The 144,179-nt window shown below is 40.3% G+C and overlaps 2 protein-coding genes and 1 non-coding gene across 3 annotated transcripts; all 3 read left to right on the plus strand.

Moving 5' to 3' along the window:
• Positions 1–9,868: 9,868 nt before the first annotated feature.
• LOC144329451 (putative ankyrin repeat domain-containing protein 20A2) lies at positions 9,869–92,638 on the plus strand. The gene is made up of 15 exons (XM_077949111.1): positions 9,869–10,377; positions 14,733–14,847; positions 15,010–15,183; positions 19,075–19,181; positions 20,240–20,377; positions 23,064–23,119; positions 29,958–29,988; positions 32,638–32,707; positions 48,573–48,657; positions 51,152–51,180; positions 78,469–78,541; positions 84,791–84,861; positions 88,776–88,933; positions 90,305–90,485; positions 91,667–92,638. Exons 1-15 carry the CDS (start codon positions 10,175–10,177, stop codon positions 92,636–92,638), a joined length of 2,463 nt encoding a protein of 820 aa, XP_077805237.1. The 5' UTR covers positions 9,869–10,174.
• Positions 21,815–21,921, plus strand: LOC144332485 (U6 spliceosomal RNA). The gene has a single exon (XR_013400391.1). It is a non-coding gene; the product is annotated as a U6 spliceosomal RNA (small nuclear RNA).
• A 1,106-nt stretch (positions 92,639–93,744) lies between the features above and the next one.
• On the plus strand, positions 93,745–115,249 carry LOC114675684 (ankyrin repeat domain-containing protein 18B-like). Its single transcript, XM_077949129.1, has 7 exons — positions 93,745–93,773; positions 101,027–101,156; positions 108,005–108,286; positions 109,208–109,419; positions 110,746–110,968; positions 114,441–114,486; positions 115,188–115,249. The coding sequence occupies exons 1-7, from the start codon at positions 93,745–93,747 to the stop codon at positions 115,247–115,249; spliced, it is 984 nt and encodes a 327-aa protein (XP_077805255.1).
• The last annotated feature ends 28,930 nt before the right edge of the window (positions 115,250–144,179 follow it).

Genomic DNA, 144,179 nt, shown 5'->3' on the forward strand with positions numbered 1-144,179 from the left:
AGACCTCTCAGGACCCCGGGCAGGCCCCAGCCAGGCTGCTTCCTCCCTTCCTCCTCTTGACACTGTGAGCACAATGGAGAATGAAGGCAAAGAGACAAGCCAGTCCACAAGGGGTTCCCCAACTCCTAGGCTGGGACCATTTCTGGATGGCGTCCTCAGCCCAGTGCCAGACACACACTCCACCTCACTTCACTTTCCCCAACACACACACACACACACACACACACACACGCACACACACACACACACTGACATACGCACACACACATACACACACACAGTGACTCTCAGGCCCCTGGCTCCTGGGTGGCCCCACCAGTCTGCAGCCATCTCAGGCCTCTCCCAGGAGGGCATGGGAGCTACTGAGGCTGCCTGGTGCCCAGGGAGATGGCAGCTGATGGACCTGGACTCCTATGGCCCTGACCATCCATGATCAACTTCCCTGAAAACAAATTGCCAGTCCTGAGGCCAGAGGCCAGTCAGCCCAGGTCCAGGCATGGCTGCAAAGCCGACATGGCAGAGAGCAGTGAGAAGGCAGGGTGGCCCGGGGGCTTGCACCATCGGCACTGGGTGTAGTGGGGAGCTGTGGGCTGTGCACCTTATTTTGTGCTTTTCAGTATCATTGGAATGGATCCTAGGAGCATGTGTCCTTTTGTAATCTTACAAAAAGATCAATGAAGATCATTTAAAATTACTTTTAAGATTGACAGCTGCTTTGTATGCCACCTTGATCACATGTAAATCATCACATTCTCTCAACTTCATGGTGATCTGATGTAGCATGGGTAGGTAGCACACATATTCAATACATGCATATTTAATGTCCATGCATATTCATAACTCAAATAGTGCAGTTTTGAAGCCTGAAAGTAAGCAAAGCCCACATTGTGGTTTTATCCTGTTGAGTGGTGTCCCCAAGACCTGCAGAGCCCTGGGGGATGTGACTCACTGCGCTAACCCCACACCCACCAAGTGCAAACCTTTCCAGCAGCCAGCACCGCCAATCTCCAGCCCTCAGTTCTAGGAATCCACCAGAATCCTCTGGAAAGCTAATTGTGCACCACTGGGAGATGGCTCAGTGTTCAAAGCACTTTCCTGACAGCTTCCTTTATGAGGGGGTATGAGCAAGGTCCTCATTCCCCAGCCAAGGGAAACTGAGGCTCAGGGAGGCAGGTCACTGAGCCAGGCAGTGGCAGGACCTGGCCAGGATTTTGGTGACCTGTGACTTCATTTTGGCCCCTCTGCTGTCTCCCTAGCTAGACTCACTAAGTCTGTGGCTATGGGCTGTGCCTGGGCCACCCCTCTCCTGGGGGCTGATACCCAGCTCCTTATGGCCATCACTCCTCTCAGCTCAGGGATGCCATTTCAGCTGAATGTCCCAGAGAGGACCAGCGATGGGCAGGTCACACTGGTTCTCACCTCCACACCCTTGTAGCCAGCAGCTCCTACCCATTCTTCCAAGCTCAGGCTAGCCATCTCCTCCAGGAAGCCTTGCTCATCCAAGCTCAGCGCCATTGCATGGCCTTTCCTAGCATATAGCTCTTTCCCATCCCCTTGTGTGTCCCCCTCCAGGTGTTACAGGGCCCTTCCTGCACCCATCTGCACATACAGCCCACTGTGGAGTCCCTGAAGCCCCACCAGCCTCTTTCAACTGCTCCCGGCTCTGGCTGCCCTGGCGCTACCACACAGTACAGGCTCCACAATGACTGTCGAGGAAATTAGTGAATGAATGAGCTCACAGATCCAGGAAGCACATGCGCTCAGGCTCAACCCATGGCTCTCTCAGCCTCCAGGTCACCAACGGCAGGAGGGAAGCAGTAGGCGAGATCTGCACACCCCACAGGACCCCTCACTCATGCTCACAGCTCATCTCCGCCACCAGCCTCGAGGCTAAAGGGCTCACCTCACTATTCCCTGTTTTCGGCAGCACCCCAGAGGTTCCCCAATATCCCACTCCCTCTGGTCATTTTTCCTCTTGACCCATTTAACATCCTACACCTTCCACTTCTTTTATTTTTTTAATCTTGTTTTCTCCCACCAGAGGTAGAAACTCCACATGGGCCAGAACCTTCTGTGTTTGGTTCATTGCAGGGTCCTCCCTGCCTCAAACCGAGCCTGACACACAGTCGGTGCTCAAGGACTGCTGCTGAAGGTGCAGGTCATGAGCTGATCATGAGTGAGCCCTTTCTCCCCTTGCCTCTTTCCCCCAGTACCCAAACTGGGGCTTGACACTGGCCATGTCCCAGTGAGAAAACAACTACATTTGCCAGCAGCACAGTCAGATCAAGAATCAGGAGATGCCAGGTTTTCTGAATGAGCTGGGCCCTCACCCCTGACAGTGCCTCTGCCCTGGGGGCAACACAAAGAGCTGAACAGTCAGCACCTTCCCCTGTGCAAGTCCCGTCCCAGAGGCCGCAATGCCCCTTCCTGGAGAGAATGTTTCCCTCTCTGCTTCTTCATCCCTGGTGGGGATGGGTTACAGGACGAGAGATCAGATGGCTTCTGTGTGAACCCAGGGACAGGATCAGGGAGCCGAAGGGACAGGAGGCAGGTCCTGGCTCTGTGTAACAGTCGGGGCTGAGCAAACAAGGCATGAGGGCACTGAGCTACCCGTCACTGAGGGCACTGAGCTACCCGTCACGGAGGACATGGAAGCAGACATGGAGGGACTGCAGAGGGCAATCAGGCATCAGTGTGAGCCTCAAGCCGGACATCTTCTAAGGGCCTGCCAATGCCTCAGACTAGGGGGTCACATGAGCTGAGAAGCCATCCCAGCAAGGATGTCAGTGGCAGAAAGGAGCTGACTGCTCTGAGTGGGAGGCACGGCCTATCGTTGGCATGCTCTGTTCTGGGCAACCGAGCTGAGCATGTCCACGCTGCAGCCTCTCCAAAACGCAGCAGTGTGGACAGGTGCAAAGATGCAATCACTGAGTACTGGGAGCTCCAGCAGTGCCACCTGAACAAAGCCCGCAGTTAGCCTGAAACGAGATCTCTAATCTCCCAGCCCTGACCACAGTGGGCACAACAGGTAATGACAGAGCTGCCGTCAGCAGCCCATCCTGTCCATCCCGCCCTGTCCACAACCATCAGTCCACAGAGCAGGTCGCAGTCACAGCACCGTGCACATAGAGGCATCCCATAACTTCAAAGGCAGGGACCAGCAGGGAGGTCTGGTGACTGGGTGTCAGGCAGCTGACAGGCCACTCTCGGTGCCCCCACAGTGGTTGAGCATGCAAGTGTACACGGTGGAGCCTGTGAGAGGGAGAAGAAAGCCGGATCTGTGCTGAGGCCCCAGCCGGGTCTGTGCTGCCTCAGTTTCCCCAGGGCTGCTCACAAGGGCAGCTGCTTGTCACAGAGGCTGGATAACCCCCAGACAGGATGCCCTACTGGGAGGTGACCTGGAGAGCCCCTCAACCCAGGGATGCCATTTCAGCTGAATGAACCAGAGAGGACTGGCCATGGGTGGGACATCCCATCACCATCATCCTTGCGAGAAGGAAGCTTCTTTGTTCTTGAAATGCCTTGGCACCGGCCGCTCCCACCCATCCACCACCATGCTGAGAAGTTTTTAGGGACAAGATTCATGTCCCCCATTCATTCCGGGGCTCCTAGCACTGTGCCTGGTACCGGAGAAGACTCCATAAATGTCTGTGGCATAAATTACTTTGTGGATGGAGGATGGATGGACAGATGGGAAGGTGGGCAGATGGATGGGAGGATGGGAGTGGGTGAGTAGAAGGCAGAACAGATGTATGGAGAAACAGGGATGTGTGGGCTGGTGGATGGGTGGATGGAAGACTAAGTGTGTGGCTGGATTAATGGGAGGTGAGCAGCAGGTGACTAGGAGTCTGGGAAGTGGGTTTGTTGGTTGGCTGACTGGAGAGATGATGTTAGGTGTTAAATTGTGATCCCCACAAAATACATGTGAAAGTCCTCACTCCAGGACTGGGAATGTGATCTTAATTGGAAATGGGGTCGTTGCAGATGTGATCAGGTTAAAGTGAGGTCGTTAGTGTGGGTCCTCATCTATTCTGACTGCTGTCCTTATAAGAGGAGAACACCGCTGGGCTTGGTGTCACACATCTGTAATCCCAGCACTTTGGGAGGCCAAGGTGGGTGGATCACCTGAGGTCAGGAGTTTGAGACCAGCCTGGTGAAACCCCATCTCTACTAAATATACAAAAATTAGCCGGGCACGGTGGTGGATGTCTGTAATCCCAGCTACTCTGGAGGCTGAGACAAGAGAATCACTTGGACCCAGGAGGCGGAGGTTGCAGTCAGCCAAGATCGTGCCATTGCACTCCAGGTTGCAGTCAGCCAAGATCGTGCCATTGCACTCCAGCCTGAGCGACAGAGTGAGACTCCGTCTCATAAATGAATAAACAAATAAAAAGAGAGAGACAAAAAACACCTGGATAAGGCCATGTGACAGAGACAGAGACTACAGTGATGCAGTTGCATGCCAAGGAAGGCCAAGATTCCTGGCCGCCACCAGCAGCTGGAAGAGCAAGGAAGGGTCCTCTGCAGAGTGTCAGATGCAGACACCCTCATTTTGACCTCCAGCTTCCAGAACCATGACAACAAATTGCTGTTGTTTTAAGCCACCGGGTCTGTGATCCTCTGTTCTGGCAGCCTTGGACACTCATGAAGATGGGGATGCGTAAGCTTTTGGGTGGGTGGGTGACAAAAAGGCAGATGAAGATCCCAAGTATGTCCCAAATATGGCTTGGGACATACTTATATTAAAAACGAGTCATTATGTATTCAAAATTCAAAAGTAACTGAGCATCCTGTGTTTCTATTTAATTCTGGCAATCCCACCTGTGAGAGCATGGGGGCAACTGGGCCCCCCAGTGCCAGGAGAGAGGTGGCTGAGGGCCAGCTGCCACATATCCTTTCTGGAATAGAGTAGAGAGGAAGGCAGAGGTGAGGAGGAGAAGGAAGGTGGGAGGGAGAGGTGGAGGAAAGTAATGAGGGCCTGGGGCCTGGGATGGGGCAAAGTGGGCCAGAAAGGGGGGCCCAAGGCCAGGTGAGGGCAAGGAGCAGTGTGCTCAGGTGCCCGAGGGGACAGGATGACTTGCCAGGTCATCTCAGTACCTGCAGCTGTGCCCATGGAGAGACAGGAACATTCCCCCCAACTCCAGGCTCCACACCTGGGGGTTGGCTGACATGTGCGGAGAAGAGCCTGTCGGCAGCTTTCCTTGTATCCAGTCCCACCAGGTACAACTTCCAAAAGTAGGACATGTCAAACACAGCGGTGGCCCCTCTGCAGGCCAGACACTCCTTCTTGATCAGAAAAGCTCCAGGGAGGTAGGAATGCTGCGGGGGCCTTTGGGGTGTGCTTCCTCCCAAGAACGTGGAGAATGGGGGCTCTTTCCAGCACACCTGTACTGAGCCTCCCCTCCCTCTGTTCTAGTCGGCACCAAGCCCTTCCCAGCTCAGGTACACACTATGACACGTGCTTCTCAAGCACAGGGAATGCTTCCCAGGGTAGAATATATGCTAAGTCACAAAACAAGGCTCAATAAATTCAAAAAGTTTGAAATCATACAAAGGATATTCTCTGACCATGATGTAATTAAATTAGAAATCAGTAGCAGAAGAAAAATTGGAAAATTCACAAGTAAGTGGAAATTAAACAACACATTGCTAAAGAACAAATGGATCAAAGAAAAGAATCACAAAGGGAATTAGAAGCTACTGAATGAAATGAAAATGAAAGCACAACACACAGTCACTTAGAGGATTCAGCTAAAGCGATGCTTACAGGGAAATTTCTGCTTGTACGTGCTTGTATTATAAAAGAAGACCTCAAGTCAATAGCCCGATCTACTTTGAGAAGCCAGAAAAAGGGCAAATTAAACCCAAAGCAAGTAGAAGGAATAAAATGTTAGAACAGAAATAAATAAGAATAGAAAAAAAAAACAGCAAAATAAAAAGTTGATGTTTTGAAAAGATCAACAAAATTGGCAAACATCTAGTAAGAGTGACAGAGAAAATGAAAGGACTCAAAGTGCTAAAATCAGGAATGAAAGAGAGGATATCATACCTACCCTAGAGAAATAAAAGGGATTCTGAGGGAACTCTATGAACAACCACATGCCAACAGACTAGACACGAAATGGACAAATTCCTAGAAACACACAAATTACTGAAACAGAATGAAGACATCACAAGACTTAATAGAACTAAAACTAAAAAGAGATATAATTCATAATTGAAAAATTGTCCACAAAACCAGGTCCAGATGGCTTCCCTGATGAATTTTACCAAACAGTCAAAGAAGAACTAATACCAGTTTTTCCCAAACTCTTCCAAAAAATATCAATAGGAAATACTTGCCAAATCACTCTAGGAGGCCAGCATTACCCTGATGCCAAAAACAGAAAGAGATATAAGAAAACTACAGACCGATATTTCTTACAAATACAGATACAAAAAAAAAAATCCTCAACAAAATACTGGCAAATCAAATCCAACAACATAGGAAAGAGATTACACACCATGATCAATGGGATTTATCCCAAGAATGTGAGGTTGGTTTCACATTCAAAAATCAATTGATGTAATGCAACATATTAAGAGAACAAAGGACAAAAACCATCTGATCCTCCAATAGATACAGAAAAGTATTTGACAAAATTCACCTGTTCATGATAAAAACGCACAACAAACTAGGAATACAAGGGAGCTTCCCTCACCTGATGAAAGACACAAAAATCACACAGTAAGCATGATATTTGATGATGAAAGGTCAGGAACAAGACAGCGGGGGCCCATTCTTGCCACTCTGTTAGACATTGTACTGGAGGCCCTAGCCAGGGCAATTAGGCAGGAAAAGAAAAATAGAAGGCGTCCAGATCAGAAAAGAAGAAGTAAAACACCCTTATTTGCCAATAACAGGATCTTGTATATAGGAAATCCTAAGGAATCCACTAAAAAAAAAAAAAAAAAAAAAAAAAAAAAAAAAAAAAGCTGGTAGAACTAACAAAATAGTTCAACAAGGTTACAGGATACAAGGTCAATATATAAAAACACACAAAAAAGTATTTCCATATTAGCAATGAACAATCTCAAAGGGAAGTTTTTAAAAATTCTACTTAGAATATCACCAACATAATAAAATGCTTAGGAATAAATTTAATTAAAAACTCCAAAACTTATATTCTAAAACCTAGTTTTTTTTTGAAAGACATGAAAGAAGACCTAAATAAGTGGAAAGACATCCCATGTTCATGAAACAAAAGACTTACTATTGTTGAAATGACAATATACCCCAAATTGATCTATAGACCTAACACAACTCCTATCAAAATTCTCAGCTGTTTTTTTTTTTTTTTTTTTTTTTTTTTGTAGAAATTGACTAGCCGATCCTAAAATTCATATGGAGATTCAAAGGGGCCAAGAATACTCAAAACAATATTGAAAAGGAAAAACAAAGTTGCAGAATTCACATTTCTTAATTCCAAACTTGCTGTTAAAATACTAAGCTACATAATCAAGACAGTGAGGTACTAAATAAGAATAGACCTACAGATCAATGGAATAGAATTGAGAGTCCAGAAATAAGCCCTCATATTTACAGTCAATTAATTTTCAACAAAGGTGCCAAGACAGTTCCACGGGGAAAGCAATCGTTTCAACAAATGGTGCTGGGCCAACAGGGTAGCCACATGCAAAAGACTGTGGCTGGACCCGACTTCACGTCATGCACAAAAGTTGACTTTCATGGATCCTAGACCTAAGTGTAAAAGGGAAGACTATAAAACTCTTAGAAGAGGCTGGCTGTGGTGGCTCAAGCTTATAATTCCAGCACTTTGGGAGACCGAGGCAGGCAGATCACGAGGTCAGGAGGGGAGGGTGTTAGGGGCTCTATCCGGGGCCAACAGCGGGCGGCAGGTTAGGGGCTCTATCAGCGGCTGCCCTGCTGGTGGCGGCAGAGGTTGCAGCAACAGAATTGGCCTCCAAAGAAGGAGACTGTCCTCGGACTCCAGACTCTAGAGGGGTACCTGACCTCCTCCTGCTCCTGCTCCAGCGTAGCAAGTGCACAGCGTTTCTGCAGGAATCCTGAGCACTGCAGGGCCTCCATACCCGCCATGGTTCCCCGGGCCCCCTCCCTCTCGCTGTGTGTCGCTGAGACCGCCTGGGATCCCTAGGCACAGCGGACACGGAGTAGCGGATATCACTGGGGGACAGGGCTCTGTGGGTGGAGGCATCAGAGTTGGGAACTGACACTTGGGTAGGAGCGCTTGCTGGGTCTGAGTTCTTGCCAAGCTGCCGCCACCATCTGAATATGTTGCAAAGGCAGTGCTGGCCTGGCAACTGGTGAGGCTCCACGCCCACCCCGATCCCCACTTCCACCCAAGTAACTGCAACCCTAGAGACAGATGCCTGGTCGGCAGCGGCTAAGTCTGACAGTTGGCCAGGCGGCCAAAGGACAGGAACTGGCAGCTCACCCCATCCCAGTTTCCACAGAGAACTGAGCCACCATGGTCCCTGCGCTGTTGGCGCAGGCCAAAAAGGAACTGACCCTGGGCTGGGCAGGCAGTGCACTTGGCGACCCTGAGGTCATCAGGTACCAGCCCCGCCAATCCCTGTCGGTGCCCAAGCTGCAGCTGCCACCTGAACGTGGGCAGCAACTGCTTGGCCACCCTCAGCATCGCAGATCCTGGGGCCAGATGCCTCAGTGGCAAAGCCAGATGACCGGCTCTGCAATCGATCAGTCAGCGCTATCAGCATCCAGGCAGAGTGCTCAGCATCTGGGTCAGGCTTCAGAGCAAGGGGAAAAGGAGCGGACCCTCAGGCCTGGCGGGCTGTGCTCTCTGCCGGCAACCCTGACGCCATCCAGCGGAGTTCTGCTTTCCCCCGCCAGCGCCTCAGCTGTTGCAGAAAACTGCAGAACTGCAAGTTGCACACGGGCAGAGAAGACGGAGCAACCCCCTGACCCTCAGTGCCCCTCACCCTATCTGCACACCTGCCACTCGGACCTGGGGCCACTGCCTGGGCGATCAAGTCAGGCAATCTGCACAGCAGCGGCACCAGGGTGGGAACCTGCTGCTTAATACCATGCCAGTTACCAGGAAGAGCCCACCCCGGCAGCCCCTGTGTTATTGGAGGAGACCAAGTCAGAGCAGACCCACCAGTGGGCGGGTGATGCACATGACCCTGAGGACATCAGGTACCAGGCCTCCAGCCCCCGCTGGCATACCAGCCACTGCAAGTGACTGGACACCCCAGACCAGGCCCGTGCCCCCAGCAGCGCGGATCCTGAGCCCAGACGCCCAGGCAGCTAAGTCAGGCGATCGGCCTAGCCAGCAGCCCCTCAGTCTCATGCATGTGGATACAGATTGCTTAGTGCCAGGGCCCAGGATCCAGAGAGATGTCCAAGAGGAGCGGACCCTGAGGCCAGGTAGGCTGTGCACTCGGGGACCCTGAGGACATCCAAGGGAAGCTCCGCCATCCCGCGCCAGTGCCAGATCTGCAGCTGCAAACCGCGCAGTCGGGCACTGGCACCGGTGAGAGCGGGTGGAGGAAGGAGCAGCTCCTGGCTCTCCATGCCTTTTCCACTACCGGACACTAGCCACACAGACTCCAGGGCCAGAGCCTCAGCGTGAAGCCAGGCTATCTGCGAAGCCACTCCGGTGGCCTCTAAGTGCCCTTGCCAGCACCCGATCTCCCTCCGGAGGAGGAGCGGGGCGGCTGCAAGGCCATACAAGTCCTACTCCTCAGGCCTGGCTCCCTGCGCGCCTAGGATCCTGGGGCCGCTGGGGAATGCCCAGGAGAACCCGCGAGCCCAGTGGCGCCCGCCTGGAGCTGCAGCCCCACCTGCCGGCGCGCGCAGCCAGGGAGCGGCTTCCGGGAGCCGGGCGGCCACCGCGGTGCAGGCGCGCGCCCAACGGCTTTGCGAGGCTCACTGGGTCTGAGAGGTCGGAGGCTGCGAGTGTCGCTGCTGAAGGCTGTGGTGGACCCGGCTGGATCTCGGATTTTGGAGTACATCATAGACTTGGGATCGCAGACTGGGGGTTGGATCGCGGATTTGGGGTTGGATCGGGACTTGGGGTTGGATTTGGGGCTGGGTCGTCGGGGGCGGGTGGGGGGTGGTGAAAAGGTGACAGGGAGCTGCCCCCACTCAAGAGCCGGTCGGTGGTTGGGGGTCTGAGAAGAAGTCACTACCATGAAGTTTTTCGGCTTCGGGAGCCGCAGGGGCCAGACGGTCCTGGGCTCCATAGACCACGTCTACACCGGTTCCGGGTACCGAATCCGGGACTCCGAACTGCAGAAGATCCACAAGGCTGCTGTCAAGGGCGACGCCGCGGAAGTGGAGCGATGCCTGGCACGCAGGAGCGGCGACCTGGATGCCCTGGACAAGCAGCACAGGTAGCGGGGAGCGGGGGCTCAGTCCGGGGTGGGAGGGGGTCCCCAGGCCCGGCTTCCCCGCAGCCCCTGGACTGGGCCTTGGAGGGCGCCGGGCACCCTCCGAGCGGCGAAGCCAAGCGGACCCTCAGCTGTTTTCCATCCGACATAATTCCCTGGCTGGAGCAATTGGTGGAGAATTTGAGTGATTTAACTCACAAAGTTAAGCATATACGGTGTTGTTATTTTTAAGGAACACCTTTAAAACATGGTTTGTATACATTATAGGAGGTGCCTAATGAGAGAACTAATTCCTCTATCAAAAATACCGTGAGTGATTTTCAGTAGGCGAAAAGTTCTCAGATAAAACTGTCCGTTTTACATCCGTATCCACCTGTGTAGCTAGGTTCTTTACTGAAGGTTCTTAGAGAGCAACTTGGAAGTGGGAGGTGGGTTCTGTGTTCTTGAATGGAAAGGAACACTTTTCTCAAAATGTGAGCTCTTTCTCTGTTTGTCAGTTTTACATAGACCGAATGAAAATACCAAGGTTTTAACATTTTTATATGACACCTGCTGTCTTTCACTATTGTGATGACATTTTTAAAAATCTCATAATGGAGTAAAAAAACACTTGCTCCTCTAGATAGCAAAATGTGCTATTAATTTCTACAATTAATTGTTTGCGAACAGCTGAAAAGAGATGTATGGAACAGAATAGGAAACCCAGAATCACTGAAATTATGTAAGATATACGTAAGGATTGATGAGTAGGAAAGGATGAATTATTAATGAAAAAGTGCCTGTTGTTTGAAGAAAACTAATGAAATTTTATGTCACAAACATGAGTTCCTGATGGAATACAGACTGAAATGTTTACATGTGCAAATGAGTAAAGTACCAGAAGAAAATACAAATGCTTATTTTACGGGTACATTTTATGTTGACAAACGCCTTCCTAAGAATGACCTGGTAAGCAGACATTGTGAAGGTTGATTTAGCAAACTAAAAATTAAAACTATGTTTCAGAAAAAAAGTTAACAAAATAAAAGAGAGCTTACTAGAAAAATATTTAATATATTATATATATATTTTTTCAGATGAAAAGTATGTTTTCATTTTATAGGGAATTCATTATATTCTTTTATTTTTTTTTTGAGTCAGAGTCTCGCTTCTTTGCCCAGGCTGGTGTCCAATGGCACAATCCTGGCTCACTGCAACCTCCACCTCCTGGATTCAAGCAATTCTCCTCCCTCAGCCTCCCAAGTAGCTGGGATTACAGGCAGGTGCCAGCAAGCCTGGCTAATTTTTGTATTTTTAGTAGAGAGGGGCTTTCATCATGTTGGCCAGGCTGGTCTCGAACTCCTGACCTCGAGTGATCTGCCTGCCTCGGCCTCCCAAAATGCTGGGATTACAGGTGTGAGCCACTGCACCCAGCCTATATTGTTCATTATATATGATAAGATTTAGATATTACTGATATGTATACCATACGTATTCCAGATATATGTTATATATATCAGTTATATATATACATTAGATGAAAAGTTATAATACACATTCGATGAAAAGTACATCTTCATTTTACAGGGAATTCTTTCAAATCAAATCATCAAACACTGTAAAAGTGGGCAAAGTACCTTTCCCCAGATCTACAAGTTACTTATGTATATAGGAAAAAATCCTTCTCATTTCTGGTATAAGAATTTAAAAGAGGAATCAAACAGTTTTCTATCCACAATATTTGTGAGGATGTTTTATACTGCTACTTAAAAGTTTAAGTTGCTGATTACTTTTCAAATAGATAATTTGGTGGTAAGTACTACATTTTAAAAATGTGCCCTTTACTCATCAATTCCATTATACTAAAATGCCCTTAGGAAATAAAGATACATGCACTTTAGTTTTCACAGAACTTATTTTAAAAAGAACCCAGAGAATGGATCCTATAAATAAATTTCAGTTGCATCCATAGGTTGGAATAATATGTGACCATTGAAGGTGGCAATAGGTATAGAAGTAAGTTGATGTGTCAAGATGTATTTTGCTATAGCCAGCGAGGAAAAAAAAATAGCTAAATTATACATACGGAAGCATACTATGGTCTTGTTTTAGCAAAAAAAAAAAAAGTACCAAATATGATAAAATTTGTAATTTCTGAGCATTTGCTTTTTTTTTTTTTTTGGAGATAGAGTCTTGCTGTGTCACCCAGGCTGGAGTGCAGTGGCCCAATCTCGGCTCACTGCAAGCTCCCTCTCCCGGGTTCACGCCATTCTCCTGCCTCAGCCTCCCGAGTAGCTGGGAGTACCGGCGCCTGCCACCACACGCGATTAATTTTTTATATTTTTAGTAGAGACTGGGTTTCACCGTGTTAGCCAGGATTGTCTCGATCTCCTGACCTCGTGATCCACCCTTCTCGGCCTCCCAAAGTGCTGGAATTACAGGCGTGAGCCACCGCGCCCTGCGAGTATTTGCATTTTAAGTAAAGTGTTTTTTTTTCCTTTTTCTTATCTGTGATTGCTGCAGTGAGCATGTACAAAACTTCTAGTAAAAGTTTACTATTAATGGAATCATCCTTGGGAAGAGAGAAATATGAATCTTGCACTGATAAAAATAATTTCTCGCTTTCTACTTTTTATCATTATTGTGTGTATTGTTATCTTCTTTGAATGTTTAGCATCTTCAGAAGTAAGAAGGGAATGTTTTTATCTGTGTTTCCAGATTTTATTATCTATATATTTTATTATGCACATGTTTTTCTTATATACTCATTCCATTTATTCAAACAATGATAGATTAATAATTTCATTTTAATTGTATTCTTTAAAAATAAAAAATAACACATATAAATAATTACTATTGCAAAAATATTGCTTTATAGGAGTTTATTTAAAAATAGTGAACTCCCCAGCTATATTTATCCATTATTTCATTCCATTTATGCATCAAGCATAACCTGAGTACCTGTTATGTAGCAGACATACTCTATCTCTCAGGACCCTTCTATCCTTAAAAACTTCATGTTTACCTGCCCTGCCTGCACAAGCTGAGAGATTTACAATAGGAATATTGGGACTTCATCTCCTTGAAACTTTATCTCCCACCTTTCAAACAAAAGCATTTCTGAAGTTAGAAAATGGTAGAAGATAACGTTGAACTGCCCTTTCAAAAGTTTATCAGTTTTAAATCCTAATATTAATCATTGGAAAGTCTTATTTACATATATTCTGTAAGTATAAGAATTGAATAAAATGAGCCATACAAATTCATTTGACTCATGAGTTTCCTTTGACTTCAAGTTGTTTGAAAATCAAAGAATTAATTTGTTTAAAAAATGCATGATTGTTATTTCGGTGCTCTTTCCCCATAGTCCCTTTAAGAACTGAAATGTATTTCAGTTTCCGTTACATGCCTGGAACTGCCCTAGTGCTGAGTTACCATATTCTACTTAATGTAAGGTCTCATGGATTGTGTGATGCTCCACTATTTTATATATCAATAAGATAATTTTTAAAATGCTACCAGTTAGAGTTATAATAAATCATGAATTATAAGTGGCATTCCAATGTCAGAGTTGTTAAAATGTGACCTATTCATTAAGCCATCCTGCAAAGTAGGTATAATTGTGTCATTCTACCTAATTAAAATGCTTTTGTTAAGTAGTAGTAATACTAACAATTATAATATCTGGCCGGGTGCAGTGACTCACACCTGTAATCCCAGAACTTTGGGAGGCTGAGGTGAGAAGATTGTTTGATGCCAGGAGTTTGAGACCAGCCTGGGTAACAAAGTGAGGTTCTTACTCTACATTTTTAAATAAATAGCTGGGCATGCTGGTGCACATCTGTTGTCCCAGCTACTCAGGAGACTGGGGATGGAGGATCACTTGAGCCCAGGAGTTCCAGGTATAGTTACATCATTGCACTCCAGCCTGGGCAAAAGAGTGAGACTTTGTCTCAAAAAACAAAAATCTTACAATTATTGAGCTGTTGTAGGAACTATTCTAAATACTTCACATAGCTTCTCATTTAAGCATCACGATGGTGTCCTATGAGATAGCTACTATTGTCATCTTTATTGATGAAGAAGTTGAGGCACAGAAAGGCTAAGCAATAATTGGTAAGTGACAGCGTTTAAAGTAGGACTCAAGCCCTAGTTGAACTGAATCTACAGACTGAGCTCTTCCTATTCAAATAGGCTGCTGTTGTCATTAAGGCAGTGAGCAATAAGAGCTAGTAAGTATTGCACTTTCTTAAAAAAATTAAGTATTTGTTTTGAAGGCAGAGGAAAAACATGCTATTCAATTTTTACAATGACATGAATGATGGTATGTTTTGAGATGTTGCACTACCGTTTCCTAAAAAGTCCTCTTGCTCTTGTAGAACTGCTCTACATTTGGCCTGTGCCAGTGGCCATGAGAAAGTGGTAACTCTCCTGATCAACAGAAAGTGCCAGATTGATATCTGTGACAAAGAAAACAGAACACCCTTGATACAGGTATATTAGAGCCAACTCTTTTAGCCTGACATGGATTTGATTTACATATATAGAATTAAAATGAATTGATCTCATTTAAATATAACTAGTTGGTGAAACCTGTGGAATGTGTATTTTGAATTGTTAGAATTTACAATCTGTTTCTTGGTCTAATACGGACAGGCTATCCATTGCCAGGAAGAGGCTTGTGCCGTTATTTTGCTGAAACATGGTGCCAATCCAAACCTTAAGGATATCTACGGCAACACTGCTCTCCATTATGCTGTGTACAGTGAGAGCACCTCACTGGCAGAAAAACTACTTTCCCATGGTGCAAATATTGAAGCACTGGACAAGGTATAGATCAATCAACTTTCTTTCAAAAATATTTGTTTTATCATTGACATAGGTAAGGGTCAATTTTTTTATATTTGGAAGCTCAACCATTCCCCGAATGCAAATGTAAGTTAAGTTATTTTGAAATAACTTAATTGCATAAGATTTTGTTTTAAATATTGATACTTTTAAAGAAGCATTCAAGGGCACAGCTTTATAAAATGCACTTTGGAAAATATTTGCAAATTTGTTAAAGGTAAAACTTTTTCAACTTTTTTTCTATGCAGGGTGTTGTTTTTTTTTTTTTTTCCTTAATTAGTGTAAAACAACACAGGAAAGAAAATATGCCCTGGAAATAGGCTTTATTTTAAAACTCAAACAAAACTAAAGCAACTTACAATAAATGGACATGTTGCTGCTGCTGCTCATTTTCTGAAAAACTGACGTATCATTTCTCAGGGAAAAATGGGAAGGGAAAAGGAGAGCAATCAGAAATATGCAGGTCACTTGGAAATCAGGTAATGAAGGAAAATGCGAGGAAGAGTTGTTGTTATTGTTGTTGTTTTTAGTTTGTTGTTCTTCTAGTTTATGTGTTGAAACAAGGTGCTCTTTAGCTTTGGGTCTAATAATTTTCGGTTTGAAAAAGAGAGTGAGTGAGTTGAAACTCGCCTAGAGATTAATTTTAGGAGGACTCTGAGGAAACCAGATTGGCAGTGAATATGTGGTGACGAAGTGAGAAAAACTTCAGCAGAAGCTGGAACAAATTATTAACTGACTTATTGCCCATCCTGGCAGAAACTGCCACTTAGATAAGAGTCTAAAGACTCCTCTCAAATCTAGAATGTCTTGGTGGAAAAGTGGGAGATAAGGAGCTTATAAATAGCAAAATCAAGTGGGATTTTGAGTTTACTTGTCCCTGTTCTAGCCATACCCAGGAAAATTTACTGGAGTTTTAATAAATGACTCTATCTCTTACCCTTTTATCTTTTTGGTCACATCTCTGACTGATAAAGGGCATTAGCCATGTGGGTGAGAGATGTGACTGAAGTGATTGTCTGCTACACTAATTCTCAGAATTGGGCATTACAGTGACCTGAGGACATTTTGTTAAAAATCTACAACCATAGTCTTTCCCCTGAAGATTTTGATGTAATAGACCTAATAAGGCCTGAACATGTTTAAAAATGTTTACTTGAAGCTGGGCACAGTGGCATGTTCCTGTAGTTCCAGCTTGAGTCTAAGAGTTTGAATCCAGCTTGAGCAACATAGTGAGACTCTGGTCTCTAACAACAATTGTAGAAAAAGGAAAAAAAAAAAAACCCAATTAAAAAAACCTTCAAGGTTCGGATACACTCCTGATTAAGAATCCCAGAATAGATAAGTGCAATATATAAATTTCTATATCTCAAAAATGTAAGAAATCTCTAGAAGACTTGGCATTTGATAGGTGCCACATCCTTCAAAGTTCTTCTGTTTGATGATATTACCCTGACTTATCTGTCTTTCTCTACATCTGTGACTGGGAAGTGAAAGGAAATATTATTGGCAACATCCCTCAGCTGACAGAATAACACCATTCCTTCCATCCACGAATCATTCACTACCATTCAGAGAGTCTTTAGAAATTTGCTTATGGGTAATCTTTCAATAAGTAGGGGCTGACCCTGTCAGGATTTGTTGTCTCTTAGTCACCATGCAGGTGATTATGTGTCAACAAATTTTCATTACAAGTTGGGCTTTCTCAATTAGAATAGTAGCAAATCCTAAACTCTTTTTTTTTAGTTGAAGTTGTATTATGAACTATCTCAGTATGTTTGTTAGTTGTATAGAGCTTTATCATAACCAAAATGGCAGTTTTAAACACTGAAATCCATGAAGTTAATAAGAATACAAATAGGAATTCTTTTAATAATTTGTTTTAGCAGTCCTATGAACCAATGATCTATTTGGTTAACAATCTGGGAAAATTATATACAAACATATTTTAAATGAATAAATGTTAGAAAAATTCTTGAAGCAGGTATTATGAGTCTTTTTAGCAATTTTTATTATATACAAGCACCTCATATTTTGGTAAAACATATGATACTAGAGAAAGAAAATACTTTACATGCAAATACTTGGATTATACACAACCATTTCATAATGCATTTATAGTAAATATAAAAAAGCAAGGGCTATATTCTAATGTGGTACACAGATTTGTTTATTTTCCTCTATAAGTTGAATCAACATGTAAAATTTAGAAGACTTGTGTAGAAATCTGGACTTCAGGCTTATCCCAAAAAGTCAAATCTGGTGTCTCCTGAGTTTCTATCACTGTTTGGTCTGCTGTGCAGAGATTGCGCCTTTATAGAAGGCATGTATTCTCCAGTTTGCTATTGTGCCCACCTCAGTACTTCCCTTACTCTGGTAACCTTCCTTTGTCCTTGTAAGTATTTGAGTTTACAACTCCTATGTTATAGTATATTTTGATGAAGATTTCAAGATTTTGAAGTCAGTGTGTAGATTTGTTTGTAATATATAGTCTATGGAGTATGTAAATTCCTCTGTTATGGAGTTGAATTTTAGAATTTAGAAGTTTTAAAAACTCCTTTTCTTTATATATACCAGAAATAATTATCTGCCCATAAGAATGCCTAGAAGCCTTTTTAGGTTATTGCTGGTTATAGTTGGATAATTTATGAATATTGCAGATATTATATCTTTGTCCTCAGCACCCTCCTTTAAAAATGCAAGTGACTTACTGGTTTTATTATGCCAGAAATAATTCATATGGATCAGTATGAGAACTTTTATTGATAAGCCATTATGCTGTTATTTCAGATTTATATTTTGCCTAAAATGAAAAATAATTTTAAATAGCCATTTAAGTGGAAGCCAATAAAAATGGATTTAAAAAGTAGAGCTGCATTAGTGTCCTGGGATTATCATTATAATTGAGAATAGTATTTCTTACTGAGCTTTGGTTTTTCAAATATTTGTTCTTAAGTTTTTTAAACCTGTCTCTCTTACACAGAACATACTGAGCTTTCTAACAGTAAAGATAAAAATCTATTCTCTTGTATTAGGAAAAAAACCATGGACTATTTATAAGGCAAATAAGTGCATTTGAAGCCAATCTCTCTTAATTCAGAGTTCATTTCCATAGTGACCCCTTTGGAGCAGGAGTGCCTGACATTGGCGTCTGGCATCCTGACACCACTGATAGAAGTGAATCAAGCAAGTTTGTACCACCCAGAGGAATCCTCCACCTGTATTGGGAAGCTCTGGCAACTGTTTCTCTGAAACTCTTAATTCCTTAAATGTTAATATTTGCCACAAATAGTATTGTGAAATGGGGATTGATTATTGGATGTAAGATACAATTTTGTAATACTTCGCAAATGCAGAAGGTCATGGAGTCTTTCTCTTGGGGTATTATACTTCTGCTAAAGCAAATATTCTTTGGAATATAGTTTAAGAAACACTGCTTTAGAGAGAATAATTTAGTTCATTAATTTATGTAAAAAACTTAAAATATTTGCTACTATGTCTTAGGGTTTTGGGGCTATAGAGACAAAAGATACAGCCCTTGCCCTCAAGAAGCTCTTGGTTTCAGAGGGAAACAATGAAATGATTACAATGTAGCATGCTAAGTGCTGTGATCAAGGCAAGGATTCTTGGGACTGTAAAAGTTTACAGTGAATTTTGGCAATGACCACAGTTAATCTGGGGAGACAGAGGAGGGTTGTTTGCAAAGCAAAGAGCAGCACATCAGAAAGCGCAGAGGAGTGAGAAGGAGGGGACTGCTTTTCATTTACTTCCTTTCTATATTGTATGTTGAAGTTCAAAGAATCCTAGAGAAGATTTTCAGTTCAGTTCATAAATATGTAATTTTGTGAATTATTAATTTTTTCTGCTGTCTTATAGGACAATAATACCCCACTTCTATTCGCTATTATTTGCAAGAAAGAGAAAATGGTGGAATTTCTATTGAGAAACAAAGCAAGTGTACATGCCGTTGATAGGCTGAGACGGTACAGTAGTTCTTTTTTAAAAAATAAAAGCCTGCGTATTCTAGAGTGGTAACAGTCACTCAAGTCAGAAATATTAATAAGATTAGTGTAATTATTGGCATACAGTGAAAAATGTCACCACAAATAATCAGGTAGACCACAAATATTTAGACTGAGTCACATAAAGAACAGTATATAGTAGGATTAATCTTCTCTTATGAGATTTGTTATTTATAATCGGATGTTTTTGTTACTGTAATCTTTTATTAGCTAAAGGGTTTTGTATTAGTTTTATTAATTTTTTTTTTTTTTTGAGATACAGTCTAGCTCTGTTGCCAGGCTGGAGTGCAGTGGTGTGATCTTGGCTCACTGCAACCTCCACCTCCCAGGTTCAAGCGATTCTCCTGCCTCAGCCTCCCAAGTAGCTGGAACTTCAGGTGTGCGCCACCATGCCCAGCTAATTTTTGTATTTTTAGTAAAGATGGGATTTCACCATGTTGGCCAGGATGGTCTCGATCTCTTGAGCTCATGATCTGTTCTCCTTGACTTCCCAGAGTGCTGGGATTACGGGCAAGAGTCACTGCACCTGGCAGTTTTTTTAATTTTTAAAATGTGGACTTTTAGTTTATGACTACTGCTATTGTCATTATTATTATTGTTGTTGTTGTTGTTTTCAGCCCGCAGATAACTCTTATCTGACCCCTAGCTGATTACAATTACAATATATCAGAGTAGGAAAGCAATGGGGAAATCTTCATGTAAATCTTTGCCTACTTTAGATGACTGACCTCAGCACAGTTTCTTGGCCATCAAAGGACTATAAATTATCAACTTGTATTATGTCACACGCCAGTGGGACAAGAGGCTTCCCTGCTGTCCGTTTCTTTTAGCCTTGGTGATAATTTACAAAGATGAACGCTTGAGCACCCTAGATGCTTATAGACCCAAGCTAGTACATGCAAATGGTTATTACGTCTACACTGACAGATGGATATGAAATTGGTAAAGTGTCTCAAACTAACTGTTTATAAAAGTCTTTATTAAAGTTCTTGAGTGGAGTTATTTCTTTGTTATTTTAGAACGGCCCTCATGCTTGCTGTGCACTGTGACTCACCAGGTATTGTCAACATCCTTCTTAAGCAAAATATTAATGTCTTCACTCAAGACATGTGTGGACGAGATGCAGAAGATTACGCTGCTTCTCATCATTTGACAAAGTAAGTGTGTATGTCAAAAAACCAGTTGATACTAAATTGAAGTTTAAAATAATTGCAACTACTCTATCTTATATAATTAGATAAGAGTTCATAGTTTGGTTCAGATGGTTTGAAATAGCAATGAGTTAGTCTACTTTTAGCCAGAAATCAAGCAGCAGTCTAGGTTAATTCAAAGTAGAGTGCAAGATTTTTTCAGGATTTTTAACACCTTTATTCCCAGTGACCTCAGTGTTGTCCATTTTATTCTAAGTATAATCCCCATGCATGGGATAAAAAGAGCCACATCTTTGATTTCTTTTCCTTTCCTTTCTTTCTTTTTTTATTTTTCTTTTTCTATTCTTCTTCTTCTTCTTCTTCTTCTTATTATTATTATTATTATTATTATTTTGTAGAGACAAGGTCTCACTTTGTTGCCCTGGCTGGTCTTGAACTCCTGAGCTCAAGTAATCCTCCTGCCTCGGCCTTTCAAAATGCTAGCCACCATGCCTGGCCTGACTTTTCTAATTAGTTATTGGGTCTTGAAATGTCCAATTTAGCAGAAAATCTTGTATTGTCCCCTCGGGCTGTCTCCTGTGTCTTCCTTCTTTGAATTTTCCAAGAAGGTTAGGGGTTCCCTAAGTTCAAGGAAGACAATCTTTCTTTACAAGTCAGAAGAATGAGAAAAAAGGCCGTTCTGATCATTCTGTTGTTTCCATGGACTCGCTTGCTGTTTTGCTGCCATTGTAACCCATCCTGCAATCTGATAATGACTGACCTTTGCCACCAGGTTGCCTTCACTGATGCAGACCCCCTAGTTTTCATGGTGATTCCTATATAGAGTTCAAAGCTATGGTGTTTATTAGTTTATGTACTTATGGTCAGTCATTGTTCCCAGCACCCTGCTCTGCCAGCTAGGCCTCCTAGCTTTACCCACACAAATACTGAGAAAGTTGATGCTTGCCCTACACTAAAAATCTTATTTGGAGCCCACCTCTTAGCTAGACGTAGCCTAGGCCTTCACGGTATGTTATCCTTTGAAAGCCATGTTTGTCTTTTCTTTAACCACTATTAGTTGGGATTGTTCTCCACAGTCAGGGATGTTCAAACAATGTTGCAGGGAGATCAGAGTTCCCTTTCCCTTTTGCTATCAGATATGTACCTTGAGGCTTTTTATATCCTGTGTAGAAGCTTTGGTTAGATAGCAGAAGGTTCCATGTTATCTTTCCAGCAAGTAGTGGGATCAAACTTGCGGTTGGCCCCTCTAGCAATGTGTCTCTATAATCATGAAAATCTCTTGGGCTACTCGCAGCTCTTCCTCAAGTTTTAAACATATTTTAAAATTCCACCTCACAGGAAGTCATTCAATAAAATTCTCAGAATCTAAAGTAAGTGAGTTGGATTTACCAGAGCTAAGCCTCATCCATGACTCATGAGTATTTGTGTATCAAACAGGACTTTGTGCTTGTTTCCACAGCCCATATTTTAAAATTGGATCAATACAGAGCAGATAAGCATGGCTGCTGCCTGGGGATGGCACACAGATTCAGAAAGCATTCCATATTTTGCATAGTCCCAGGAAGGTCATTTGACTGTTTGTTGAATAGCTCCTAGGAAGCAGTGTGAGTGTAACCAAAACAGGAGACCCCCCAATATTGAAATTGTGATTATCACTATGAAAATATTGATGTCCAGTGATCTCTGAAAGGAGAACAGAGCTGAGTAATATTTAGGGGATGTTACATGTTGTTAGTACATGTCTTGGAAATGAAAAAATGTCCACTTGCCTTTCCTTCATGGAACCGAAAAACAATCACAGCAGGGTTCTGTCTTGTCTGTTAGTTGGAGAGGACCATGGAGATCCAGCATCCTGGCATGGATCTGCTGGCTCAGAGTTTGAGGAGGTAGAGAAGGAGTGGTAGTTGTCCAAGCCGGGTTTTGACACCTATTAGTTTTCTGCCCTTGGTGTGATTGATGAACTCAGTGATGGGAGACAATTAGGTAATCCATTTTAATGAGTATATATATATGTATGTGTGTGTGTGTGTGTGTATATATATATATATATATATATATATATATATATATATAAATTTTGCAGTAAGTTATGAATTAGGTAAGATTCCCTGAATTACAAGCCACAATGAATACAACTAATAACCAAAATTAGCACTAAATAACATCTTCTGAATACTGCAATATTTGAATATTAGAACCTACACCAAGCTTTATTTGGGATTCCAAAATGGTTTCAGGAATCAAGTTCAAGAAGAAATTATTCCATTGCTTTACTATTTCTCTGAACATTTAAACACGTAATCTCATTACATCTTCCTAAGGTAGCAGAGTCCTTATTTTTTAGAAGAAACCATGGCGCCTATGAGAAGCAACTTGTCTGAAAAGAAAATACCTATTGGTTACAGAGCGAGGATGTATTCTGAGTGCAGGACACTTTGCATGATGTCCAGCTAACTAGAGTTAATTTACTGAGCTGTCCTCCCTCCATTTATGAGTACTTCCCTTTCTTTTATTCTTTAATTATAAGCTTTATAAGCTTGTAAGTTTTAAAAATTTGAAGTGTATGGGATATTAAAATTCTGATATTAGGTCTGATATTGCCTTAAATGGTTTTAGAATTTAATATGTTTGGTAAATATTTTTTATTTCAGTGTTAAAATAACAACTTTATTTATTACTTTTGTATACATAGAATTAAACAACAAATTTTGGAACATAAAAAGAAGATACTTAAATATGACAAACCAGGTAAGACTTCTGATAGTGAATTTCTTATTTCTCTTGGTGGTCCTGCTCTTGATAAGAAAATGAAAAGTAACATGTAAGATTAAGGTAGTGTTAATCAAAAAAGACCAGTTTAAAAATATGTGTAAATTGAATGTGTATATATGTATATACATATGTAAACTAATTTTTAAAATTTAACTAGTTTGAAATTCAGATTTATTTAAGAAGGTAGTTGTAGCTCATTTATAATCTCAAACATTATAGTCTGAAAAAAGTCATTTATGATCCCTAAAATCCTATATAATGTTTTTGCATGAATAAGAAAAAGATTTTTAACTTAGTATGTTGTATGTTTCCTCTCTAGTCACATTATAACCAATTGGACTTGTTATACGAATGGATCTTCTATTTCAGTTTTATAATAAATTGTTTATATTTAGTAAATAAAGAATTACAGTTGACCCATGAATAATGTAGGGGTGAGGGACTCTGATCCCTGTGCAGTTGAAAATCTGAGTATAACTTTTGATTACTTCACTTTAGCTACTAATAGCCCACTAGTGGCTGGAAGCCTTCCTGATAACATAAAACAGCTGATGAACACCTATTTTGTTTTTGCCGCATTATTATATTCTGTGTTCAGACAATAAAGTAAGCCAGAGAATTGAAGCTGTTAGAAAGAAAATCATCAGGAAAGATATATTGACTTTTCATAAAGCATAAGTAGATGCTGACAAAGGTCTTCATGATCTTCAGGTTGATTAGCCTGAGGTGGAAGAGGAGAGGTGGATCTTGCTGTCTCTGGGTTGCATAGGCAGAAGAAAATCTGCATATAAGTGAATCCCCGCTGTTCAAGGGCAAACTGTATTACATATTGATGTGTGTCACTAAGAAAGTAACTATCTTTAGAACCAGGAACTCAGCAATCCCTTTCTGGTACCATAAATAAATGGCAATAAGAACTGTAGAACTGCCCGGCGCGGTGGCTCACGCCTGTAATCCCAGCACTTTGGGAGGCCGATGCGGGCGGATCACAAGGTCAGGAGATCGAGACCACGGTGAAACCCCATCTCTACTAAAAATGCAAAAAATTAGCGGGGCGCGGTGGCGGGCGCCTGTAGTCCCAGCTACTCAGGAGGCTGAGGCAGGAGAATGGCATGAACACGGGAGGCGGAGCTTGCAGTGAGCCGACATCGTGCCACTGCACTCCAGCCTGGGCGACAGAGCCAGACTCCGTCTCAAAAAAAAAAAAAAAAAAGAACTGTAGAACTGAACCAGCGTGCACCCATACAAATAGGAGACTATTTTTTGAAGACAGCTACTGCACACAGAAGACAGAAAAGCAATTCCTTCATGAGAAGTACAAATTATATTACATATTCCTACACAAGCAAAATGGTTTTATCTGTCATAGTTTACACACACACAGTTTACAAGCACATACACACACACGTTCACACGTGTACACACAAACACAAAGTTAGTCCTGCTAATTCTTAATGACCAAATCCAACTGTTCACAGGGAGCGGTGGATAACACATCCTACAGTTTGGATGCAATTCTTTCATCTTTTTGACCTGTTTTGTGATGAACTGCTTTTAATGGATGAACCATGTTTTCAGTTTTAGGAGAAACACAGAAAAAGATTAGAAGCAAGTAAACAGGACTCTATGATCAGTAGTAGACTATTATAGTACATTCTCAATAGTACTATGTTTTTCTCCAGTTATACAATTTACTTGAATGATGCACAATTAATCAATTATTAGTATTATAGGAGATGGGGTCTCTCTATGTTGCCTTGGCTAGAATACTGTGTCTATTCATGGTGTATTCATAGCTCACTGTAGCCTTGAACTCCTGGGCTCAAGCAGTCCTCCTACCTCATCCTCCTGAGTAGCTGGGACTACAGTTTTTTGTGGTTACATCTGGCCTGATACACAATTATTTATTTATTTATTTTTGATACACGGTCTCCCTCTGTTGCCAGTACTGGAGTGCAGTGGTGCCATCTTGGCTCACTGCAACTTCTGCTTCTTGGCCTTAAGTGATCCTTTCACCTTTTACCTTAGCCTCCCAAGTAGCTGGGACTACAGGCATGCACCACCACACTTGGCTAATTTTCTTTTTAAGGTTCTTTGTTGTTGTTGTTTGTTTATTTGTTTAATAGATGAGGTCTCACTCTATTGCCCAGGCTGGTCTGGAACTTCTGGACTCAAGTGATCCTCCTGCCTCAGCCTCCCAAAATGCTGGGATTTACAAGTGTGAGCCACTGCACCTGGCCTGCACAATTATTATAAAAAGAAATTAAGCACAGTTGAGTTGCAGAAAATTGACCACCTTTTCATTTTTTTCTAGAAACATTCATATTGTAGAACATATTGTCAATCACCTAGATTCTCTATTTTTTCTTCAGTTAAAATAGGATTGCTGCTTATTTCACATTATTTTCTGACATTATCATTTCATTTATTCCTTTTATGGCTTTATTCGATTGGATAGATGTAGAAATATAAGACTCTCCAAGGTGAATATCAAGGGAAAAAAAGAAAAGAAAAACAGATTAGGGAAAGCTATTCTGTGAAATAACCACCTGATTATAGTTACATATATCATATCAACTTCATAAGAATCTTACACAATGCATTTGTGTCAAGGTTCCCCAAGACCACCCCCAGGTTTGGTGGTTCACTAGAAAGACTCACAGGACTCAGCAAATAGTCATACTCAGATCTTTACTTGATTACAAGAAAGGGGACAAGCAGAATTAGTAGAGGAAAAATGTGCACGTGTGAAGTCTGGAGGAAACCAGGCACAAGCTTCCAGGAGTTCTCTCCTGTGGAGTTCCCAGGATCTGCTTCATTCTCCCAGGCTCACATTTTGACAACATATGTGCAGTGATATCTACCAGTACCAGAGTCTCATTAGAGACTAAGTACCCAAGTGTTTCTATGGAGGTTACTCTCCCTGACATGTACCCCAATTCCAGACTCCTAGAAGGAAAGCAGCTATTCAGAGTAACCACACTGTTTCTATAAACACTTTAGACACAGTGAACCACTCTCCTTAGGGAATGGTGGAAGCCCTCCCAATTCCAGTTTCCTAAACACCAGTCAAGGGCCAGACTTGCGTGCAGGCCTTTCTAAGGATGGCAGTCTCTTGCCTGCTATATGAAATCTTCTCTGCACAACACTTATAGTCCCAACTTAACTTTTGGTGTTGTTTTACATTTTCATTTTAATAACACATAATATTATAAGATAAGGTAAATTGGTAGTAATTTCTTTTGTATGATCCATCTTAAGTTGCAATGCTGGTTACTTTTTTGACTTTTGGTGACAAACAGGTATTTGTATATAAGTTACCATAGCAGTGTTAGGTAATGATAATCTGTCCTTTTTATCTTATTAGCCTTTCAGTAAAATTGTGAAATTAAATAAGCATAATAATTTCTGAGTTAAAATTAGAATAAAATTGTCTTTTTTTTGGATGACATGGATAATCTAGTTTTCATATTGTGCTAAATCCCTGTTTAGAAGTATGAAACGAGATAAAATATTCAATCATATTAATCAATATCGTCTTGCCTAAGCATGCAATTAACTTATTTTATATATTTTATATACTTCACTTTGAGAAATAATGACCACACTGTGTTATTCTGATCCCTAATGATCTCTAATTTTTAGGGTCACCAAGTCTTGCTTAAATATACCATAATAACAGGTTCAGTGAATATTTTTCATTTTTTATTATTGATTTATTTTTTTTGAGACACAGTTTTGCTCTTGCTACCCAGGCTGCCGTGCAATGACACAATCTCAGCTCGCTGCAACCTCGACCTCCCAAGTTCAAGCAATTCCCCTGCCTCAGCCTCCCAATTACCTGGGACGACAGGCATGCACTACCATGCCTGGCTAATTTTTTGTATTTAGTAGAAATGGGATTTCACCATGTTGGTCAGGGTGGTCTTGAACTCCTGACCTCAAGTGATCCACCCACCTCGGCCTCCCAAAGTGCTGGGATTGCAGGCATGAGCCACTGACCCTGGCCATCTTTTTATTTATTTATTTATTTATTTATTTATTTATTTATTTATTTTAAATTTTGTTCTGGAGATCCTAGGATGCATAGACAGTGAATATCTTTTTTATTTTTTTTTTAAATTTTTTTGAGATGGAGTCTCACTCTGTCTTCCAGGCTGGAGTGCAGTGGTATGATCTCAGTTAACTGCAACCACCGCCTTCTAGGCTCAAGCGATTCTCCTGCCTCAGCCCCCCGAGTAGCTGAAATTACAGGTGCTTGCCATCATGCCCAGCTAATTTTTGTATTTTTAGTAGAGATGAGCTTTTGCCATGTTGGTCAGACTGGTCTTGAACTCATTACCTCAGGCTGATCTTGAACTCATGACCTCAGGTGATCCCCCACCTTTGCCACCCAAAGTGCTGAGATTATAGGCATGAGCCACTGAGCCCAGTTGTGAATATCTTTTTTAAATCAACAGCTTTATTTCTTAGAGCAGTTTTAGGTTCACAGCAAAATTGAGAGGAAGGTATGGAGATTTCTCACATATTCCATGCCTCCCACATGCATAGCCTCCCCCATGATTAGTATTTTCCACCAGAGTGGTACATTTGTTACAACTGATGAACTTACACTGACACATTATAATCACTCAAAGTTCATATTTACATCAGGCTTCACTCTTGATGCTGTACATTCTGTGAACCTGGACAACTGTATAATGATATGACAGGTATCTATTACTGTAATATTATTGACAGAACAGTTTCACTACCCTAAAAATTCTCTATACTGTGCCTGTTCATCTCTCATTTTCTCCCTAGAAACTCCTGGCAACCATTGATCTTTACTCTGTCTTCATAGTTTTATTATTTTCAGAAGAGTACAGTGGATATCATTTTGAACAGTTAAAAAATTAAAGCTCCATGGTAATTGAACGTAGTCATTTAAGATGTTCCCTGTCCTCTTTGTTTTTCTTTTGCTTCTTTATCACTGTAAAGAATGATATATGCTGATGAGATGTGCTTTACATACTCAGAAAACATGATTTATATAGATGTTTGGGACATAATAGAAAGGGTTGAGGGAAAGGACAACATGCCGTGCCACACGGCACAAACTGGAGTATCTTGCTCTATGATAGAGATAGACTCTCTAGCAATGGAAGGGGACAAGCGCAAGGGGTTGGACTTTATAAAAGTGGAATCACTAAGTCTGTCATACTTACCTTCATTTGGAAATAAGACCAGGCAGTGAAAGCTATAGGTAAATACATGTGTTCCTCACTGATCCTCTTCCTTTGAGGGATGAGGTTGACAACAGCCTGCATTATGATGACATGACTCATCTACAACTAGATTCTGTCATGAGGGATGGTAAGGGAGTTTTGCTTGATGTGAGGCGAAAAAGAATTTTTTTCTCCTACTTGGGAGAAGGGACGCATTGGAATATTCTAGTAGTAAAAGGGCATTGATAGTTTTCTTTCTATATATTTTTCACATCAGATAATACTGCCCAGCAGCCTGCCACACCTCCCCAGTGTTTCTTAAGCTTCTCTCTGAATGAGGATAAGCTCTTAAAGGAATGATGTTTCCAGTGGTTCTTTCTGTGGCAGGGAAAATGGCAGGTGAATTTGGGCCTTGTTATACATAATGCAGAGCAAATAGCTACAACTAAGGAAACCACCCAGCACCTTCCCCAGAAGAGTATTAGCCAGAGTAACACACCGATCTCTCTTCAGTTCTTCTCCACTGGCGGCTGGAAGGTCTTTGCAAGAATTCCTGTTTCTGGTCTGATTCCTATGTTTTGTTGGCTTCTGGTGATAATAGGGTGTTTTATCCTAAACTGAACAGTTTGAACTGAAGAGCTAGAGAGGCTGTGTTGTGTTATAACAAAATAAGTGCAGTAGTTCCCCCTTAGCTGTGGGAGATACATTCCAAGACCCCCAGTGGATGCATGGAACCGCGAATAGTACTGAATCACAAACTGTTTTTTCCTATACATACCTATCTATGATAAAGTTTAATCTCTAAATTAAATTAAATCTGATTGTGTCAGCAGATAGGGTGTGAGAATTGAATGGTGTCATCAGCAGGAATGATTCTTGCTTGTTGGGGGGAAAATCTCTCCACACATTTGGTCACAGAATCCTTCTTTGTTGATGATTGTTGCTGTGATGTGAGTGCAGAGAAAACCCTGTCCAGTATGTCTTTCTGCACATATAGTGGATAACGGGTACTACTATATACTCTGTTTTAATGGCCTCTCATATTTTGGTCCAGAAATCATGCGCTTTGACACTGTTGACTCATCACACCTGTTCTGCTAACAATACCATTTTTGCTCAATCTCATAGGGTTTGGATAAAATGACTTGTATACTGCAGTTCACTTGTAGATACTACGTTTTTATAAATTTATTCTTCTTTTCATCTAATAAATACAAAGGGAAGAGTTCTTACTGCATTAATTACTTACCAATAGGTATAATTAATGTTAATTCTAGTAAGGTCCCAGGCATGCTCCCAAAGGAATGCTTTGTAAGAAAGCATCAGTCTTATGCTTTAAAAAAACCAAACCAAACCAAAACAAATACAACAACAACAAAAACAGCATCTAAAGCATACACAAAAGTGTGCCCAATTGTTTTATGATGGTAGAGTCTTACTATGTTTCCTGAGCTGGTCTCAAACTTCTGGGTTCCTCAAGTGATCCTCCTGCCTCATCCTCCCAAATACTTTAGAGTACAGGCCTGCAGTGCTGTGCATTCTTCTGCTTTTAATATTCTGTACATTTATTATTGACTTAAAATGCATTTTTCCTTCTTCTTTAATAGATGTTGGAAGTTCTGATGAATCTGCAGTCAGGTAGGATTTTATAGACGTAAACATTTATGTTAACTAAGGAAATAGAAATGGAAGAAACTAATATCTGTTGAGTGTTGTATTCTGGGCTAGACATCCTGCTATGTTCTATGCATTTATCATCTCATAAGGCCATCACAACATCTGTGTTCCTATAACCTACTGTTCATTCAGTAAACAACTATGGATTAGAGCAGTTGATTGATTGCCTCATGATCCCATAGTTAACAAAGTAGCTGGCCCACAACTTGACCGTCAACCTGCCTGCCTTCCAAATCCCTTCCCTTGCTCCTCAGCATAGATTGATAGACATCTGTGCAGCCATTGTATCAAGGTATAGGTCTGAATCAGTTTAATCAGATTCATTAATTTAATTAATGCCTAAATTAATGAGAGTTTAAATACCTTAAACTCTCATTGAAGGTTATGGTTAGCATGTAGTTAGTCCAAGAGTTTGTCCTAATAAATTTGACAATTTCAGTGGTAACCGGTATCTTATTTTTACCATCAAAGGCTTTAGGGCAGAACTTACTTAGCTTTGGCCATAGTACTGGAAGTTTTACAAAAGTAAGTTTAGGCAAGTCTTAGAGAGAAATGATTTGACTTCCCAGTGTGGTTTTCCATTTAGGCCAGGAGTTCTGTTGACTTCCATAATACTTTTTTAAGTCTTGTTTCTTTTTCCATGACTTTTCTATAATCTTGTCTTGATTTTTAATGCTTTCCCCTCTGCTTTTTTTGTGTTTCTTTTGTTCTATTATTTTTTCCAATTCTGTTGGCTATGTACTCCCAGTTTTCCTATAGACAGAATCAAGAGGACATAGAATTACAGAATGTTAAGGAATCTTAGAATGAATTAAAATACCTCCTAGTATTTTTACCTGTGTTGAATATTCCGGTCAAGTGATTCTGTAGATAGAGAATGTGAGGCTCAAAGAGATTAATGCTTTTTCTAGACATAGCAATTGGCAGAAATGAGATTTGAACTCATTTTAAAGCCCAGTAGAAACAGGAGTGAGTCTGGTGCACACAGTGGATAGAATGAGAATGGAATTAGCTGGTGAACCCAATGGAAGTAGGTAATAATGGAATGAGCAGGGGAAAGGCACGTTTGAAGAGAAACAACACTGGATTGTGTAGGAGTATGAAGTCTTCACTAAGAGATGAAGATATTGGGGTTTATTACAAGTTTGATAAAGATAAATTATAAAGATGAAAGACACAAGAAATTTGGGAATTATCTACAAAGGCACATTACAATAGAAGGTTCAAGGGAGCTATAAAAAGTTTGCTTTTTTTTTTTTATCAAGGACTGACAAACTTGACGATTTTTACTGAAATATGCTAAAACATTTAGAGACACTGGCAGGAGTGTCTGCAGCAGACAGAAATATGGTATCATCTGCTTCCATCCTGACTTACAGAGAGGTGGCTTAGAGACCCTGGAGTACTAAGAGGCTGGAGACTGCTGAACTACATAGATCTGTGGTACAGGGCAGGTGCCTCCTTACCTCTGCCTCTGTTCCCAATTCACTGATGTCCTTCCCACGTCCAAGTAGGCTGGGTCAGGGGCATGATTGTCTGGTAAATCAGTCATGGAGTTCGGTTGGGTAGTTGGCAGTGTGTCTGTGCTGGGGGAAGGTGATGGAGACTCCAGTTGGCTTGCTTTTTAGGATGAGGGATATAGAGATCTGTTACTCCTGGTCATTTGAGGCCATCCCTTCCGGAATCTGTGCTTTCATAGACTGAAGAGTTGAAGATTGAAGACTTCTATGGAGCCCTGCAGTAGTGGAATCTGAAAGTGGGTGCCCATAGGAAGAAAGATATTTAGATAGTAGTTAGAGAAGTAGAGGTACAACTACCAGGACTCTGTTTCTCCTGCAGTCTCTCTCCTTGGATGTCTGAGTATCTACGAAAATTTTTAAGGGCTTGTTAGCTTATGTGGACCTGAATAAGGTAATACCTATAGAGTGAAAATAATGGGATTTTATAATTATTAGTGTTTTAATCTTTCTGGGAAAAGTATTCTCAATGAGGACATTCACCTTTGTTCTTTGAGTTTTGTACATTTAGCTTTCATACATTTCAAATATTGCAGGAGATTCCCTATACTGATTTAGGGCAAAGGAAAGCAATAGGACCTTCCTCAGTGGTTCCATGCTGAGGAATCAAGACTGCCATTTTGAAGTGAAGCAGATTAGTCTTTTAAGGAGAGATAGGTCAAGGAAAAGAGACAGTGGATCTTTCTAGCTTGTTTTAAGTCATCAGTTTTCTTCCAGTTTAGGTAACAACATTTATGTCATCCATTAATTGAATTTTAAGCTCAGCTTCAGGACAGATAATTTGTGCGTGTAAATTACTGTCAGGCTCTGCCAATATATTGACTGTCACTATTTGTTATAAAGCTCAAGGTCAGTTTTCATAGAATATTTTATAGATTTAGACAGATGGAGGCAGAAATAGGTAACTAAAATCTCTTTTTAGAACAGAGGCCATATTTTAATTGCATCAAGAATCATTATTTAATATATGGATCACCGACCCTTCCCCAGATTATGTCTTTTGTTTGAGAGGGAAGCTGGATATAAACTGGCAGTTATAAAAATTGTGAAGAAATCAACTTGCCCATTTTCATTGTGTGTTTTTGGTCTCAAGCATTTTCCATGAACTGCGTGTGGATTCATTGCCTACATCGGATGACGAAGACTTGAGTGTTGCTCCTAAGGTAAAGTGGTCTCTTGTAAAATTAATTTTCTCACTCTGAATCTAGTTTTGCACAGTATTTACTTTTCAAGTTTAGCAGTGGTTTACCTGTCATTGTTTTATGATGATAATGGAAAGTTGGTCAGAGAAAAACATACATATGGCTAGTTGATTCAAAAAATTTGTTTATCTTTGGTAACTAACAAAAATTGACAAGTACTGTGACAGGGTGGGAGCTGTGAACTGGAAAATAAGTAGTGACAGGAAAGTTGCATTAGTAAATGCTTTCCCCAATAAAGGAAATATGAAATTTGGTTAAGGTTTATTTGGATAAATAGTAACACTTTGACTTTTTAATCATAGAAGTGTGACTTTCATACTATTTATGCCTCTATAAATCTTCAGTGTTCAAATGATTTGCAGTAATCATGGACCCCCTCTGGTACTTTTTGGTGGTGAAAATGTCCAGGACATAGCATAGAGCTTTTTCTTGGAAACTTATTATTTTGATATCATATAGTTTGTAGGGGAGATTATTTCTCTACCTATATTATTCTGTAGTGTGACTAAAATAATATTAAAAATTGTAGAAAAATGGCTGAGTGTGGTGGTATACACCTGTGGTCCCTGCTGCTTGGGAGTTTGAAGCAGGAAGATTGCTTGAGCCCAGGAGTTTGAGAACGGCCTGGGCAACATAACAAGAATGTATCTGATTTAAAAATATAAATTATGGAAATGTAGACATTTAAATTTATGTTCTCAAAATTTGTATTGCAAAGGCATTTTTGTGTGTTTTATGAGTTGTCCATGAAAAGTTTATATAAAACACTTCATCTAATTGAATAACATATTTTGCTGCAAATAACCAGTTCCAGAAGCAGAGACTCTTAATACCAATATAGTAAGACTTTAACATCATAATTTTATCATCGTAGTTTATTGAAAATATTTACTTGGCCAGGTTCAGTGGCTCATGCCTGTAATCCCAGCACTTTGGGAGGCTGAGATGCGTAGATCACCCGAGTTCGGTAGATCACCTGAGGCCAGGAGTTCGAGATCAGCCTGGCCAGTGAGGTGAAACCCTGTCTCAAAAAAATAAAAAACAAAAAAAAAACAAAAACAAAAAACAAAAAAACCCCACACACAGAAAAATTAGCCAGGCATGAAATACTATCACAGAAATACTTACATAAACTGGGAACATACCTGTGTTCCCAGCTGCTCAGGAGGCCAAGGCAGGAGAATCACTTGAACCCGGCAGGCAGAGGTTGCAGTGAACCAAGATCGCACCATTGCACTCCAGCCTGGGGGACAGAGCTAGACTACATCTGAAAAAATGAAATAAAATAATATAACCACTCAAAGTCCTTATATCACACTCTGAAGTTTCAAATTTTGAAGTTTTGATATTTAGTTGTTCAAATAATCATTGGAAGCTCCTGCATACCAAAAGCTACTGGAGGTCAGTAAACACATTTGTGTCTCTCCTGGAGTGCCTAGAATACAGTCTTCCATGTAAGAAGCATTTTAATTGTTGTTTTTTGAGATGGGGTTTCAGTCTGTCCCCCAGGTTGGAGGGCACTGTTGAGATGTTGGCTCACTTTGATCTCTCTTTCCTGGACTCAGGTGATCCTCACACCTCAGCCATCCAAGTAGTTGAAATTATTGTCCTATGTCACATTAGACCTGTGTCACCATGCTTGGCTGAGTTTTGAACAGGCAGGGTTTTGTCTTGTTGCCCAGGCTGGTCTTTAACCTTTGGGCTCAAGTGTTCTGCCCACCTCAGCCTCTCATAGTGCTGAGGTTACAGACAGGAGACATTCAGCCTTAATAGTTGTTTAGTCTGAATAAATAGGCAAGTGAATTTTTATATAATAGAATATTGTAAGTAATATATCTAATGTGTCTAATGATTAAATATTGTATTGAAAATATTGCTTACATTTGTATTATTTCTTAGTATTTAAAGGTGTATAAGTTTTGATGTGTTATGTTGAGAAATTATGCCATAAATAAAAAGGAAATAAATTAGAAATAGGTCGTCAGCAGCAAAGAGGGTTACGATATATTTTCTAGTATCATTCAACTGGAATGTTCACATTGTGATATTACATTAACATTTCTTAAATGTTTTATTAGCCTCAACTCATGTTCTATTAAATATACCATTTCAAGCCATACATTACTCTTTAGTATTCTGGTGACCAAATCTTTTCCTGGGTGGAAATTTGATGAAAAGTTCCAGGTTTCCCTCTGTTGTAATAATGTTCTTTAAGGTAGTGGTAGATGACCATATTTAGCTACTTGAATGTCTTAGAGTAATAAACTCTATCACAGAAATACTTACATAAACTAATTGTAGCATAAATATTAATTAGTATTATTCGGGATATGAAAGACCAAAACACTCTATAATAGATCTATTTCTCCATGTATTTTATGGTACTTCATGTTGTTTCTTTTCTTTCTTCACTTAAGCTCATATTTCATTGACCAATTAGGCTTGTTTTTCATTTGTATCTCTCTTTGTTCTCACATTTTAAATAGAAACTTCTGGGGAGTCAGGGTCTTGCTCTGTTCCCCAGTCTGGACTGCAGTGGCATGATCTTGGTTCACTAGAGTCTCCACCTCTTAGGCTCAAGTGATCCTCCCACATCAGCCTCCTGAGCAGCTGGGATACAGGCACAGACCATCATGCCTGACTCCTTTTTGTATTTCTGTGTAGAGATGTATTCCCATTATGTTGCCCAGGCTGGTCTCAAACTCCTGAACTCAAGCAATCCACTCACGTTGGCCTTGCAAAGGGCTAGGATTACAGATATGAGCCACCATGTCTGGGCAACATTGGGGTTTATTTAAAGGAATTGATTAGGGCGGGGTGTGCTAGTGCACACTGGTTATCTCAACAGTTTGGGAGGCAGAAGTGGAAGGTTTGCTTGAGCCTAGGAGGTTGAGACCAGCCTGGGCAGTATAATGAGGCCTTGTCTCTACAAAACTACCAATAAATACATTAGTCTGGCATGATGCTATGCACCTGTAGTTCCAGCTATTCAGGAAGTTGAGGTGGGAAGATTGCCTGAGGTCAGGAGGTTGAGACCACAGTGAGTCATAATCATGCCACTGCATTCTAGCCCTGGGTTGACAGAATGAGACCCAGTTTCATAAAAAGAGAATGATAAGAATCTCTTGATGCAACTCATTATAATTTTTTAAATGGAAACTAACTCTTGATATTTCCTTAGAAGTGTGTCCCCAAGTATGTGTCACAGCCTTTACCTGGACCTTCCCATGAAAAAGGCAATGAAATAGTCAATGGAAAAGGAAAAGGAGAAGGTGAGAACTGGATTTTTTTTAAAAGTCATTTAATGGAATGTTTCTTTTAGAATATGAGCACTAATATAGTCTACTAGCTAAAGAAAGTGTCCTATTAACTATAATAAGTAAAGGAGAATTAAAATGGTGATAACCAAGGGTCACTATTGATTCTATTGGAAGCACCACTGAAAGAGCTGAGTTCTGAGTTCCATTTTAAGATACTCTAAAAACTGGGGTAAGTCAGGAGAGAAGGAGGAGGAAATGAATAAAAGAGAAAGAAAGAATGAAGAGGGCAGAGTGTACACGGAATAAATTTTAAAAAGCATATGCAGGTATATGTAATGGAAGGTGGTAAAGTCAAATTGATCTGTAGAAGAAGGAAGAACAGGGTGTCAGAAATAGGAAACAAGATAAAGTGAGCTTCCAGTACGAAAATGTGTCAGCAAATTAGAGTAACATTTTCCTACTCTTGCTGTCATCCTCACTACTGGGGAGGCATTAAGGATTGAAGTACTTTACCAGATAGACCTGGGTTTTATCTACCATAGATGAATATCACCATAAATGGTCAGCCATGTATGGCTATAATTTAGTTTTATAGAAAATGGTGTAAATTCATGGGATAGTATCATATAGGCCAAATTAACATAGTTCAAAAGAATAGTGTTGGGTGATTTATGGAGAAGACATTAAGTAGAGATGGTATTGCCTGATTAAAAGTTCATTAGAAACATTATGGCTTATAATGTAGTATTAAATTCAGGGACATAGTAGGGAAGAAATTGACACTAGGCCAAACAGGGCAATTAGGGTAAACCAATATGCAAGCAAATCAGTGTAGAAAAGGGCATTCAAATTGTCATGAATTAGTTGAAGAGCTTCTGGAAAGTGCACATTCTGATTCAGCAGGTATCAGATTCTGCATTTCTCATGAGTACTCAGGTGATGTTGGTGCTGGTCCTTGGACATAGCCCTGAATAACAAGGGAATAGCCTTCCTTTAGAGAAATCTGGAAAAAGAACCATTGGAGAACAATATTAAAAATAACAGAATCCAGGGAAAGCATTAATTTCCTTTTATTTCTGAGCATGATTCTAGCCACAGGGGAAGGAGAATGAGATGAGAAGAGAGATTACAGGTGTATACTACTCCTGAACACAGATGACAACAGTGGTCACAATGATTGATAAAAAGCAGCTAGGAAGGGAAGCATCAGGATGACAGATCTAAAAATCACTTTTTCAAAGGAAGAGGGATTGTGAAAGGACAAGGAGGGAGGAAAGAAAGATATTTGCTTGGTTATTGGGAGTTAAAGCCAAGTAAACTTGAGATGAGTCACTTCCAGTTGCTTTGGCGTATAGACACTCTCACAAGAGAGGTTATTGTTGTGGAGAGTACTGGAGGCAGGAGGGAGTGCTAGACTTGGGGTAAACTGCAGCAGCTCATTTCACTTCATAACTGTCAGGCCTCAGAGAGAGAAGTTTCACTGACATGAGCGAATAAGATGTGATTACGTTGCATATAGATGCTTTGGCTAATTTTTTTTTGAGACAGCCAGTTATTTGATATGATAGCTGTTTCATAAATGTCCTTTACAATGTAAGATAATATACCAAACTTAGTTAATTTTAGATGCAATCATATTATAAAATTCATTCTGTGAATACCAAATTTCTCATTTTCAATAAATACTGCACTGATTTTGCAATATAAAAGTGTATTCATATCCAGCAAGTCTGTGGTATTTCAGTGTTTTCTTTTTTGATAAATATTTTGATATTTTTAACTGATTCTACATGGTTTATGTGATGGTTTTATGGACCGCCTTATGAGTGGATCAAAGAGCTGTAATTTAAGGGCAAACTAGGGGGTAGGAGAAATGTAAGTGCTGCAGTAGCCCATGTGGTCATGGGAAAAATGAATATTTTATTTAGCTGTGATTTCATAAGTGTGTATCCCAGCTGATCAATTTAGAACACTGTCTTTGATGAGAGGTGAATTGCATGTTCACCTGAACTGTCATCTCAACTGTGTATTTCCTCAGCAACAGGACATGGGGAATTTATCTGTGGTGTGCTGGCAGCAATGCTTCTGATGTGTTGAGTGAAAATACTCTGTACCTTCACCCTCAGCCTTGACATTGATACCCTCAGGTTTGATTTCCTCATCTGTTTAATGGTCTCTTTTCTCCTCATCAGCCCACGTGTTTACAGTTATATCCATGCTTTTCTGTTTTAGGTACAGGCATTTGAAACATAATGTCACTATTGAAATGTAAACTGAGTTTTAGGAATCCTATATTCCTATTTTCCTCATTATATTTCTGTCATGTTGCTGTCCTAGGCAAGGAAAAGAAGAAGCCAAGAATTACCCTCAAAACTTTAAGTAATTATATACAAATCTTTGGTCTGTATTTAAGGCTTCACATGTGAATTCTGAAGGTATTCATGCGTTGAGGGAAGATCATCTCAGTTTAATGAAGGCAGTTTTTTATTTAATGTATATTCATTAAATTGCTTTTTGAACATTTTGTCTCTAGTACACAGACACACACTATAATGTCATGGGTATTTGACCTTAATGTGTTCATGCACAAACTTAGTTATTCAAATATTTTCTTATCCCTCAAGAATCTGTTCACAGGAAGTGGTGGATAACACATCCTACAGTTTGGATGCAATTCTTTCATCTTTTTGACTTAATTAATCAATTATTATTATTATAGGAGATGTGGTCTCTTTATGTTGCCTTGGCTAGAATACCGTGTCTATTCATTGGTGCATTCATAGCTCACTGTAGCCTTGAACTCCTGGGCTCAAGCAGTCCTCCTATAGTAGCTGGGACTACAATTTTGTGTGGTTACCTCTGACCTGATACACAATTATTTATTTATTTATTTTTGATACAGGGTCTCCTTCTGTTGCCGGTACTGGGGTACAGTGGCACCATCTTGGTTCACTGCAACTTCTGCTTCTTGGCCTTAAGTGATCCTTTCACCTTTTACCTTAGCCTCCCAAGTAGCTGGGACTACAAGCATGTACCACCACACTTGGTTAATTTTCTTTTGAAGGTTTTGTTGTTGTTGTTGTTTGTTTCTTTGTTTCTTTGTTTGTTTAATAGATGAGGTCTCACTCTATTGCCCAGGCTGGTCTGGAACTTCCGGGCTCAAGTGATCCTCCTGCCTCAGCCTCCCAAAATGCTGGGATTTACAAGTGTGAGCCGCTGCACCTGACCTGAACAATTATTATAAAAAGGAATTAAGCCCACTTCCGTTGCAGAAAATTGACCACCTTTTCGTTTTTTTCTAGAAACATTCATATTGTAGAACATATTGTCGATCACCCAAATTTTCTATTTTTTCTTCAGTTAAAATAGGATTGCTGCTTATTTCACATTATTTTCTGACATTATCATTTCATTTATTCCTTTTATGGCTTTATTCGATTGGATAGATATAGAAATATAAGACTTTCCAAGTCAAATATCAAGGGAAAAAAAGAAAAGAAAAACAGATTAGGGAAAGCTATTCTGTGAAATAACCACCTGATTACAGTTACATATATCATATCAACTTCATAAAAATCTTACACAATGCATTTGTGTCAAGGTTCCCCAAGAGCACCCCCAGGTTTGGTGGTTCACTAGAAAGACTCACAGGACTCAGGAAATAATCATACTCAGATCTTTACTTGATTACAAGAAAGGGGACAAGCAGAATTAGTAGAGGAAAAATGTGCACGTGTCAAGTCTGGAGGAAACCAGGCACAAGCTTCCAGGAGTTCTCTCCTGTGGAGTTCCCAGGATCTGCTTCATTCTCCCAGGCTCACATTTTGACAACATTTGTGCAGTGATATCTACCAGTACCAGAGTCTCATTAGAGACTAAGTACCCAAGTGTTTCTATGGAGGTTACTCTCCCCGACATGTACCCCAAATCCAGACTCCTAGAAGGAAAGCAGCTATTCAGAGTAACCACACTGTTTCTATAAACACTTTAGACACAGTGAACCACTCTCCTTAGGGAATGGTGGAAACCCTTCTAGGCTCAAACAATTCTCCTGCCTCAGCCCCCCGAGTAGCTGAAATTAGAGGTGCCCACCATCATGCCCAGCTAATTTTTGTATTTTTAGTAGAAAAGAGGTTTTGCCATATCGGCCAGACTGGACTTGAATTCATTTCCTCAGGCTGGTCTTGAACTCTTGACCTCATGTGATCCCCTACCTTTGCCTCCCAAAGTGCTGAGATTACAGGCATGAGCCACTGAGCCCAGTTGAGAATATCTTTTTAAAATCAGTAACTTTATTTCTTAGAGCAGTTTTAGGTTCACAGCAAAATGGAGAGGAAGGTACAGAGATTTCTCATATATTCCGTGCCTCCCCCATGCATAGCCTCCCCCATGATTAGTATTTTCCACCAGAGTGGTACATTTGTTATGACTGATGAACTTACATTGACACATTATAATACATTCTAATCACTCAAAGTTCATAGTTTACATCAGGCTTCACTCTTGATGCTGTACATTCTGTGAACTTGGATAACTGTATAATAAATGATATGACATGTATCTATTACTGTAATATTATCGACAGAACAGTTTCACTACCCTAAAAGTTCTCTATACTATGCTTGTTCATCTCTCACTTTCTCCCTAGCAACTCCTGGCAACCATTGATCTTTACTCTATCTTCATAGTTTTATTATTTTCAGAAGAGTACAGTGGATATGTTTTTGAATAGTTAAAAAATTAAAGATCCTTGGTAATTGAACGTAGTCATTTAAGATGTTCCTTGTCCTTTGTGTTTTCCTTTTGCTTCTTTATCAGTGTAAAGAATGATATATGCTGATGAGATGTGCTTTACATACTCAGAAAACATGATTTGTATAGATGTTTGGGACATAATAGAAAGGGTTGAGGGAAAGGACACCATGCCGTGCCACACGGCACAAACTGGAGTATCTTGCTCTATGATAGAGATAGACTCTCTAGCAATGGAAGGGGACAAGCGCAAGGGGTTGGACTTTATAAAAGTGGAATCACTAAGTCTGTCATACCTACCTTCGGTTGGAATTAAGACCAGGCAGTGAATGCTATAGGTAAATACATGTGTTCCTTTGAGGGATGAGGTTGACAACAGCCTGCATTATGATGACATGACTCATCTACAACTAGATTCTCTCATGAGGGATGGTAAGGGAGTTTTGCTTGATGTGAGGTGAAAAAGAATTTTTTTCTCCTACTTGGGAGAAGGGAAGCATTGGAATATTCTAGTAGTAAAAGGGCATTGATAGATTTCTTTCTATATATTTTTCACATCAGATAATACTGCCCAGCAGCCTGCCACACCTCCCCAGTGTTTCTTAAGCTTCTCTCTGAATGTGGATAAGCTCTTAAAGGAGTGATGTTTCCAGTGGTTCTTTCTGTGGGAGGTAAAATGGCAGGTGAATTTGGGCCTTGTTATACATAGGACAGAACAAATAGCTACAACTAAGGAAACCACCCAGCACCTTCTCCAGAACAGTATTAGCCAGAGTAACACACCAATCTCTCTTCAGCTCTTCTCCACTGGTAGCTGGAAGGTCTTTGCAAGGATTCCTGTTTCTGGTCTGATTCCTGTGTTTTGCTGGCTTCTGGTGATATAGGGTGTTTTATCCTAAACTGAACAGTTTGAACTGAAGAGCTAGAGAGGCTGTGTTGTGTTATAACAAAATAAGTGCAGTAGTTCCCCCTTAACTGTGGGAGATACATTCCAAGACCCCCAGTGGATGCATGGAACCGCGAATAGTACTGAATCACAAACTGGTTTTTGCTATACATACATATGGATAATAAAGTTTCATTTATAAATTAAACCTGATTGTGTCTGCAGATAAGGTGTGAGAATTGAATGGTGTCATCAGCAGGCATGATTTTTGCTTGTTGGGGGAAAGCCTCTCCACAGTTTTTGTCACAGAAGCCTTCTTTGTAGATGACTGTTGCTGTGGCGTGAGGGCAGAGAAAACCCTGTCAAGTATTTCTTTCCTCTCATATAGTGGATAACGGGTACTACTGTATACTCTGTTTTAACAGCCTCTCATATTTTGGTTCAGAAATCCTGCTCTTTGACGCTATTGACTGATCACACCTGTTCTGCTAACAATACCATTTTTACTCCCTCTCATGAGGTGTGGCTGGGATGACTTGTATACTGCAGGTTACATGTAGATACCAAATTTTATAAATTTATTCTTTTTTGCATCTAATAAGTACAAAGGGAAGAGATCTTACTGCATTAATTACCTACCAATAGGTATAATTAATGTTAATTCTAATAAGTTCCCAGGCATGCTCCCAAAGGAATGCTTTGTAACAAAGCATCAGTCTTATGCTTTAAAAAAAAAAACGAAACCAAAACAAAAACAACAACAACAAAAACAGCATCTAAAGCATACACATAAGTGTGCACATTTTTTCCTGAAGGTAGAGTCTTACTATGTTTCCCTAGCTGGTCTCAAATCTCTGGGTTCCTCAAGTGATCCTCCTGCCTCATCCTCCCACATAGTTTAGAGTACAGGCGTGCGTTGTTGTGCACTCTTATCCTTTTAATATTCTGTACATTTATTATTGAATTAAAATGCATTTTTCCTTTTTCTTTAATAGATGTTGGAAGTTCTGATGAATCTGCAGTCAGGTAGGATTTTATAGATGTAAACATATATGTTAACTAAGGAAATAGAGGTGGAAGAAACTAATATCTGTTGAGCGTTGTACTCTGGGCTAGACATCCTACTATGTTCTGTGCATTTATCATCTCATAAAGCCATCACATCATCTGTGTTCCTATAACCTACTATTTATTCAATAAACAACTATGGATTAGTGCAGTGGATTCATTGCCTCATGATCCCATAGTTAACAAAGTAGCTGGCCCACAACTTGACCGTCAACCTGCCTGCCTTTCAAATCCCTTTTCTTGCTCCTCAGCATAGATTGATAGACATCTGTGCAGTCATTGGATCAAGATATAGGTCTGAATCAGTTTAATCAGATTTATTAATTTAATTAATGCCTAAATTAATGAGAGTTTAAATACCTTAAACTCTCATTGAAGGTTATTGTTAGAATGTGGTTAGTCCAAGAATTTGTCCTAATGAATTTGACAATTTCCCTGGTAACAGGTATCTTATTTTTACCATCAAAGTCTTTAGGGCAGAACTTACTTAGCTTTGGCCATAGTACTGGAAGTTTTACAAAAGTAAGTTTAGGCAAGTCTTAGAGAGAAATGATTTGACTTCTCAGTTTGGGTTTCCATTTGGGCAAGTATTTCTGTTTACTTCCAGAATACTTTTTTTAGTCTTGTTTCTTTTTCCACTTTTCTATAATCTTGTCTTGATTTTTAAAACTTTCTTCTCTGCTTTTCTTTGTGTTTGTTTTGTTCTATTATATATTTTCAAATTCTGCTGGTTATGTATTCCCGGTTTTCCTATAGACGGAATCAAGAGGACATAGAATTACAGAATGTTAAGGAATGTTAGAATTAATTAAAATAATTTCTAGTTTTTTTTTTTTTACCTGTGTTGAATATTTGGTCAAGTGGTTCTCTAGATAGATAATGTGAGTCTCAAAGAGATTAGTAGACTTTTTTTAAGACATAGGAATTGGCAGAAATGAGATTTTAACTCATTTAAAGCCCAGTTCACTTCCTTCTTTTTCTATCCTATTGGCATGTGTTTTAATAATACAAATGGGAGTGAGTCTGGTGCACACAGTGGATAGAATGAGAATGAAATTAGCTGGTGGACCCAACGGAAGTAGATAGTAATGGAATGAGCAGGGGAAAGCCACGTTTGAAGAGAAACAACACTGGATTGTATAGGAGTATAGACTCTTCAATAAGAGCTCAAAACATTGGTTTTCATGACAAGTTTGGTAAAGATAAATTATAAAGATGAAAGACACAAGATGCTGGGAATTATCTACAAAGGCACATTAAAATAGAAGGTTTAAGGGAGCTCTATCAATCTTGCTGCTTTTTTTTTTTTTTTTTTAATCAAGGCATGTCAAACTTGAAGGTTTTTTCCTGAAACATGCTAAAACATTTTGAGACACTAGGAGGAGTGTCTACAGCAGATAGATGTGGTATCATCTGCTTCCATTCTGACTTACAGCGGGGTAGCTTAGAGACCCTGGAGTACTAAGAGGCTGGAGACTGCTGAACTACATAGATCTGTGGTACAGGACAGGTGCCTCCTCACCTCTGCCTCTGTTCCCAATTCACTGATGTCCTTCCCATGTCCATGTAGGCTGGACAGGAGCATGATTGTCTGGTAAATCAGTCATGGAGTTCAGTTGGGTAGTTGGCAGTATGTCTGTGATGGGGGAAGGTGATGGAGACTCCAGTTAGTTTGTTTTTTAGGAGCAGGAATATAGAGATCTCCTACTCCTGGTCATTTGAGGCCATCCTTTCTGGAATCTGTGCTTTCATAGACTGAAGAGTTGAACATTGGAGACTTCTGTGGAGCCCTGCAGTAGTGGAATCTGGAAGTGGGAGCCCATAGGAAGAAAGATATTTAGATAATACTTAGGGAAATAGAGGTACAACTACCAGGACTCTGTTTCTCCTGCAGTCTCTCTCCTTGGACGTCTGAGTATCTACGAAAATTTTTAAGGGCTTGTTAGCTTATGTGGACCTGAATAAGATAGTACATATAGAGTGAAAATAATGGGATTTTATAATTGTTAATGTTTTCATCTTTCTGGGAAAAATATTCTCAATAAGAACATACACCTTTGTTATTTGACTTTTGTATATTTAGCTTTCATACATTTCAAATATTGCAGGGGATTCCCTATACTGATTTAGGGCAAAGGACAGCAATAGGACCTTCCTCAGTGGGTTCCATGCTGAGGAATCAAGACTGCCATTTTGAAGTGAAGCAGATTAGTCTTTTAAGGAGAGATAGGTCAAGGAAAAGAGACAGTGGATCTTTCTAGCTTGTTTTAAGTCATCAGTTTTCTTCCAGTTTAGGTAACAACATTTATGTCATCCATTAATTGAATTTTAAGCTCAGCTTCAGGACAGATAATTTGTGCGTGTAAATTACTGTCAGGCTCTGCCAATATATTGACTGTCACTATTTGTTATAAAGCTCAAGGTCAGTTTTCATTGAATATTTTATAGATTTAGACAGATGGAGGCAGAAATAGGTAATTAAAATCTATTTTTAGAACAGAGACCATATTTTAATTGCATCAAGAATCATTATTTAATATATGGATCACCGACCTTTCCCCAGATTATGTCTTTTGTTTAAGAGGGAAGCTGGATATAAACTGGCAGTTATAAAAATTGTGAAGAAATCAACTTGCCCGTTTTCATTGTGTGTTTTTGGTCTCAAGCATTTTCCATGAACTGCGTGTGGATTCATTGCCTACATCGGATGACGAAGACTTGAGTGTTGCTCCTAAGGTAAAGTGGTCTCTTGTAAAATTAATTTTCTCACTCTGAATCTAGTTTTGCACAGTATTTACTTTCAAGTTTAGCAGTGGTTTACCTGTCATTGTTTCACGGTGATAATAGAAAGTTGGTCAGAGAAAAACATACATATGGCTAGTTGATTCAAAAAATTTGTTTAACTTTGGTAACTAACAAAAATAGACAAGTACTGTGACCGGGTAGGAGCTGTGAACTGGAAAATAATAGTGACAGGAAAGTTGCATTAGTAAATGCTTTCCCCAATAGAAGAAATATGAAATTTGGTTAAGGTTTATTTGAATAAATAGTAACACTTTGACTTTTAAATCATATGATTGTGACTTTCAGACTTTCATACTATTTATGCCTCTATAAATCTTCAGTGATCAAATGATTTGCAGTAATCATGGAGCCCCTCTGGTACCTTTTAGTTGTGAAAATGTCCAGCACATAGCATAGAGCTTTTTCTTCTTGGAAACTTATTATTGTGGTATCACATAGTTTCTACGAGAGATTGTTTCTCTACCTATATTATTGATTCTGTAGTGAGACTAAAATAATATTAAAAATTGTAGAAAAATTGCTGAGTGTGGTGGTGTGTACCTGTGGTTTCTGCTGCTTGGGAGTTTGAGGCAGGAACATTGCTTGAGCCCAGGAGTTTGAGAACAGCCTGGGCAACATAACAAGACTGTATCTGATTTAAAAATATAAATTGTGTAATGTAGAAATTTAAATTTATGTTCTCAAGCTTTGTATCACAAAGGGATTTTTTTGTTTTATGAGTTTCCATGAAGAGTTTATATAAAACATTTCATCTAATTTCATCTAATTGAATAACATGTATTTTGCTGCAAATAACCAGTTCTAGAAGCAGAGACTCTTAATACCAATATAGTAAGACTTTAACATCATAATTTTATCATCATAGTTTTTAAAAAATATTTACTTGGCTGCGTTCAGTGGCTCATGCCTGCAATCTCAGCACTTTGGGAGGCTGAGGTGGGTAGATCACCTGAGGTCGGGACTTCAAGATCAGTCTGGCCAACATGGTGAAACCTTGTCTCTAAATAAAAACACACAGAAAAATTAGCTGGGCATGATGGCACATGCCGGTGTTCCCAGCTGCTCAGGAGACCGAGGCAGGAGAATCACTTGAACGCAGGAAGCGGACGTTGCAGTGAAACAAGATCACACCATTGCACTCCAGCCTGGGTGACGGAGCTTGACTGCATCTTAAAAAAATAAAATTAAGTAAGATAAAATAAAATAAAATAAAATAACCACTCAAAGTCCTTATAAATAATCATTGGAAGCTCCTGCATACCATGAGCTACTGGACGTCAATGAACATACTTGTGTGTATCCTGGAGGGCCTAAAATACAGTCTTCTATGTAAGAAGCATTTTAATTATTGTTTTTTTAGATGGGGTTTCACTCTGGCCCCCAGGCTGGAGGGCACTGGTGAGATCTTGGCTCACTTCGATCTCTCTTTCCTGGGCTCAGGTGATCCTCACACCTCAGACATCCAAGTAGTTGAAATTATAGACCTATGTCACGATAGACCTGTGTCACCATGCTTGGCTGAGTTTTCAAGAGACAGGGTTTTGCCTTGTTGCCCAGGCTGGTCTTTAACCATTGGGCTCAAGTGTTCTGCCCGCCTCCTCCTCTCATAGTGCTGACGTTACGGATTGAGATGTTTAGCCTCAATATTTGTTTAGTCTGAATAAAGAGACAAGTGAATTTTTAAATAATAGAATGTTATAAGTAATATTCCTAATGTATCTAATAATTGAATATTGTATTTAAAATATTGCTTACATTTGTGTTATTGTTAATATTTAAAGTTATACAATTTTTGATGTGTTATGTTGAGGAATTATGCCATAAATAACAAGGAAATAAATTAGAAATAGGTCATCAGTAGCAAAGAGGGTTACAATATATTTTCTAGTATCATTCAACTGGAATCTTAACATTGTAATTTTAGATTAAGATTTCTTAAATGTTTTATTAGCCCCAATTCATGTTCTATTAAATATACCATTTTAAGCTATACATTACCCTTTAGAGTTCTGGTGACAAATTCTTTTTCTGGGTGGAAAGTTGATGGAAAGTTCCAGGTTTCTCTCTGTTATAATAATGTTCTTTCAGGTAGTGGTAGATGACCATATTTAGCTAATTGAAAGTTTTAGAGTAATGAACTCTATCACAGAAGTACTTACAAAACACTAATTGAAGCATAAATATTAATTAGTATTATTAGGGATATGAAAGAACAAAAGGCTCTCTTACAGATTTATTTCTCCATGTACTTTATTGCACTTCATGTTGTTTCTTTTCTTTCTTCACTTAAGCTCATATTTCATTGACCAATTAGGCTTGTTTTTCATTTGTATCTCTCTTTACTCTCACATTTTAAATACAAAATTTTGGAGGAGTCAGGGTCTTGCTCTGTTCCCCAGGCTGGAGTATAGTGGCATGATCTTGGCTCACGACAGTCTCCACCTCTCAGGCTCAAGTGATCCTCCCACATCAGCCTCCTGAGCAGCTGGGATACAGGCACAGACCATCATGCCTGACTCCTTTTTGTACTTTTGTGTACACATGTGTTCTCATTTTGTTGCCCAGGCTGGTCTCAAACTCCTGAACTCAAGCAATCCACCCACCTTGGCCTTGCAAAGGGCTGGGATTAAAGGTGTGAGCCACCATGCCTGGGCAACATTGAGGTTTATTTAAAGGAATTGATTAGGGCTCTGTGTACTGGTGCACACTGGTTATCTCAACAGTTTGGGAGGCAGAAGTGGAAGGTTTACTTGAGCCTAGGAGGTTGAGACCAGCCTGGGCAGTATAATGAGGCCTTGTCTCTACAAAACTACCAATAAATACATTAGTCTGGCATGATGGTATGTACCTGTAGTTCCAGCTCTCAGGAAGTTGAGGTGTGAATATTGCCTGAGGTTGGGAGGTTGAGACCACAGTGAGCCATAATCATGCCACTCTATTCTAGCCCTGGGTTGACAGAATGAGATTCAGTTTCATAAAAAGAGAATGATAAGAAACTCTTGATGCAACTCATTATAATTTTGTAAATGGAAACTATTTCTTGATATTTCCTTAGCAGTGTGTCCCCAAGAAATTGTCACAGCCTTTACCTGGACCTTCCCACGAAAAAGGCAACAGAATAGTCAATGGGAAAGGAGAAGGTGAGAAGTGTATTTTATTTAAAAAGTTATTTGATGGAATGTTTCTTTTAAAACATGAGCACTAATACAGTCTACCAGCTAAAGAAAATGTCCTATTAACTATAATAAGTAAACGAGAAGTCAAATGGTGAAAACTTGTGTGTCTAACCAAGGATCAGCAGTTGATTCTATTGGGAGCACCACTAAAGGAGCTGAGTGTGAGTTCCATTTTAAGATACTTTAAGACCTGAGGCAACTCAGGAGAGAGGGAAGAGGAAATGAATAAAGAGAAAGAAAGAATGAAGATGGCAGAGTGTACATGTAATACATAAAAAAACATATGAAGGTGTATGTAATGGAGGGTAGTAAAGTCAAATTGCTCTGTAGAGGAAGGAAGAACAGGGTGTTAGAAATAGGAAAGAAGATAAAGTGAGCTTCCAGTACAAAAATGTGTCAGCGAATTAGAGTAACATTTTCCTACTCTTGCTGTCATCCTCACTACTGGGGAGGCATTAAGGATTGAGGTACTTTACCACACAGACCTGTGTTTTATCTACCATAGATGATATCACCGTAAATGGTCAGCCATGTATGGCTATAATTTAGTTTTATAGGAAATGGTGTAAATTCATGGGATAGTATCATATAGGCCAAATTAACATCGTTGAAAAGAACAGTGTTGGGTGATTTAATGAGAAGAAATTAAGTAGAGGTGGCATTGCCTGATTAAAAGTTCATTAGAAACATTATGGCTTATAATGTAGTATTAAATTCAGGGACATAGTAGGGAAGAAATTGACAGTAGGCTAAACAGGGCAATTAGGATAAACCAATATGCAAGCACATCTGTGTAGAAAAGGGCATTCAAATTGTCATGAATTAGTTGAGGAGCTTCTGGAAAGTGCACATTCTGATTCAGCAGGTATGGGATTCTGTATTTCTCATGAGTACTCAGGTGATGTTGGTGCTGGTCCTTGGACACAGCCCTGATTAACAAGGGAATAGCCTTCTTTCAGAGAAATCTGGAAAAAGAACCATTGGATAGTAATTTTAAAAATAACAGAATCCAGGGAAAGCATTAATTTCCTTTATTTCTGAGCATGATTCTAGCCACAGGGAAAGGAGAATGAAATGAAAAGATAGATTACAGGTGTATACTACTCCTGAACACAGATGACAACAGTGGTCACAATGATCCATAAAAAGCAGCTAGGAAGGGAAGCATCAGGATGACAGATCTAAAAATCACTTTTTCAAAGGAATAGGGATTGTGAAAGGACAAGGAGGGAGGAAAGAAAGACATTTGCTGTGTTCTTGGGAGTTAAAGCCAAGTAAACTTGAGATGAGTCACTTCCAGTTGCCTTGGCGTATGGCCAGTCTCACAAGAGAGGTTATTGCTGTGGAGAGTACTGGAGGCAGGAGGGAGTGCTAGACTTGGGGTAAACTGCAGCAGCTCATTTCATTTCATAACTGTCAGGCCTCAGAGAGAGAAGTTTCACTGACATGAGTGAGTAAGATGTGATTAAATTGCATATAGATGCTTTGGCTAATTTTTTTTGAGACAGCCAGTTATTTGATATGATAGCTGTTTCATAAATGTCCTTTACAGTGTAATATAATATACCGAACTTAGTTAATTTTAGATGAAATCATATTATAAAATTCATTCTGTGAATACCAAATTTCTCATTTTCAATAAATACTGCACTGATTTTGCAAAATAAAAGTGTATTCATATCCAGCAAGTCTGTGGTATTTCAGTGTTTTCTTTTTTGATAAATATTTTGATATTGGAAACTGATTCTACATGGTTTACTTGATGTGTTTTATGGACCGCCTTATTTGAGTGGATCAAGGATCTCTAATTTAAGGCCAAACAAGGGGATAGGAGAAATGTAGGTGCTGCAGTAGCCCATGTGGTCATGGGAAAAATGAATATTTTATTTAGCTGTGATTTCATAAGTGTGTATAGCAGCTGATCAATTTAGAACACTGTCTTTGATGAGAGGTGAATTACACATTCACCTGAACTGTCATCTCAACTGTGTATTTCCTCAGTGACAGGACATGGGGAATTTATCTGTGGTGTGCTGGCAGCAATGCCTCTGATGTGTTGAGTGAAAATACTCTGTACCTTTACCCTCAGCCTTGACATTGATACCCTCAGGTTTGATTGCCTCATCTGTTTAATGGTCTCTTTTCTCCTCATCAGCCCACGTGTTTACAGTGATATCCATGCTTTTCTGTTTTAGGTACAGGCATTTGAAACATAATGTCACTATTGAAATGTAAACTGAGTTTTAGGAATCCTATATTCCTATTTTCCTCATTATATTTCTGTCATGTTGCTGTCCTAGGCAAGGAAAAGAAGAAGCCAAGAATTACCCTCAAAACCTTAAGTAATTATTTTTATAGTCAGGCATGAGAACTCAGCTTGATAGTAACACTGCCTGAATGTTTGGTTGGCCCTGTCATACTGACATATAATTGATGACATATCCCCTTTGCTTTGTAGGGCCTCCTGCACGACATCCTTCCTTGAAGGTAATTAATTATGCATATTTTTGAAGCACTAACTCCATATTGTATAAAATATATATGATTTATGAATCATTTTCTTTTAAAACCCATTCAGCGTAGCACTAAAATGGAAGATCCTGCTGTGAAAGGGGCAGTACAAAGAAAGAAAGTACAGACTTTGAGAGCAGGTATGTTATCAATACAAATGGAATGCTGGAATAAAGTACATTAAATGATTGGATGTACTCACATTATTCTTACTTCTAATTCTATTTGTTCAAAATTGAATGGAAGGCATTGACATAAATGTTATTGTTGGTATTCATATTTGAATAAAAACAAATTTAGAAGCCATAAAAATATTTTTAAAATGTAAACTTTGACTCAGATGTTTCTCTTTTAATATTTTGTATAGCATAAAGTTTTCAATATAAAATTTTTGTACTTGTCAGGGATTCAAAGCAGTGAATTTTGAGACTCTAAGATATTTCCAGTGAGTTATGTGCTAGTTGGAGTTCTGATGTTTACCTAAAGGAAAGCTTTACTTATTAACGTGTCAGTTTCTGTGTTAACTTTAGAGGCTTTCTGCTAGTGTTAAATTCTCTGATGATCTGAAGCCAATCAGATGTTTCAGTGAGCAGACTGTGCATGTAGGTGTATGCACAGGTGTGTGTATGTGTGAGTTTGTGGCATCTTTGATTATTAAAAAGTAGGAAAGTAATGATTCATTTATAACTGGTAGACAGTCTTTTAGAAGGGTTATTTTGAGACTTTTTGGTGTTAGGTTTTTAAAACATGATTGCTTAGAGGCTACCAACATCGTAAATTGGTTGTTTTTCATTTCAATGCCCTTTTGAAATCTTTGACTGTATTGTGATGCTCAGAAGTAATATGCAGAATGTTTTATTTGTGTCCTAAAATGGTATATGAGTGGTTCTACACTTTACATACCTCTCTGCCACTTTCTTTGGTGTATTTTGTATTATATTTTCCAGAGGAATCCACATTGATGTGATTATCCCTACTTTAATTTATTTTACACTTTTCATTGTACTCCCTTGTACCACCACTTTACCACATTCAGTTAGACTCTCCGGTTGCTGATAAATGAAGAAAGAAAGAAAGAAAAATAAAACTAATGTCAGATTAAAAGGGCTTTTAAAAATCAGTTTGTGTCTATTAATGTTTTCCATATGAAAGTTTAAAGCTGAAAAGTTCAGAATACAAGCATGCACCACCATATTTTATAAATGCTCTTAGAACTATGACTCATGAGGCTTTAGCCTATGAAGTTAGGACAATTCATTTCTCTGAAGAAGTTTGCTGTGCTGTTTTCAGAAAAGAAAACTGAAAATAGCAAACAGCATTGTCTTATTTGACCTCTTGGACATCCTTGAATGAACCTGAAACTCCAGGGATACTCAGATCAAAATTCAGAACTAATGTTTTGAACAATATATGTAGTTTGTGAAAGTTCAGTGGTCATGAGCCCTTGATGGTCAGATGACCTCTCAAGTTTCAATTTTGCATTTTTTTGCTCTTTTCCTTGACTTGTCTTAAAAGCTAAATTCAACAGTTTTATTTATACAGAACCAGGAATTTAACTTTTTAAATGTATTTCTGTCCTATCTCATGGTGTTGTGTACTCTTCAGATCTAGTGTGAACATAGACTTATTTTTGTATGGGAACAATTAGTTTTTCTGTTTGTTTGTTTGTGTTTTTGAGACAGAGTCTTGCTCTATCACCCAGGCTGGAGTGCTGTGGTTCAGTCTTGACTCATTACAACCTCTACCTCTTGGGTTCAAGCAATTCTCCTGCTTCAGCCCCTCGAGTAGCTGATACTACATGCATATGCTACCACATACTGCTAATGTTTCTATTTTTGGTACAGATGGGGTTTCACCATGTTGGCCAGGCTGCTCTAGAACTCCTGACCTCAGGTGATCTGCCCACCTCAGCTTTCCAATGTGCTGGGATTGCAGGCGGGAACCATTGTGCCAGCTACAAATAAGATTTTTAAGGCTATTATATTTTATACAAATCTTTGGTCTATATTTAAGGCTTCACATGTGAATTCTGAAGGTATTCATGCATTGAGGGAAGATCATCTCAGTTTAATGAAGGCAGTTTTTAATTTAATGTATATTCATTAAATTGTTTTTTTGAACATTTTGACTCTAGTACACAGAAACACACTATAATGTCATGGGTATTTGACATTAATGTGTTCATGCACAAACTTAGTTATTCAAATATTTTCTTCTCCCTCAAGAAACTGTTCACAGGAAGCGGTGGATAACACATCCTACAGTTTGGATGCAATTCGAACTTTTTGACTTGTTTTGTGATGAACTGCTTTTAATGGATGATTCATGTTTTCGGTTTTAGGAGAAACACAGAAAAAGATTAGAAGCAAGTAAAGAGGAACTCTATGATCAGTAGTAGACTATTATAGTACATTCTCAATAGTACTATGTTTTTCTCCAGTTATAGAATTTACTTGAATGATGCACAATTAATCAATTATTATTATTATAGGAGATGGGGTCTCTCTATGTTGCCTTGGCTAGAATACGGTGTCTATTCATTGGTGCATTCATAGCTCACTGTAGCCTTGAACTCCTGGGCTCAAGCAGTCCTCCTACCTCATCCTCCTGAGTAGCTGGGACTACAGTTTTGTGTGGTTATATCTGGCCTGATACACAATTATTTATTTATTTATTTATTTTTGATACACGGTCTCCCTCTGTTGCCGATACTGGAGTACAGTGGTACCATGTTGGCTCACTGCAACTTCTGCTTCTTGGCCTTAAGTGATCCTTTCACCTTTTACCTTAGCCTCCCAAGTAGCTGGGACTACAGGCATGCACCATCACACTTGGATAATTCTCTTTTTAAGGTTTTTTGTTGTTGTTGTTTGTTTGTTTGATTGTTTGTTTAATAGATGAGGTCTCACTCTATTGCCCAGGTGGGTCTGCAACTTCTGGGCTCAAGTGAACCTCCTGCCTCAGCCTCCCAAAATGCAGGGATTTACAAGTGTGAGCCACTGCACCTGGCCTGCACAATTATCATAAAATGGATTTAAGCCCACTTGCGTTGCAGAAAATTGACCACCATTTCCTTTTTTTCTAGAAACATTCATATTGTAGAACATATTGTCAATCACCTAGATTCTCTATTTTTTATATGTTAAAATAGGGTTGATGCTTATTTCACATTATTTTCTGACATTATCATTTCATTTATTCCTTTTATGGCTTTATTCGATTGGATAGATATAGAAATATAAGGCTCTCCAAGTCAAATATCAAAGGAAAAAAAGAAAAGAAAAACAGATTAGGGAAAGCTATTCTGTGAAATAACCACCTGATTACAGTTATATATATCATATCAACTTCATAAAAATCTTACACAATGCATTTGTGTCAAGGTTCCCCAAGAGCACCCCCAGGTTTGGTGGTTCACTAGAAAGACTCACAGGACTCAGCAAATAGTCATACTCAGATCTTTACTTGATTACAAGAAAGGGGACAAGCAGAATTAGTAGAGGAAAAATGTGCACGTGTCAAGTCTGGAGGAAACCAGGCACAAGCTTCCAGGAGTTCTCTCCTGTGGAGTTCCCAGGATCTGCTTAATTCTCCCAGGCTCACATTTTGACAACATTTGTGCAGTGATATCTAGCAGTACCAGAGTCTCATTAGAGACTAAGTACCCAAATGTTTCTATGGAGGTTACTCTCCCTGACATGTACCCCAATTCCAGACTCCTAGAAGTAAAGCAGGTGTTCAGAGTAACCACACTGTTTCTATAAACACTTTAGACACAGTGAGCCACTCTCCTTAGGGAATGGTGGAAACCCTTCTAGGCTCAAACGATTCTCCTGCCTCAGCCTCCTGAGTAGCTGAAATTAGAGGTGCCCGCCATCATGCCCAGCTAACTTTTGTATTTTTAGTAGAAAAGAGGTTTTTCCATATTTGCCAGACTGGTCTTGAACTCATTTCCTCAGGCTGGTCTTGAACTCATGACCTCATGTGATCCCCCCACCTTTGCCTCCCAAAGTGCTGAGATTACAGGCATGAGCCACTGAGCCCAGTTGTGAATATCTTTTTAAAATCAGTAACTTTATTTCATAGAGCAGTTTTAGGTTCACAGCAAAATTGAGAGGAAGGTACAGAGATTTCTCATATATTCCGTGCCTCCCACATGCATAGCCTCCCCCATGATTAGTATTTTCCACCAGAGTGGTACATTTGTTATCACTGATGAACTTACATTGACACATTATAATACATTCTAATCACTCAAAGTTCATATTTACATCAGGCTTCACTCTTGATGCTGTACATTCTGTGAACCTGGACAACTGTATAATGATATGACATCTATCTATTACTGTAATATTATCGACAGAACAGTTTCACTACCCTAAAAATTCTCTGTCCTATGCCTGTTCATCTATCACTTTCTCCCTAGCAACTCCTGGCAACCAATGATCTTTAGTCTGTCTTCATATTTTTATTATTTTCAGAAGAGTACAGTGGATATGTTTTTGAATAGTTAAAAAATTAAAGATCCTTGGTAATTGAACGTAGTCATTTAAGATGTTCCTTGTCCTTTTTGTTTTCCTTTTGCTTCTTTATCACTGTAAAGAATGATATATGCTGATGAGATGTGCTTTACATACTCAGAAAACATGATTTGTATAGATGTTTGGAACATAATAGAAAGGGTTGAGGGAAAGGACACCATGCCATGCCACACAGCACAAACTGGAGTATCTTGCTCTATGATGTGGGTCCAGCTAGACTCTCTAGCAATGGAAGGGGACAAGCGCAAGGGGTTGGACTTTATAAAAGTGGAATCACGAATCACTAAGTCTGTCATACTTACCTTCGGTTGGAGTTAAGACCAGGCAGTGAAAGCTATAGGTAAATACATGTGTTCCTCACTGATCCTCTTCCTTTGAGGGATGAGGTTGACAACAGCCTGTAGTATGATGACATGGCTCATCTACAACTAGATTCTGTCATGAGGGATGGTAAGGGAGTTTTGCTTGATGTGAGGTGAAAAAGAATTTTTTTCTCCTACTTGGGAGAAGGGAAGCATTGGAATATTCTGGTAGTAAAAAGGCATTGATAGTTTTCTTTCTATATATATTTCACATCAGATAATACTGCCCAGCAGCCTGCCACACCTCCCGAGTGCTTCTTAAAGTTCTCTCGAATGTGGATAAGCTCTTAAAGGAGTGATGTTTCCAGTGGTTCTTTCTGTGGGAGGTAAAATGGCAGGTGAATTTGGGTCTTGTTATACATAGGCAGAGCAAATAGCGACAACTAAGGAAACCACTCAGCACCTTCCCCAGAAGAGAATTAGCCAGAGTAACACACCGATCTCTCTTCGGCTCTTCTCCACTGGTGGCTGGAAGGTCTTTGCAAAGATTCTTGTTTCTGGTCTGATTCCTGTGTTTTGCTGGCTTCTGGTGATATAGGGTGTTTTATCCTAAACTGAACAGTTTGAACTGAAGAGCTAGAGAGGCTGTGTTGTGTTATAACAAAATAAGTGCAGTAGTTCCCCCTTAACTGTGGGAGATACATTCCAAGACCCCCAGTAGATGCATGGAACCGCGAATAGTACTGAATCACAAACTGGTTTTTCCTATACATACATATGGATAATAAAGTTTCATTTATAAATTAAATTAAATCTGATTGTGTCTGCAGATAAAGTGTGAGAATTGAATGGTGTCATCAGCAGGAATGATTTTTCCTTGTTGGGGGAAAATCTCTCCACACTCTTTGTCACAGAAGCTTTCTTTGTAGATGACTGTTGCTGTGGCGTGAAGGCAGAGAAAACCCTGTCAAGTATGTCTTTCCTCTCATATAGTGGATAACGGGTACTACTGAATACTCTGTTTTAACGGCCTCTCATATTTTGGTCTAGAAATCATGCTCCTTGACACTGTTGACTCATCACACCTGTTCTGCTAACAATACCATTTTTACTCCCTCTCATAGGGTGTGGCTGGGATGACTTGTATACTGCAGGTTACATGTAGATACCAAATTTTATAAATTTATTCTTCTTTGCATCTAATAAACACAAAGGGAAGAAATCTTACTGCATTAATTACCTACCAATAGGTATAATTAATGTTAATTCTAATAAGGTCCCAGGCATGCTCCCAAAGGAATGCTTTGTAACAAAGCATCAGTCTTATGCTTTAAAAAAAAAATGAAACCAAAACAAAAACAACAACAACAAAAACAGCATCTAAAGCATACACATAAGTGTGCACATTTTTTCCTGAAGGTAGAGTCTTACTATGTTTCCCTAGCTGGTCTCAAAACTCTGGGTTCCTCAAGTGATCCTCCTGCCTCATCCTCCCACATGGTTTAGAGTACAGGCATGCGTTGTTGTGCACTCTTATCCTTTTAATATTCTGTACATTTATTATTGATTTAAAATGCATTTTTCCTTTTTCTTTAATAGATGTTGGAAGTTCTGATGAATCTGCAGTCAGGTAGGATTTAATAGATGTAAACATTTATGTTAACTAAGGAAATAGAGATGGAAGAAACTAATATCTGTTGAGCGTTGTACTCTGGGCTAGACATCCTACTATGTTCTGTGCATTTATCATCTCATAAAGCCATCACATCATCTGTGTTCCTATAACCTACTATTTATTCAATAAACAACTATGGATTAGTGCAGTGGATTCATTGCCTCATGATCCCATAGTTAACAAAGTAGCTGGCCCACAACTTGACCGTCAACCTGCCTGCCTTCAAAATCCCTTCTTTTGCTCCTGAGCATAGATTCATAGACATCTGTGCAGCCATTGGATCAAGATATAGGTCTGAGTCAGATTAATCAGATTTATTAATTTAATTAATGCCTAAATTAATGAGAGTTTAAATACCTTAAACTCTCATTGAAGGTTATTGTTAGAATGTGGTTAGTCCAAGAATTTGTCCTAACGAATTTGACAATTTCACTGGTAACCAGTATCTTATTTTTACCTTCAAAGTCTTTAGGGCAGATCATACTTAGCTTTGGCCATAGCACTGGAAGTTTTACAAAAGTACGTTTAGGCAAGTCTTAGAGAGAAATGATTTGACTTCCCAGTTTGGGTTTCCATTTGGGCAAGGATTTCTGTTGACTTCCATAATACTTTTTTTAGTCTTGTTTCTTTTTCCACTTTTCTATAATCTTCTCTTGATTTTTAAAACTTCCTTCTCTGCTTTTCTTTGTGTTTCTTTTGTTCTATTATATTTTTTCAAATTCTGCTGGTTATGTATTCCCAGTTTTCCTATAGACGGAATCAAGAGGACATAGAATTACAGAATGTTAAGGAATCTTAGAATGAATTAAAATAATTTCTAGGTTTTTTTTACCTGTGTTGAATATTTGATCAAGTGATTCTCTAGATAGATAATGTGAGTCTCAAAGGGATTAGTAGCCTCTTTTTTTAGACATAGGAATTGGCAGAAATGAGATTTGAACTCATTTAAAGCCCAGTAGTCTTCCTTCTTTTTCTATCCTATTGGCGTGTGTTTTAATAATACAAATGGGAGTGAGACTGGTGCACACAGTGGATAGAATGGGAATGGAATTAGATGGTGAACCCAACGGAAGTAGATAATAATGGAATGAGCAGGGGAAAGCCACGTTTGAAGAGAAACAACACGGGATTACAGACTCTTCAATAAGAGCTCAAAACATTGGTTTTTATGACAAGTTTGGTAAAAATAAATTATAAAGATGAAAGACACAAGATGTTCGAAATTATCTATAAAGGCACATTAAAATGGAAGGTTTAAGGGAGCTCTATCAATCTTGCTGCTTTTTTTTTTTTTTTTTTTTTTTTTAATCAAGGACTGTGAAACTTGAAGGTTTTTTCCTGAAACATGCTAAAACATTTTGAGACACTAGGAGGAGTGTCTACAGCAGATAGAAATGTGGTATCATCTGCTTCCATCCTGACTTACAGAGGGGTAGCTTAGAGACCCTGGAGTACTAAGAGGCTGGAGACTGCTGAACTACATAGATCTGTGCTACAGGATAGGTGCCTCCTCACCTCCGCCTCTGTTCCCAATTCACTGATGTCCTTCCCATGTCCATGTAGGCTGGTCAGGGGCATGATTGTCTGGCAAATCAGTCATGGAGTTCAGCTGGATAGTTGGCAGTGTGTCTGTGCTGGAGGAAGGTGATGGAGACTCCAGTTAGTTTGTTTTTTAGGAGCAGGAATATAGAGATCTCCTACTCCTGGTCATTTGAGGCCATCCTTTCTGGAATCTGTGCTTTCATAGACTGAAGAGTTGAACATTGGAGACTTCTGTGGAGCCCTGCAGTAGTGGAATCTGGAAGTGGGAGCCCATAGGAAGAAAGATATTTAGATAATACTTAGGGAAATAGAGGTACAACTACCAGGACTCTGTTTCTCCTGCAGTCTCGCTCCTTGGACGTCTGAGTATCTATGAAAATTTTTAAGGGCTTGTTAGCTTATGTGGACCTGAATAAGGTAGTACCTATAGAGTGAAAATAATGGGATTTTATAATTGTTAATGTTTTCATCTTTCTGGGAAAAGTATTCTCAATAAGAACATACACTTTTGTTATTTGACTTTTGTATATTTAGCTTTCATACATTTCAAATATTGCAGGGGATTCCCTATACTGATTTAGGGCAAAAGACAGCAATAGGACCTTCCTCAGTGGGTTCCATGCTGAGGAATCAAGACTGCCATTTTGAAGTGAAGCAGATTAGTCTTTTAAGGAGAGATAGATCAAGGAAAAGAGACAGTGGATCTTTCTAGCTTGTTTTAAGTCATCAGTTTTCTTCCAGTTTAGGTAACAACATTTATGTCATCCATTAATTGAATTTTAAGCTCAGCTTCAGGACAGATAATTTGTGCGTGTAAATTACTGTCAGGCTCTGCCAATATATTGACTGTCACTATTTGTTATAAAGCTCAAGGTCAGTTTTCATTGAATATTTTATAGATTTAGACAGATAGAGGCAGAAATAGGTAAATAAAATCTATTTTTAGAACACAGGCCATATTTTAATTTTATCAAGAATCACTATTTAATATATGGATCACCGACCTTTCTCCAGATTATATCTTTTGTTTGAGGGGGAAGCTGGATATAAACTGGCAGTTATAAAAATTGTGAAGAAATCAACTTGCTCTTTTCATTATGTGTTTTTGGTCTCAAGCATTTTCCATGAACTGCGTGTGGATTCATTGCCTACATTGGATAACGAAGACTTGAGTGTTGCTACTAAGGTAAAGTGGTCTCTTGTAAAATTAATTTTCTCACTCTGAATCTAGTTTTACATAGTATTTACTTTTCAAATTTAGCAGTGGTTTACCTGTCATTGTTTCATGGTGATAATGGAAAGTTGGTCAGAGAAAAACACACATATGGCTAGTTGATTCAAAACATTTGTTTAACCCTGGTAACTAACAAAAATTGACAAGTACTGTGACCGGGTAGGAGCTGTGAACTGGAAAATAAGTAACGACAGGAGAGTGGCATTAGTAAATGCTTCCCCAATAGAAGAAATATGAAATTTGGTTAAGGTTTATTTGGATAAATAGTAACACTTTGACTTTTAAATCATATGATTGTGACTTTCAGACTTTCATACTATTTATGCCTCTATAAATCTTCAGTGATCAAATGATTTGCAGTAATCATGGACCCCCTCTGGTACCTTTTAGTTGTGAAAATGCCCAGCACATAGCATAGAGCTTTTTCTTCTTGGAAACTTATTATTGTGGTATCATATAGTTTCTAGGAGAAACTGTTTCTCTACCTATATTATTGATTCTGTAGTGAGACTAAAATAATATTAAAAATTGTAGAAAAATTGCTGAGTGTGGTGGTGTGTACCTGTGGTCCCTGCTGCTTGGGAGTTTGAGGCAGGAAGATTGCTTGAGCCCAGGAGTTTGAGAACGGCCTGGGCAACATAACAAGACTGTATCTGATTTAAAAATATAAATTGTGTAATGTAGAAATTTAAATTTATGTTTTCAAGATTTGTATCGCAAAGGGATTTTTTTTGTGTTTTATGAGATGTCCATGAAGAGTTTATATAAAACATTTCATCTAATTTCCTCTAATTGAATAACATGTATTTTGCTGCAAATAACCAGTTCTAGAAGCAGAGACTCTTAATACCAATATAGTAAGACTTTAACATCATAATTTTATCATCATAGTTTTTAAAAAATATTTACTAGGCTGCGTTCAGTGGCTCATGCCTGCAATCTCAGCACTTTGGGAGGCTGAGGTGGGTAGATCACCTGAGGTCAGGAGTTCAAGATCAGCCTGGCCAACGTGGTGAAACCTTGTCTCTAAATAAAAACACACAGAAAAATTAGCTGGGCATGATGGCACATGCCTGTGTTCCCAGCTGCTCAGGAGGCTGAGGCAGGAGAATCACTTGAACCCAGGAGGCAGAGGTTGCAGTGAAACAAGATCACACCATTGCACTCCAGCCTGGCTGACAGAGCTTGACTACATCTTTAAAAAAAAAATAAAATAAGATAAGATAAAATAAAATAAAATAAAATAACCACTCAAAGTCCTTATAAATAATCATTGGAAGCTCCTGCATACCATGAGCTACTGGACGTCAATGAACATACTTGTGTGTATCCTGGAGGACCTAAAATACAGTCTTCTATGTAAGAAGCATTTTAATTATTGTTTTTTTAGATGGGGTTTCATTCTGTCCCCCAGGCTGGAGGGCACTGGTGAGATCTTGGCTCACTGCGATCTCTCTTTCCTGGGCTCAGGTGATCCTCACACCTCAGATATCCAAGTAGTTGAAATTATAGACCTATGTCACGATAGACCTGTGTCACCATGCTTGGCTGAGTTTTCAAGAGACAGGGTTTTGCCTTGTTGCCCAGGCTGGTCTTTAACCATTGGGCTCAAGTGTTCTGCCCGCCTCAGCCTCAGATAGTGCTGACGTTACGGATATGAGATGTTCAGCCTCAATATTTGTTTAGTCTGAATAAAGAGACAAGTGAATTTTTAAATAATAGAATGTTATAAGTAATATACCTAATGTATCTAATAATTGAATATTGTATTTAAAATATTGCTTACATTTGTGTTATTGTTAATATTTAAAGTTATGTAACTTTTGAAGTGTTATGTTGAGGAATTATGCCATAAATAACAAGGAAATAAATTAGAAATAGGTCATCAGTAGCAAAGAGGGTTACAATATATGTTCTAGTATGATTCAACTGGAATCTTAACATTGTGATTTTAGATTAACATTTCTTAAATGTTTTATTAGGCCCAGCTCATGGTCTATTCAATATACCATTTCAAGCTATACATTACCCTTTAGAGTTCTGGTGACAAATTCCTTTTCTGGGTGGAAAGTTGATGGAAAGTTCCAGGTTTCTCTCTGTTATAATAATGTTCTTTCAGGTAGTGGTAGATGACCATATTTAGCTAATTGAAAGTTTTAGAGTAATGAAGTCTATCACAGAAGTACTTACAAAAAACTTATTGAAGCATAAATATTAATTAGTATTATTAGGGATATGAAAGAACAAAAGGCTGTGTTACAGATTTATTTCTCCATGTACTTTATTGCACTTCATGTTGTTTCTTTTCTTTCTTCACTTAAGCTCATATTTCATTGATCAATTAGGCTTGTTTTTCATTTGTATCTCTCTTTACTCTCACATTTTAAATAGAAATTTTGGAGGAGTCAGGGTCTTGCTCTGTTTCCCAGGCTGGAGTGTAGTGGCATGATCTTGGCTCACTACAGTCTCCACCTCTCAGGCTCAAGTGATCCTCCCACATCAGCCTCCCGAGCATCTAAGATACAGGCACAGACCATCATGCCTGACTCCTTTTTGTACTTTTGTGTAGAGATGTGTTCTCATTTTGTTGCCCTGGCTGGTCTCAAACTCCTGAACTCAAGCAATCCACCCACCATGGCCTTGCAAAGGGCTGGGATTACAGGTATGATCCACCATGCCTGGGCAACTTTGAGCTTTATTTAAAGGAAGTGATTAGGGCTGAGTGTGCTGGTGCAGACTGGTTATCTCAACAGTTTGGGAGGCAGAAGTGGAAGGATTGCTTGAGTCTAGGAGGTTGAGACCAGCCTGGGCAGTATAATGAGGCCTTGTCTCTACAAAACTACCAATAAATACATTAGTCTGGCATGATGCTATGCACCTGTAGTTCCAGCTATTCAGGAAGTTGAGGTGGGAATATTGCCTGAGGTCGGGAGGTTGAGACCACAGTGAGCCATAATGATGCCACTGCATTCTAGCCCTGGGTTGACAGAATGAGATCCAGTTTCATAAAAAGAGAATGATAAGAAACTCTTGATGTAACTCATTATAATTTTTTAAATGGAAACTAATTCTTGATATTTCCTTAGCAGTGTGTCCCCGAGAAATTGTCACATCCTTCACCTGGACCTTCCCATGAAAAAGGCAACAGAACAGTCAATGGGAAAGGAGAAGGTGAGAGGTGTATTTTATTTAAAAAGTCATTTGATGGAATGTTTCTGTTAAAACATGAACACTAATATAGTCTACTAGCTAAAGAAAATGTCCTATTAACTATAATAAGTAAACGAGAAGTCAAATGGTGATAAATTGTGTCTCTAACCAAGGGTCAGCAGTTGATTCTATTGGGAGCACCACTAAAGGAGCTGAGTGTGAGTTCCATTTTAAGATACTCTAAGACCTGAGGCAACTCAGAGAGAGGGAAGAGGAAATGAATAAAGAGAAAGAAAGAATGAAGACGGCAGAGTGTACATGTAATACATAAAAAATCATATGCGGGCGTATGTAATGGAGGGTAGTAAAGTCAAATTGCTCTGTAGAGGAAGGAAGAACAGGGTGTTAGAAATAGGAAAGAAGATAAAGTAAGCCTCCAGTACTAAAATGTGTCAGCGAATTAGAGTAATATTTTCCTACTCTTGCTGTCATCCTCACTACTGGGGAGGCATTAAGGATTGAGGTGCTTTACCAGACAGACCTGTGTTTTATCTACCATAAATGAATGTCACCGTAAATGGTCAGCCATGTATGGCTATAATTTAGTTTTATAGGAAATGGTGTAAATTCATGGGACAGTATCATATAGGCCAAATTAACATAGTTGAAAAGAATGGTGTTGGGTGATTTATGGAGAAGAAATTAAGTAGAGATGGTATTGCCTGATTAAAAGTTCATTAGAAACATTATGGCTTATAACGTAGTATTAAATTCAGGGACATAGCAGGGAAGAAATTGATGCTAGGCCAAACAGGGCAATTAGGGTAAACCAATATGCAAGCACATCAGTGTAGAAAAGGGCATTCAAATTGTCATGAATTAGTTGAGGAGCTTCTGGAAAGTGCACATTCTGATTCAGCAGGTATGGGATTCTGTATTTCTCATGAGTACTCAGGTGATGTTGGTGCTGGTCCCTGGACATAGCCCTGAATACCAAGGGAATAGCCATCCTTTAGAGAAGTCTGAAAGAGAAGTCTGAAGTGTTGAGTGAAAATACTCTGTACCTTCACCCTCAGCCTTGACATTGATACCCTCAGGTTTGATTGCCTCATCTGTTTAATGGTCTCTTTTCTCCTCATCAGCCCACGTGTTTACAGTGATATCCATGCTTTTTTGTTTTAGGTATAGGCATTTGAAACATAATCTCACTATTGAAATATGAACTATGAGTTTTAGAAATCCTATATTCCTATTTTCCTCATTATATTTCTGTCATGTTGCTGTCCTAGGCAAGGAAAAGAAGAAACCAAGAAGTACCCTCAAAACTTTAAGTAATTATTTTTATAGTCAGGCATGAGAACTCAGCTTGATAGTAACACTGCCTGAATGTTTGGTTGGCCCTGTCATACTTACATATAATTGATGACATATCCCCTTTGCTTTGTAGGGCCTCCTGCACAACATCCTTCCTTGAAGGTAATTAATTATGTATATTTTTTGAAGCACTAACTCCATGTTGTATAAAATATATATGATTTATGAATCATTTTCTTTTAAAACCCATTCAGCGTAGCACTAAAATGGAAGATCCTGCTGTGAAAGGGGCAGTACAAAGAAAGAAAGTACAGACCTTGAGAGCAGGTACGTTATCAATACAAATGGAATGCTGGAATAAAGTACATTAAATGATTGGATGTACTCACATTATTCTTACTTCTAATTCTATTTGTTCAAAATTGAATGGAAGGCATTGACATAAATGTTATTGTTGGTATTCATATTTGAATAAAAACAAATTTAGAAGGCATAAAAATATTTTTAAAATGTAAACTTTGACTCAGATGTTTCTCTTTTAATATTTTGAATAGCATAAAGTTTTCAATATAAAATTTTTGTACTTGTCAGGGATTCAAAGCAGTGAATTTTGAGACTCTAAGATATTTCCAGTGAGTTATGTGCTAGTTGGAGTTCTGATCTTTACCTAGAGGAAGGCTTTACTTATTAACGTGTCAGTTTCTGTGTCAACTTTAGAGGCTTGCTGCTAGTGTTATTACACTGATGATCTGAAGCCAAAAAGATGTTCCAATGAGCAGACTGTGCATGTAGGTGTATGCACAGGTGTGTGTATGTGTGAGTTTGTGGCGTCTTTGATTATTAAAGTAGGAAAGTAATGATTCATTTATAACTGGTAGACAGTCTTTTAGAAGGGTTATTTTGAGACTTTTTGGTGTTAAGGTTTTTATAACATGATTGCATAGAGGCTACCGACATCGTAAATTGGTTGTTTTTCATTTCAATGCCCTTTTGAAATCTTTGACTGTATTGTGATGCTCAGAAGTAATATGCAGAATGTTTTATTTGTGTCCTAAAATGGTATATGAGTGGTTCTACACTTTACATACCTCTCTGCCACTTTCTTTGGTGTATTTTGTATTATATTTTCCAGATGCATCCACATTGATATGATTATCCCTGCTCTAATTTATTTTACACTTTTCATTGTACTCCCTTATACCACCACTTTACCACATTCAGTTAGACTCTCCGGTTGCTGATAAATGAAGAAAGAAAGAAAGAAAAATAAAACTAATGTCAGATTAAAAGGCCTTTTTAAAATCAGTTTGTGTCTATTAATGTTTACCATATGAAACTCTAAAGCTGAAAAGTTCAGAATACAAGCATGCACCACCATATTTTATAAATGCTCTTAGAACTATGACTCATGAGGCTTTAGCCTATGAAGTTAGGACAATTCATTTCTCTGAAGAAGTTTGCTGTGCTGTTTTCAGAAAAGAAAACTGAAAATAGCAAACAGCATTGTCTTATTTGACCTCTTGGACATCCTTAAATGAACCTGAAACTCCAGGGATACTCGGATCAAAATTCAGAACTAATGTTTTGAACAATACATATAGTTTGTGAAAGTTCAGTGGTCATGAGCCCTTGATGGTCGAATGACCTCTCAAATTTCACTTTTGCATTTTTTTGCTCTTTTCCTTGTCTTGTCTTAAAAGCTAAATTCAACAGTTTTATTTATACAGAACCAGGAATTTAACTTTTTAAATATATTTCTGTCCTATCTCATGGTGTTGTGTACTCTTCAGATCTAGTGTGAACATAGACTTATTTTTATATGGGAACAATTAGTTTTTCTGTTTGTTTGTTTGTGTTTTTGAGACAGAGTCTTGCTCTATCACCCAGGCTGGAGTGCTGTGGCTCAGTCTTGACTCATTACAACCTCTGCCTCTTGGGTTTAAGCAATTCTCCTGCTTCAGTCCCTCAAGTAGCTGATACTAAATGCCTGTGCTACCATATACTGCTAGTGTTTCTAATTTTGGTACAGATGGGGTTTCTCCATGTTGGCCAGGCTGCTCTAGAACCCCTGACCTCAGGTGATCTGCCCACCTCAGCTTTCCAATGGGCTGGGATTGCAGGCGGGAACCATTGTGCCAGCTACAAATAAGATTTTTAAGGCTATTATATTTTATACAAATCTTTGGTCTATATTTAAGGCTTCACATGTGAATTCTGAAGGTATTCATGCATTGAGGGAAGATCATCTCAGTTTAATGAAGGCAGTTTTTAATTTAATGTATATTCATTAAATTGCTTTTTGAACATTTTGTCTCTAGTACACAGAAACACACTATAATGTCATGGGTTTTTGACCTTAATGTGTTCATGCACAAACTTAGTTATTCAAATATTTTCTTATCCCTCAAGAATCTGTTCACAGGAAGTGGTAGATAACACATCCTACTTTTTGGATGCAATTCTTTTGACTTTTTGACTGTTTTGTGATGAACTGCTTTTAATGGATGATTCATGTTTTCGGTTTTAGGAGAAACACAGAAAAAGATTAGAAGCAAGTAAAGAGGAACTCTATGATCAGTAGTAGACTATTATAGTACATTCTCAATAGTACTATGTTTCTCTCCAGTTATAGAATTTACTTGAATGATGCACAATTAATCAATTATTATTATTATAGGAGATGGGGTCTCTCTATGTTGCCTTGGCTAGAATACCATGTCTATTCATTGGTGCATTCATAGCTCACTGTAACCTTGAACTCCTGGGCTCAAGCAGTCCTCCTACAGTAGCTGGGACTACAATTTTGTGTGGTTACATCTGGCCTGATACACAATTATTTATTTATTTATTTTTGATACAGGGTCTCCCTCTGTTGCCGGTACTAGGGTACAGTGGTGCCAACTTGGCTAACTGCAACTTCTGCTTCTTGGCCTTAAGTGATCGTTTCACCTTTTACCTTAGCCTCCCAAGTAGCTGGGAATACAGGCATGCACCACCACACTTGGCTAATTTTCTTTTTAAGGTTTTGTTGTTGTTGTTGTTGTTTGTCTCTTTGTTTCTTTGTTTGTTTAATAGATTAGGTCTCACTCTATTGCCCAGGCTGGTCTGGAACTTCTGGGCTCAAGTGATCCTCCTGCCTCAGCCTCCCAAAATGCTGGGATTTACAAGTGTGAGCCACTGCACCTGGCCTGCACAATTATTATAAAAAGGAATTAAGCCCACTTGCATTGCAGAAAATTGACCACCTTTACATTTTTTTCTAGAAACATTCATATTGTAGAACATATTGTCAATCACCCAGTTTTTCTATTTTTTATTGAGTTAAAATAGGATTGCTGCTTATGTCACATTATTTTCTGACATTATCATTTCATTTATTCCTTTTATGGCTTTATTCAATTGGATAGATATAGAAATATAAGACTTTCCAAGTTGAATATCAAGGGAAAAAAGGAAAAGAAAAACAGATTAGGGAAAGCTATTCTGTGAAATAACCACCTGATTACAGTTACATATATCATATCAACTTCATAAAAATCTTACACAATGCATTTGTGTCAAGGTTCCCCAAGAGCACCCCCAGGTTTGGTGGTTCACTAGAAAGGCTCACAGGACTCAGCAAATAGTCATACTCAGATCTTTACTTGATTACAAGAAAGGGGACAAACAGAATTAGTAGAGGAAAAATGTGCACGTGTCAAGTCTGGAGGAAACCAGGCACAAGCTTCCAGGAGTTCTCTCCTGCGGAGTTCCCAGGATCTGCTTCATTCTCCCAGGCTCACATTTTGACTACATTTGTGCAGTGATATCTACCAGTACCAGAGTCTCATTAGAGACTAAGTACCCAAATGTTTCTATGGAGGTTACTCTCCCTGACATGTACCCCAATTTCAGACTCCTAGAAGGAAAGCAGCTGTTCAGAGTAACCACACTGTTTCTATACACACTTTAGACACAGTGAGCCACTCTCCTTAGGGAATGGTGGAAACCCTTCTAGGCTCAAACGATTCTCCTGCCTCAGCCTCCCGAGTAGCTGAAATTAGAGGTGCCCGCCATCATGCCCAGCTAACTTTTGTATTTTTAGTAGAAGAGAGGTTTTTCCATATTGGCCAGACTGGTCTTGAACTCATTTCCTCAGGCTGGTCTTGAACTCATGACCTCATGTGATCCCCCCACCTTTGCCTCCCAAAGTGCTGAGATTACAGGCATGAGCCACTGAGCCCAGTTGTGAATATCTTTTTAAAATCAGTAACTTTATTTCATAGAGCAGTTTTAGGTTCACAGCAAAATTGAGAGGAAGGTACAGAGATTTCTCATATATTCCGTGCCTCCCACATGCATAGCCTCCCCCATGATTAGTATTTTCCACCAGAGTGGTACATTTGTTATGACTGATGAACTTACATTGACACATTATAATACATTCTAATCACTCAAAGTTCATAGTTTACATCAGGCTTCACTCTTGATGCTGTACATTCTGTGAACCTGGACAACTGTATAATGATATGACATCTATCTATTACTGTAATATTATCGACAGAACAGTTTCACTACCCTAAAAGTTCTCTATACTATGCCTGTTCATCTCTCACTTTCTCCCTAGCAACTCCTGGCAACCATTGATCTTTAGTCTGTCTTCATATTTTTATTATTTTCAGAAGAGTACAGTGGATATATTTTTGAATAGTTAAAAAATTAAAGCTCCATGGTAATTGAACGTAGTCATTTAAGATGTTCCTTGTCCTTTTTGTTTTCCTTCTGCTTCTTTATCACTGTAAAGAGTGATATATGCTGATGAGATGTGCTTTACATACTCAGAAAACATGATTTTTATAGATGTTTGGGACATAATAGAAAGGGTTGAGAGAAAGGAAACCATGCCATGCCACACGGCACAAACTGGAGAATCTGGCTCTATGATGTGGGTCCAGATAGACTCTCTAGCAATGGAAGGGGACAAGCGTAAGGAGTTGGACTTTATAAAAGTGGAATCACTAAGTCTGTCATACTTACCTTCGGTTGGAATTAAGACCAGGCAGTGAATGCTATAGGTAAATACATGTGTTCCTCACTGATCCTCTTCCTTTGAGGGATGAGGTTGACAACAGCCTGTAGTATGATGACATGACTCATCTACAACTAGATTCTGTCATGAGGGATGGTGAAGGAGTTTTGCTTGATGTGAGGTGAAAAAGAATTTTTTTTCTCCTACTTGGGAGAAGGGAAGCATTGGAATATTCTGGTAGTAAAAGGTCATTGATAGTTTTCTTTCTATATATTTTTCACATCAGATAATACTGCCCAGCAGCCTGCCACACCTCCCGAGTGCTTCTTAAGCTTCTCTCTGAATGTGGATAAGCTCTTAAAGGAGTGATGTTTCCAGTGGTTCTTTCCGTGGGAGGTAAAATGGCAGGTGAATTTGGGCCTTGTTATACATAGGGCAGAACAAATAGCTACAACTAAGGAAACCACCCAGCACCTTCCCCAGAAGAGAATTAGCCAGAGTAACACATCGATCTCTCTTCAGCTCTTCTCCACTGGTGGCTGGAAGGTCTTTGCAAGGATTCTTGTTTCTGGTCTGATTCCTACGTTTTGCTGGCTTGTGGTGATATAGGGTGTTTTATCCTTAACTGAACAGTTTGAACTGAAGAGCTAGAGAGGCTGTGTTGTACTATAACAAAATAAGTGCAGTAGTTCCCCCTTAACTGTGGGAAATGCATTCCAAGACTGCCAGTGGATGCATGGAACCATGAATAGTACTGAATCACAAACTGGTTTTTCCTATACGTACATAAGGATGACAAAGTTTAATTTATAAATTAAATTAAATCTGATTGTGTCTGCAGATAAGGTGTGAGAATTGAATGGTGTCATCAGCAGGAAAGATTTTTGCTTGTTGGGGGAAAATCTCTCCATGATTTGTCACAGAAGCCTTCTTTGTAGATGACTGTTGCTGTGGCGTGAGGGCAGAGAAAACCGTGTCAAGTATTTCTTTCCTCTCATATAGTGGATAACGGGTACTACTGTATTCTCTGTTTTAACGGCCTCTCATATTTTGGTCCAGAAATCATGCTCTTTGACACTGTTGACTCATCACACCTGTTCTGCTTACAATACCATTTTTACTCCCTCTCATAGGGTGTGGCTGGGATGACTTGTATACTGCAGGTTACATGTAGATACCAAATTTTATAAATTTATTCTTCTTTTCATCTAATAAATACAAAGGGAAGAGATCTTTCTGCATTAATTACCTATCAATAGGAATAATTAATGTTAATTCTAATAAGGTCCCAGGCATGCTCCCAAAGGAATGCTTTATAACATAGCATCAGTCTTATGCTTTAAAAAAACGAAACCAAAACAAAACAACAACAACAAAAACAGCATCTAAAGCATACACATTAGTGTGCACATTTTTTCCTGAAGGTAGAGTCTTACTATGTTTCCCTAGCTGGTCTCAAATCTCTGGGTTCCTCAAGTGATCCTCCTGCCTCATCCTCCCACATAGTTTAGAGTACAGGTATGCGTTGTTGTGCACTCTTATCCTTTTAATATTCTGTACATTTATTATTGAATTAAAATGCATTTTTCCTTCTTCTTTAATAGATGATGGAAGTTCTGATGAATCTGCAGTCAGGTAGGATTTAATAGATGTAAACATTTATGTTAACTAAGGAAATAGAGATGGAAGAAACTAATATCTGTTGAGCGTTGTACTCTGGGCTAGACATCCTACTATGTTCTGTGCATTTATCATCTCATAAAGCCATCACAACATCTGTGTTCCTATAACCTACTATTTATTCAATAAACAACTATGGATTAGTGCAGTCGATTGATTGCCTCATGATCCCATAGTTAACAAAGTAGCTGGCCCACAACTTGACCGTCAGCCTGCCTGCCTTCCAAATCCCTTCTCTTGCTCCTCAGCATAGATTGATAGACATCTGTGCAGCAATTGGATCAAGGCATAGGTCTGAATCAGTTTAATCAGATTCATTAATTCAATTAATGCCTAAATTAATGAGAGTTTAAATACCTTAAACTCTCATTGAAGGTTATTGTTAGAATGTGGTTAGTCCAAGAATCTGTCCTAATGAATTTTAAAATTTCCCTGGTAATCAGTATCTTAATTTTACCATCAAAGTCTTTAGGGCAGACCTACTTAGCTTTGGCCATAGGACTGGAAGTTTTACAAAAGTTGTTTTAAGTCATCAGTTTTCTTCCAGTTTAGGTAACAACATTTATGTCAGCCATTAATTGAATTTTAAGCTCAGCTTCAGGACAGATAATTTGTGCGTGTAAATTACTGTCAGGCTCTGCCAATATGTTGACTGTCACTATTTGTTATGTAAAGCTCAAGGTCAGTTTTCATTGAATATTTTGTACATTTAGACAGATGGAGGCAGAAATAGGTAACTAAAATCTCTTTTTAGAACAGAGGTCCTATTTTAATTTTATCAAGAATCATTATTTAATATATGGATCACTGACCTTTCCCCAGATTATGTCTTTTGTTTGAGGGGGAAGCTGGATATAAACTGGCAGTTATAAAAATTGTAAAGAAATCAACTTGCTCTTTTCATTGTGTGTTTTTGGTTTCAAGCATTTTCCATGAACTGCGTGTGGATTCATTGCCTACATTGGATGACAAAGACTTGAGTGTTGCTGCTAAGGTAAAGTGGTGTCTTGTAAAATTAATTTTCTCACTCTGAATCTAGTTTTACATAGTATTTACTTTTCAAATTTAGCAGTGGTTTACCTGTCATTGTTTTATGGTGATAATGGAAAGTTGGTCAGAGAAAAACATACATATGGCTAGTTGATTCAAAAAATGTGTTTAACTTTGGTAACTAACAAAAATTGACAAGTACTGTGACCGGGTAGGAGCTTTGAACTGGAAAATAATAGTGACAGGAGAGTGGCATTAGTAAATGCTTCCCCAATAGAAGAAATATGAAATTTGGTTAAGGTTTATTTGGATAAATAGTAACACTTTGACTTTTAAATCATACAATTGTGACTTTCAGACTTTCATACTATTTATGCCTCTATAAATCTTCAGTGATCAAATGATTTGCAGTAATCATGGACCCCCTCTGGTACCTTTTAGTTGTGAAAATGTCCAGCACATAGCATAGAGCTTTTTCTTCTTGGAAACTTATTGTTGTGGTATCATATAGTTTCTAGGAGAAACTGTTTCTCTACCTATATTATTGATTCTGTAGTGAGACTAAAATAATATTAAAAATTGTAGGAAAATTGCTGAGTGTGGTGGTGTGTACCTGTGGTCCCTGCTGCTTGGGAGTTTGAGGCAGGAAAATTGCTTGAGCCCAGGAGTTTGAGAACGGCCTGGGCAACATAACAAGACTGTATCTGATTTAAAAATATAAATTGTGTAATGTAGAAATTTAAATTTATGTTTTCAAGATTTGTATCGCAAAGGGATTTTTTTTGTGTTTTATGAGATGTCCATGAAGAGTTTATATAAAACATTTCATCTAATTTCCTCTAATTGAATAACATGTATTTTGCTGCAAATAACCAGTTCTAGAAGCAGAGACTCTTAATACCAATATAGTAAGACTTTAACATCATAATTTTATCATCATAGTTTTTAAAAAATATTTACTAGGCTGCGTTCAGTGGCTCATGCCTGCAATCTCAGCACTTTGGGAGGCTGAGGTGGGTAGATCACCTGAGGTCAGGAGTTCAAGATCAGCCTGGCCAACGTGGTGAAACCTTGTCTCTAAATAAAAACACACAGAAAAATTAGCTGGGCATGATGGCACATGCCTGTGCTCCCAGCTGCTCAGGAGGCTGAGGCAGGAGAATCACTTGAACCCGGCAGGCAGAGGTTGCAGTGAAACAAGATCACACCATTGCACTCCAGCCTGGCTGACAGAGCTTGACTACATCTTAAAAAAATAAAATTAAGTAAGATAAAATAAAATAAAATAAAATAACCACTCAAAGTCCTTATAAATAATCATTGGAAGCTCCTGCATACCATGAGCTACTGGACGTCAATGAACATACTTGTGTGTATCTGGAGGGCCTAAAATACAGTCTTCTATGTAAGAAGCATTTTAATTATTGTTTTTTTAGATGGGGTTTCATTCTGTCCCCCAGGCTGGAGGGCACTGGTGAGATCTTGGCTCACTGCGATCTCTCTTTCCTGGGCTCAGGTGATCCTCACACCTCAGACATCCAAGTAGTTGAAATTATAGACCTATGTCACGATAGACCTGTGTCACCATGCTTGGCTGAGTTTTCAAGAGACAGGGTTTTGCCTTGTTGCCCAGGCTGGTCTTTAACCATTGGGCTCAAGTGTTCTGCCCGCCTCAGCCTCACATAGTGCTGACGTTACGGATTGAGATGTTCAGCCTCAATATTTGTTTAGTCTGAATAAAGAGACAAGTGAATTTTTAAATAATAGAATGTTATAAGTAATATACCTAATGTATCTAATAATTGAATATTGTATTTAAAATATTGCTTACATTTGTGTTATTGTTAATATTTAAAGTTATGTAACTTTTGAAGTGTTATGTTGAGGAATTATGCCATAAATAACAAGGAAATAAATTAGAAATAGGTCATCAGTAGCAAAGAGGGTTACAATATATGTTCTAGTATGATTCAACTGGAATCTAAACATTGTGATTTTAGATTAACATTTCTTAAATGTTTTATTAGGCCCAACTCATGGTCTATTAAATATACCATTTCAAGCTATACATTACCCTTTAGAGTTCTGGTGACAAATTCTTTTTCTGGGTGGAAAGTTGATGGAAAGTTCCAGGTTTCTCTCTGTTATAATAATGTTCTTTCAGGTAGTGGTAGATGACCATATTTAGCTAATTGAAAGTTTTAGAGTAATGAAGTCTATCACAGAAGTACTTACAAAAAACTTATTGAAGCATAAATATTAATTAGTATTATTAGGGATATGAAAGAACAAGAGGCTGTGTTACAGATTTCTTTCTCCAGGTACTTTATTGCACTTCATGTTGTTTCTTTTCTTTCTTCACTTAAGCTCATATTTCATTGATCAATTAGGCTTGTTTTTCATTTGTATCTCTCTTTACTCTCACATTTTAAATAGAAATTTTGGAGGAGTCAGGGTCTTGCTCTGTTTCCCAGGCTGGAGTGTAGTGGCATGATCTTGGCTCGCTACTGTCTCCAACTCTCAGGCGCAAGTGATCCTCCCACATCAGCCTCCCGAGCATCTGGGATACAGGCACAGACCGTCATGCCTGACTCCTTTTTGTACTTTTGTGTAGAGATGTGTTCTCATTTTGTTGCCCTGGCTGGTCTCAAACTCCTGAACTCAAGCAATCCACCCACCTTGGCCTTGCAAAGGGCTGGGATTACAGGTGTGAGCCACCATGCCTGGGCAACATTGAGCTTTATTTAAAGGAATTGATTAGGGCTGTGTGTGCTGGTGCACACTGGTTATCTCAACAGTTTGGGAGGCAGAAGTGGAAGGTTTGCTTGAGCCTAGGAGGTTGAGACCAGCCTGGGCAGTATAATGAGGCCTTGTCTCTACAAAACTACCAATAAATACATTAGTCTGGCATGATGCTATGCACCTGTAGTTCCAGCTATCAGGAAGTTGAGGTGGGAATATTGCCTGAGGTTGGAGGGTTGAGACCACAGTGAGCCATAATGATGCCACTGCATTCTAGCCCTGGGTTGACAGAATGAGATCCAGTTTCATAAAAAGAGAATGATAAGAATCTCTTGATGTAACTCATTATAATTTTTTAAATGGAAACTAATTCTTGATATTTCCTTAGCAGTGTGTACGCGAGAAATTGTCACAGCCTTTATCTGGACCTTCCCATGTAAAAGGCAACAGAATAGTCAATGGGAAAGGAGAAGGTGAGAAGTGTATTTTATTTAAAGTCATTTGATGGAATGTTTCTTTTAAAACATGAGCACTAATATAATCTACTAGCTAAAGAAAATGTCCTATTAACTATAATAAGTAAAGGAGAAGTCAAATGGTGATAAATTGTGTCTCTAACCAAGGGTCAGCAGTTGATTCTATTGGGAACACCACTAAAGTAGCTGAGTGTGAGTTCCATTTTAAGATACTCTAAGACCTGAGGCAACTCAGGAGAGAGGGAAGAGGAAATGAATAAAGAGAAAGAAAGAATGTAGAGGGCAGAGTGTACATGTAATACAAAAAAAACATATGCAGGCGTATGTAATGGAGGGTAGTAAAGTCAAATTGCTCTGTAGAGGAAGGAAGAAGAGGGTGTTAGAAATAGGAAAGAAGATAAAGTGAGCTTCCAGTACGAAAATGTGTCAGCGAATTAGAGTAATATTTTCCTACTCTTGCTGTCATCCTCACTACTGGGGAGGCATTAAGGATTGAGGTACTTTACCACACAGACCTGTGTTTTATCTACCATAGATGAATATCACCGTAAATGGTCAGCCATGAATGGCTATAATTTAGTTTTATAGAAAATGGTGTAAATTCATGGGATAGTATCATATAGGCCAAATTAACATCGTTGAAATGAACAGTGTTGGGTGATTTATGGAGAAGAAATTAAGTAGAGATGGTATTGCCTGATTAAAAGTTCATTAGAAACATTATGGCTTATAATGTAGTATTAAATTCAGGGACATAGTAGTGAAGAAATTGACGCTAGGCCAAACAGGACAATTAGGGTAAACCAATATGCAAGCACATCAGTGTAGAAAAGGGCATTCAAATTGTCATGAATTAGTTGAGGAGCTTCTGGAAAGTGCACATTCTGATTCAGCAGGTATGGGATTCTGTATTTCTCATGAGTACTCAGGTGATGTTAGTGCTGGTCCCTGGACATAGCCCTGAATAGCAAGGGAATAGCCTTCCTTTAGAGAAATCTGGAAAAAGAACTATTGGAGAGCAATTTAAAAAATAACAGAATCCAGGGAAATAATTAATTTCCTTTTATTTCTGAGCATGATTCTAGCCACAGGGGAAGGAGAATGAGATGAAAAGATAGATTACAGGTGTATACTACTCCTGAACACAGATGACAACAGTGGTCGCAATGATCCATAAAAAGCAGCTAGGAAGGGAAGCATCAGGATGACAGATCTAAAAATCACTTTTTCAAAGGAAGAGGGATTGTGAAAGAACAAGGAGGGAGGAAAGAAAGACATTTGCTGTGTTCTTGGGAGTTAAATCCAAGTAAACTTGAGATGAGTCACTTCCAGTTGCTTTGGCGTATGGCCAGTCTCACAAGAGAGGTTATTGCTGTGGAGAGTACTGGAGGCAGGAGGGAGTGCTAGACTTGGGGTAAACTGCAGCAGCTCATTTCATTTCATAACTGTCAGGCCTCAGAGAGAGAAGTTTCACTGACATGAGCGAATAAGATGTGATTAAATTGCATATAGATGCTTTGGCTAATTTTTTTTGAGACAGCCAGTTATTTGATATGATAGCTGTTTTATAAATGTCCTTTACAGTGTAAGATAATACACCAAACTTAGTTAATTTTAGATGCAATCATATTATACAATTCATTCTGTGAATACCAAATTTCTCATTTTCAATAAATACTGCACTGATTTTGCAAAATAAAAGTGTATTCATATCCAGCAAGTCTGTGGTATTTCAGTGTTTTCTTTTTTGATAAATATTTTGATATTGGAAACTGATTCTACATAGTTTATTTGATGTGTTTTATGGACCACCTTGTATGAGTGGATCCAGGAGCTCTAATTCAAGGCCAAACGAGGGGATAGGAGAAATGTAGGTGCTGCAGTAGCCCATGTGGTCATGGGAAAAATGAATATTTCATTTAGCTGTGATTTCATAAGTGTGTACAACAGCTGATCAATTTAGAACACTGTCTCTGATGAAAGGTGAATTGCACGTTCACCTGAACTGTCATCTCAACTGTGTATTTCCTCAGCGACAGGACATGGGGAATTTATCTGTGGTGTGCTGGCAACAATGCCTCTGATGTGTTGAGTGAAAATACTCTGTACCTTCACCCTCAGCCTTGACATTGATACCCTCAGGTTTGATTTCCTCATCTGTTTAATGGTCTCTTTACTCCTTATCAGCCCATGTGTTTACAGTGATATCCAGGCTTTTCTGTTTTAGGTATAGGCATTTGAAACATAATGTCACTATTGAAATGTAAACTGAGTTTTAGGAATCCTATATTCCTATTTTCCTCATTATATTTCTGTCATGTTGCTGTCCTAGGCAAGGAAAAGAAGAAGCCAAGCAGTACCCTCAAGACTTTAAGTAATTATTTTTATGGTCAGGCATGAGAACTCAGCTTGATAGTAATACTGCCTGAATGTTTGGTTGGCCCTGTCATACTTACATATAATTGATGACATATCCCCTTTGCTTTGTAGGACCTCCTGCACGACATCCTTCCTTGAAGGTAATTAATTATGCATATTTTTGAAGCACTAACTCCATGTTGTATAAAATATATATGATTTATGAATCATTTTCTTTTAAAACCCATTCAGCCTAGCACTAAAATGGAAGATCCTGCTGTGAAAGGGGCAGTACAAAGAAAGAAAGTACAGACCTTGAGAGCAGGTATGTTATCAATACATGCTGGAAATAAGTACATTAAATGATGGAAGTGCTCACATTATTCTCACCGCGAATTCTATTTGCTCAAAATTGAATGGTAGGCATTGACATAAATGTTATTGTTTGTATTCATATTTGAATAAAAACAAATTTAGAAGGCATAAAAATATTTTTAAAATGTAAACTTTGACTCAGATGTTTCTCTTTTAATATTTTGTATAGCATAAAGTTTTCAATATAAAATTTTTGTACTTGTCAGGGATTCAAAGCAGTGAAATCTGAGACTCTAAGATATTTCCACTGAGTTATGTGCTAGTTGGAGTTCTGATCTTTACCTAGAGGAAGGCTTTACTTATTAACGTGTCAGTTTCTGTGTCAACTTTAGAGGCTTGCTGCTAGTGTTATTACACTGATGATCTGAAGCCAATCAGATGTTCCAATGAGCAGACTGTGCATGTAGGTGTATGCATACGTGTGTGTATGTGTGAGTTTGTGGCGTCTTTGATTATTAAAAATGAGGAAAGTAACGATTCATTTATAACTGGTAGACAGTCTTTTAAAAGGGTTATTTTGAGACTTTTTGGTGTTAAGGTTTTTAAAACATGATTGCATAGAGGCTACCGACATCGTAAATTGGTTTTCATTTCAAAGCCCTTTTGAAATCTTTAACTATATTGTGATGCTCAGAAGTAATATGCAGAATGTTTTATTTGTGTCCTAAAATGGTACATGAGTGGTTCTGCGCTTTACATACTTTTCTGCCACCTTCTTTGGTGTATCATATTTTCCAGATGCATCCACATTGATATGATTATCTCTGGTTTAACTCACTTTACACTTTTCATTGTATTCCCTTTTTCCACTTTACCACTTTCAGTTAGACTCTCCTGTTGCTGATAAATGAAGAAAGAAAGAAAAATAGAAATAATGTCAGATTAAAAGGGCTTTTTAAAATCAGTTTGTATCTATTAATATTTACTATATGAAAGTTTAAAGCTGAAAAGTTCAGAATACAAGCATGCACCACCATATTTTATACATGCAGTTAGAACTATGACTCGTGAGCCTTTAGCCTATGAAGTTAGGACAATTCATTTCTCTGAGGAAGAATGCTGCACTGTTCTCAGAAAAGAAAATTGAAAATAGAAAGTGGCATTGTCTTATTTGACCTCGTGGACATCCTTGAATGAATCTGAAACTCCAGGGTCTCTCAGATCAAAATTCAGAAATAATGTTTTGATCAATATATATAGTTTATGTAAGTTCAGTTATCATGAGCCCTTGATGGCCAACTGACCTTTCAAGTTTCACTTCTGCATTTTTTGCTCTTTTCCTTGACTTGTCTTAAAAGCTAAAATTCAACAGTTTTATTGATACAGAAACCGGGAATATAACTTTCAAAATATATTTCTGTCCTATCTCACAGCGTTGTGTACTCTTCAGATCTCGTGTGAACATAGACTTATTTTTATAATGGAAAAATTAGGTCTTTTGTTTGTGTTTTTGAGACAAAGTCTTGCTCTATCACCAAGGCTGGAGTGCAGTGGCTCAGTCTTGGCTCATTACAACCTCTGCCTCTTGGGTTCAAGCAATTCTCCTGCCTCAGCCCCTCAATTAGCTGCTATTACATCCACGTGCTACCACACCCTGCTAATTTTTCTATTTTAGCAGAGATAGTGTTTCTCCATGTTGGCCAGGCTGCTCTCAAACTCCTGACCTCAGGTGATCTGCCCACCTCAGCTTTCCAATGTGCTGGGATTATAGGCGGGATCCACTGTGTTGGCTACAGATAAGATTGTTAAGGCTATTGTATTTTAGATAAATCTTTGGTCTATATTTAAGGCTTCACATGTGAATTCTGAAGGTATTCATGCATTGAGGGAAGATCATCTTGGTTAAATGAAGGCAGTTTTTAATTTAATGTATACTCATAATGTTTTTGAAGTTTTTGTCTCTAGTACACAGAAACACACAATAATGTCATGTGTTTATTCTCAAACTTAGTTATTCAAATATTTTCTTATCACTGAAGAATCTTAATTATTAATAAACAAATTTCTCATGGAAAACAACATACATAATAGAGATCGTTGAGTGAGTCAAAGTAAATTGTAGTAAATCACAGAAGCTTAAAACAAGTTAAATAAACTTGTTTGAGTTAATAGCAATTACAGGACTTGTAAAATACATTAGACCATGAGGGAGGAGTGTGTTTGTGGGGTAGATGACAACATGGCACTGCTTCAGGGAAGAAAGAATTTTTACACTTTATTACAATTTGTATTACTATTTACATTCTAATAAATAAAAACATAATTTTCAGATATTTTAGATTATGTTTCTACTAGCTGAATCATCAATAGTAAGACTTTTCAAAGATTTGGGAAGTTGTGAGTTGATGATAAATGTCTATCACCATCAATGATGAAAAATCAGACAGCAACTACAGACTTTGGACACACGAACCTCATAGTTAAAGAAAGGATTAATCTTGGAGCTGTGTTACTATCAGGGAATTATATTCTTCATTACCTATGTGAGTCGCAGCTATTAGAGTAGGAAGAGAAGAAAGAAGGGAAGGAAGCATAGAACATGTTATTCTCGATTCCCTTGGCTGGCTTCATGCTCCCATAGTTCTGACTTTTCAGAAGTCATTTTGTGGCCAAAAGTACTTTGTGTTTCCTCCCCTTATGCAGCCTACATTCAAACAGAATGCTTCTTAGCAAGGCATTTGTATTCTTCCTTTAAGGAAAGCAACATATAAATAACAAAGAGAATAAGGAGAAAGAGTAATTTCATTGAGGTTAGTATGTAACATAAATTTGAGAGTGGGTACCATGATTATATTTAGAATTTGGGGCTGGATTGGAAAAATTGGGGGCTGCTGCAGACGTCTACAGATTTTCTACTCAAACACAATGTGGCTTTAATTTATTTTTACATCTCTAGTTCTGCAATTATTAGTTACAACTGTATGCAATGTCATTAAAAATATCTTCCCAAACCAAATATTAAATAATGTCTATAGCTTTCTGTATTATAGTGTTGATTTTCCCAATATTAATGGGAACCATCGAGCATTTGCCTTATGGTGTCTCCTCAGCTGTACTCACACATTCCTTCACCTTGTCTTAATGGATAATCATGCACTAGGAGTATGGGTGTTCAGAAGAGCTGTATCATTTAAAGATAACACAGGAGCATCAAATTTAGTTCTGCTAGAACACCAAGTCTATTGACTAACTGCGGCTAATATGGGGTCTACTTTATATACAAGTGAAATTCAGTGCTCTTAATCAGTCATATGATTATGTCAATAGTAATAAATTATGCAATATATTTTCACCCCTATAGTTTTAATTTCTTTTTCCCCTTATGTCTAGAATTAACATTTTGTTTTACAAAACATGATGATAGTCTTCTAGAGTAGTGATGACAAGTTATAAATCCAAAGTTTCTTAACTATGCAAATGACTTGTTTGCTTCTATTTTCTCATGAGCTTGGTAAATCCAGGAAGCAGAACTTTTAAAAGAAAATTCCCAAATGTGGCTGGGCGCCGTGGCTTGTGGGTGTAATTCCAGCACTTTGGGAGTCTGACGCAGGCAGATAACCTGAGGTTGGGAGTTTGAGACCAGCCTGACCAACATAGAGAAACCCATCTCTACTAAAAACACAAAATTAGCTGGGCATGATGGCACATGCCTGCAATTCCAGCTACTTGGGAGGCTGAGGCAGGAGAATCTCTTGAACCTGGGAGGCAGAGGTTGCAGTGAGCTGAGATAACACCACTGCACTCCAGCCTGGACAGCAAGAGTGAAACTCCATCTCAAACAACAACAACAACAACAACAACAACAACCACAAAACCCAAATGCATTTCCTGTGCACGGTAAAACTGAAACAGAAAAAGTGTAAAGTAAATAGAAGTAACTGAAACAGTTTATGTAGATTAATTTACTTCTCATTTGATAAAGTTTGTAAAGTAATGAGCAGAGTGTATTGCTCCAGGGACCCAGATATATACATTTATTCATGCAGTAAAAATCTATTCTTATAATGACCACTGATACTTATATCCTAAATATTTCTGAAAACATCTCAGGCCTGCATCATCTTTGCAACATTGCCTTATGTTTTATCTTTGTTCATTTGTTTATGTGTCTCAGAATTTTATGCTCCTCACAGTATTTAGAGTTAATTATCTCTAATGCAAATAGATCCGTGAACCACTCCTGAATACCTAATGTCCAAGCATCTTAAAGGTATATAAGGATTTCAGAAACTGACTTCTGGGTTGGGCACGGTGGCTCATGTCTGTAATCCCAGCACTTTGGGAGGCTGAAGCAGGTGGATCATTTGAGGTCAGGAGTTCAAGATGATCCTGGTCAAACAGGTAAAACCCCATCTCTAAAAAAAATGCAAAAATTAGCAGGCGGTAGTGGCATGCACCTGTAATCTCAGCTACTTGGGAGGCTAAGGCAGGAGAACTGCTTGAACCTGGGAGGCCGGGTTGCAGTGAGCCAAGATCATTCCACTGCACTCCAGTCTGGGAGACAGAGTAAGACCTTGTCTCAAAAAAAAGAAGAAAAAAAGAAAACTGATTTCTGCCCAAATCTTCATCCATAGCCCGTTCCCCATCTGCCTTTTTCTCTGGAATTACTGAGCTGCTGGCAATGGCCCCCTCACCATTCCTCTATTGCAGAGAAATACATACACTCTTGGAGGCTTCTCTCCCTCTCTCATTGCTTCCTGGCATGTGCTCACCGTTTCCTGTCCTCTGCCTCACTTAATCTGGCTAACCTCACTCTCTAAGTCGCAGCTCATGCATGATCTTTAGGAAAGCCATCGCTGACAGCTTTTATTTTCCTTCCTTATACCCCAGTGCTTAACACATAGCAGGGACTCAATAACTAATTATTTAGTAAAGTTAAGACTGTTTATACAAAGATGATTCAAAAGATTGTCCTCTACAACCTAGCAGCAAAGGGGATCAACAAGTAAAGACATGATGTGCAGTTCAGGTGGTAAAGTGACACTGGAAAAATTGCCAAAGTACTAAAGGAGGCCCATGAAGCAGACACGTGTGTGTGGAGAAAGACAGCTAGAATGAAGGAAGACTTCACACAGCATTCTGAGCCTTTTTTCTTTTTCTTTTTCTGTTGTTGGAGACAAGTTCTTACTCTATGCCCCAGGGTGGAGTGCAATGACGTGATCAAGACTCACTGCAACCTCAAACTCCTGGGCTCAAGGGATCTTCTCACCTGAACTTCTTGAGTAGCTGGGATTGCAGGCACATATCAACATACCTGTCTAATTTTTTGTAGAGTCAATGTTATCTATGGTTCCCAGGCTGGCCTTAAAACTCTTGGCCTTGAGCAATTCTCCCATTGTGGCCTTCCAAAGTGCTGGGATTACAGATGTGAGCTATTATGGCCAGCCTACATTCTGAGTCTTAAAAGATGAAAATAAATTTTTCATCCCAGCACTTTGGGAGGCCGAGACGGGCGGATCACGAGGTCAGGAGAAAGAGACCATCCTGGCTAACACGGTGAAACCCCGTCTCTACTAAAAAATACAAAAAACTAGCCGGGCGAGGTGGCGGGCGCCTGTAGTCCCAGCTACTCGGGAGGCTGAGGCAGGAGAATGGTCTAAACCCGGGAGGCGGAGCTTGCAGTGAGCTGAGATCCGGCCACTGCACCCCAGCCTGGGCGACAGAGCAAGACTCTGTCTCAAAAAAAAAAAAAAAAAAAAAAAAAAAAAGAAAATAAATTTTTCAGAATAGTAGGGGAAAACATCTGTGATGTAAAAAATGGGGTGAACACTAATTAAGGTATAAACAACGACAATTTTGCAAATTATTAGTGACTGCCAACTCAATGAGTGTGTTGTAAAAAGATACTGTTATGAATTATAGTAAAGTGTTACATTATATATTTTGACTGCATTTCAAAATTTGTTTTGTTTGCAACAGCTTTGTTTATTTATATTGGGTGGAACAATTTGTAAGTGACCCTGAGATTTTGTATGGCTTGAACCTGGTGATACCTAGTGTCTCCCCAAGTGGTTTGTTGAAGTTTTGGATAATGAGAAGTATTTCTTAAAGAAGTAAATATTTCAGTAAACAGTAAGCTTCATTTAAACTCTCAAAATATATAATACAAAGAAATTTTATTCTCTATTTTTATAAAGATTATAGTCTTTATCTAACTGTTCTTAGTTCATTTGAACTAAACCAATGAATTTGTCAACAGAACAATCCTTACTAGTGGCTTCAGAGGAGGAGCAAGAAAGGCGTGAAAGAAGCAAAAAGAAGCAACCACAGGTATATAAAAATTTAAGTTTCTTGTTTAACATTGTTTTCTTTTTTTTTTTTTTTTGCTTTAGTAACGAAGCATAGACCAAATGACATGACCTTTTAGAAGATACCTTTAGAATCAAATGGATCATAATTTTATATTCAATTTTTAAAACATTTTAACCTGTTACAAAACCTAAGATATTCTTACTATCTCTAGTAATTCATAGTTGTCTTTACCCTTGGAATTGAGGCAAGAAATCTTCTTTTATTTTTATAACCTTACTCTTAATACAGAAGGTAACATGAAATATTGAGTCATATTACTAAGGAATAGAAATTATGAACAATTTAACCATGATGGCCATTGAGCTAAACTAGTGCTAAAGGAGTCATCATTGCCAGCGGTTCAAATGTTGCAGTTTTATATTGCTGGTCATCAGTGTCGAGTTTAAAGATTTATTCTGTTTTGTGGTCACCAGTTGACTTCAGTGTCTGTGTTCAGGAAGTGAATGGGGTCATAAAAGTCAACCCAGTTGCCTATTAAGAGAATCCTACCTTGCAGAATGGGACTTTTGGTGTCAGGGTACAAACAATAACTTTATTTCAACATAAATACATAGTAAATATTCCTACAATTTTAAAAATCCATCCACTATCACTAGTGGAACTTAAAATATATTAGAAGTGGATATAAGCAGAAAATCTATCTAGATACATAACACTATCATAGTATATCATTTGAATTGGAATTTAAAATTTTGCTTCTCTTTCTTAGTGGTGTTCAGTTTGGCTCTCAATAATTGAGTGTTTGCCTAGTCTCTAGTTAATCTTCAGAAATATACGTGCACTGTAGGGGCTCACTCTTTCTGGTATGCTGAGGTAAAATCTTTGTAAGAGAGGAATCTTTTATAATACTACATATCTTTGAATTCATTTCTGGTAGATTTAACACATAATGAATTAAGTTCAGTCCAAACAAACACAGAGAGTTCAGCTTGCCAGTTCATGTTTCTCTCCTGTTAAGCCAAGGCAAATTATTTTTCACATTTTAGTTACAATCCCATCATATAAGAGTAGTGACACATAGATTAAGTATCAGTTAAATTTTAATTATTTTCTAACATTTCTTTGTTTGTACTTGATTAAAGCCAATTTTAAAACATGTACTCCAACAGAAAACACAGTAACTGAGAAACAAAACAAGCAAATTTGTTTTCCATTTTGCACCTGCCAAAAAAAAGGTCTCAAGAACCAGAACTGGGTGAGAATTGTGATAACGGGAATCTATCTGTATATTCAGGACTTTCTTTAATATTCATTACAAACAAGTTCAAGCTGAATATTGGTGAAAGTTTTGAAAACTCCAAAAGTATTGCTTGCCCTGAGGCAGAGCTTCTACATAGTAACTCTAAAGAGGGATGAACAAAAAAGGAGTGCCCTCTGATCTGATGAGTCATGTCCATGATTGTGAGGAGGAAGATGCATCTGGAGGGTCTAACTCTGTGGCATTCCAGGCAGCGCCAGAACAGAGGAAGCCCATGACAAATGTCTTTCATTCCATTCCCACTCCAGGTACCTGAAATATACTTACCAGTCATCTTCTAAACTTCATTTAAATGAAAATAAATCAGACTATAAAAATGATAACAAACAAGACACATAGTTTGTTTCTAACACAGATGAAGAAAAAATTTTTAATGATACAGACACCAAAAAATTAAGGAACCTAGTAATTATGATTGAAATGAAAGATGATTAAGAGTTTGACATGCAAATAGCAAAAAATATAAACCCGAATACCACTCTTTGGAAATTAGACATTAGGTACTGGCCTCAGTCTAGAGATCCTGAAAGTCTTTTTGATTTGTGGTTTACCCACTCCAAAGAAATGAAGCATATGATTCAGATAGAAAGCTACAGTATTTCTGCTGCTACAGACACTTCTAAAAACAGAAAACCAATACAGTGCTTATTCCAGAAGCCACCATATGACAATCCCAGTGCTAACAACTACAAAAGCAGGAATCTTGAATTATCAAATGTGAGTTATTCTCTGCCACATAGTGAAAAAACATAAAAAATATAGCTAGGAGACTTACAGCAAGATATTCCAAGGTTTAAGAATGAGATAGGCATGTTACAAGTAGAGTTCCCGGCTTTGGAGAAAGAGAAAGTCCAACTTCAAAAAGACAGAGGTTCACTTGCTGCTTCTCTTTTTTCTCTTTATCAATTATTTGATTTAGTCAAATTTTCTATTCAAGAAAATCTCATGCGTACAGTTACAGCGGGATTATCTAAATGTGTAATTATGTGTCAAAGTAGATTAGTTCTGCTATCTAAATAATGGTTCCGGAGAATGTTCTCATAATGTTTGTTCATTAATCAACCTAAGTCTCACTCTCAGTCTTCCAAGTGGCATATGGGCTGGGAAACTAATTCAGCCATATACCAAGAGACCTTCTGAACCAGAGAAACATAAAGAAATTGCTAAAGAAATAAGCTCTAGATTCCAGATTCTTTTTTCTGTATTCATTTAGAGATGAGTTACATTTATTTATTAATAGAATGGGAATACAATGGGAGGGAAGCAATGACTGAAATGAGCCACAAAAACACATCTCGCCTTGAGAGTTGCAATGAATATTCCCAGCCAAATGAGTCTGTTTAATGTGTTTTCATGCATGCAAGTTTATCTGCTTAGCTCAAACTGTTTGAACTTGTAGTCCCATCATGGTTATTTCAAATACTTTTGAAAACAGATATATACTTCCACATATTTTAAAAAATCACCAGTTTCCAATTTTTCTGCTGAATCAGACCTTATGTTGTTTAATAAAGTATAGTAAGTTTTGGCATGTATGATTTTGATCATATAAGAAGCATCATTTATCAGCCAAAAATTTAACCTTTGACTCTTTAGTAGGAAGTTGAGTTCTGTACCTTGTGTTCTAAAGATAGAGATTTTCTTCTTTCAAAGTAAAAGCACATGAGGCTTTTTGCACCCTCTGAGGCATTAAATTGCTTTGCTCAAGTTAGACTTTTAATATATCTGACTAATTTGATAAATTGATCTTTTATGTAATTCAGCAATATAGAGTTGTATCATGTTATTTGGTGCCATGAAATGCTAGTGAATGCCACCTTAGGAGATGTGGATGAAACATTTAATAGGTCTTGGTTGGTTTGACTCCCATTATCAGTAGATAATGGGGCTAAAGTTGATAACTGGACCATATACATTCCACCTATCAACTTTTGTGGTAATTGAATGTGAAATCTGGGAAGCATTGCATTTTCCAGAATTCTGCACTAGAAACTCAGCAGTTTCACTCTGCTTCTTGTGTTGTGGCAAACTTTGGTTCCCATCCTTCAGGGAGCACGTTTACTTTTTTGATATCCCAGGATTCAAATGGAAAAAAGAAAAAGAGAGAGAGAGATAAAAGACAGTGGGGAAAAGAATAGCTTAGTGCAGAAAAGGGAAACTTCTTTACTGTTCCTGAAACCCCACAAGGTCACATCCTCTTCATCTGGCTATTTCATGTAACATGCAGGTGGTAAAGACAGAAGACATATGTTAGGCCTGTGTCTTTTTATCTCTCTGTTTCTGCCAGTCAGATAGCATAAAAATTTATATCAGGCAGCAAAGAGTGGATGGGAATAAAAGCACAAAATGGAGAAGAGTCCTTTTTGAAATTTTGTAAAATTCTTCTGTTCACTCAAACAGAAATAAGCAGATTTGGCAAAAATTTCAATGGTAAAATGATGAGTACCTTATAATTATAATCATTATATACAATGATAAAATTAAAGAAAACACAAAATACTTTTATGATAAAAATGGTGACATTTAACCTGAATCAAGTGAAAAAATCAGGGGAAAATGTTCTTTTTATTGAATAAAATAATAACAATTATTATTTGTATTACTTTTATTAAAGGTCAAAGAAGGAAATAATACAAACAAAAGTGAAAAAATACCAGTATCAGAAAATCTATGTGATCGCACAGCTGCTGCTGACAGATTACCCCAACAAAGAAAGACTGGGGAAATGCATCCTCAGCAGTTTCCCAAGAAGCTGAAGGAAGAGCGTGATAGGTAAGCCTAGAGCACGGATTTTTTTTTCTTTTTCTTTTTTTGATGGAGTTTCTCTCTTCTTTCCCAAGCTGGAGTACAATGGTGTGATCTCGGCTCACTGCAACTTCTGCCTCCCGAGTTCAAGCAATTCTGCTGCCTCAGCCTCCCTAGTAGCTGGGATTACAGGCATGTGCCTCCATGCCTGGCTAATTTTTTGTATTTTTAGTAGAAATGGGGTTTCACCCTGTTAGCCAGGCTGGTCTCGAACTCCTGACCTCAGATGTTCTGCCCACCTCGGCCTCCCAAAATGCTGGGTTTACAGGAGTGAGCCACCGTGCCTGGCTGCCTGTAGCAGTATTTAACAGGAGGTAATTGTCATTGTGCTATAAACTAATGCAAACTTGGACTAATATTCCTTATGATTAACAAGTTTTATATTTTTACCAGGGATATTTAGTCCTGCCTGGTAATCAGAAAAATGCAAATTAACATAAAATAAGATATATTTTTAAAAGTCATGCTGATATTTAAAAAGTAATTACCAGTGTTGGCGTATGTGAGGAAAAACGCATTCTCGTACACCGTTGGTATATGAAATTGGTAAATTATTTCCGAAGGGCAACTTAGTGCTTTGTATCAAAAATTCAAATAACCCGACATCCCTTTAACTCAACAACTCCATTTCTGGGACTAGATTTCACAAGAAAACAAAACTTGTGTAAACATACACACACTTATTAAGGACATCAATTATATATTACACATAATGAACAATAGGTTAATAAATATATAAAATCTATGTAATAACAAGGTGAATTGAAAGTATTTAGAAAGTAATATAAAAAATATGGGGTAACAGATGTTAGACTCTTTAGCCTAGTTTTGGCTGACAGTCATCTGCAGATATAGTTTGTGTGAGGGACAGCTGAAGGTGCCATCTTACTCTGTCAATCATTTGGAGAGGTACCTGCAATATTTCATAAAGATGAAAATTTATTTCTAGTGAACTTAGACACTTGTCAATAAATAGTAACTTTAAAAATGTAGTTGATCGTAAACAATCTTTTCTAATAAGGGAGTAATTATGATTGTGTGATTTAAAAAGGTAATTTTGAACTTGTAACTTTACTGAATAATCTCCAGTATCCTTTTTTATAATATATACTAGAGTGACTAGTAACAGAAGCTTTAGCGGAATATCCTTTCCTTACTACTTTTCAAGTATATGCATTCTTTGGAAGATGTTGAAGTGAGAAATTAAATATCTGAGAGCTGCAAAGGAAAAATAATCCAGAACATGGAAGTTTTATTAGGATGATAAACAACATCTGCAGAGATGAGCTCTTTATTTTTTAACAAAATGCATTTTAAGAGAAATGTCTTTATCTGCAGATGCACCTTCAAACAGGAAAATGAAGAAAAAATAAATGTTAATATGCTGTACAAAAAAAATAGAGAAGAATTAGAAAGGAAAGAGAAACAACATAAGAAAGAAGTTGAAGCAAAACAACCTGAACCGACTGTTCAGTCACTAGAGATGAAACCAAAAACTGCAAGAAATACTCCAAGTCAGGTAAATCAATCTTTGGTAAAAATTCTATATTTTAAACATTATTTATCAATTTTACTTATAATATCCACTTGATTTAATATATACTCTAATAGGTCTAAAACAAATCAGAAATGTTATCTCACTTTTAAAAATGAATGATGACACTTACAGGTACAATTATTAATATTTATTATAAGTCTTGGCATCCACATAGGATATTATTTTATTACCAAGTGCTTTTGCAAACAATAACATGCCATAATGTATACTTAGTGATAACCTATTGATAAAAATGTTGTTCCCAGGAAAATTGTTCCTTGTACTTCCCTATTTCATATTGATTACTGTACCTAAAATAAAATAAAGAAGAAACAGAAATTATTGCAATCACAAATAATCTCATGATATTCTAAGAAGAGTTCTATAAATTTTATCTTATTTACCGTTGGTGTTTTAAAATAAAAGTTTTATTTTGTATTGATATAATTACACCACAGAAGTAACTGTGATCTGTTGGAGAACTAGAAATAGACTCAGAAGTCCTGGGGAATATCCTGTAGCTTGCTTATATTTTTAACCTTTCTTTTTCAAAATTATAGTAACTAGAGGAGTTCATCAATGAATGTACATAGGAGTGACTAGTATAATGTCTAGATTTATGATTTAGTAAGTGTAATTCTTATAAGTGACTATAGAAGTGTTAAAAGAGTCAAATTGCAATAGAATATTATCTGGGAAACAGAACTGTAATAACTTTGGGAAATTTTATCTGTCCAAATATGTGTGAACTAAGGTTCTTACTATAGGGTGGTGTAAGGGTTAGATATCAAAGTGTAAATGCATTTTTTGATATATTTTAATTTAGTCAAATTTGTTAATGCTTTAATTTATGCTTTTGGGTTTGTTGTAATTCAGGCAAAGGCTTTTCCAATTCTGATATTCTTACAAATTCTCTGGTGTGCATGTGTGCGTGTGTGTGTGTTTACTTTTATGAATTCATTGACTTTAAATAAATTTCTGAACTTTTTGGAATTTATGCTCTACAAGGTTCAAAGTTTTGCTTCAACTTTTTCTCCTGTTGGATATCCACTGACAGTAAACTTTTTAGTGTACGGATGTGCAGGTTATTCTTTAGCTTCAGAGGTAATCACGATATGTTATTTTATGGAGTACTAGCTAAAACTTTCTTTTATTTTATTTAGGATTTTCATACTCATGAAGAAACGGAAGATCTGATGGATGAAAATTGCATTTTGAAGACAGATATTGCTATACTCAGGCAGGAAATACTCACAATGAAAAATGACAACTTGGAAAAAGAAAATGAATATCTTAAGGACATTAAAATTGTTAAAGAAAGAAATGCTGCCCTTGAAAAGAGTATAAAACTCAATGAGGAAATAACAAAAACAGCATTCCAGGATCAACAAGAGCTGAATGATCTCAAAGCTGAGAATAAAAGGCTCAATTCCGAACTGCTGAAGAAAAAAGAAAGCAAGGCAAGACTGGAAGCTGAAATTGAATCTTATCAGTCTAGACTGGCTGCTGTTATAAGTAAGCACAGTGAAAGTGTGAAAACAGAAAGAAACCTAAAACTTACTTTACAGAACACACAAGACATTTCTGTGCAAGAAAAAATGAGTTCTGATGTCTCCGAAGTTGAAGATAAGAATGAGTTTCTCACTGAACAACTTTCTAAAACGCAAATTAAATTCAATACCTTAAAAGATAAGTTCCGTAAGACAAGAGATACTCTCAGAACTAAGTCATTGGCTTTAGAAACTCTACAAAACGACCTAAGCCAAACCCAGCAGCAAATAAAGGAAATGAAAGAGATGTATCAAAATGCAGAAGCTAAAGTGAGTAATTCCACTGGAGAGTGGAACTGTGTGGAAGAAGGGATATGTCAACTCCAGCGTGAAAATCTGTGGCTTGAACAGCAACTAGATGATGTTCATCAGAAAGAGGATCGTAAAGAGAAAGTAATTAATATCCAAAGAGGTTCTATTGAGAGTGGAAAGAAAGACCTCCTGCTCCAAGAGAAAAATAAGAAGCTAATGAATGACTATGATCATTTAAAAGAAAGTCTCTTTCGATATGAGAGAGAGAAAGCAGAGAGAGTAGTAAGTATCAAGGAAGAGAAATATTTTCAAACTTCTAGAAAGAAAATGTAAACATTTGGTTCTGGATACATGTTGAACCTAGTTGAATATAAAAATCAATAGATGAAAAGTGTGTTTACCATATTGTATAATTCCATTTACGTGAAGCATCCAAAAAAGAGAAACGTATAGGGACATAAAGTAGATTACTGTTTGCGAAGGGCTGGGGCTGGAAGCTGGTAATGACCGCTAAAGGGTGTGAGGGATCTTGCAGTGATGGAAATGCTCTAAAGTTGGATTGTAGAGACAGATATAGTATGTAAATGATATTTCAACAAAGCTGTTTTAATAAGAAAACATAAAAGGCAAAATGTGTTTATTCCATCAGCTTAGAAGCATACCTTGTTTCTAGGAAATAAAAGGTAGAGGTGACACATGATTTACTTTGAGAAAAGACATTGTGTCACCTGCAAAATTGTATTAGGCACAGAGTCATATTTTCAGGTAGATAGTCCTGTACTGGTTAAATAATAATTTTAATGTCTTTATGTTGCCACATGTTAAGACCGTGATGAAGGTATAAATGGAAATGTTTACACCTGAAATGAGTCTTTTCAAATTACAATTTAATTAAGTGATTTTCTTTGACACTTAATTCTAGATTTCCCAGATGAACTGAAGTGCATTGCTGTGTCTTGTCATACCTTGCTTTAAGTAGCTTTTAATATATTTTAGTTGGTATAGCTTTGTTGTTATTCATATTAACAAATCTGAAAATATGTCAAATTACATATTTTTATGACCACATAATGTTTTAAGGGCACCTACTTGTTATAAAATCATATTTTGGATAAATGTGGTAAATTTTAGCAAAACCGTATTTGGTTTAGTCTTCCCACTGGAATTTATAGTTTACTTTGAATATTTTTATTAATAATTAACTCATAATTTTTATTTCAAAGCTCAATGACTATCATTTGAATATAACTTTGTCCAGTACAAAGATACTATAGCTGCCTTTAGTATTTTGAAGTCAGAGAGGGAGGTAGAGGCCTGTTTACCTAGGGCCTCAAAGGTCATTGGAATTTTACTTTTACTCTGAGATAGGAATCTGTTAGAAGGATTTGAACAGGTGATTAAATATGTTAGGAACTTTGAGGTTGAGTTGAGCTTCCAAGATGATTGAATGGTGGGATGAGTCTGTTGCGTAAGTAAGAATACGAATTAGGCAGGAAGATAACACATTCTGCATTCCTCACTGAATTCAGTAATAAATAAAAGTGTGTACATGTGATGAAAAGAAGGTGAATTAATGTGTGTGGTGATAGTTTTCAAAGTAGGTACGTTAGAGTTCAATAGTATTAACATACTTTAATAATAAGGCAATTAATAAAATCAGTAACAAAAATATTTTATCAGGTGGTTGTGAGACAACTTCAACGAGAAGTAGCTGATTCCCTTAAAAAATTAACTACATTAGAGTCTCCACCGGAAGGTACATCACGTTGTCACATTAATTTGGATGAGACACAGGCCTCAAAGAAGAAATTATTTCAAGTGGAAAGTCAAGTATGTATGAAATTTAACATGTCAACAGTTATTCTGCAGCTGATTGAATTATATAACATGTTTTAGGATACTAATTTTGGCAGAAGCTTTTGTGTTTTAATTGTAATTAATTATTTCCATTTTACTATGTTTATAATGTACTTTTCTTTTATATTGTGACTTTCATTCTACCATTTTGAAAAACCATTGTATACCTTTTCTCTTGCAACACATGCCCTTGGAAAGGTTGAGAATTATACATCATTCCTCACAGAAAATTGACTTTTCTCCTGTTAAACAGTATTTTTAAGTAATTTTTGTGTTGCTCTGATGAGGCATGCCAGATTAAATCAGAGGAGAATGTTTAATGGAATGTTCCAGAAGATTATCTTATTTCTTCACTTTTGTGAATGAACACAGAATCTGTGTCTATTTATTTCACAGATTCTAGGTTAACTTGTACAGAAAGGCCACTATACTAGTCTTTGAAATGTACATATTTTAGGTTAATTTACAAACTATTTGAAAAGTTAGGCATTTTCTTTATCTTTTATTTAAAATATACTATAAAACTGTAGAAATATTTAGATTTGATATAGTATGTACATCAAAAATTGAGAGTTGATAAAATTATCTTGGTCCTGCCATTGGATTTTAAAAACGGTTTCACTGATATAATTCACACATCAGATGGTTCAACCATTTAAAATGTGCAACTCAGTATTATTAGTATATTCACAGCATTTTCATCACCCTGAAAAGCAACCCCACATCTCCTAAGCATGACTGCAACCTTCCTCCATGTCTCTTCACCTACCCCTGTTATAGGCAACCACCATCTACTTTTGTCTCCACAGGTTGGCCTGTTCTGTGTATTTCATATACATAGAGTTATACAATCTGTAGTCCTTTGTGACTGGCTTTTTCACTTAGCATAATATTTTCAGAATTCGTGCACATTTTGGCACACACTGGTAGTTTATTTCTTCTTATAGTTAAATGATATTCTATTGCATGACTATACTGGTTTTCCATTCATTCATCAGTTGATGGATCTTTAGGTTAGTTTCCACTTTTTAGCGATTATGAAAAATGCTGCTGCAAACATTCACTTACAGGTTATTATGTGGACATGTGCTTTTATTTTCCTGCCATTGAACTTTATCCTCAGAGTTAATTGGGCAGATTTCAGCACTTGTCTTGCTCATGCTATCCTTTCTGCCTTTTCAGTTTCTGTTCATCTAGCCTCATTCATCAGACCTGGCAGACGATTTTTTGTTTCATGAATTTTTCTATGACTGTTCTGACTCTCATTGACCTTATGTGTTAGCAATTGTTGTCTAGTCTGTGCAGAAAAACTTAGTCCTTAATTTTACATGGCTTTTTTATGGAAGATAATTTTGTCTCATTATAAATGTGCTTAATGGGGGAATAATATATAATATGTATGCCACCTATCCTTGCATAAATTGAAAACATTTTAGCTTAGAAGATTTTAACACACAACGAAGTACTTTATACCATACCAATTATTTCTTCTTTGAGACTTTGACACAGTAAGGTTTATATTCTAAATGTATTTTTAGCAATTAAATATCAAGTCTAAACCAATGAGTCTAATAGAGGAGAATCGTTCAAATCCATGTTTATGTTTTTCTCACTATGAAAAGGAATCTAAATTGGCCTTTTTTCACTCCGCAGCCAGAACTGTATTTCTGGACTGCTACCAGTTTGTCAGCTGAACAGTTCTGGCTGCAGCTTGTCTGAGGAACCATAGCACAGCCCCTCAATCTGAGTGCTCAGCAGACGGCTTGTGAAGGCAGCACCACAGCAACAGTTGCTCAGAGGGAACTGATTCAGGAACCTCGATTTAGCAATAGAGCCTAGGGTTTTCCAGCTCAGTGTCTTTAGCCTGTCTCTGCTGGTCATGTCAGTTACACACTATTCAATCCAGGAGGCGCTATTTACATTGTAGTACATACATAGTCATTGCCTACTGAGTCGCACAGATGGAAAAGTCAGTTATAAATTTTATGCCCCCCATTTGCTGCAGCTCTCAGTGGTGAGAAGAATGATTGAGTGCAGCTATAGGAGACTAGTTCCATTGGCATGCCATCTGCCTAACATACACAATTTTGTTAAGATATACAGATAGAATTATTATACTAATAGCAAATATTTTATGTAGCTCACTATGTTCCATGTGCTCTTCTAAGGGCTTCATGTTAGTCCCCAGTTAAACACCTGGTTGGGGGAGGTGACTCATGCCAGTAATCCTAGCATTTTAGAAGGCTGAGGCAGGAGGATCGCTTGAGCCCAGGAGTTTGAGACCGGCCAGAGCAATATAGTGAGACCCTGTCTCAAAAAAAAAAAAATTTAAACACTTACTGAGGCATGGTGGTGCATGCCTGTAGTCCCAGCTACAATGGGAGGCTGTGATAGGAGGGTCACTTGAACTTGGAATATTGGGACTGCAGTGAGTGGTGATCAAGCCTCTGCACTCCAGCCTGGGTAACAGAGCGAGACTCTGTCTCATAAGTAAAACGTTCTGTATAGATTCCCATAGAATTGAGTTAGACATCAGGCATAGAATTATTAGCCACTTGATGTCTGCCTTGAGTGTAAAACATGTAATAAGGGGCAGCTTTAAACCATTTCCATCAATAGCCTCTAACTTCTCAAGAAGGTTCTTATTTCATGAATTTCTAAGCAAGAGACTACCTGGATTAAGACATTTGGTGGATACCATTTTGAGATGAGGAATCTCAATTGGGAAGCAGGGAGACCTCTGCTTGACTGGAGCTGCCAATGATATAGTTGAGTGTCCCCCTGAAAGAAGCTTTAGAACAAGACTTTCATCATGCCACATCTCTATGGAAAAGGAAATTCTTTAAAAGAAAACAAAGGCAAACAATTGATAATCTGATTCTCATGGGAAAGTTTTCATTATAAAAGAAAACAAGGACTGGGTGCCATGGTTCATGTCTGTAATCCCAACACTTTGGGAGGCTAAGGTGGGTGGGTTACCTGAGGTCAAGAGTTCAAAAACAGCCTGGCCAACATGGTGAAACCCTGTCTCTACTGAAAATACAAAAATCAGCCAGGTGTGGTGGTGTGCACCTGTAGTCCCAGCTGCTTGGGAGGCTGAGGCAGGAGAATCACTTGGACTCAGGAGGTGGAAGTTGCAGAAAGCCAAGATGGCACCACTGCACTCCAGCCTGGATGACACAGTGTGACTTCATATCAACAAAAAATGAAAAACAAAGAAAAACAGTGTATACTGGTCCAAAAAAGAAGAAAGAAAGAAAAAAAGGACAAAGTATACTGGTCAGTATTGTAACAGTGAGATAGGCCCTCTTTGAGATTAGAAAATAACAGTATTCTCAAAGTAGCATCAATAAGAACCAATGTAAAATAGACAAGATTCACTATCTACAAAAGTCATCTGCACCAAGTAGCAACGTATGAGTGTGTGGTTGAGAATATGGTCTATAATATGTGTCCTAGAAGGAAGAGGCCTCAAGAGAAAGGTCAGAGCTGGACATGTAGATTAGGGAATCTAGGTCAAAGTTTTGAGGTTTTTCAGAGTCCTGAGAGAATTTAAAAAGTGAAATAGCATCCGGGTGTGGTGTCTCATGCCTTTAATCGCAGCACTTTGGGAGGTCAAGGCAGGCAGATCATGAGGTCAGGAGTTCAAGACCAGTCTAGCCAACATAGTGAAATCCCGTGTCTACTAAAAATACAAAAAATTAGCCAGGTATGGTAGCACATGCCTGTAATCCTAGCTACTTGGGAGGCTGAGGCAGGAGAATCACTTGAACCCAGGAGGTGAAGGCTGCAGTGAGTCAAGATCATGCCACTGCACTCCAGCCTGGGTGACAGTGGGAGAGTCCATCTCAACACAAAAAACAAAAACTAAACAGAACAAAAACCAAAAAGGAGTAGAGCTGAACAACACAGGTTGCTGCATTTAGAAATGAAGTGGGGTCAGAGGAGCAGAGCGAGCATTTGGTCACCGCTCGCAGTTGCTGCTGAGTAAAGCGGAGTAAAGTCCTTGACGACCCTTGGAGTTTTTAATTGGAATTATTAAAAATCAGATTTCAGTATAAAAAACACAGTAAGTGATGAAAAATAGATTTCTGGATGAGACCACGTGTCATAGAGTCCAATGGAAGGGGAGAAACAGGGTAATAGAAAAGCCACAAAAAGTAGACAAAAGTTGTGCTTTTGTTTATTATAGAAAAAATAAACTTTATTTAAAGAGAAGTGGTTAAGAGAAAGAGAAAAACTGAAACCTATGGGTGAATACTTAGAATGACAGTATTTATCTCAGCCTGAAGATAGATGAGGATCAAAAATGTAACAGGAACTAGATAAGAGTTTTCTAAAAATCGTGTTAGTAAGACATAATTTAAGAAAACTTGGAATATCTTAAATATTAATGACAATGTTTCTAGAGTATCTTTAAAAACTAAATGTAAATATATAACTACTACTTTTTTTTTTTTTTTTTTTTACTAACCCTTAGTATTTTATGTGTAAAAACCCTCATTTGTAACAAAGATTTTTGGCAGTTTAAATTTCAGAAAAGATAATGATGAAAGTATGAATCATTTTTAGCAGTATTAAGAAAAATTACTATTTTTGAAATCTGCCCTTCCTGGCATCGGGTTTATAAAATGCACTTTATACACCTGCCTAAATAAGTATTACTCATCCACTTATGAGAAAAATATTTGAGATAAAAGAGGGTCTCTAGATTTTACAAAAATAATTTTAAACATTTTTTTTTAAGACTGAAGAAAAAAAGGAAGAATTAAGAAAACTTGTTGAGTTAATATCATCACTGGAATGTAATGTGAATCGAGTAAGAAAGAAAAATCATGAATTAGAACAAGAGGCAACTGGGTAAGGTTTTCCTATTGTAGAACATGTTAACCATTTATTAATTGATTTAACTCTAATTTTACTTGACTAAAACCTAGATACAAATTCATGTTACGTCTGTATTTTCATAATTAAACGAATTCTATTTTGAAATGTATTTTACAAGCTCACAACACAACTTTATAGGCATCTGCGTCGTGGGGGCGGGAGTCAGCTGAGCTGCTGGGGCAAGGTGAAAGTTTTTTGAAGCCAAAATATTATACTTACTTTATTTTATTATTATTATTTTTTTGGTGGAGAACAGAGTCTGGCTCTGTCTCCCAGGCTGGAGTGTAAAGGCCCGATCTTGGCTTACTGTAACCTATGCCTCCAAGCAATTCTCCTGCCTCAGTCTCCTGAGTTGCTGGGATTACAGGTGTGTGTCACCATGCCTGGCTAATTTTTGTATTTTTAGTAGAGACAGGGTTTTTCCAAGTTGGTCAGGCTGGTCTCGAACTCCTGACCTCGTGATCTGCCCGCTGCAGCCTCCCAAAGTGATGTGAGCCACCGCGCCTGGCCACTTACTCTTTAATGGTTTTGAAAACAATGACAAAGCCTTGGACAAGTAATGTCAAGTACACTCTTCATTATCTAGCTTGAATTTTGATTTCTGAAGATATTTTTGCTGTCTGTGGTCATTTTTTCTTCCCTTTGTAGTATCCTCTGCTGCATTCAAATTCTTTAAAGACCTATTTGTGTCATTCTTTAACATCAAAATTTACCTTGATATGTAGCTTATATTTTGTTTCTGCTTCTTTCTTTTTCTTTTAGATATAAAACATATTGGAAGTTTACTCATTTTACACGGTACCTCCGTTGTATACATGAAGTATACATGTTATAAAACTTCTGTTTTACATAAATAAATTTCATATATATAAAAATATATGTAAAACCTAAAGAAAAAGTAAAATGAGCATTCACGTTTTGATCACTTTTTTTTTTTAATGGAATGTGTCTTTGAAGCCCTGAACACAGCTACTTCTCTATTTATTTACTGAGCACTTAAGTTTGTTTTTGAATCTAATCGACATTTTTCTGACATTGCCTTTCTCTACATGGTTTTGTATCTCTTTCATTTTGTTGACATCATGTCAGCAAAGATCTCTAGATCTCTTCTTCAAAGTCTTTAAATCATCACACGTCTCTCTGCCCCTTTCCCTTTTTCTAAAATGGCCTGTTTCCTTTTTCTCCTCAACTCAGATACTAAAGATGTTTTCTTCTCTTTTTCTACATTGAATGATCTCCTTGATGCTTTTTGTGTGTACTTTTTTCTCTTATAGACTGCGGTCAATGGGTGTCAAAATGTATTTTTGTGTCTTTTTCAAACATATGTGTTTTACTTTTTTATCTTGGTTACTCATCTCTGGGTTATGGCTTATATTTAGTAATAGGTTATTTTACTTAGCATACCAACATGGATATGAATAGTTTATTTACAAGAAGTGTAGTTAGGCCAGGTGTGGTGGCTCACACTTGTAATCCCAGCACTTTGGGAGGCCAAGGTGGGTAGATCATTAGAGGTCAGGAGTTCAAGACCAGTCTGACCAGCGAAACCCCATCTCTACTAAAAATACAAAATGAACCAGGCGTGGTAGTACACGGCTGCGATCCCAGTTACTTGGGAGGCTGAGACAGGTGAATCACTTGAATCCAGGAGGCAGAGGTTGCAGTGAGCCGAGATCACACCATTGCACGTCGCCCTGGGCAACAAGAGTGAAATTCCATCTCAAAACAAAACAAAACAAAATGTATGGTTATAATATCACTTTACCTGCTATATATGCCATAAATTATTCTTCATATTATTTATCTAAGATTGTAATTTCATATAGAATGCTTTCAAACTATGTTCAGTTGAAACTGAAAGGATCATAGCTTATAGATTTGTTTCTTTGATATGCCATAACATAACATCTTTTTAAACAATTATTTAATAGTTACTTTTAAAAATACTTGACTTACTAACTATGTACATTTTTGCAGATATAAGAAACTCCTGGAAAGGACAATAAATATGTTATATGTATTTGGAAATGAAGACTTTGGTTTCCATGGAGACTTAAAAACTGATAAACTGAAAATGGATATTCTGATTAAGAAGCTAAACCATAAGGTGATTTCTTTTAAAAAAATTATTTTATCTTAAGGTCTAGATTACCTGAGCAAGGCATGCAGGTGTGTTACATAGGTAAACGTGTGCCATGCCATGGTGGTTTGCTGCACCTATCAATCCATCACCTAGATATTAAGCCCCACAGACATTAGCTATTGATCTTGATGCTCTCCCTCCTGACCCCAACATGCCCCAGTGTTTGTTGTTTCCCTCCCCAAGTCCGTGTGTTCTCATTGTTCAGTTCCCACTTAAAAGTGAGAAGATGCAGTGTTTGGTTTTTTGTTCCTGCATTAGTTTGCAGAGGATAACAGCTTCAAGTTCATCCATGTCCCTGCAAAGAGCATGACCTCATTCGTTTGTATGGCTCCATAGTATTCCATGGTGTATATATACCACATTTTCTTCATCCCGTCTATCGCTGATGGACATCTGGGTTGATTCCATGTCTTTACTGTTGTGAACGGTGCTGCAGTGAACATACAAATGCATGTATCTTTATAATAGAGTAATTTACATTCCAACATACGGTAATTTTAAATCAGTTTTGGGATCAAAAATCACATAATTTGGGAAAATATTAATAATGAAAAAACCCAAATTCTGCCAAAATATGTTGAGAAAATAGAGGATAAATATACCTTTTCAGATTTTAAATGCATCAGGCTCTTAGTTAATCTTCCCCAGAACTGGGAAGACCTAGAAGGGGAGAGATTGGGCTACATTAATGAGGGCCATTTCAATCTCTTGGCCCTGCAGCGGCCATTTCAAAATATGTCAAAAATATATTTAGGGGTTAAATATTTTTATTTCCTTCAGCTTCTTCTCTCTGTGATGCTGGACCGGAATCGGGTTAGAAAGTGAGCCACATTATAAGAGTTAATAAAACCCATCTGATGAGATTTTATAGTTTGAAGTGTGTGATTCCCAGACCCTGTGGATAGAAATTGGAGCCAAAGAAAACAAGGTCTTATTCCTCAATATAAATCTCTCAGTGCTTTAAGCAGTGAAAGAAAGATTTTTCATTTAATTTTACTGAGTTGATACTAATGAAAAGAATAGTTTTCAAAACATGAATCCTTTTTTCTATAAAAAGGACATGCTGTTGATTCTCTTAGGCCTTAACCTCTGGCCAGTGATCTGAAACCAAGCAACATCTGTCTCCAGATCACTAGTACCAAAATCACTAGTACCAAATTAATTAGGGGTGGAGGATAACAGGTTTATTGAGAAATAATGAGCACACCATGCAATTCACTAATTATAATACACAATTCATTCACTTTCATATTTTGAGAGAGTTCTGCAGTCCTCGTTACAATCAATTTTAGAACATTTTCATCACCCTAAAAACAAACCCCACATTATTTAGCCATCTTCACTAGTTTCCCCTTCCTCCCTCAGCCCTAGGGAACCACCCACCTTCTTTGTATAGATTTGCCTATAAGCCTCTGAAATAAAAAGCAAGCGGTCTACAGTGACTGGCTTATTTCACTTAGCATAATTTTTCATGCTGCATCTGTGCTGTAGCAGGTATTGATGCAGAGTTTTTGCTCCTTAGTTCAGCTAAATCTGGGTTCTTCTGTCATGACCAGGAAAAATTAAGCACGAAGACACATTGAAGGGTGAGGAGGACAGAATTTATTAAGTGAAAGGAAAGTGCTCAGCAAAGAGAGGGGTCCTGCAAACAGGTTTCCACCTCACAATTGAATACCAGGAGCACATGAGCTGAAGTGGTCAGGCTCCTCCCCTGCATAAGGCGGGAATTCCTGGTGACTCCTCCCCATCCCGCCAGTGCTTGTAGGCCTCCAGTCCTCTGCCGGCATGTCCAGGCAAGACAAGTCCAGGTTCCCTTATCTGCACATAACATTGCAGAAATATCTATTCAAAATCTTTGCCCATTTTTTAAATTGGGTTATCTTGTTGTTTATGAATGGCAGACATTCTTTATATGTCCTATATATGTAAGTCCCTTATCAGATATATGCTTCTCAAATACTTTCTTCTACTCAGTGTCTTACCTTTTCACTTCTTGATACTGTCTTCTCAGGCACAGCAGTTTTCAATTTTGAAGTCCATTGAATCCATTTTTCCTTTGGAGTCATAGCTAAGAAAACACTGCAAAATGCAGTCACAAAGATTTATTCCAGGGTTTTCTTCTGAGGGTTTTATAGTTTTAGCTGTTACAGTTAACTGTTTTGAGTTAATTTTTAAATAAGATATCTGGTCCAGCTTTATTTATTTTTTGCATATGGATACCCAGTTTTCCCAGCACCATTTGTTGAAAAGACTATTCTTTTCCCATTCTGTTCTTTTGTTAACCTTGTATAAAATCAGTTGACTGTAAATGTGCAAGTTTATTTTTAGATTATCAACTCTTAGCTTGTTTATGTCTATTCTTATGCCAAGGCCAAATCAAATTTAATGAGGAGTTTTTTTCCATCATATTGCATATTACCAGATGTCTTATGTCATAATAAAAATTAAATGTAGTGGAATATCTTTAACTTCACTTTTTGTGTCTCGAAGATGTCTCTGGCCAGCTTATACCTTACTTAGTCTAAGACATGATGGGAAGTCAGGCTTACAAGACACACTTGATTTCTTTTTTTCTCCATTCCAACCTTTAGTCTCTTTTCCATTGCCCCACTCTATAGTTATATTTGCGGAAAGTTTTGATCACAGGATATGCTGACGTAGTCTAATATTTAGTGCATTATGTTTTGCTAATTCATTGTACTTCATAGAATCTTCCATAGCTGTCTACCATCCAGGAAGGAGAAGTTTAAGTCTGAGCTGCCAGCTTTCCTCAGTGGAAATCAAGTGAAGTCATCATCTTTCAGTTCGCAGATCCTCTTTCCACCTGGTAGCTGGTTCTCTTGGGTAGCATTGTGGCTAATACTTTTCTTGGTGCCAATCTTGCATTCACAGAAACCACAGTTCCCTGTATTGACCTCCTTTTGCTGAAACAGAGATGCACAGCTCTGCTTTCTAGCTCAGTAGACGATTCTTGGAATATAAAGTTTAATTCATTCCAAGAAAAAGTCTTAGGAGTGCAGCACTTCAAAATCAGGTAATGTTCAGGCAATTTATCAGAGACACGTAGTAGATTAGTATTTTGACTTTTGAAATTTCAGGATGTGCTATAGAGACACATTGTGGCATAACATAGAGATGGGATGGTCTTAACTTCTCCATACAAACAAGCCTGAAGTAAGGTGAAGGAGAAATTGCATTTGATGTCTTAGCACTCAAAGCGTGCTGTTTATTTTACTTCTTTGAAGACTAAAAATCATTCCATAATGTTCTCCTTATTTCCTCACTGAGAAAAGGAAAATGAAAATTGAACACTAGATCGATTAATAAATACTCAAAGCTTCTTCTTTTAGGATTTTAGTTCATTGAAATCAGGTAAATGTCTGATTTTGGTTATGTAACCAAGTATTTCTAGTTGTTTCTCAAATCATATGTCTTCTTGCTTCCCAGTCTGGTCTCCTAACTTGAGGGGAAATTGTAAGGAGACACCCTGGCCTTGTTATCAGAGCTCATAATTGAAGGGGGTTTTAGGAAAAGTTCCTCCTCAGCACCTTCTGTCTCTCTCCTGGTTATCTGCTGCTTCTCAGTAATGTTTGCCATCAGTGAATAAATCTCAACATTTATTAGATCCTACTTTAAAGGAGACTCTTTTCTGCTACACAAGTTATGTTTCCTGTTTTCTCTTTTAACCTTTATTTTTCTAACAATTACCCAGAGTTTTGTGACTTACAAGAAAAACATTTCATTTGTTCATGAACCTGTGGTTTGGAAAAAGCTTGGCCAGGAGAGCTTGTCTCTGCTCCCCTCAGCTTCTCTAGGAACAGCTGATCGTTTGGGGAAATGGAATCGTCTGAAGCTTTGCTCACCCACGTGTTTGATGGTTGATACTGGCCATTGGCTGGAACCTTGGTTGGGGCAGGCAGCATGAACACTGACCCTGGCACTGCCAGGCTCTCTTCGTGGCCTGATCTCTCTCACAATCTGGGGGCTGAGTTCGAAGGGAAAGCAGTCTGAGATAGGGAAGCCACATGGCATCCCTTTTACTGCATTCTATTCATTAGAAGGAAGTCAATAAGGTTGGCCCATATTCTGTTTTTAAATGGGATGAATATAGCCTCGCTTTTGTTTTAATTGACATGTGTGTGTATATATATATATATATATATATATATATATATATATACACACACACACACACACACACATAATTATGGCCATAGAGTGACATTTTGATACATGTACATAGTGTGTAATGATCAAGCTAACTAGCACATTTACTACTTCAGTCATTTTTCATTTCTTTGAATTATGAACATTCAAAATCTTCTGGCTTTTAAAAAACATACTATAAATCATAGCCATATTCACCCCACAATACCACAGAACACCGGAACTCATTCCTCTTATCTAACTGTAATTCTCTATCCATTAACCAGCCTCCCCTCTCCTACTTCTGTGAACTTTTTTGTTGTTGTTAAGAGACAGGACCTTGCTAGTGTAGTCTGGGCTCTGGGCAACTGTAGTCATCCAGATTGGAGACAGAGGTTTGATCATAGTTCACTGTAGCCTCAAACTCTTGGGCTCACACGATCCTCACACCTCAGCCTCCTGAGCAGCTGGGATTATGGGCATGCAGCACTGCACCTGTCTGATTTTTGACTTTGTAGAGATGTCTCCCTATGTTGTCCAGGGTGCACTGGAACTTTTGGCCTCAAGTGATTTTCCTGCCTTGGTCTTTTAAAGTGCTAAGAAATAACAGGCATCAGCCATGTTACCCAGCCCTCAGTTTTTCTTCAGCTCCCACACATGAGTGACAATGTGCAGTATTTATCTGCACTTAACATAACATCCCTCAGACTGATCCACGTGGCCACAAATAACAGGGTTTAATTCCTTTCTATGGTGAATAGTATTCCATTGTGTATGTGTACCACAGGATTTTGTCCATTCATTTGGTTAGTTGACATATAGGTTGATTTGATACATTAGCTGTTGTGAATAGTGCTACAATAAACATGTGAGGACAGGTATCCTTGTGATCTATTGTTTTCTTTTCTGTTGCCTGAATACCCAGTAGTGGGGTTGCTGGGTCCCTGGGCAGTCCCATTATTAGATTTTTGAGAAAAACTCGTGTTGTTTTCTGTAGTGGCTGCACTAATTTACCTTCCCACCAACAGCATGTAAGAGTTTCCTGTTCTCCGGAGCCTCACCAGCATTTGTTATTTTTATATCTTTTCAATGATAGCAATGTATTCAAATTGAAGCAAGATTATATCACATTGTAGATTTGTATTTCCCTGAGGATTAGTGATACTGAACATTTTAAAATTTATTTGTTGGCTATTTGTAGTTCTTTTTTCTAAAAACAAGTATAGTTAGATATTTTGTTCGATTTTGAACTCAGATTTTTTTTTAACAGTCAAGTTGTTTGAGTTTCTTGTACATTTTACATATTAGTCCCTTATCAGATGAATAGTTGACAATATTTTCTCCCCCTCTACAGGTTTTCTCTTCACTCAGTTGTTTGCTGGCCAGAAGCTCTTTAGCTCAATGTACTACCATTGGTCTATCATTTGTTTTTTCCTATGCTTCTGATGTCTTACCCATAAAAATCTTTGTGCAGACTAATGTCCTCAAGCATTTTCCCTATATTTACTTACAGTAGTTTGATAATTTGGGGCCTTACATTTCAGTCTTCAATTGATTATGAGTTTCTTTTTTATATGATGTTACAGAGGAAGCTAGTATCATTCTTCCCCATATGGATATTTAGTTTTCCCAGTGCCATTCATTTGAAGAGACTGTCCTTTCCCCAATGTATGTTCTTGACACCTTAGTCCAAAATCAATTGGCTTTAAATATGTGGATTTATTTCTGGGTGCTGTATTCTATGGCCTTTACCCAAAGAATCATGACTTCTTAAAATGCAATTCAAATTGTCCTGAAACATTTGCAGTCTAAGGAAAGGCTTATGGCATTGAATCCTTATTTATAGGATTCATTATTTTGTGTCTTTTTGAAATATGGTCTTTGTCTGTCATCCAGGCAGAAGTGCAGTGGTGTGGTCATAATTCACTGCAGCCCTGAACTCTGGGTACAAGCCATCCTTTTGCCTCAGTCTCCCAACTAGCTGGCTCTACATGCATGAGCCACCATGCCCAGATAATTAAAAATAAGTATATATATATACACACACACACACATACACACACACACACACACACACACACACACACACACACACACACATATATATATAGATATGGGAGTATCACTATTTTGCTCTTGCTGAGCTCAAATTCCTGGCCTCCAGTGATCTTTCTGCCACAGCCTCCTAAAGTGCTGGGATTACCGGCATGAGCCACCATCCCTAGTATAGAGTATTAAATTATTTTCAAAGTCTTATTCCCAGAGCCATTTATTGACTTTGGCCTAAATCACCCACTATGATATGTCTGACACCGTTTTGACATATTATGGGGAGTGAGGATGAGGGAGGGGGTTAGACACTTTTCACTGAGAGATCACTTAGTGCCATTGAAGGAGGAACAGAAATGTATTATCAGGAAAATAAAAGTCAGATGAAGTGCAAAAGTTCTCTGGAAAGATGATGACAGTAAAGCATATATTTTTGTGACTCATGGTAGCTTTAACTTTGCTCTTAAAATTCAGAGTAATTTAAGGCTTTACATTTGAAGAATGTACTGTGTTACAGATAACATTTTATTGCAAGTAAATACTTTTCAAAATTTGCTATTGGTTTTGTATTAGATTATTCTTAGTCTATATCAAACTATATTATTTTATTCATGCAGTTTGATGATCTTATGGCAGAGAAGGAAGCTGTATCTTCAAAATGTGTCAGTTTGGTGAAAGACAATCAAGTTCTTCAACAGGAGTTATTATCTATGAGAAAAGTACAACAGGAATGTGAAAAACTTGAGGAGGATAAAAAGATGTTGAAAGAACAAATATTAAATCTTAAGACACATATGGAAAACAATATGGTAGAACTTGGCAAAGTACAAGAATATAAATCAGAGCTAGATAAAAAGGCAATGCAGGCAATAGAAAAATTAGAAGAAATCCATTTACAGGTTAGTTTTTTAAATCAGGTAAGTTTATCTGTAATGTGCTTTCATTTATTTCACTGCAAACTGTATTTTGGATATGTATATATTGTGTTTCTTCTGCCTCTCTTGTAGCAATTTGCTTTGTAGAGTTCTAGAAAAAAATGGCATCTGTTTTTTCTTTTAAACATTTAAATTTCCATTATTACTATAACAAGATCAATCTTTCAGAGTAATGATTCTCACTATGGAGTCATTTGATGATTAAGACCAGTTGGCATAAGAAAAAATTGTGATTTAGAGATTATGTGATACTTTTAAATTGGTCTTAAGCTACATTGTTCTTTGATCACTTTTTAAAATTATGAATGCATTCTATTACTTCTTGTATGACCAGATTACATTAACAGTAACATAATTATGATTTCAAATTTGTATAAATCAGACTTAATTCTGAATTCAGTTATTAGTTTTTTTGATATTGCTGATAAATATGTTAAGCTCCAGCCTTTTTTATTTTTTTTTCTTTTTTTGAGACAGAGTCTTGCTCTGTCACCCAGGCTGGGGTGCAGTGGCCGGATCTCAGCTCACTGCAACCTGCACCTCCCGGGTTTACACCATTCTCCTGCCTCAGCCTCCCGAGTAGCTGGGACTACAGGCGCCCACCACCTCGCCCGGCTAGTTTTTTGTATTTTTTTAGTAGAGATGGGGTTTCACCGTGTTAGCCAGGATGGTCTCGATCTCCTGACCTCATGATCCACCCATCTCAGCCTCCCAAAGTGCTGGGATTACAGGCTTGAGCCACCGCCCCCGGCCCAGCCTCTTTTTTTTTTTTTTTTAACATATTCAAAATTGCTCTTTGAATCACTGACTCAAAATGAAAGGCAAAAAACATATGGTAATTAGGTTATAATTGTTTTAAAAATGTATTCTTTTCATTCATTTTAGACACAAGCACAACATGAAAAACAATTGGAGCAGTTAAGCAAGGATAACATGGCTTCACTAAATAAGAAGGAACTCATGCTTAAAGATGTGGAATGTAAATTCTCCGAAATGAAAACTGCTTATGAAGAGGTTACAACCGAATTGGAAGAATATAAGGAAGCCTTTGCAGCAGCATTGAAAGCTAACAATTCCATGTCAAAAAAAATAACAAAGTAAGTCAAAACATACAATTGTAGGAAATGAATTAAGCTCACTAATTTGTTTTGAAAACATAATTTTTAGTGAGATGGCTTCAGGAGATTAGTACGAAGTGAATGCTAATTTGATAATGTAATTTTGGAAAATAATGTTAGTAAATAATCTTACCTTTAAAATATTAGTCAAGGATAATGTCTGTCCCATTTCTAATTTTTATTTTTTTTTTTTTGCTTTTGTATGACTTTTTTCCTCTGAAAACTCTCATGTAGTTAGTCTGATCTGTTAGTTTTTGTCACTAAGTATTTTTGAAGCTTTATAATTCATAAAGCGATCTTGTTATAAAATTACTTGTCAGAGTTTCCCTAAATAGAAAGATTAATGAGTTTAATTTATTCTTCGGTAGATCACAACCTACACCCAAAGTGTCGAGTGGTACTGCTACTCTGGGCACAATCGTTTTTAATTGTGATTTTTAGTATTATCAATAGAGGGTGTCTCAAGAAAGACTATTTGTGTAACATTTTCAAGATGTTACAGAAAGGCATCCTTGTGAAATAGGGAATAATTATCAAGGAATTTAAAGAAGTGTAATTCACAAAGTCATTAAAAAGTAACACCTTGTTCAGCCTGAAGATTTGTGTGGAAGGCAGAAAGAACAAGCCCCCCACTCCAGTGCCTTGGTCACAGTGCTGGGGGCTAATTGCCTTCAGCGCTGCTTTAGTTCTTTTTATTCCAAGCCACACCATCTAGTTCTCCCCAGGAGCTGTTGCTCTGAGTTCTTCCTCAGTGCCAAATGCTTAATTGTTCCCAGATAATGGGTGAAATGTACAAGGGTGAAACCTAAAATTTCTTTACTAAACAGAACTATTCCTAGATTTTTTTTTTGTTCATTTTACAACATGATGTTTTGATATAATGATTTCCAGTGAAGTGGTTCTTATACTCCAACAAATCAACATATTCATTTTCCCGCATAGTTACCCTTTAAATACAAGTATTTCTAATGGAATCTTTAGAATCGCACAAGTGGAGCCATTTTAGAAAGCAGCAAGTTTCACCTGGTGAGCCGTGCATCACTGACAGCCGTTTCTCTCCCCTGTCTACTTTGTTTGAACTGCTTGTTCAGTATAAATTACCTTAGAAACACGGGTGCTTCTTTAGAATGATTTTACAATTATAATTGCTTACAACAGGTATGCTGTCACACATCTTCGGTGTGAAAACACCGTTTAGTGGGTACTTTGGTTTACTCTCAGGGCAACGTTTTAAAAACTGCAAGTCATTAAGAATCATTTAAGGAAAAATGAAATACTAAGCATTTGTCTTTGCTGTCTTTACAGATCGAATAAGAAAATAGCAATGATCAGCACCAAGCTCCTTATGGAGAAAGAGCGGATGAAACATTTTCTCAGCACTCTTTCTACAAGGCGAGACCCAGAGTCACCTTGTGTTGGAAATCTTACTAGTAGAGGACTCAACAGAAAATATGTTCCCCAAATGTCCATCAGAATTCCTACTTCAAACCCACAGACTTCAAATAACTGCAAGAACTACTTCACTGAGGTTAGTTACATGATCGTTTCTCTTTTGGCTTTCATTTCTCTAATATAATTCCTCTTTGTAATTTGGTGAAATACTGAGTTGTTCTGTTGACTTATGCATGTTAAGTAAAGATCATAATTAGCTATGTTAACACAGAAAGGAAATGGGAACTTTTCATTTTTTAATTCCCTGGAGCTCCCATTTTCAAGAGATACCCATTTCCTAGCTTTATTCAATACATGTGACTAAACTGACACATTTAAAATGTTTTTAAAAGCTGCATTTAAGTTAGGTTTTAGAAATTGCATGTTATTGCCTAATAACTGACGATATACCTTGAGATGCTTTGGCTTACTCTCTAATTCTAGTTTAGTTGCAGTGCATACTACCGCCTTTTTTTTTTTCTTTTCTTTTCTTTTTTTTAATACAGTGTCTCACTCTGTTGTCCAGGCCGGAGGGTCGTGGCACCATCTCGGCTCACTGCAACCTCCACCTCCCAGGTTCAAACGATTTTCCTGCCTCAGCCTTCCAAGTAGCTGAGACTACAGGCGCCCACCATTACACCCAGCTAATGTTTGTATTTTTAGTAGAGAAAGGGTTTCACCCTATTGGCCAGGCTGTTCTCAAACTCCTGACCTTGTCATCTACCTGCCTCAGCCTCCCAAAATGCTGGGATTACAGGCATGAGCTACTGCGCCCAGCCCATGTCACTTTTAAAGTTTGTTTGCAGCAGACACCACGGTGACTCATGCCTATAATCCCAGCACTTTTGGAGGCTGAGGCAGGTGTGTCACAAGGTCAGGAGTTCAAGACCAGCCTGGCCAAGATGGTGAAACCCCATCTCTATTAAACTACAAAAAAATATTAGCCGGGTGGGGAGTGGGCACCTGTATTCCCAGCTACTAGGGAGTCTGAGGCAGAGACTTGCTTAAACCTGGGAGGCAGAGGTTGCAGTGAGTCGTGATCACACCACTGCTCTCCAGCCTGGGTGACAGGGCAAGACTCCATCTTGAAAATAAAAACTTTTAAAAAAGTTTATTTGCACCATCTCAACTCTTCCCACCCATAATCACAACTGAATGATTGGCATCCAAACACTTTACCACATATGGATGTTTATTATTTAGTAGAATCCAATTTAATTGCATTTTATGAATTAAACAAAACCCTAAAATGTTAATTTCCTTTTTTATGTTAAAAGCTTTGTGCTTGGCCAGGCGCGGTGGCTCAGACCTGTAGTCCCAAGGCCTAGAAGTTTGGGACGCTGAAACAGGTGGGACGCTGAGACAGGTGGGACGCTGAGACAGGTGGAACACCTGAGGTCAGGTGATTGAGACCAGCCTGGCCAACATGATGAAACCCGTCTCTACTAAAAATACAAAAATTAGCAAGGCATGTTGGCAGGCATGTGTAATCTCAGATACTCGGGAGACTGAGGGAGGAGAATCACTTGAACCCAGGAGACAGAGGTTGCAGTAAGCCAAGATCATACCACTGCACTATAGCCTGGGTGATGGAGACTATCTCAAAAAAAAAAAAAAATCGGTTTGTGCCATTCTCACATAAGAGTACGTCCTCTGACTATAAAAATCCTGGAAGAAATCCTAGGAAATGCTCTCCTGGATATCATGCTTGTCAATTAATTTATGGCTAACTCCTCAAAAGCAACTGCAAGAATAACAAAATTGACAAGTGTGATCTAATTAAGCTAAAGGGCTTCTGCACAGCGTGAGGAACTATCACTGGATTAAACAGATAGCCTAAATAATACAAGAAAATATTCACAAACTATGGATACAGCAAATGCTTATTATCCAGAATCCACAAGAGACCTAAACAAATCAACAAGCGAAAAATAAATAACACCGTTAAAGCTGGGCAAAGGCCATGAACAGACACTTCTCAGAATAACATATGTAAGTGGCCAACAAACACATTAACAAATGCTTACCATTGATAATCATCAGAGAAATGCCAAATAAAACATCAGTGAGATACCATTTCACACCAGTCAGAATGACTTTTGTTAAAAAGTAAAAACATATATATATAAACATATATATATATATGTTGGGGAGGCTGTGGAGGAAAGGAAACACACACTGTTGGTGGCAATATAAATTAGTTCAGCTGCTATGGAGAGCAGTTTGGAAATTAAGTACTAAGAATGACCGTTGCATGAAGCAACCTCATTACTCTACTAGGGGTATGCCTAAAGGACAATAAATCATTGTAACATAAAGATGCATGAACATGTGTGTTCATTGCAGCACTATTCAAAATAGCAAAGACATGGAGTCAATCCAGGTGCATCCAAGGTAGATTGAAAATCCAAGCTAGATTGGAGAATTCCATATATACAATGGAATACTTTGCAGCCATGAAAAGAACAAAATCAGGCCCTTTGCAGCAACGTGGATACGGCTGGAATCTACTACCCTACTCAAACTAACACAGAAACAGAAACCAGATATCTCCTGCTTTCACTCATGTGAGAGCTACACATTGGGTGCACATTATCATAAACATGGGAATAATAGACACTGAGAAATAAGAACGGGGAGGGACAGAGTGGGCCAGGGTTGAAAAACTACTTATTGGGTCATATGCTCACTACTTGTGTGATGTGTTCAATTGTACTCCAAATCTTGGCATGCCTCAATATACCTTTGGAAAAAACCTCCACAGGTACCACCTTAATTGAGAATACAAACTAGAAAAAAAAATTAATAAAAGAAAAATTTACCATAAAAAAGTTTAGTATAAGTAGAGAATAGAAATTTCTTTTTAAGATAAAAATTTATTGGAGTAAAAAAACAGATTAAACTTTTATAAAGGGGAGAGTTCTGCTAAGAATTTCAAAGTAATGCATTCATTGTAAAAGATGACTTTAATTTTCTTTTTCTTTTTTGAGAAAAGGTCTCACTCTGTTGCCAGTCTGGAGTGCAGTGGTGCAATATTGGCTCACTGCAACCTCCAACCCCTGGCTTCAAGTAATTTTCCTGCCTTAGCCTCCCAAGTAGCTGGGACTACAGGTGTGGGCCACCACGTCTAGCTAATTTTGTATGTTTAGTAGAGACCAGGTTTCCTCATGTTGGCCAGGATGGTCTCGATCACCTGACCTCGTGATCTTCCCACCTTGGCCTCTCCAAGTGCTGGGATTCCAGGCATGAGCCACCACACCTGGCCATTGTTTAACCTTTGTACTAATAAACACCACCTTTCTAAAATTATGTCTATGCAATAGACCAATATTAACTGTGTTTTTGTCCAATTACTCTAAGCAACATTACACAGATACATCCTCTGTTATCTAAATTAAAATAAGTAGAAAATTTACTTTATGTATGTGATTATTTTTCTTTTGAAGCAAACTTCAAGTTATGTCTAGTCACTAAAAATACTAAAGACCACAATTTGTAAGTGATATATTATTTTCATGATAATGTTTTTTGTTTAACTTAAACATTATTATTATTTTCACTTATTTTAGATGGAGCTGGACTGTGTAGAACAAATAATTAGAGAGACAAAGAGAAGTATGTTACCAAAATTTATTCCTTAAATTTAGGTTTATTTTAGAAATAAAATTTAATAACAAATGGCATTCCTTTTCATTGTTGGGTTAGTAGATACCATCTTAAGTATTTTTCTCTTATGCACATCTAATGAAAGATATGAAAACAAAAACTTCCACAGAGAAGACTGTCCTTGTGCACCATAAATTCATCACATCCCATAGCTTCAAAAATTCCCAAGAAGTCTATGCATCTCTTTTTCACTGGATCTACACTTTCTTAAGTTTTTCCATCCTCATGGAACTGTCAGCCAGCACCCTGAAACGATTCTCAGAAAACAAAGGCATCATCAAGTTCTCAGGGTTTTGGTAGAGATTGAAGGCCAACAGATGTCAAATTCATTCAGAAATACTTAGCTGAGCAATAACCCTTCATAGGCAGTCACTTGACAAGTGACATTTTAAATCTCCTGTCATTTACTGTGTCATTGGCTTATGTCTGTTCTCAGGAAAAGTTCCAACTTTTTCACCATGAAATAAAAACACCCACATCAATGTGATTCCTGTCAAGTTACTCAACCTTGTCTCTCACCACTTACTGCACTCTGCCCTTTGCTCTAGCGCCAAACTGGACGGAGCGGAACTCTGCAGGGCTCTTCCCCACCTCAGGCTCTTTGCCTGCACCTCTTCCCTCTCTCTGATGAGCTTTTCCTTGTCCTTCAGGTATCAAGTTATATTATCGCCTCCACCAGAAAGCCCATGATATTGACATAAAAGTGGGATAGAGGACCCTTCTGTGTGTTCCAGTAGTGCCCTGCTGTATACCTCTTGTGTATCCATGACTCTATATGGACATTGTCTTGTCTGGTTTTTTTGGGTATAGCTTATGACTGTTGGGAGGTGGACCATACCATCTTCATCTTGAAATTCTAGTGCTGGTTCTAGAATCTTAGCACGTGTCTGTTGAGTAGATGAATGAAGAATGAAAAAGCTCTGATATTTAAACACAATTAGATTTAATGTCATGTGTAAATTATTTAATAATAATTTTGTATTGTAAATGTACATACATATTTCTCATTCTTATTAACTCTGATAAAGTTCTCAACTCTTTAGTTTTTAAAATCACACTGAGCTAACCAAAGTGTTTTAGGTAAAGAACATAATTCTTTGTTTTTCTTTCCAGCTGTTGCTGTGTTGGACACTTTCACCCGTCTACTTTCTTCTGCAGAATCCACTGGTAAGCCATGTCTAATCAAGAGAATATTTAACCATCATAAAATCATAAGGACAAATTTTGTGATATAAAAGATTATAAAACTTTATTACTGGGCTATTTACACAACATTTTAATTGTTTCTTATAAAATATACAACATCACAATCTTTACTGAAGTAGGATATTTTTGTATCATATGTATGAAGATAACTTGTAGGGTATTTTAAATGATGTTTTTCAGTCTCCTTCAGTTTTAAGTGGATCTTGAAGATGAAAACCAGTATTATTGAGTTTGACATACTCAAATTGCCCAAATGCCAGCTATTTAAACAGCCAAACAACCAAGTCATCATTGATTCTTTAGTAAAGGTCATCGAAGACTTATTTGCATATCACAGTTTTTATTACTTAGGAGACCTAAGGAGTACCTGCCCGGCTTGTCCATGCTAATGTTATGATTTTCTTTTTCTAGTTGAACCGTATTTTGTGTGGTGATGATCTGAGGCTCTGTAAATATCTGGTTACTCCTCAAAACACACTAGATTTGGCATTTCATGGATGACTTGTGTTTGAACAATTATTACTGCAATGGTTGCCAGGTGATTATTTTCTGATTCTCTTCTTTGTTCTACATGGAGAAATAAAAACAATAAATAAGGGAGAAGGGAAAGCTCATGTTTCTGGTGCTCCAATTCCCCAAGATTAGGCCAGTGGTAGATATTCTAAGCTGACTCTTTATGTCTTTTTGATTTGTGCCTGTTACTCTGTCAGCACTTTTTTACTTTCTGGCACAAGATGTTCTAAGATAATCTTGTGTTTTCTCTGCCCCAGCCCTGAAATGAGTGATTTTTTTTGGAATCAGAGGTGGAGCCACTGAGGAAGTATAGGCGAGCCCTCCCCAGCATGTGCTCACTGGTCCTCAACAGAAGAACAGCTGTTGCATCCACTGAGGTACCAAGAAACTAGCAAAGGGCCTTCTGGCTGTCTGGGGTCAGTCCTCATGTGGTCCCTGGCTCAGCCTCAAGGGTTCTGGGTTAGTCTCCCTGCAGTCTCTGTGCTGTGTCTCTAGATCGGGCTCTGCGGGAAGGGCCCCGGGAGACCCAGCAGCACAGGGTGTCTCGTCTGCCAAATGTCCCTCCCTTCCTCCCACTCTGACACTCAGGGATAGGGTAGATGGGGTTTCCAGGCTGTGCCAGGCCACCTCACTGTCTCCTCTGAGATGAACCCTGAGGGCCTTGGGGGATGAGTGTGAAGCTGGCTACCTGGAGCCTGAGGCTGACTGTCTCTCCCTGTGTCTTGGAGGAGAGGCCTTGTCCCAAGAAAACCCCCAGGGCCTGACCCCTGGGCATGCATGCAGGGAGGGAGGGTCTGTGGGCTAAGGGGGGGCATGGTAATGAGACTTTAAGCTGCACTGCTCAGGGGCCGGGTGGGTAGACCGTGGTCAGAAATGACCTGGTCATTAGGACCTAGTCAGTTGGTACCTGATCACCAGGGGCCTGGTTAGTGGTGTTCTCCTCAGTAAAGTTCTCATCAGTAGGGACCTGGCAACCTAGTCATTGGAAGCCTGGTCAGTGGGGACATGGTCAGTGGGGGGTCTTATTAGTGGGGCCTCATCTGTTGGAACATAAACAATGAAAAACTGGTTGGTGGAGCCTATACAGTATACCAGGGGCCTGGTCAGTGTGGGGCCTTAGTGGCTTGGAGCTTGGTCAGTGAGGGCCTGGTCAGAGGGGACTTGGTCCGCTGGGGACTGATCCATGGAGATTTGTTCAGTGAGGGATGGGGGGGCAACAACCTGGGAAATTGTGGTCTTGTCAGTGGGAACCTGGGCAGTGGGGACCAGGTCAGTGGGAAATTGGTCAGTGGAGTCTGGCCCATGAGGCCGATTAAGTGTGAGCCTGGTTAGGAAGACATGGTCAGTTGGGACTTGGTCAGTGGGACCTGGTCAATGGAGGAGTGGTCATTAGGGTCCTCGTCAGTAGGGATCTGGTCAGGGGCGGCTGGTCAGTAGGAATGTGGCCATCTGGCCACTGTGTGACCTCAGGCAGAGGGTTTGTCTGTGGAGTCTCCTTGCTTCCATCTGCAGGGAAGGTGAGTCAGGGCACCCTGGCAGGTGGTTGGTAAAAGAAGATGAGAAGATGTGTTGTATCCAGCACTGTTTGGCAGACCTACAACTTTACACAGGACCTGTATTCCACCTAGAGAGGATGCCAGCCCTTTCTGCTCTACCCGGTGCCCCTCCTTTGTCTGCATCCCCAGGACCCCCATGGATGGGGAAGGCAGAGATTGGAGAGCACCTGTAGAGGCTCTAATGCTGGCCACGGGCCCTGGTTGTGACAGTGGTGAGACCTGGGTGCTCCCCTGAGTGTAGAAGCTAAGCCTGGCCAGAGAAGCAAGACAAACACACACATACGCACACACACACAGGCACACACACATGCACAAACACACTGCATGCAGACGTGTCAGTTCAGGGGGTAGAGGACACTGACTCTGGGCCCTCTTGACCCAAGCAGGCTCCAGTTGTGCTGGGTTGTGTCACCCCACGATGTCACTGTTGCTGAGCCCCCATCGCCTCTGTGTTGTGGAGCAGTTAGAGGTACACAGCAGAGTCCGTGAGTGGCTCTGCATGAAGGACTGTTTTCTACATGAGAAGCACATCTCAGCACAGCTGACTCATCAGACTCAGGTGAGTGGAACCTGCTCTCTTCTCTTCCTCCTGGCTTGGGGACAGTCGCTATCAGGTGGGTGGTTTTGGCCTCTGGGCAGCTACTGAGGATAAACCCTAAACAGTCACCGGGTGCCTGTTCTGTGCTGACAGTCATCTCATTCATCCTCACAGCAATTCCATTCTGAATCTCCTCTGGACACCCCCAGGACCACCAGGACAACCCCATCAGGGCCCTGTCACCAGGCCCAGTCTGGCTCCATGATAACCAAGACGCAGGTCCAGAGACAAGCGCCCTGCATGGTGCCTGCATGTGACTCCCCTTGGTGGGTAGTGACCAGCTCACCATGGAAGAAGCCAGGGCAGCATGCGGCCATCTGCCCTGCAGCCCCAGATGACTCCTGGGCCTTAAGAAGTCATTCTTAAAGGGAAAGCTGGTCACTTTGAGGTCCCTGGAAGGAAGGGTGAATGTGTCATCCCAACAGCCCTGGCAGCCAGCAGCATGCCATACATCTTCTCACCCGATCTTTGTGACAGAGGCCACCTTCTGGGGCACAAGTCCCATACCTAAAGGGTCCTATCTCAGTCGGCCTCATCCTGAGCCCTGGGATGGGAGAGGCACCATGCACACCCCTGCAGCAGCCAGGATTACCACCCAGGGGACTCATCCTTCTGTGGCCCTGGCCAGACTTAGAATTTGGCCCAAGACAGGACAAGCTCAGTCAGAGCAGCTTGTCAGTACCCAGAGTCTATGTATGCCAGACATGGCCAAGCTGGCTCAAAGAGCAACCAGCCACCTCTGCAAGGGTGTGCCAGGAGCAGGTGGACCAGCCACCAACCTCATCCACTCAAGTAAACAGAGATGGCCAGCTTCTCACACCCTGAGTGACCACCACCTGACAGCTGATGAAGTGGAGGCCTGAGGAAAAGCAGATGGCACTGGGGCCCTGCTTCCAGGGCAGAATAACTGATTGACCCTGACTGGCAGTGAGTTGGTGACTGGTCCACCTGCTCCTGGCACACCCTTGCAGAGGTGGCTGGTTGCTCTTTGAGCCAGCTTGGCCTTGCCTGGCATGCACAGGCCTCAGTGCAACAACTGTGCTGCAAATGGAGTCACATAGAGGATATGAGCAGCAGCCTCAGGAGCAGGCTGTGCACTGCCTTTGGGGCTCCAGCCCATGCATCAGGGCTTCTACAGCACTGTGGGCTTCTTGGGTGCCAAGAGGCAGACCACAGACCATCCTGAGGAGGACTCTGGTAAGAGCTTCCTTGTGTATGTGGATGATGTCCAGGATGTTGGCCTGGTGTCCCTGAGGCAGCACTAACAGGTCCATGACTGGGTCCAGGTCCTGCCTGGGCTGATTGGCGAAGATCTCCCTGGCAGCATTGAAGGCATTGGTGGTGAAGTGGCATCTATGTTCAAGTGCAGAAAGGGCCCAGTCTGGTGGATGAACCACACGGCCAGCTTCTGGGTGTGGGCACGGTGCCACATCCTTTGTCACTTCCTGATGTTCCCCACCAGCACTGAAGAGACAGCGTGGAGACAGGGCAAGAGGAAGGCTGAGAAGGATGAGATGGTGAGTCCCAGATTCTTCCTGTCCCTGAGCCCACCCTGAGTGACCCTCAACCTTTAGGAATGGGAGAGCAAGATTGACAGCTTCAAGTACTTCACCGAGAAGATAGACAACAGGGCACTCAGCTCAACTTCACAGCCAGTGAGTTGACATGCAAGCAGATGATGGTAACAGGCTTTAAGAAAGGGCATCAGATGGCAGCCAGTACTTCAGCCTCAGCCAGGCATTGGAGTTGGACCAGGCCATCCACTTCACCATAGAGGCCTTCCACACTATCAGTGAGCTCTTTACCAGTCAGCCCAGGCAGGACCTGGACCCAGTCATGGACCTGTTAGTGCTGTCTCAGGGACACCAGACCAACATCCTGGACATCATCCACATGCACAAGGACGCTCTTACCAAAGTCACGGAGAGCCGGCAATATGTGACAGAAGTGAAGACAGAGGTGCAGAGGCTGATGACGTCAGAATCGCAGGAACAGGATTTCTTTGGCTACTTTGGCTGAAATTCACCACTTTCATCCAATTCCAGTGAGAGACATGGACTCACAGATGCTGCATTTCTTGCAGCAAAAGATACTGTTTTTTCAAAATGCCACCCAGGAATTGATAGTGTTGAATGACTAGATACTCGATCGTGGACTGCTTCCAGTTCAAGGATTCATTCTACAGAGAATAATAACACTAGAGCAAAGAGCTAGTGCACGCTATCGGTGGTAGCACAAGGATGGTTTTGTGATCAACTGAAATCCAGGTGAATACAGAATTGTGTAGGAAACAGTTAATATGATGATACAATAGAAACAGTAGCAAACATGAATTAAATCATGCTATGAATGCCTAAACTACCATTGTAACTTTTGGAAGAATAATACCACTTTACTGCTTTTTGAAGTATGAATATTTTAGTGTATGTGCTATAGGCCTCAAATCCTATAAAGAATCTCCGAGAAGTTGGCTGGATAAATCCTGCTGTGGATGTCTTTATACTCAAAGATTAATGATGTAATTTGCATTGTCCCCACCAAATCTCCTGTTGAATTATACTTCCTATTGTGGACGGTGGATCCTGGTATAAGGTGATTGAATTGTGAAGGCAAATTTCTCATGAATGGTTCAGCACCATCCCCTTGTAGCATCCTCACAATCATGAGCAACTTCTCATGAGATCTAGTCACTGAAAACTCTACATCACCTCCCTACTCTCCGTGTTTTCCTCTTGCCATGTGAGACAACTTACTCACTCTTTCTTTGCCTTCCACGATGATTGATAGATGTCTGAGTCCTCCCAGAAGCAGAAGCCACTGTGCTTCCTGTCCACCCTGCAGAACCATGAGTCAATTCAACCTCTTTTTCAAAACAAATCATACAGAAAATGGCAAATGAGGATTGGAACATTGCTATAAAGATACTCAAGGATGTGGAAGCAGCTTTGGAACCATGTAATGGGCAGAGGTTGGAAGAGTTTGGAGGGCTCAAAAGAAGACAGATAGATGAGAAAACTTTTGGAACATCATAGAGACTGTTTAAATGGTTGTGACAAAAATCCTGATGGAAACATGGATAGTGAAGGCCAGGCTGAGGAGGTCTCAGATATAAGAAGATTTCTGGAAAACGTCTTCCTTTTGGATATGGAAAGCTTATACAATGTCTGTACCATCATTGTGCCTTAGAAGCAGTGAATTCCCTTTCTATTTCCGAGGCTCATAGGCAAAAGTGACTGTTGCCTTGACTCAGATGAGACTTTGGACTTTGTAACTTTGAGTTAATGCTGAAAGGAATTAATGCTGAAATGAGTTAAGACTCATGCTGGAAAGGCAGGATTGTATTTTGCAATGTGAGAAGGACATGAGATTCATGGGATCAGGGACTATTCTGTCCCTGTGTCCCTACCAAAACTCATGAGGAATTCTATTTCCTAATGTTAGTGATGGGGCCTAGGTGGCAAAAGATTTAGTCATAAAAGTGTAGGGGTGGATCATTCACGAATGATGAAGCACCATCCCCTTGATGCTGTCCTGAGAGTGAGTGAGTGCTCATGTGATCTGGTTGTTTAACAGGCTGTCCTCATTTTGTGTTCCTCTGTCCTCATTTTGTGTTCCTCCTACTCCTGCCTTAGGAGACATCTCATCGTCCCTTGGCTTTATGATATAATTAGGAGGCTTCCTGATTCCTTCCAGAAACAAAAGACACTAAGCTTCCTTCACTGCTTGCAGAACCATGAGTCAATTAAACCTCTTTTATTTACAATAATAAAGAAAAGTAAAACTGCCAAGAGGAGCTGTGAGATGTCTTCAAGGCCTTTTCCCCTTTGTCTTGGCTATTAGCACAGGGCTTTTTCGTATGCAAATTTCTGAAGTCTTCTTCAATTTTTCCCCTTAAATTGGGTTTTGCTTTATTACTACATAGTCAGCCTGCTATACAGATACCTGAAAAAGTAGAAGCAGGCTCAGTAGTGGCTAGCAAACAAAGATTGGAAGGGTTTGGAGGGATTGGAGCATGATGGAAAGATGAGGGACGGGGAGGGAGTGATTTAATTATGGATGGGCAGGGGGTGTGGAAGGAAATAAGGGGGGAGGGTGGGAAGGAATAGGCTGGCTGTAGGGTGGTTTCGAGGGTGGTGGGTAGTAGGCAGGGGTAGTAGCCTGCTGCAGAGGCAGAGCCTCATGGAAAACCCCTACTAGGGCAGTGCACCTGTGGCTTTGCAGGTTTGAGCCCGCATTGCCACTGTCAAGGACTCGACTCGTGTTCAGTGCCTGTAGCTTGTCCACACTGAGGGTGCAAGCTGTTGGTGGGACTATGATTCTGGGGGTTGGAGGGTGGTAGCCACCTGCGTGGGGGCTCCAAGTCCATATTTTCCTTCAGCACTGCCCTAGTAGAAGTTTACCAAGAACCCTGCCTCTGCAGCAGGCTTCTGCCTGGAAACAGCAGGGGGTGGGGGTGGCAGGCATATCCTTCACCAATGGTTAAGCACCATCTTCTTGATGCTGTCCTTGTGATAGTGTGTTCCCATGAGATCTGGTTAGATAACAGGGTGTGGCACCTCTTTCCTCTCTCAGTCTTGCTTCTACTCCTGCCATATGTAGCATGTCCTTGCCCCTAGGCCTTCTGGTATGATGGGGAGGTTTCCTGAGTCCTCCCAGAAGCAGAAGCCACTATGCTTCCTTTACAGCCTGCTGAACCATGAGCCAGTTAAACCTCTTTTCTTTATGATCATATGGAAAATTAGTGCTGTAAAGTGGAGCCCTGAAATGCTTTCAAGGCCCTTTCCTCTTTGTCTTGGCAACCAGCACTCAGCTTCTTTTCATGCAAATATTTGAAACCTTTGTGAATTTTCCCCCGAAAATGGACTTTTCTTCTTTTATTACATTGCCAGGCTGTGACAAAGAGAGCTGACAATGTAGAAGCAGGTTCAGAAGTAGGTAAAAGACAGAGGTCGGGAGAGTTGGGAAAGCTAAGAAGACAGCAAGATGAGGAAAAGTTTTTGGACCACTGTAGAGAATTGTTAAATACTTGTGATCAGAAGGCTGACAAAAGGATAAACACTGAAGTCCAGACTTAAAAGGTCTCAGATGAAAATGAGGAATTTCCTGTTAACAGGAGTCAAGGTTCCATTTGATTGGCCTTAGCAAAGAACATGGCTGTGCAGTGACCCTGCCCCAGAGATCTGTGAACTATGAACTTGGGGGTGGTGATTCAGGATGTAGCTGGTGGAATGAACATCTAGGCAGCATAGCATAAGAGGTGCCCTGTCTGCATTGAACAGCCTGTGTTCTTATGTGTTACCTAAGAAATGACTTCAAGACAGAACTTCTATTTAAATGAGAAGTGGAGACCTAAAGTTTGGAAAATTTTCAGCCTGGCCAAGTGTTCAAACAGAAAAGCTGATTTTGAGTGGGAAAATTCAAGAAGCCTCAGGGTATGTGCATAAAAACGAGCCCAGTGCAAATAGACAAGACAATGGGAAAAAGGCCTTGAAGGCATCTCAGAGACCTCTGCAGCAGCCCTTGCTGTCACAGGCCCTGGGGCCTAGGAGAGAAGAATGGTTTCCTGGAAAAGCTCCATGGCCTTGCTGCTGTGTGCACCCTCAGGACACTGCTGGCTGCATCCCTGCAGCCCCAGCTCCAGCCATGGCTGAAAGATGCACAGGTACAGCTTGGGTCACTGCTTCAGAGGTGGCTTCAAGCCTTGATGGTTTCCATATAATGTGAAGCCAGCAGGTGCTTACAGCAAGAACAGAGGCTTGAGAGCCCCCATCTAGATTCCAGAAGATGTACAGAAAATCCTGGATGTCCAGGAAGAAGCTTTTCCATAAGGCAGAGCCTCATGGGAAACCTCTACTAGGGGAGCCAAGAAGGGACATATAAGGTTGAAGTCCCCACACAGGGAGGCATCATCCTCCCAACCCCAGATTCATAGACCCACAAACAGCTTGCACCCTCAGTGTGGAAAAGCTACAGGCACTCAACACCAGCCCTGTCCATGAGAGCAGCCACAGAGGCTGAACACTGCAAAGCCACAGGTGCAGATCTGCCCAAGGTCTTGGGAGCACAGCCCTCACACCCCTGTGCAATGGATGTGGGACAGGGATTCTAAATGGATGATTTGGGAGCTGTAGAATTGAGTGACTGGTCTGCTGGATTTTGCACATTTATTTATCCTATGAGTCCCATCTGTGTTTTGTGCTTCTTTCTAGAAATTTTGTTTTCTATCAGCTGGGAATGCTTACCCATTGCCTGTGTAATCATTGTACCTTGGAAGTAGTTAACTTGCTTTATAATTCAGTGGCTCATGGGCAGAAGGGACTGCAGACTTGTCTCAGATAAGACTTTGGGCTTTGGACATTTGAGTAAATGCTGGAATGAGTTAAGATTTGGGGGACTATACAGAAGGCATCATTGTATTTTGCAATGTGAGAAAGACATGAGATTTGGGGGACCAGGGACAGAATAATATGATTTATCTCTGTGTCTCTCCCAAAACTCATGTGGAATTGTAATGGAAAATGTTAAAGGTGGAGACTGGTGGAAGGTGATATAATCATGGTGGAGAGTGGAGTTTGGATGGGGAAGGGTGGGGAGAATTGGGGGGTATTGGGATGGGGAGAATTGAGGGGAAGGTGGTGGGGTTATGGGTGAAAGGCAGGGGTGGGGTGGATCCTTCACAAATGGTTAAACACCATGTCCATGATGCTGTCCTTCTGATAGTGAGTTCTCTTCACAATTTTGGAGCTGTGAGATTGAATGAACACTGGCCTGCTGGGTTTTGGGTGTCCATTGTGCCTGTGGTCCCATTTGTGTTATTTTTCTTGGAAATTTCTTCCCTTTGGATTGAGGAAACTTACCCAATACCTGTACCATCATTGTACCTTGAAAGAAACGAATGCACTTTTAACTTCAGTGACTCATAGGCAGAAGAGATTGTAGCCTTGTCTCAGATGAGACTTTGAACTTTTTACATTTGAGTTAATGTGGGAATGAGTTAAGCTTTCGGAAACTTTTGAAAAGGCATGACTGTGTTTTACTCTGTGAGAAGGACCTGAGATTTGGGGGGCTCAAGTTCAGCATGATATGATTTGGCTGTGTGCCCCTAGAAATACTCATGTGGAATTGTAATCCCAAATGTTGGAAGTGGGGCCTGGTGGGAGATTATATAATCATGGATGGGAGGGCTGGGGTGGAAGGAAAAAAGGGTGGGTAAGGTGGGGAAAAGTAGGCTGGCTGTAGGGTGGTGCGAGGGTAGTGGGTGATAGGAAGGGGAAGGAGACTGCTGCGGAGGCGGAGGCTTATGGGAAAGCTCTACCAGGGCAGTGCACCTGTGGTTTTTCAGCTTTAGCCTCCATGGCTGCTCTCCTGGGCTGGGCTGGTGTTGAGTGCCTGTAGCTTCTCCATACTGAGGGTGGGAATTGTTGGTAGGTCTATGGATCTGGGGTCTAGAGGATGGTGGCCTCCTGCACGGCAACTCAAAGCCCTTATTTTCCTTCTGCACTGCCATATTACAGGATTTGCAGGAGGCTCTGCCTCTGCAGCCAGTTTCTGTCTGGAAGCAGTAGGGGATGGAGGTGTGTTGCGGGGCAGATCCTTCACCATCTTATGGTGCTAAACAGCACCATCTTCTTGATGCAAATGTCCTGATAGTGTGTTCTCATGAGATCTGGTTTTATAACAGGGTGTGGGACCTGTATCCTCTCTCAGGCATGCTCCTACTCCTGCCGTATGAAACATTTAATGGCTGCTTTCCTTCTGGTATGATTGGGAGGCTTCCTGAGTCCTCCCAGAAGCAGAAGCCACTATGCTTTCTTTACAGCCTGCAGAACCATGAGCCAACTGAACCCCTTTTCATTACGATCACACAGAAAATAAGTACTGCCAAGTGAATCTATGAAATATCTTCAATGACTTTTCCCCCATCGTCTTGGCGATTAGCACTGGAATTCTTTTTAACGCAAACATCTGCAGCCTTCTTGAAGTTTCCCCTGAAATGGAACTTCTTTTCTTCTACATTGCCACGCTGCAACAAAGAAAGCTGAACAGGTTAAGAAGTGGGTAACAGCCAGAGGTTGGAGAGTTTGGAGAGCTTGAAAGAAGACAGGAAGATGAGGGAAAATTGGGACCATTGTAGATACCTGTTTATCTACATAATAGCACACTTATTGGTGGGTCTATGACTCTGGTGTCTGGAGGATGGTGGTGTCCTGCGTGGGGGCTCCAAGCCCATGTTTTCCTTCTGTATTGCACTAGTAGAGGTTTTCCAAGAGGCTCTGCCTCTGCCTCAGGCTTCTGCTTGCAAACAGCGGGGGGTGGATATGGGGTGGTGGGTGGATCCTTCACCAGTAGTTAAGCACCATCTTTTTGATGCTGATCTCCTGATAGTGGGTTCTCATGAGATCTAGTGGTATAACAGGATATAACACTTCTTTCCTCTCTCTATCTTGCTTCTACTCCTGCCATATGAAACATTTCTTTGCTCCGTGGTCTTCTGATATGATTGGGAGGCTTCCTGAGTCCTCCTAGAAGCAGAAACAGTTATGCTTTCTTTAGAGCCTGAAGAACTGTGAGTCAATTAAACCTCTTTTCCTTATGTACATACAGAACATTAATGCTGCGAAGTGAAGCTATGAAATGGCTTCTAGACCTTTCCCCCAATCTCTTGGTTATTTGCACTGGGCCTTTTTTAATGCAAATATTGGAGACCTTCTAGATGTTTCTCCCTGATAATGGACTTTTCTTCTTTTACCACATTGCCAGCCTGCGACAAAGATAGCTGACAATGTAGAAGCGGTTCCGAATTGGGTATTAGCCAGAGCTTAGAGGGTCTGGAGAGCTTGGCAGAAGACAGGAAGATGAGGGAAAGTTTGGATCACTGCAGAGACTTGTTCAATAGTTGTGATTAAAAGACTGAGAGAAGGATGCACAGTGAAGGCCAGGCTTAGAAGATCTCAGATGAAAAGGAGGAACTTACCGGGAACAGGAGCCAAGGTTTTTTTGTTTTGCCTTAGCAAAGTAATTGGCCACACAGTGACCCTGCCTGGGAGATCTGTGAAACTTTGAACTTGAGGGTGATGTATCTGGTGGAATGATCTTCTAAGCAGCAAAGCTCAAGAGTTGTCCTGCCTACATTGAACAGCCCATGCTCTTATGTGTGATCAAAGAAATGACCATAAGTTGGAAATTATATTTAAATGAGAAGCAGAGCTTAAACTTTTGGAAAATTTGCAAACTGGACAAGTGGTCCAAAAGAAAAGCTGATTTTCAGGGGGAAAATCAAGAGGGCTTCACATATTTGCATAAAAAGGGTCCCGGTGCTAATAATTCAAGACAATGGGAAAAAGGCCTTGAAGGCATTTCAAAGCTCTTTGAAGCAGCCCTTGCTGTCATTGGCCCTGGGACTTAGGTGAAAAGCATGTTTTCCTGGGCCAGCCCCATGGCCTCACTGCTGTGTGCAGCCTCAGGACACTGCTGCCTGCATCCCTGCAGCTCCAGCTCCAGCCATGGCTGAAAGATGCACAGGTACAGCTTGGGTCACCGCTTCAGGGGTGCAAGCTCCAAGCCTTGGTGGCTTCCACATAGTGTTAAGCCAGCAGGTGCACAAAGCACAAGACTAGAGGCTTCAGAGCCTTCGTCTACACTACAGAGGATGTATCAGAAAGCCTGGGTGTCCAGCGAGAAGCTTTTCCAAGAGGCAGAGCCTCATGGTAAACCTCTACTTGGGCAGAACAGAAAGAGAGTATAGGGTTGGAGTCAACACAGAGGGAGGCACCATTTTCCAGACCCCAGTTGCATAGACCCACCAACTGCTCGCACCCTTAGTGTTGAAAAGCTACAGGCATTCAACACCAGCCCAGCCCATGAGGGCAGCTATAAGGAAAAGATTCTGCGGTGGCACCGCTGCAGAGCTGCCCAAGACCTTGGGATCCCAGCCATCACACCACCATGTGCTCTGGATGTGGACATAGATTCTGAAAAGATGATTTGGAACTGTAGTATGGAATGACTGGCCTGCTGGGTTTTTGACTTGCATGGGGTCTGTAAGTTCCATCTGTGTTTTGTCTTTCTTTCTGGCAAATTTCTTCTTTCTGGCTTGGAATGCTTACCCAATCCCTGCACAATCATTGTGCCTTGGAAGTAATTAACTTGCTTTGTATTTCAGAGGCTCAGGGGCAGAAGGGACTGCAGCCTTGTCTCAGAAGAGACTTTGGGCTTTGGACATTTGAGTAAATGCTGGAATGAGTTAAGACTTTGGGGAACTGTAGAGAAGGCATCGTTGTATTTTGCAGTATGAGAAGAACATGAGACTGGGGGGCAAGGGGAGAATAATATGATTTGGCTCTGTGTCCGTACCAAAACTCATGTGGAATTGTAATGGGAAATGTTAAATGTGAGGCTCAGTAGAAGGTGATTTAATCATGATGGACACTGTGGGTGGCAGATCCTTCACAAATGGTTAAATTCTATCTCCTTAATGCAGTCTGTGTGATATTTATGATAAATGAATGCGGTCCTGCTGGGCTTTGGACTCGCATTGGGCCCGTGTCCCAGTTGTGTTATTTTTCTGGGAAAATCTTCCCTTTGGATTGAGAAAGCTTACTCAGTGCCTGCGCTGTCATTGTAACCTGAAAGAAGGGACTTTTCTTTCACATCCAGGGACTTCTAGGCAGGAGGGATTGCAGCCTTGTCTTGGATGAGACTTGAACTTATTACATTTAAGTTACTGCTGGATTGATTTAAGACTTTGAGAAACTTTTGAAAATGCATGTTTGTATTTTTCTCTGTGAGAAGGTCATGAGATTTGGGGGTGCAGGGTCAGAATTACATGGTTTGGCTGTGTTTCCGTAAAAAATTCATGGGGAAGTGTATTCCTGAATGTTGGAGGTGCGGCCTGGTGGGAGGTGATTTAATCATAAACAGGTTAGTAGCGGTGGAAGGAAAAACCAGTGGGTAGGGTGGGGAGGAGTAGGCTGGCAGTAGGGTGGTGAGAGGGTGGTGGGTAGCGGAAAGAGGGAGGAGCCTGCTGCAGAGGCAGAGTCACATGGGAAACCTCTACTAGGGCAGTGCACCTGCGGTTTTGCAGGCTTTAGCCCCATGGCTGCTTTCATGGGCTTTGCTGCTGTTGAGTGTCTGTAGCTTTTCCATACTGAGAGTGCAAGCTTTGGGTGGGTCTATGAATGTGTGGTCTAGAGGACAGTAACCTGCGTGGACCATCCAAGCACAAATATATATATTTGTATTATATACATATATATTTATATTGTATACATATATATATTTGTGTGTGTATATATATATATATATATATATATTTTTTTTTTTTTTCTTTTTCCACTGCCCTAGTAGAGGCTTTCCAAGAGGCTCTGCCTCTGCCTCAGGCTTTTGTTTGGAATCAGTGAGGGGTGGGGGTGGTAGGGGCAGATCTTTCACCAATGGTTAAGCCACATCTTCTTGATGCTGACCTTATGATAAGGAGTTCTCGGGAAATCTGGTTGTATAACAGGGTGTGGTACCTTTTTCGTCTCTCTGTCTTGTTCCCACTTCTGCCATATACAACATCCCATTGCAGCTTGGTCTTCTGGTATGACTGGGAGGCTTCCTGTGTCCTCTCAGAAGTGGGAGCCTCTATGATTTATTTAAAGCTCGCAGAATCATGAGCCAGTTCAACCTCTTTTCTTTCTGAGTATACAGAAAATTATTCCTGGGAAGTGGAGCTATGAAATGCCTTTAAGTCCTTTTCCCTGTTGTCTTGGCAATCAGCACTCAATGTCTTTTCAGGCAAATATCTGAAGCCTGCATTAATTTTTCTCCTGAAATGGATTTTTCTTGTTTTACCACATTGCCAGGCTGCAACAAACATAGCTGAAAATGTAGAAGCAGGTTGAGAAGTGTGTAACGGCCAGAGGTTGGAGAGTTTGGAGGTCTTTGAAGAAGACAGGAAGATGTGGAAAAGTTTGGACCAATGTAGAGACTTGTTAAATTGTTATACTTAAAATGGTGACAGAAGGATGGACAGTGATGGGCAGGCTTAGAAGGTCTCACATGAAAATGAGGAGCTTGCTGGGACCAGGAGCCAAGGTTACTTTTGTTTTGCCTTAGCAAAGGACATCAGTGCACGATGCCTCTAACCTGGAGACCTGTGAAACTTTGAACTTGAGGGTGATCATTTAGAGTGTATCTGGTGTAATGAACTTTTAGGCAGCAAAGCTCAAGGGGTGTCCTGTCTGTGTCGACCAGCCTGTGGTCTTATATGTGACCCAAGAAATGATGTAAAAGTGAAACTTATATTTAAATGAGAATAAGAGCTTAAAAGTTTGGAAAATTTGCAGGCTGGCCAAGTGGTCAAAAAGAAAAGCTGATTATCAGTGGGAAAGTTCAAGAAGGCTTCAGAAATTTGCATAAAATGGAATTCAGTGCTAATAGCCAAAACAATGTTAAAAAGGCCTTGAAGGCATTTCAGAGACTTTTGCAGCAGCCATGAGGCCTGGGAGAAAAGAATGGTTTCTTTCTCCAGCTCCATGGCCCCGCAGCTGTGTCCATCCTCAGGACACTGCTGCCTGCATCCCTGCAGCTCCAGCTCCAGCTCCAGCCATGACTGAAAGATGCACAGGTACAGATTGGGTCACTGCTTCAGAGGGTACAAGCTGCAAGCCTTGGTGGCTTCCACATTGTGTTACGCCAGCAGGTGCACAGAGCACAAGACTGGAGGCTGGAGATCCTTCATCTAAACTCCAGAGTATGTATGGAAAAACCTGGGTGTCCGGTGTCCGGGTTGAAACTTTTGCAACAGGAAGAGCCTCATGGGAATCCTTTACTAGGGCAATACAGAAGGAATATACAGGGTTGTTACCCCCACACAGGGAGGCACCATTCTGCAAACACCAGATCCATAGACTCACTAACAGCTTGCACCCTCAGTGTGGAAAAGCTACAGGTACTCAACACCAGCCCAGCCCATGAGGGCAACTGTGGGGGTTAGACCCTGCAAAGCCACAGGTGCAGACCCGCCCAAGTACTTGGGAGCCCAGGCCTCACACCCTTGTGCTCTGGATGTGGGATCTGGATTCACAAAAGATGATTTGGAGCTGTTGGGTTCTATGACTGGTCTGCTGAGTTTTTGACTTGCATGCGGTCTGTAAGTCCTATCTGTGTTTTGTGCTTCTTTCTGGCAAATTTCTTCCTTTTGGCTGGGAATGCTTACCCAATACCTGTACAATCATTGTACCTTGGAAGTAGTTAGCTTGCTTTGTATTTCCGAGGCTCAGGGCCAGAAGAGACAGCAGCCTTGTCTCAGAATAGACTTTGGGCTTTGGACATTTTGGTAAATTCTGGAATGAGTTAAGATATTGGGCAACTGTAGAGAAGGCATCATTGCATTTTGCAGTGTGGGAAGTACATGAGATATGGGGCTTAGGGTCAGAATAATATGATTTGTCTCTGCATCCCTGCCAAACTCATATGCAATTGTAATGGTGAATGTTAAAGTTGGAGCCTAATGGGAGGTGATGGAATCATGGAGAAGAGTGTGGGTTGGAGGCAGAGGTGTGGGGGGAATGAGGTAATTTATTTTGTGGGTGGGGGTGAAAGATGAGGGTGGGGGTTGGATCCTTCACAAATGGTTAAACATTATCTCCTTAATGCTATGCACATGATACTGAGTTCTGTTGATGGCTTTGGAGCTGTGAGATACAGTGAATACTGTCCTGCTGGGTTTTGGATGTACATTGGGCCTATGGGCCCAATTGTGTTATTTTTCTGGGAAATTCCTTCCCTTTGGAATGAGAAAGCTTACCCAGTTCCCGTACCATCATTGTACCATGAAAGAAAAGAACTCCATTTTAAATTCAGGGACTCATCCGCAGAAGGGACTGTAGCCTCGTCTCAGGTGAGACTTTGAGTTTTTTTACATTTAGAATGACTTGAGACTTTTGGAAATTTTTGAAAAGTCATGATTGCATTTTGCTCGGTGATAAGGACTTGAGGTTCTGGGATGTCAGTGTCAGAATGATATAGTTTGGCTGTGTGTCCCTATGAATCTCATGTGGAATTGTAATCCCTAATGTTGTAGCAGGTGTCTTCATTATGGGTAGGAGGTTGGTGGTGGTGGAAAGTAAAAGGGATGGGTAGAATTGGGAGGAGTCGGTTGGCAGTATGGTAGAGGGAAGATGGGGACTGGTAGGAAGGGGGAGTAGACTGCTGCAGAGGCAAAGCCTCATGGAAAACCTCTAGTAGGGCAGTGCACCTGTGGCTTTCCAGGGTTTAGCCCCGGCAGCTGCTATCATGGGCTGGGCTGATGTTGAGTGCCTATAGCTTTTCCACACTGAGGATGTGAGCTGTTGGTGCATCTGTGATTCTAGGGTCTGGAGGTTGGTGGCCATCTGCATGGGGGCTCCAAGCCCATATTTTCCTTCCGCACTTCCCTAGTAGAGGTTTTCCAAGAGGCTCTGTCTCTGCAGCAGGCTTCTGTCTGGGAACAGTGGGAGTTGGGGGTGGGAGTGAATCCTTCACCAATGGTTAAGCACCATCTTCTAGATGCTGTCCTTGTGATAGTGAGTTCTCATGAGATCTGCTTGCATAATGGGGCATGGCAGCTCTTTTTTCTCTCTATCTTGCTCCTACTCCTGCCACAAGAATCATCTCATTGCCCCATGACAATCTCGTACGATCGGGAGGCTTCCTGAGTCCTCTCAGATGCAGAAGCCACTATGCTTCCTTACAGCCTACAGAATCATGAGCCAAGTCAACCTCTTTTCTTTATGATTATAGAGAAAATCAGTAGTGCAAAGTTGAACCATTAAATGTCTTCAAGGCCTTCTCTATTGTCTTGGCAATCAGCACACAGGTCCTTTTCATTCAAGTATCTGAAGCCTTCTTGAATTTTCCCCCCTGAAAATGGACTTGTCTTCCTTTACCACGTTGCCAGGCTGCAGCAAAGATAGCTGATAATGTAGAAGCAGTTTCAGAAGAGGGTAGCAGACAGAGGTCGGGAGAGTTTGGAGGGCTTTGAAGACAAGAAGATGAGGGAAGTTTGGATCTTTGTAAAGAATTGTTAAATACTTGTGATCAGAAGGCTCACAGCAAAACAGACAGTAAAGATCAGACTTACAAGGTGTCAGATGAAAATGAAAAATTTGCTGGGAGCAGGAGCCAAGGTTCCTTTTGTTTTGATGTAGCAAGGAACGTGGCTCCACAAAAAGAAAAGCTGATTTTCAGTGGAAAACTGAGGAAAGCTTCAGAAATTTGCATAAAAAGGAGCCCAGTGATAAGAGCCAAGAAAATATGTAAAAGGCCTTGAAGGCATTTCAGAGATCTTTGCAGTAGCCCCTGCTGTCACAGGACCTGGAGCCTAGGAGAGGAGAATGATTTCCTGGGCTAGTTCCATGACCTCCCGACCCCCATCTATGAGTAGCCTGAGAACACTGCTGCCTGCAATCCCTGCAGCTCCAGCTCCAGCTCTGGCCATGGCTGAAAGATGTACAAGTACAGCTTGGGTCACTGCTTCAGAGGGTGCAGGCTAGAAGCATTGGTATTTTCCTCATAGTGTTAAGCCACTGGGGGGATGGAGCATGAGAGTAGATCCTCTGTGGAGATTTTGGAAGATGTATGGAAATGCCTGGGTGTCCAGACAAAAGCATCTCAGAAAGGCAGAGCCTCATAAGAAACCTCTACTAAGGCAATGCAGGAGGAAAATTTGGAGTTGGAACCCCCACACTGGAGGCCACCATCATGCAGACCCCAGATTGGCAGACCACCCTGACAACTTGTATCCTCAGTGGGGAAAAGTTACAGGCACTCAACAGCAGCCCAGCCCATGATGGCAGCTGTGGGGCATAAACCCTGCAATGCCACAGGTGCAGAGCTGCACAAGGCCTTGGGAACCCAGCCCTCACACCGCTGTGCTCTGCATGTGGGACGAGGTTTTTAAAAGGGTGATTTTGGAGCTGTGGAATTGAATGACTGGCCTTCTCAGTTTGGAGTTTCATGGGGCCCGTAAGCCCTATCTGTGTTTTGTTTTTTTCTGGCAAAATTCTTCCTTCTGGCTGGGAATGGTTACCCAATGCCTATACAAGCCTTGTACCTTGGAAGTAGTTAACTTGCTTTATATTACAGAGGCTCACGGCCTAAGGGACTGTAGCCTTGTGTCAGATGAGATTTGAAGCTTTCAACATTTTTATAAATGCTTTAATGATAGAAGATTTTAGGGGGCTGTAGGGAAGGCATCATATTTTGCAATGTGAGAAGGACACGAGATTTGAGGAGCCAGGGACAGAAGACTACCATTTAGCTCTGTGTCCCTACCAAAACTCATGTGGAATTGTAATCAGAATGTTAAAGGTGGGGGCTGGTGGAAGGTGATTTAATCGTGGTGGAGAGTGGGGGTTGGAAGGTTGGGGGGTAGGAAGAATGGGGGAATTGTGGTTGGGGTGAGGGGTGAAAATTGGGAGTGGGGGGGCAGATCCTTCACAAATGGTTAAACATCATCTCCTTATTGCTGTGCTTGTGACAGTGAATTCTCTTCATGATTTTAGAGCTCTGAGATTGAATGAATAGTGGCCTCCTGGGTTTTGGACTTGTTTTGCACCTGTGGTCCGATTTGTGTTATCTTCCTGGGAAATTTCTTCCCTTTGGATTGAAAAAGCTTACCCAATGCCTGGACCATTATTGTACCTTGAAAGAAAGGAACATCCTTTTAAATTCAGGGACTCATAGGCAAAAGGGACTGTAGACTTATCTCAGATGAGGTGTTGAATTTTTTTACATTTGAGTTAAAGTTGGAATGCGTTAAGACTTTTGGAAACTTTTGAAAAGGCATGAATATATTTTGCTTTGTGAGAAGGATGTGAAACTGCAGGGGATCGGGGTCTGAATAACATGATTTGGCTGTGTTTCTTTACCAGAACTCATGTGAATTGTAATCCTTAATTTTGGAGATGTGGCCTGGCGGGAGGTGATTTAATCATGGATGGGAGAGGTGCAGGAGTTGGAGGAAAAGTGGGGGGGCGGGGAGGGTGGGGAGTAGGTTGTTTGTAGGGTGGTGAGAGGGTGGTGGGTAGTAGGAAGGGGGAGTAGTCTGCTGTAGAGGCAGAGGCTCATGGAAAGCCTCTACTGGGGCAGTGCCCCTGTGGCTTTGCAGGGTGTAGCCCCATGGCTGCTCTCATGGGCTGGGCTAGTGTTGAGTGCCTGTAGCTTTTCCAACTGAGAGTGCAAGCTGTTGGTGGGTCTCTGAATCTGCAGTCTGGAGGATGGTGGCCTCCTGTGCTGGGGTTCCAAGCCCGTCTTTCCCTTCAGCCCTGCTCTAGTAGAGGTTCTCCAAGAGGCTCTGCCCCTGCAGGAGGCTTCTGCCTGGAAACAGTGGGCGGTGGTGTGGGTGGAAACTTCACCAATGGTTAGTCTTCTTGACGCTGATCTCCTGATAGTGAGTTCTCATGAGATCTGGGTGTATAACAGGGTATGGCACCTCTTTCCTCTCTCTGTCCTCCTCCTACTCCTGCCATATGGGACATCTCATTGTCGCTTGACTTTCTGGTATGATTGGGAGGCTTCCTGAGTCCTCCCAGAAGCAGAAGCCACTATGCTACCTTTACAGCCTGCTGAACCGTGAGCCAATTAAACCTTTTTAAAAATAATTTTACAGAAAATTTGTACTGCAGAGTGGATCTGTGAAATGTCCTCTAGGTTGTTTTCCTCTTTCTTTTACTATTATAATTTGACTTCTTTTATATGTATATATCTGAAGCCTTCTTGAATTTTCCCCCTGAAAATGGACTTTTCTTCTTTTACCACATTGCCAGGCTGTGACAAAGATAGCTGAAAATGTAGAAGGAGGTTCAGAGGTGAGTAACTACCAGACACTGCACAGTTTGGAGGGCTGGGAAGAAGACAGAAAGATGAGGGAAAGTTCAGACTATTGTAGACACATGTTAAATAGTTATAATGAAAAGGGTGACCATAGAGACTTGTTAAATAGTTGCAATTCAAAGGGTGACTGAAGGATGGACAAGGGAAGGCCAGGCTTAGAAGGTCTCAGATGAAAATGAGCAACTTACTGGAAACAGGAGCCAAGGTTACTTTTGTTTTGCCTTAGCAAAGAACTTGGCGGGATAGTGTCTCTGCCCTGGAGACCTGTGAAACTTTGAACTTGAGGGTGATGATTTAGGGTATGTCTGGTGAAATGAAATTTTAGGCAGCAAATCTCAAGACGTGTCCTGTCTGTATCGCACAGCCTGTGGTCTTCTGTGTGACTGAATAAATGCCCTGAAATCGAAACATTTTTTAAATGAGAAGCAGAGTTTTAAAGTTTGGAAAATTTGCAGCCTGGCCAAGGGGTTAAAAAGAAAAGCTGATTTTCAGTGGGAAAATTCAAGAAGGCTTCAGAAATCTGCATAAAATGGAGCCAAGTGCTGATAGCGAAGGCAATGTTAAAAAGGCCTTGAAGACATTTCAGAGAGCTTTGCAGCAGAGCTTGCTCTCACAGACCCTGAGTTCTAGGACCGAAGAATGCTTTCCCAAGTCAGTGCCATGGTCACACGGTTGTATCCATCCTCAGGGCACTGCTGCCTGCATCCCTGCAGCTCCAGCTCCAACTCCAGCCATGGCTGAAAGATGCACAGGTACAGCTTGGGTCACTGCTCAGGGGTGCAGGCTCCAAGCCTTGATGGCTTCCACATAGTGTTAAGCCAGCAGGTGCACAGGGCACAAAACTAGAGGCTTGGGAGGCTTCTAATAGACTCCAGAGTATGTACGGAAAAACTTGGGTGTCCAGGCAGAAGCTTTTCCAAGAGGCAGAGCCTCATGGGAAACCTTTACTAGGGCAGTACAGAAGGAACATAGAGGGTTGGAGCCCCCACAACCCCACTTCCCCACACTAATTAACATCAATGAAACATTCCTACCCTATTAAACCCAATCAAATGCCTCACAACTGGCAGCCTATATGCACCACTTTCCAGACCCCAGATTCATAGACCCACCAACTGCTTGCACCCTCAGTGTGGAAAAGCCACAGGCACTCGACACCAGCCCCACCCATGAGGGCAGCTGTAGGAGACAGACCCTGCACAGCCACAGATGCTGAGCTGCCCGAGGCCTTGGGAGCCCAGCCATCACACCCCTGTGCACTAGATGTGGGATGTAAATTCAGAAAAGATGATTTGGAGCTGTAGGATTCAATGACTGGCCTGCTGGGTTTTTGACTTGCATGGGGTCTGTAAGTCCCATCTGTGTTTTGTGCTTCTTTCTGGCAATTGTTTTTCCTTTTGCCTGGGAATGCTTCCCCAGTGCCTGTACAATCATTATACCTTGGAAGTTGTCAACTTGCTTTGTATTTCAGAAACTCAGAGGCAGAAGGGACTGCAGCCTTGTCTCGGATGAGACTTTGGGCTTTGGACATTTCAGTAAATGCTGGAATGAGTTAAGACTTATGGGACTGTAGAGCAGGCATCACTGTATTTTGCAGTGAGACAAGGATATGAGATTTGAGGGGACCCGGGTCAGAATAATAGGATTCGGCCCTGTGTCTCTACCAATACTCTTGTGGAACTGTAATGGGGAATGTTAAAGAGGGGCCTGGTGGGAGGTGATATAATCATGGAGAAGAGTGGGGGGTGGAGGTAGGGGCATGGAGAGAATGGGGAAGGTTATTTTGTGGGCGTGAAAGACAAGGATGGGCGGCGGATTCTTCACAAATGGTTAAACGCTATCTCCTTAATGCTGTCTGCATGATAGTGAGTTCTCTTGGTGATTATTGAACTTAAAGATTGAGTGCATAGTGTCCTGCCGGTTTTTGTTTTTGTTTTTGTTTTTGTTTTTTCTTGGAGACAGAGTCTCGCTCTGTCGCCCAGGCTGGAGTGCAGTGGCCGGATCTCAGCTCACTGCAAGCTCCGCCTCCCAGGTTTATGCCAGTCTCCTTCCTCAGCCTCCCGAGTAGCTGGGGCTACAGGCGCCCGCCACCTCGCCCGGCTACTGTTTTGTATTTATTAGTAGAGACGGGGTTTCACCGTGTTAGCCAGGACCTGCTGGGTTTTGCACTCACATTTGTGTTATTTTTCTGGGGAATTTCTTCTCTTTGGATTGTGAAACCTTACCCAATGCCCGTTCCATCATCGTACCTTGAAAGAAAAGAAATCCCTTTTAAATTCAGGGACTCATAGCCAGAAGGGACTGTAGCCTTGTCTCAGATGAGACTTGGACATGTTTACATTTGGAATGAGTTAAGACTTTTGGAAACTTTAGAAAAGGTATGATTGTGTTTTGCTCTGTGATAATGACATGAGGTTCTGGGGTATGAGGGTCAGAATTATATGGGATGGCTGTGTGTCCCTATGACACTAATGTGGAATTGTAATCCTGAAAGTTGGAGGTGGGGCCAGGTGGGAGGTGATTTAATCTTGGACGAGAAGGGATTGGGGTGGAAGGAAAGGAGGGGTAGGGTGGGGAGGAGTAGGTCGTGAGTAGGGTGGTGGGAAGGTGGAGGGCAACAGGAAGGGGGAGAAACCTGCTGCAGAGGCAGAGGCTCATGGAAAACCTCTACTAGGGCCGTGCACCTGTGGCTTTGCAGGCTTCAGCCCCCATGGCTGCTGTCATGGGTTGGGCTGGTGTGGAGTGCCTGTACCTTTTCCATTACTGAGGGTGTGAGCTGTTGGTGGCTTGTGAATCTGGGTTCTGGAGGATGATGGCCTCCTGTGTGGGGCCTCCAAGCCTCTATTTTCCTTCTGCACTGCCATAGTGGAAGTTTCCTAAGAGGCTCTGCCTCTGCAGGAGGCTTCTGACTGGAAACAGTGGGCGGTGGTGTGGGCGGTTCCTTCACCAATGGTTAACCTTCTTGATGCTGATCTCCTGATGTGAGTTCCCATGAGATCTGGTTGTATAACAGGATGTGGCACTTCCTTTCTCTCTCCATCTTGCTCCTACCTTGACATATGAAACATCTCATTGCCGCTTGCCTTCTGGTGTGGTTAGAAGGGGCCTGATCAGTGTGGGCCTGCTCAGTGGCGCTAGTCAGTTGGGACTTGGTCAGTGAGGCGTACTTAGTGGGGGCGTGGTCAGCAGGGGTCTGCTTAGAGTGGGTCTCAGGGGTTCTAGGAGTGGGGGTCTTGGTGAGTGGGGACCTACTGGCAGACAAATGTTTGGTGTCTGGTCAGTGCAAACCTGGGCTGCGGGGCTTGGTCAGTGGAGACCTGGTCAGCTGGGGCTTAGTGGTGGCTTTGTCAGTGTGATCTGGGTCACTGGTGACCAGGTCAAGGGGTGCTATTCGGTGGAGGCCTGGTCACATGGGACTTAGACAGCAGAGGCTCTTGTCAGTGGGTCCCTGGTCAGGGCAGCCTGGTCAGTGGAACCTTATCAGTCGGGGCCTGGTCAGAGAGGTCTTGATCAGTGGTGACTTTTGTAGCCTCGGTCTATGGGGTGACCTGGTCAGCGGGGATCTGAGCAGTGCATGCCTGCTCAGCGGGGCCTACTCACTGGGTTCCTGGTCAGAGACATCTGGTCACCTCAGGCCTGGTTAGTAGGGGCCTGGTAACTGGTAGCCTATTCCCTGGAGGCCTGATCAGTGGACCTTCATCTATGGGGCCAGGCAAAGGGGTCATGATCTGTGGAACCTGATCAGTGAGGCCTTGTGAGTAAGGACCTGGTCAGTGAGCCCTTGTCAGTGAGGCCTGGTCAGTAAGGTCTTGGTCAGTGAGGCCTGGTCAGTAAGGTCTTGGTCAGTGAGGCCTGGTCAGTAAGGTCCTGGTCAGTGAGCCCTTGTCATTGAGGCTTGGTCAGTAAGGTCCTGGTGAGTGAGGCCTGGTGATTATGGGCCTGGCAGCGGGAGATTGGTTTATGGGAGCTGGTCATGGGGGCCTATTCAGGGAGGGTGTGGTCAGGGAGGAGCTAATGTGTGGGATCTGGTCAGCAGGGATCTGGTAAATGGGGGCTGCTGAGCACTGCTGGGACATGTCAGAGGAAATGCACATTATCAAAGGACCTGTGGACAGCTAGGATGGCCCAGTGGTGTCCAACGGCCCAGTGAAAATGGAAAAAGCAGGTGTTTAGATGGACCTGGGAGATCTTGCTCAGAGATTCTGAAAGGACAAAGGTAGAGTGGCCGGAGAGATGGTCGCAGTCTATGGGCTGCACAGGATGGATGGAGGAAGCCAGGGAACAGGCAGGGTGGGCAGCTGGGGTGCAGGGAGAGGCAGGTGCATGCTGGGGGTCAGACCCTGTGAGGACTGTGGGGGGTCAGGTGGGGTGGGCTCCAGATGCACCCTCAGTGCACTGGGCAGGTCTCAGGACAGGCTTCCTGGACCCCACCCGGGTGATGTGGTCACTCCCTGGGGGACTGTTGTCAGGCCCTGGTCACCCATCCTGGGCAGAACAATCCCATCTCCAGACTGGACTTTCTCAAATCCTGCAGAGGGTACAGCATCCAGCCCAAGAGCGGCAGCCCCATGGTGCAGCCTGAGCTCTCCTTGGGCCTGAAGCAGCCCCTGCCAGCCCTGCGCTCCCTCGTCTCCCAGTTCCCGCTTTTCCAGTGTCAGCCGGCAGGGAGGAGGTGCCCTCCCTTCCCTATGTGTCTCCTGGGCTGACATTTGTGGCGCATTGGGACAGGGATGGTACTTCCCTCAGGCCCATTTAGGGAGGGGCCTGGCTCCCAGCCTGGCACAGGTCCTCAGCTCTGCCTTGGTTGCCTTAGAATGAGATGGGTCAGTCCGCATCCTGAGGGTAAAGGTAAGAGGCTGTCCTTGCTGTGTGCTAGGCTGGTCTAGGGATGGAGGACTTAACAGGTCCTCCCAGTGTGTCAGGCCTGGGCAGCACTCTCCTGTCTCAGGACTCAGAAAGTCCAGTCTGGAGATGGGATTGTTCTGCCCAGGATGGGTGACCAGGGCCTGTCAACAGTCCCCCAGGGAGTGACCACATCACCCAGGTGGGGTCCAGGAAGCCTGTCCTGAGACCTGCCCAGTGCACTGAGCGTGAACCTGGAGCCCACCCCACCTGATGCCCCCACACAGCCCTCGAAGGGTCTGACCTGCCAGCATGCACCTGCCTCTCCCTGCACCCCAGCTGTCCACCCTGCCTGTTCCCTGACTTCCTCCATCCTCTCCAGCAGGATGCGATGGGCAGAGGGACAGCCTATGTGCACATTTCGTGGCAAGTAGGAGTGACACATCATCCCTGGAAGGGGCCATGTTTCCTGCCAAAGTCAACCCCAGAACTCTGTACCTGAGCTGTATTAACAAACCAAAAACCCACAACTGCGGTTGTGGCTCAAGGGTCAGCACCCGCTAGTGCCAGGACACTACTGGGAGGCTGAGGCAAGACCATACACCATGCTGTCTGTGGCCTGAGGACAGGGTGTCTTGGGGCCATAAGGCCAAGACACCAATGGCCATTGGGTCATAGGGCCTGAGCCCCAGTGTTTGCCTTTCCCTGGCTCCTTCTGGTTCAGTCCCATCAGGGCCATGGAGCCTAAGACCCAAAGGTTCCCTCCAGGAATCCTGGTGGCTCGGCTTACTTTATCGTGTTTCATCTGAGAGCAAAAATGTCAGATCAGATGCACAGAAAAATGGCTCAAAGTGTTTAATGACTAGAGGAAATCTAGGAGCAGCAAGAAGGTAATGTGAAGACGGGAGGACCTCCATGACCGGTGTCTGCAGAGCCAGGGATACAGGCACCCTGGTGTTGTGCTGTGGCCTGGTACCACCTGCCTTTCTAGGGTGGATGGCACACTCCTTTGCTGGAGGACAGAAGGCCTGGTCACCAGCTTTTCTACCTGGCCCTGTAGGCATCACATTGCTGGAAGAGAATCTCATGCCAGAGCTTGGACCACGCCCTGCTCAGGGGTTAGGGGTTGTCTCTTGGTGACCTAAATGAAAAACTAGTTCCAGATCAGAGTTCCTGATGCTGAGCAATCATCCACTCTTTGAATCATGGGAGGGCAGGCCTGGTAGACCTAACCTCTTTGAGGAACCACAGACCCCAAGGCTGGAAACCTCCAGAATCCTCCAGCCCCTGATCCTCCCCTGGGACCCCTGTGGCCTGTCTCACTGAGCAGTCTTCCATCTGTAGATGTCTTGGCTGCCCTACAAGGGAGTCCCCTTTCAGGAGTGGGAACAGGTATGGTCACTGCTGCTGGATGTCTAGAAAGTAGAAACCAAGAACCTAGGGAAATACCAGGCACAGCCTTTCCATTGTCATCCAGAGCAGGACAAACAGGCCAGCTGGTGTCAGGAGCCCAGGTCTCCAGCTGGAGGGAACGTCAACCCTACAGTGGGAGCAGGGGCCCATCGCATATCCTAGGAACAGATGGTAACGTAGGCATTGCAGGTAAGCCGGGCTTGGTACCCCTCCCTGGCTTCCAAGAGAAGCCAAACAAGGAGCTTTCTGCAGAATGAAACCTCTTTTCCATCCAGAAGCACTGCTGACTGTTCGGTGGTTGCCGTTGTGGCAGTGAGCTTTTTGTCCCTTCTGAATGTGGGACTGGTTTCTCCTCTTGACCCTGCCCTACAGACCATAAAGGAGAACAGCGAGAGGCCCCCAGCAAACATCCACAGATGGCCCTGGACATCAGCCACATTCTGGGAAACATGTCATGTTCTGGGAGGGCTAAGGCGTCAAGTAAGGTCTATGGGGCTGGAGGATCCCAGGGCAGGTAGAGCAATCCAGGGCCGTGGGGGCTTCTGTGGGAATCAGGAGGTCCCATGGTAGAGGCAGGGGTTCTACAGGAGGAGTCACAGAGCCGCCAAGGGCTCTCCTGGTCCAGGGAGCAGTCAACACCATGGACGGAACACCCGCTGGGCTCCAAGCCCTGGGCCAGGCTGGGGCATGTGGGGCTAGGAGGCAGCTCAGAGTGGGAGGCAGAGAGAGAAGTGTGCCCAGAAGGCACCCATTTCTGGATGTAATGTGGTCCTGAGATTCTGGCTGGGAAGTCTTTCCAGGGTTTCTTACGTGTTATGGAACTGCTTCTTCTCCCCAGCCTCACCCTGCAGGCATCTCAGTAAGTATATTGCCACCATCTTGGAGCTGCATAGTGTAACGGCACCAGCAGATCTGCCTGTGCACAGACTTCCTGTACTACCCAGTCCTGAGGAGAGATGCTTCTTCAGGGCCTGCGACCTGGAGAACAACTTTATACACCATCATCCTGGAGCAGCACTGCACCCTCACTAGCCAGGGTGTTGATGACTTCCTCAAGGCCAAGGCCAGGTTCAAAATTTTTGACTTCAGTGATTCATTTGTGCTGAGCAAGTTGGGCTTCTCGGGGATCTTAATTCAGGTGGTAGAATGCAGCTTGAGATCAAGTGTCTGATCAAAGAATTTGAACTTGATCTGGAGGGCTCTGGGGAGCCATGGAAAGTGCTGGACACATGAGGGACAGTCAGATATGTTTTAGAGATGATTGTGGAAGGCTGCCTGGAAGGGATGAACAAGAGCCAGGAGACCAGGGAGGGAGCTTGTGGGAAGGTCTGGAGATGGCAAGGGAGGGATCCTGCTTGGATCAAAGGTCTTCAGGGACTGTCTCAGGTGCTCTCAGAGCTAGTGTGCTCAGAAGTCTTGTCTCCAGGATGAAAATGGGAAGGAGTTGTCAAACAAGGAAATATAAATGGAGGCTGGCATGTTTATGAGTGCCAATCGTGGTCCCGGTGTGGGAACTACTGTGGGAACAGGAGTCTCTCCATCCAGGGACATGGTGGATGGACCCTACATCTCTCCATGCTGCCTTTCCTTTCCCTGCCATTCTCCTGAGGGCCTCAGTGCATGGGCACTGTCCAACCTCTGGTGCTGAAGCAGCC

This window comes from Macaca mulatta, chromosome 10 (genome assembly GCF_049350105.2).
Source record: "Macaca mulatta isolate MMU2019108-1 chromosome 10, T2T-MMU8v2.0, whole genome shotgun sequence".
NCBI lineage: Eukaryota > Metazoa > Chordata > Mammalia > Primates > Cercopithecidae > Macaca > Macaca mulatta.

Coding starts and splice junctions, on each gene's coding strand:
- LOC144329451 (XM_077949111.1), top strand. CDS start 10,175: ATGAAGTTTTTCGGCTTCGGGAGCCGCAGGGGCCAGACGGTCCTGGGC. Junction 29,989..32,637: donor TCTGATGAATCTGCAGTCAG/GTAGGATTTTAT, acceptor TTTGGTCTCAAG/CATTTTCCATGAACTGCGTG. Junction 78,542..84,790: donor AGTACAGACCTTGAGAGCAG/GTATGTTATCAA, acceptor ATTTGTCAACAG/AACAATCCTTACTAGTGGCT.
- LOC114675684 (XM_077949129.1), top strand. CDS start 93,745: ATGATTGAATGGTGGGATGAGTCTGTTGC. Junction 101,157..108,004: donor TTAAGAAGCTAAACCATAAG/GTGATTTCTTTT, acceptor TTATTCATGCAG/TTTGATGATCTTATGGCAGA. Junction 108,287..109,207: donor TAGAAGAAATCCATTTACAG/GTTAGTTTTTTA, acceptor CATTCATTTTAG/ACACAAGCACAACATGAAAA.